Source organism: Bos taurus, chromosome 9 (genome assembly GCF_002263795.3).
Source record: "Bos taurus isolate L1 Dominette 01449 registration number 42190680 breed Hereford chromosome 9, ARS-UCD2.0, whole genome shotgun sequence".
Lineage (NCBI taxonomy): Eukaryota > Metazoa > Chordata > Mammalia > Artiodactyla > Bovidae > Bos > Bos taurus.
In genome coordinates this window covers 94,541,611-94,659,585 of record NC_037336.1, presented here as the reverse complement: position 1 = coordinate 94,659,585, position 117,975 = coordinate 94,541,611, and the positions used below count along the sequence as shown (strand labels likewise).

The window sequence follows — 117,975 nt, the reverse complement described above, 5'->3', positions numbered from 1 at the left end:
CATTAAAAGGGGGAAGAAAAAGGAAAAGTGGAAAATAATTCACAGCAACTAAAAAAATGAAAGGACTAAAAGCTGTCATTAACTTTGAAAAATGGTAGCTAGGAAAAAAATAAGTGATATTAGGGAAGAAAGTTGACCTCAAGATTAATAGTCTTGAGAACTGTGATAACAGCTCTCTATTTTGTAGAAAGAAAGAGGAAGGTGGTCTTGAGCAAAGTTAAGGAATAAACCTTGAGGTTGGAAACCTCTATAATTGGACATGTAAATGTGGGCGATGGGGGAGGCAGAATCAGCCAGGCTTTGTTTTCTGAAGCCCTTATGGGACTAGTAAGTTCCAATACTTCGGCCACCTGATGCTAAGAGCTCACTCATTGGAAAAGACCCTGATGCTGGGAAAGATTGAAGGCAGGAGGAGAAGGGGACGGCAGAGGATGAGATGGATGGATGGCATCACTGACTCAGTGGAGATGAGTCTGAGGAAGCTCCAGGAGATGGTGAAAAATAGGGAAGCCTGCTGAGCTGCAGTCCATGGGGTTGCAAAGAGTCAGACACGACTGAGCGACTGGACGACGACAACATGGGACAGAGGATAAGAGTCCAGGGGAAGTGAATCCCAGGATAGCCATTAACAAATCCTCAAAAGAAGTGGGAGAGGCCAGAAATCCTCAAAAGAAGTGGGAGAGGCCAGATCTTTAAACAAAGATAGTACAAAGCTCTCCCCAGGGGTGTACGGGGGTAACCCTTGTCCCTTCCCACACTCAGATAAATGAAGAGGGGATGAGCAGTAACATCAAGCAGGGATGAACAGGAAGCAGCTTCTGATAAGCAGGGCAAGTTTGTCTGGATGAAGTTTATTATACATAAGATGAAATGGCATGATACTTAACATAAGAAAGCAAACCAAGTTTTATATATACTGATGACTGAAGATTCCATTATAAAAGGAAATGTAATCCTTGAAGAATACAAAGAATGATGAACAAGGGAAAAAGAGATTGAGAAACAAATTGGAAACCCAATCAAGACAATTACAGGATACAGCAGAAACCACATTAAAGAACGGGAGAGACACGGATGAAAATCCTCTTCTTAATAGAGGTTTTGCTTAATGGTTGCAGAACCACAATGAATGCAGAAGGAAAATTAATTAGAAGATAACAGTTAAGTCACCATTCAACTACAAGGTAATAGACAGACACAGTTGACATAAACTCAGAGAATAGGGACCTAGATGTGTTTTTTGGCAAGTTTGGTTATTGACCAAATCCTGGCATACAAAAAAAAAAAAAGAGGAATGAAAACACTGCATTTTAAGATGCAAACAAAAATCCAAAAACGAATAAAATGCCCTCATGTTAGAAAAGAGTGATGTTGGAAAGAAAGAATTGTGTTCAGTTGAATTGCCCTTGACATGGGTACCAAAGTAATGGACCAACATGCTCAAACCTGGAGGAGCTCAGGGAATATTGTTAATCAGTTCTAGTTCCATCCTCTTAGATTAATTTCAGGTAAATTAAGCTTGATACTTAACACTGACATGGGCTTCCCAGGTGGCTCAGTGGTAAAGAATTTGCCTGCCAGTGCAAGAGATGAGGGGTTGATCTGTGAATGGGAAAGATATCCTGGAGCAGGAAATGGCAACCCACTCCAGTATTTTTGCCTGGAAAATTCCATGGACAGAGGAGCCCGGCAGGCTGCAGTCTTCGGGGTTACCAAGAATCAGCATGACGGAGCACACATGCACGCATGTACAATGACATATGGTAGATGTTTATCTAGGCCATGTTCTCAGGTCATAATCCAGTAAAATTCAGTCAGTTCAGTTCAGTTCAGTCGCTCAGTTATGTCCGACTCTTTGCGACCCCATGAATCGCAGCACGCCAGGCCTCCCTGTCCATCACCAACTCCCGGAGTTCACTCAGACTCACGTCCATCGAGTCAGTGATGCCATCCAGCCATCTCATCCTCTGTCGTCCCCTTCTCCTCTTGCCCCCAATCCCTCCCAGCATCAGAGTCTTTTCCAATGAGTCAACTCTTCGCATGAGGTGGCCAAAGTACTGGAGTTTCAGCTTATTAGGAAGAAACCATTTTACAGTGCCAAACTCTTAACTACTGGAAAACTGCACAGTCTCCCTTGAACCAAATAGAAAATAAAAGCAAATTACAGGGCTTCTCTGGTGGCTCTGGTAAAGAATCCACCTGCCAATGCAAGAGATGTGGGTTTGATCCTTGGGTTGGAAAGATGGAGCAACTAAGCCCATGCACCACAACTATTAAGCCTGTGTTCTGGAGCCTGGGAGCCACACTGCTGAGCCCATGTGCCGCAGGGAGTGAAGCCCGCATGCCTAAAGCCTGCGCGCCACAACAGAAGCTCCTGCAAACGGAAATCCACAAGCCACAACCAGAGAGCAGCCCCTGCTTTCCACAACCAGAAAAAAAGCCTGCACAGCAGCACAGACCCAGAACAGCCACACATACAAAATAAGGGAAGCGTAATTCTTTAAAAAAAAAAAAGCAAATTGCAATCTAGAAATTAATGAAAATGAGACTCTTTCATGCCAATATGTGTAGGGTGCATTTAAAGCTACAATCAGGGTAAAATATATAACTTTAAATGTCTTTATTGTTAAGCAAGACTAAAAAGAATGAAACCCAGTATGAGCTTTAAGAAATTAGGAAAATAACAAAACCAGAAAAGGGTGCAAATGAAAGATTTTAAGTTAAAATTCATTAAAAATGTTTTAAAAACTGACATAAAATAAAAATAAACAATAGGAAATATAAATACCAATGCTGTTATTTGAAAATGTCAACAAAATTGGATAACATCTTGAGAAGCCCAATTTAGAAAGTGAAAGTGATGGTTATTTAACAAATGGCATATATTTAATAAAAGGCATAGGGTAACTACCTCTCAGGAGCATATCAGACCCCCTACCTCACACCATTTACCAATGATGTTCCAGATGCTTTGAAGCACTGCTATTACCCCAGGCAAAGCCTGTAATCTTAAGCATGCCAACACTCAGATTTATTTAGGTATTTCTGCTGCCTGCTACTTCTAGTATCTACATAAATAGATAAAAATCCTAAGAATAGAATAAAATCCTAAACTGTCATTTCAGGTGCTCTGACAGTCTTTCCCATTTGCTCATTCTTTCCATGTACAGAAATCTACTTTGCTACATATCAAATTCTTAACCCACATTCTGTCAAATCTCCCCTGGCCCTCTGCTCACAGTTAATCATTCTCTCATTTGTATTCTCCTATCTCATGGAGACAGAGCTGATTATACAGGTGCAAACAGCATGCCTTGTATGAGAATGAGTTTCAGTCTGCAACCTAGGGTAAAGAAGGTACCTTAACGGGTCGTTTCCTTCTTCCCCATCCAAGTCCCAGGCACTCAGATTAAATTAATTCAATACAGTACTTACTGGTCACGAAGGACTAAGCATCTTTAATATGTGGAGATTGTCAGTATATTCTTATTCCTGAAAGGCATCAGAGAACATTTATGACCTAAATTTCGTGTATTAGTGAGCTAAAAACAAACCTAGACAGAACCGGAAGACTCCTTTCGCCTGTCTCCATGCAATAATGGACTCAAATCACTTCAGCAATCTGATCCTATAGAAGATCCTATAAGATCCTATAGAACATGAATCTTAGCATCTCTCAATATTACAGCATAAAGTTATTAATGTTCTGGCAGTAAGCCCGGCCAGCAGCATTCAACTTGTAAATTCTTAACCAAGCTATTACTTTTATGCTGCTTCAACTTAGTTTGATGGTTGAGAAAAGAAACAGAAACTCGGAGGAATAACTAATAATCACATTTCAGCCAGAATAAAACGCTGGCTGAAGATATCCCAAGCTTCTCCTCATATCTGAAAAGAACAAAGCCAAACATTTTCTTTAAAAAAAAAAAAAAAGACAAAACATTTAATAGGTGTTTTTTACAATTTCAGTACAAATTATCACTTCAAATAAACAGTTTTTGTTCATTGCTAGTCATCCAGTAAGATTCAGTAAGCAATTTTTGCAGCTTTCCTTTTTCATATAATTACTTTATTACAAAAGAAATGTTTTTATACATTACTTTGCTTATTACTTATACACAGGTCAGGAGAATTTTAAGTGTCTTGAACTTCAACAACTTTAAACTTTTATAGGAGTCGCTTGGGCAGATGTCCCAGTTTCAGTAATTTATTGCAACAATTTTTTTTAAATAGGCAAGAAGTCTAGGAAGATTATGTTGTAAAAAGGAATTTAATTGGGTTCAATGCCAAATTATAAAGTCTGTGCCTAAAAATACTCTGTAGTGAATGGTAACGCCTTACAGAACAGTAATGAAATAAACGGCAAGGACACAATAAAAAGGCTGGTGTGGGAGCATCAAGGAAAGATTAAAAATAAAAACCCCAGAATGAAATCCCCAGGACGCCAGCTGCTCACTGTCAAGATTATTCAACCAACTCCACTGCCAGCCTAGGAAAGATACCAACTGTTAAGCAACGATTTAAAAAATAAGACAATTCCAGTTGTCCCTTTTTAAGAGAATGTTAATGTGAGAACCTTACATATTATCAACTCAAAACCCAGTCTCTGTTATTCATTAAGTCTGAACAGCCATGATCAAATAGTATTCACTTCTTCATGTTAAACTACTTGTTAATTTTTCCTTTGACCTGCTTCAATACAATTGTGGTGTGATGAACACCTAGGTTAAATGAAGTTCTATTCTCAGTACCGTTTATTGGCTATTTGCTGCCTAGAACAAAGAAGAAACCTGAAAATTAAGCCCTAGAAGTGACTTCTGTGGTGATTACTGCCCCCCACCCATGCTTTTTCTGACTTGATACACAGATATGCCTTCAAATTCACCTCCTTTTTAGCAGGAAAGAGGTTATAGAGAAAACAGTGTTTGAATTAAGAAATCTTTGATTCCATTCTCAACTGTACCCTTTAAAAGCAATGTGAATCCTGCAAATGATTTACCTTTCCAAAGCCTATCCCCCATCTTGCGGCCTCTCTCGTCCCAACTCTTTCAACGATCATGTTTATTTCTTACATTTCTTAGAGACGTAAAAATGATATAAAGGAGGTAAGTGCTAGAGAAGGAGTCCTAATCAGCTAAGGCTAAAAACACCATTTTTTATGACCGAGTTAACTACTCACATTATGTTTATCTCCATGGCTCACTAGTATCTTTTTCTTAGTTTTCAGGTGAAATGAGATATAGCTTTGATATAGTCTTGAGCGCCACACTAAAATAATCTGTACTGTATCTTGACAGTGGTGATGAGAGTTAATTCTGAAACCCCAGAGGTTTAATTAGGAGAGTGGCATTTCCCCTGGCAAGATGATTCCTGCAACAGCAGCAGCAAAACCATTAGCTCTGAACACAGGAATTCCCTGGTCCATTGAGGTTTGATTCTATGACATGAAAGATGCCTAAACATGCTATGTGGCACACTGCGATCTTGCCAAATTCTTACCAGCAAAATTATGAAGTCTGTTCCCAAAGACTTCCAGGCCTCCTAACATTCTTTTAGAAATGTAAAGCAGCATGGCAATGTCTTTCTAGATGACTGAATAGTTGAGAGGAAAGATTGAAGGGAGGAGGAGAAGGGGGCGACAGAGGATGAGATGGTTGGACGGCATCACCGACTCAATGGACATGAGTTTAAGCAAGCTTCAGGAGTTGGTAATGGACAGGGAAGCCTGGTGTGCTGCAGTCCATGGGGTCGCAAAGAGTCGGACGTGCCCGAGCGACTGAACTGAACTGAACTGAACTGAATAGTTAAGAGGTGGTGCTGGAAATGTACAGGGGGGAAAACCTTAATAAAATGTAGATGATAAGTTAACTCAGGATATCCTGGGGTTTCTTATACTTGGGGACATATGGTATTTTCTTTCCTGAAGCCACAGTCAGGTAGGCCAGACTAAAACAAATATTCTTCAAATTGTAACAATGAGACTCAGGATTATGTGCCGGTACGAGTTTTCACAATCTGTGCTTTTACCGGGGATGGAATATAAGGGGGAAAAGAAGTCCATGAGGTTTTATTCATAGGGAATAGAGAGTGTGAACAATGGGTAGCACACCAGAGCTTAGGACTGCAGCAATTTATGGGACATGCAAAGTCTAAGACATGGTACAGGAGGCTCTAGCCAGCTGGAGCTCGGGTGAAGCTAATGGTATATGATCCAGAATCGTAGCAGGGAATGCCACCATCTCCCCTAAGACTTGCACACCATCATGGTTAATATACATGTACATAAATAAACACAAGGGCTGCTGGGAATGTACAGTCTTGTCTTTCGGTGGACCTATTTGCTGCTTCCTACTCTGATATTTTTTTTTAACCTGGTGTTGACCAGGTCCAGCTCTCAATGGTCCCAACCCCCTTCTAGTGTAATCTTGTATGCATCAACCTTCAGTGGGTCACCAAAAAGTTATTCCAAATCTGTAAACTGCAAACAATATTTTTCTAAAAATCACACCACATACACACATAAATTAAACAATCATTTAAAATTCAGTGGGAAGGAGCTTCCTGGGCATTATGGGCTAGGTTTCCTTTCCTAAAATCCACAGGCTGAATCTACCCGGAGGTTTCTCATACCCTGAGAGGAGACATAACATGCACAAGTCTGCAATAAAACATATCTTGGTGGCTGAATAATAATGGTATTGAGGAAGAGACACAAGTTCTGTAAACTACACAGGAGTACCCATGTTTTTTCAGTGTGCCTTTAACTAATGTCTCTTTCCACGTGGGGTTAAGGGCAGTGGGCCTTCCCCCTGTAAAGTGGAGCCAAGGGGAAAAGGCAGGCATCCTGCGGAGGAGCGGCCATAGGTTTCCCCATCAGGTTTTCGCCAGTGGGTCAAACGCCTGCAGCACCGTTCTCTTGTCCTTGTCACTGATTGTCACCCAGGGACCAAAGTCTCTTGGTCTGTGCTCCGGGGGCGGCTCCTGGGCTGGTGAGGCACTGACTTGCAAAGGGGCTGAGTGCACCCTTCCGAGGTTCCCGGTCCCCGAGTCCGGGGGATCGGAGCTCTTGGAAAGCCAGGAATTATTCAACAGGTTAGGGTGGTGGAGTAGGCTCCAGAAGGGATCCTGATAGTCACCGAGAAGGGGGGCACCCACTGATTTTCTGTTCGTGGTGCCATCAGCCTCGGGGCTTGCAGGTGATGATGAAACGCCCAGGAAAGCCGGCTGTGGAGAGAGCGCACCCCCGGCAGGCGGGGCTGTGGGGGGACCGTCGCTGCAGGGGAGCCCCTGGAGAAGCTGGCAGCTGCTCTGCGGCTCCTGCAGGTGGAAGGCCGCCGGCGCGGATTTCTTCCTGCGTGGGGGCACCTGCGGCACGAGGGGCGGGGCCTCCAGAGTGGGCGAGGTGGCCGTGGGCGGGGCCTCCGGAGTGGGCGGGGTGGTTGTAGGCGGGGCCTCGTCCGAAGTGGCCTTCCTGGCGGCACCTTTCCGCGGCTGAAGGGTTCTCGGTTTGGGAACAGGAGGGACTGTCGCTAGTGGAGGGGTGTCAGGGCTCAACTCCGGGGGCTCGATTGTAAAATGGACGGCCTGATGCCCAAGCTGTTCTTCCGGTGACGCGGGCTGAGAAAAGGTACGACAAAGAGCGTCAATAAGCAGCCTGCCCAGGGAACTGGGAATCGATCAGCACACGCGAGATGGGACCACGTGGACATTCTAGCAAATTCAAGATTTGAGAATGTCTGGGATGCGGGGGTGTCATCAGGCACGAAAGAGCATGGGAGAGCACAGGTATCAAGGAGGAACAGCAGGTCCAATGAAATATGAGTGGAAGCTTTAAACCCACCACAGGGAATAATCTGAAACAAGTTTCTCTGTTACCTAGGAAACGGGATTATAGTCTTCCTTTATTAAACAGCGAACCTCTCTGAAAATTCTTCCTGGAGGCTGCAGCTTTGATGATTCAGTGAAGTAGCTTATGTCACAGTGTTAAGCTAATTGAAGGACTCATTGTAGGGTATACTGGCTCCTTGAATCTTTGCTATTTAAATACAGAAGAATGGCAAATTTCACACAGGAACTTCCCTTCCTCGGTTCTGATTCAAACGGACCACAAAGGAAACAACTGCATGAGACCAGAGGGAGCTTTTGTACAGACATGGCTGTGGGTAGTTTAAACATCAGCATTTCAGTATTGCCACTGGTTCTTTAGATAAACCAGCTGCAATAAACAACCTGTTCTCTGACAGCCTTTTATTGCAGCTCCTGTGCAGCTGGTGAGGAAAACAAACCCATTTCTACCTCTGGCCTTGAAAAGACAAAGTGAGAACAGAGAAGAGGCTGAGGAAAGAGGTCTGTAAGTGCAAGGAGGTGTGGAAAATGGGCGGATGAATGAGCAGACATGGAACAGCAGAGCAACCCAGAAAACACAAAGCCGGCTCTGGAAGAACCAGGTGCCCAAGCCACGCTCACACTTCCTCCAGGTGGACAAGCAGCCATTCTGTAACGACCAGCCAAGGATTACCGAGAGTCCGTGACTGGCACACTGAGCTCAAACGGAAGATCCAGATGTCTCTAGAGGTGCCAGTCTTTGGGCTGCTACTGTCCTGACAAACTCACGTCTCTGAAGCAGCAAGCAAGGCTGAGAAGCTTGAGAGCGAGAGCAGAAAACAATCTGCAAGAAAAGTGGCAAGAAAAGCTGTCGCGCCTCCAGTGCTTGTCAAACAAGGCCCGTCCGGAGACCGGTGACTGTTTTTCTAATGCAAATAAGATCTGTACACGTGAACTGTGGGCATAGGACACAGACCACACACACAAATGGGAATTACTGGCACACATGGAATACAGTGTCCCACGCTGGCTTGGTTTGGGAATAGAAATGGAACATTTGGACAGAGTGATGCCTCCAAACTGTTCCTGTCTTGGTGAGAAATTCCCAATGTTTCTGCTCAGCGAGAGCTAAGAAGCAGCAGGGATGAGAGGGAGAAAGCAATTGCTGGGCATGTTCCTCAAAGATGAGGCCGTGGCTGGGAGTCGTGAACATGTATAAAGAGACCAGACTCATCGGAGACATAATTCTTATCTAAGGAGACATCTGAGCAGCCCAGGAGCAACGGGCTTACATGACAGGTTCTTACCTTTCCCGTCCTCCTCAAAGTTGGCTTCTTGATGGCAGGAACCCTGGGGGCGGGCCGACGGGGCAGAAGAGGCGCCAGCCCCACTGTGGGCTCTGGTTTGGAAGATTCCTGGTCCCTCAAGGCTGGAGCATTTAGGGCTTCTCCTGGGACGCCTGAAGCATGGAATGGCACGGCAGAGGCGTAAAGGACAAGGCATTATTCAAAGGATAATGCAATGTATTTCTCTTTGATCTAAATCTCTGAGGGTTGTCAGGACCAACCAGCTAGGCTTGACCCCAGCTCCTCACGCTCACCTTCTCAACAGGGATGGGGTCTGTGTAGGGAAGAATCAGTGAGACCCTAAGATCAGTTGCAAAGTTTAATGTGTACCTGTGTTGCTCAGGGGAGATGATGGTAGAACGCCTTGAAATCTTAGCAGGGCCCATGAGAAGGAAAATATTAAGTTGTGACGCAGGGTAGAGTTCAAACCTCAAACCTCTCCCACTCTCCACGTCTATACAGACTTAGGAAAAAAAACCCTTGACTGTAATATAATTAACATACCATAAAATTTACCCTTTTTTAACGATTATACTTTGGTGGTTATAGTCACAAAGTTGTACAACCATCACCATATGGTCCCCAGAACGTCTTCATCACCTCAAAAAGAGACCCCACACATTTCCACAGGAATCACTGCCCAGTCCCTCCTCTCCTCTCGCTCCTGAAAACCACTATAATTTTCTCTCTGTATAGATCTGACTCTTCTGGACAGTTCACATAAATGGAATCATACAACACATGGCCTTTTGGGTCCGTTTTCTTTCACTCAGCACAGTATTTTCACGATTCACCCATGACAGAGCATATGTTAGCACTCTGTTCTTTTTTACGGCTGAATAAGATTCCATGGGATGGATATGCTCCACTTTATGCATTTGACCTTGGTGTACAGAGCAGGGGCTGACAGAAGGGGTAAGTACGAGAAGTTCAGGTCAGCTGTCTTGAGAGAAGAGGCTATAAAGAGACCTGCTGCTGCTGCTGCTGAGTCGCTTCAGTCGTGTCCGAATCTGTGCAACCCCATAGATGGAAGCCCACCAGGCTCCCCTGTCCCTGGGATTCTCCAGGCAAGAACACTGGAGCGGGTCGCCATTTCCTTCTCCAATGTATGAAAGTGAAAAGTGAAAGTGAAGTCGCTCAGTCGTGTACAACTCTTAGCGACCCCATGGACTGCAGCCCACCAGGCTCCTCCATCCATGGGATTTTCCAGGCAAGAGTACTGGAGTGGGGTGCCATTGCCTTCTCCGATAAAGAGACCTGCTACTGCTAAGTCACTTCAGTCATGTCCGACTCTGTGCGACCCCAGAAACAGCAGCCCACCAGGCTCCCCCGTCCCTGGGATTCTCCAGGCAAGAACACTGGAGCGGGTTGCCATTTCCTTCTCCAATGCATGAAAGTGAAAAGTGAAAGTCAAGTCGCTCAGTCGTGTACGACTCTTAGCGACCCCATGGACTGCAGCCCACCAGGCTCCTCCATCCATGGGATTTTCCAGGCAAGAGGACTGGAGTGGGTGCCATAGAGAGACCTAGTGGGGCCTAAACAAAGCAGCAGGGATGCTGGTAATCACAGCAATCGGATTTTAGAGGCGGGCATTCTAGAGGGTGGCACTGAGCTCTAAAGAAGACTGTGGGTGAAGGCCAATGGGCTAGAGGTGAGGAAGGAGGGAGGTGCCACTGGGGGCTGGGTGGAAGAGAGTCCATCAGCTGATGGACTGTTTCATCCATTCAATGAGTTTTTGTTTCTTTTTTTAATAAAAGAGAAACCATGGTGTTATCATGCAACAGTGTTTCTCCTCCTCTTAATCCATGCCCTCTTTAAATGTTATTTGGGAATTTCAAATAAATGAAATATCCAGACTAAAAACAAATCAGGCAACTGTAACTGCATCTGGCTTTTCAGAGGGCATACTTTGCCCTTTTCAAAAGAGAGTCTAGTATAAAGTCAAAACGAACAAACAAACCCCAAATTGCTAGTTACCAGTGATTTTGAATGCATAGGGGAGATTCTAAGTTAAAACATGGTTAACAAGGGTTAGGTGAAGTGACAGCAACAAAAAATGAACAGGCAGTATGCAGAGAAGAGGTCCCTGCCTGACAGTGAAGAATCTAGGGATGCTGGTAATTAAAAAACGAGATGTTTTGCCTGAAGGAGAACACCTACTTAACCATCTCTTTCTACAGAGCCAGCAGGATGAGTTAGTGCCTCCAGCATGAACCTCTTCTAAAACTCATTTTCGGTTATTTCTGTTTCTCCCTTAAGTGCTCCTTAATAATCTTGGGATTGTTTTTATCTATTGATACTTACTGAATTTTAAATATAAGTTCTAAATGGACGATAAATCTTCATAGATGAATTTTATAAAACGTTGCTAAAGGGTATTTTTACTGAATACTGCCTCCAGAAAAAGAGTTCTGTTCTTTTCTAGGCCTCTTTTTGCAAGAATATGAGGAGAAAAGCAGAATCTCGAAGGAGCTCCGGGGGAACACCTACCTCCTCTGGCTTCCAGGAGACATCGGATGGCTGCTTCTGCCTCCTGAGTGTTGGTTGTTTTGATCTGCTTGACATTATAAGGCTTACTTATCCCAGTCCTTGCTTTGGGCTTGAGGACAAAAATCAGGAAGAAATACATATTAGCACAAGTGGGAAAACAGCCTCACCCTGTGAGACCTCTACCCACGGATCCATACGTGAGCGTGAGGTTAACAGAGCTCCATCAGCGATGAAGGCACAGCTCCCATCTAAACTGCATCCTTCAAGTCTCTCCCTCGGAGCACGCGCATACCCGAGGGGAGGGATGCAGTAACATCTAGATGACGCTGGTCTCCCCAACCGGGTGGTTCTAGGACTGTGCAATGCGGACCAACCATCCTCTATCTTTATTTCGACAACCAGGTAAAAAAGCAAGAAAGATTAGTCAGAAGTCACTCCTTCCAAGGTCCAATGAGTCACTCAGCACTTTCCAGATGTTTCTCAAAAGTGCTGATTCTACTTCTTCACTGTTCTACGTCTTAACCTCCATCTCTGGGTCGCCTTTGAGGACCTGCCTTCATCACTGTAAACCACTGAGGTCACGTCAGCCTCCTACCCCTGCTTGTGAGCATGACCATGGCCATCAGCTGGCCCAGCTCTCTTCACTGTCCCTTCCACCCGGCCCCCAGTGGCACCTCCCTCCTTCCTCACCTCTAGCCCACTGACCTTCACCCACAGTCTTCTTCAGAGCTCAGTGCCACCCTCTAGAATGCCCACCTCTAAAACCCTATTGTTACTATTACCAGCATCTCTACTGCATTATTTAGATCTCTTTTTAGTCTCTTCTCTCAAGACAACTGACCTGAAGTTCTCATATTTCCCCTTCTACCAGCCCCTGCTCTATACTCCAAGGTCAAATGCAAGTGCTGAAAGGGAGAGAAGCAGGTATGTCTGGAAACCAACAGTCCCTCCATGAAGGGGCGCTTGGGAGTTTTCTTCAAATGCAATTTTCTCTCTCACACTCTGGACGACCATTAAAAACCCCTATAAAGGACCTGGTAGTAAGTTATAGGGTTTGGGGGGGTAAGTGGTGGATAGGCAGAGAGTTAGAGACAGCAATCTATGTATTCACTGGAAAGAGGTGACCTGGCATGATGTGAGGGGCTATGCATGGACCATGGGGCAGATCTCATGGGTTTGAGAAGCTGGCCCGTTTTGCTCTGATCTGAGAAAGGAGAACTCACCGCTTGCTGAGGGGCTCCCGGCAGGAGTTTTGCCATCTGCAAAATCGAGTACTGCCCGTGGGTGCCGGAGGAGATGGAGGCATCCGAGGCTGATTTTTTCACCATGAAACCAGCTGTAAAAACCAAGGAGGGCAGAGACTCCATCTCAGTGCAGTCACAGCTACTTCAACACAAAATTCCCAGCCAGCCGAGAGCAAGAGCAAGGTCATGGTCTGAGTACATCCATGGCCTTCAGCGATTCAGAGGTGCTTCTGAGGCTGTCTTTTGATTCTCTAACAACTTGGGCCTATTAATGTCGATTCTCTGGAGAAGCAGTGTTTGAATGAAAATTTTAATCTAACATCCTGGGCGGGGGGATGTTAAATCTGACAAAAAACCTAATCAGTCATTTTTAAGTGGTTTAAAACACACTACTGTTATTAGGACCAAATTTTAAAGATGTTTCGTGGGCAAAGTCTTAAAAAACATTCCTAAAGCGGAGAATAAACTATATTTAATAGTATTTATAGCCATTAATCATACTTAGAACAACAGTTAGTGACAGAAACACTAGATGAAAAGACAGATGACCAAAAAAAATTGGATACCAATTCTGTTATTAAAATTTTGCATAGACATAGATATATCTAATTGGAAAAAGGATGGAAATCTTTTGGTTAACAACTATCATTGCTAGGTAAGTGAAATTAAATTTTTTACTGTTTCTGTTATCTCTTTTTGTAAACCTCCACAATAATATAGGACATCACTTTATTTTTATTTAATATTTTATATTCTGAGCATGAACTCTGCAAAGTAAAAAAAAATATGCTTCACAAGTCATGTGTTTCTGACTTGCCGTTGATTACGATTGTGATGTAACCCAGACTGTGATGAACCCAGTTCTGAAAGTACAGCTTAGGAAAATCTTCACTGGCACGGCGGGGTGGAGGTGGGGAGAAGCAAGCAGTGGAGGTAAATGCAAACTGATCAGAAGCATGGTACAACCTTATTTCCGATTATTGAGGAGTGCTTTATGGGCAAAGCATTGTTTTTTGGGGGAGTCAGGAAGAAAAGTGCTATGCTGAGGCCCGGACCGGGAAAAGCCGTTCTCAGCAGACTCGGGCTCACAGATGGAGTGCTGCCTGCTCAGAGGCGCGAGCATGGCCACCTTCCGGGTCAGGGCACCTGGGCTTACTTGTGTCCTCGTGAACAGAGAGGTGGGGGGGCAGTGGTCCAGGAGAGAAGATGCTGAGAGATGCCATTGGGGGTCGGGGGGAGAAGGAGCTCATAATGTCCCCAGCTCGTTTGTGGCCCCAGTTCTCCAACCCATAAGGTTTCAAACTGCGAGCAGCTTCAAGCAAAAGCACAGCCACAGGAGGGCGAAGAGCAGCTTTAGGAAGGGCTGCTTTGATTTGTCCACAAGACACAAAGCGATCTCTGATACCAAACTCGCCAAGGATTTAGGACGAAGAGGAGGCCGAGGAGGGGAGAAAGCGCTGTGAAAACCCAACAGCAGGATTTTAGAGCCATTCGCTCAGCAGGTAGGAAGGGCGTGGTTATTCCCAGCAGGCATCGTGGTGAGTGGAAAGCAAGCGGAGTCTTACTTGGAGGGGGGGGTCTCTGCGGTGGGTGAGGTGGCCGAGGCCGACTGGGAACCGACAGAGACCTGCTTGGAGAGCGGTGGCGGAAGTCCCCAACTGCTTCCAGCTCCTGCTTTAACTCCACCAGGTCGGCATCATCTGGAGGACACGGCGGGACGTGAGTCAGGGCAGTCAGACTCGGGTCTGCAGGGACCCCTCCCGCAGGACAGCTTGAAGGGTCCCTTTCTGCTGGCGTGGGGGCGGGGAGAGGGCGCCCAATGCCTGCTTGGAACACTTGGTGAGCCGTGCATGAGGTGTGGTGTCCACGCACGAGAGACACCGAAGAATTTTCAAGTGTACGCGTGCTTCCTTCCCAAATAATCCACAAGACTTCCACACAGAATGACAGCTGAAAACCAGAGCCCCTCCATTTTTCTTTTTTTAGGCTGAGTTGTGTAGCATGTGGGATCTCAGTTCCTTGACCAGGGATCGAACCTGTATCCTCTGCACTGGGAGCCCCGAGTCTCAACCACTGGACCACCAGGGAAGACCCTAGAGCCCCTCATTTTTCATTCTCCACTCTGAAACAGGGCAGTGACAGGTTTGGCGTTGAGAATATCGTCACTTCTCTGCCGGTGGGGCAGCCTGCAGTCCAGAGGCAAAGTCCAGCATGGAAGGTCCCTGCTCACTCAAGCCCCAAATCCCACAGCCCACGCCAGCGACTGCCCGAGCGTTCACCATCCTGACTCACCAGGGGTATGGGGAGGGGACTGCTTCTGTTTTATTAATGTACATTTGTTACATTTGGGGCTTCCCTTGTGGCTCAGCTGGTAAAGAATCTGCCTGCAAGGCGGGAGACCTGGGTTCGATCCTTGGTTTGGGAAGATCCCCTGGAGAACGGAAAAGCTACCCACTCCAGTATCCTGGCCTGGAGAATTCCATGGACTGTTCCCATGGGGTCGCAAAGACTTGGACACGACTGAGTGACTTTTTTCACTTATTACATTTAAATTCAGGACAGTTTTAGGTCTTCTCTTCCACACCACAGCACACACCGATTCATTTCATCGCGGCTCATCCTCCCATCCCTCAAATCTAAAAGCGAGGTGCATCTTGTGAGCTCTGATGGGAGAGGCAGGATGTCTCCTTCTAAAGGGAGTTCCTGAGGGCCCTTTTCCAACCCACTAGAAAAGACCCTGATGCTGGGAAAGATCGAAGAAGGCAGGAGAAGGGCACGACAGAGGATGAGATGGTTGGATGGCATCACTGATTCAAGGCACATGAGTTTGAGCAAACTCCAGGAGAGAGTGAAGGACAGGGAAACCTGGCGTGCTGCAGCCCATGGGGTCGCAGAGTCAGGCATGACTGAGCAACTGGACTGAGGGCCTTAAAGCATCAAGGAGATGTTCCCTTGAGGTCCACCAGGAGGCGAGTCTGCCCACATGTCAGAACCCCAAGCTGCTTTATTAAGTTCTTCATTCAAAAGGCACACACTTGCTCTGCCTCCAAAGGATGCCTGAATGATAGCCACCCTGGAGAAGAAGACCATTTCCTGACTCAAGGACACATCCCTTCAGCCACTTCCGCTCCAGGGCAGGAGCCCTCTGGATGTGCAGCATATAGAAGCACCTTGATTCGCTAAAGAAGGCTGTTGCCTTTGAATTGGGCAGCAGTCTCACACCATGGGTTTGGGTAGACTCTGGGAGTTGGTGATGGACAGGGAGGCCTGGCGTGCTGTGGTTCATGGGGTCGCAAAGAGTCGGACATGACTAAGCGACTGAACTGAACTGAACTCACACCTGGATGTGCATCCGAGTCACCTGGGAGCTCCATGAGTCGCCAGGTTTCCAGGGTCCCAGCCACACCTGCCAGGCCCACATCTCTATAATGTGGCAAATGATCAGGCCTCAGCAGTCTATTAAGCTCCTGACAGTTCAACGCAGCCAGGCTACTGACTGGCTTTGGGACCAAAAACAGTCAAAGGGGCTTGGGGGTGGTCTCTGTGCCTCCTGGGAAGTATCTAACTGTCACCCGTTCTTTGTCCTCAGCCGCAGCACAAAGGGTCCTGACACACAGCTAAGCTCCTGCACCTGCTCGCCACCAACAAGGAGATACAATGTCCAACAGCTGGAAGGCACTGGTGGCTGTGGCTGAAACGGAGCTGAAGAGTTTGATGCAGAATGTGAACCACTCTAATCATCTAGGGACCGGCAGTTCGATCCCAGTGACTTTCAGTCCCTCTCGAGTCTAAAATGACATAATGATGCTAAGACGTAAAATTACTGTATAACAATATAATGTTACACAAATATAGAAAGACACCAACAACTCAGGACATTGATAGTGAGTATGTGTCTTATGGGACTGAATCAGAAAAGTCTTGCGGGGGGAGGGGGGAATATCACAAATGTAAAACCAGTTCAGAGCCATGCCAATTTAAATAGAGGAAAGTAACTGACTCATTGGAAAAGACCCCGATGCTGGGAAAGATTGAAGGCAGGAGGAGAAGGGGATGACAGAGGATGAGATGGTTGGATGGCACCACCAACTTGATGGACATGAGTTTGGGCAACTCTGGGAGATGGTGATGGACAGGGAGGCCTGGTGTGCTGCAGTCCATGCGGTCGCAGAATCGGACATGACTGAGCGACAGAACTGAACTGAATGGTCATGAATCTGGCGTGTTAGAGGGGTCCCAGTTGTTGGGGAAAAATGAAATCACTAGAGGAAATCAGTGTAGTGGCAACTGTCTTCCCAGAGCCCAGTGTCCACCTCTTGCTGTGACTCATTTTGCCCCTCTGTTCATGGGCCGAGCACACTGGATGTGGCTTTACCTGACGCCCAGCTGCTGAGAGTGAACGCTGCACCAGAGGCGAGTCAGAAAAGGAAGGTCCACGCTACCTTTGTAGGTTGGACGCTGCTTCTTCTTGGCGAGTGCCGGTGACCTGCCGGGAGGTGCCGTGGAGGTGGAGCCGGGGGCATCAGAGACCTCGTCTCCCCCTGGATCACTGTCTGAGACCACAGGCTGACTCAGCTCATCCGCCAGATAGTCTTCGTCGTCGTCAAGAATATCCCCTTGGGGAAGGAAGTGTCACAGCGAACAATTAGGGGGAAAGCACCAAGTCATTCATCGATGGGTGTGTTTCAACATCGAGGCCCGTGGCTCATGTCAGGACCCCCGAGGTCCCCCGAGGCACAGCCACCAGCAGCCCCAGGCACCCACATGGCAGCAAGGCTGGGACCCCAATTCCACGGATGTCTGAGACCCAGGACCAAGCCCACAGCCCTGACATCCACAAAACCACTGTCTTCAGTGAACCTTCAGACGCCTCCAGTCTTAGCACTGCAGGTAGCACCCGTCAGCATGAATGCCCCCCAATTCTGGCCTGGAGAGTGAGCCTGCACTTCAAGGGGTCTCTGGAACCTTCCCGAGGCGGGGGTCTCAGAAGGGCTCTTGAGGCTCTCGTGCTGGGAGAAGGTCTCGTCTGCCAGCCTTGCCACACAGAGCAGGAAGTCCTGGGGGGTGACTCACCTTCCGACTCATAGTCCAGACTCGTGAAGTCGCAGTTCTCCTCCAGGAGACAGGAGTTGGCCGTGGGGGACATGGAGGCCACGCTGTCCCGCTTTCGGATGATCTCCTCTTGCAAACCTTTCAACCAGTCCTTGGTCTTTGGTCTGATCTTCACGGCTCGGCCCTTCACCTGAGGACAGAGTGGCCACCCGAGAATGATCGCTGACCTCAGACCCTCTGACCCCAAAGTGCTTCTCACTCGAAGGCATGCATCGGGAGCCAGGCCCACCTTCACTTTTTTCCCAGAGGGTCTAGACCTCGGGCAGGCCCGGCACAGCTCACATTTGGTCTGAATAGAAGTCGAACTGTCATCCCAAGCTTTTCATCTGGTGTGAATTTACAACCAGCACATTATTCGTCAAAATGGAAACCACCATGAGCTGCATGTCCCAAACCATGGAGACAGAAAAGTGAAAAAGCCTCTCAGTCATGTCCGACTCTTCACGACCCCATGGACTATGCAGTCCATGGAATTCTCCAGGCCAAAATACTGGGGTGGGTAGCCTTTCCCTTCTCCAGGGGAATCTTCTCAACCCAGGGATCGAACCCAAGTCTCCCACACTGCAGGCAGATTCTTCTCAGCTGAGCCACAAGGGAAGCCCATGAAGAGAGCACGACCCCAATATTCTTGTCGGGGTGGGGGGTGAGCGCAGGGAGCCCCAGTCACGCAGGGGGCACGGTGCTCCAAAACTTGCTGTTTCTCCCCAGTCCTGCAAGGAGCCGGGGCTGGAGGGCAGATACCAGAAGCAGAGGTGGTAATGAGGGTATCTCTCTGGCAGTCTGGTGGTTAAGACTCTAGGCTTCCAATGCAGGGGGCATGGGTTTGATCCCTAGTCAGAGAACTAAGACCCCACATGTCTTGTGGCATGGCCAAAAAATAAATTAAAAAAAATTTTTATGTAAAAAAAAAAAAAAAAAGATGTGGGGCTTCCCTGGTGGCTCAGTGGTAAAGAATCCACCTGCCAATGCACGAGACACAGGTCCGATCTCTAGTCTCAGTTCCACATGGCACACAGCAGCCAAGCCCATGCGTCACAACCCAAGCCTGTGCTCCAGAGGCTGGGAGCCACAGTGAGGGCGTCTCGTGTGCCCCAAAGCCTGTGCCCCACAGCTAGAGGAGCCACTGTAGTGAGAAGCCCACACACCTCAACGAGGGAATAGAATCTTGCACGCTACAACTAGGGAAAAGCCCATGCAGCACCTGAGACCCAGCACAGCCAATAAAAAGATGTGATAAAGAGAGACCCAGCTCCTGCCCTCCTGTGGGCGTCTACATTCACAGAAACCAGCCACAAGAAGCCGGAGGGGACAAGCATGCCCCACGGGTGATCAAGCATGCCTCACCTTCATTCCGTCCACATCTAGCACACTGAGTGCCGAGTGACTGTCGGCAAAAGTCACGAGCATCTGCCCTTGGTTGATCCTGGAAGAGAGGAGATTTGCCAGGTCAGCCCCGGGTTCATGTTGTCCAGTGATGAGCACCCAGCTCAGCCTGAGCGTGTCTCCACCTGACAAGCACGATTGTCCCGTAATTCCCCAGGGTCTGCATGAGCTCCAGGCGCACGTCCTCAGGAAACTCGTCCTTCTCTTCTGAGCTTGGCGACTGCAGGTTGACGACGACGGTGGCATCCGGGGGGCCCTGGAAAGAGGACACTTCCTGGAACACCCTGTCCCGAGCCCCCACGTCGACTTCTTGCACTTCCACCTCCACGATGGCCAGCACGGGTCTGCGTTAGACATGGAAGGAAGAGAGGGCACCGTTAGCCCAGGGCAAGACCGTCCCCCAGCCCAACCGCCATCCAGACTCTGCTGTCAACAGGAAACACTGACAACGCAGCCCAAGCGTGCGGCAACCCCTCGGGCCTGGAACCGAGCTCTCCAGTCCTGGAGTTTCCATCCGTCTTTCCCTAACCTTGGCGTTATCTTGGCTTTTCTGTCTAAAGATGATTTGAGAGAAAATCCATAGCAGCCATCAGCAAAGGTTCTTTGCATGTAATCCCAGGACTGCTGAAGAAAATGGCAACCCACCCCAGCATTCTTGCCTAGAGAATGAATCCCATGGACAGAGAGGAGCCTGGCAGGCTACAGTCCATCGGGTCGCAAAGAGTTGGACACGACAGAGCAACTACCACACCCAGGACCACTGAGGATGTGGAAAAGCGGGGATTCTCCCTGGGCTGGGGGGGTTCAAGCGTTTTGCAGGGCACGCTATTTGGAGGTTTGTGTTAAGAACCTCAAAAGTGATTATCTTTTGACCAACAAATTCAGTTCTAGAATTTTGTTCTGAGGAAACGACCAGAGTCAGACAAAGATTTATAAGCAAGGTTGATCTCTGCAGCACTGTTGATGGGAGGGACAAAGGAATAACCTCTAACTGTCCCAGGAGAGGGAAGGGGTTACGACACAGCCACATGACCGTATGCTATGCGCTAAGAACAACGTTGTAGGAATCTACCTGACATTTACTGAAAACAGATCAGCAGCAAATAAGGCAAATCTTGTAATTTTTACATAGGGATGGGTTTACTCTACAAAAAATTTATAAAATCCTCTATTAGGCAGATGACATCATCTTATTGAAGACATCTGCCATATTAAGTGGATAAGTGAAACTATATCTAATATCCTGGGATAAACCATAATGGAAAAGAACATAAGAAAGAGTGTATATGTATGTATTACTGAGTCACTTTGCTGTGTAGCAGAAATACAACATAAATCAACTATACATCAATAAAAAAACCAAAAAAATCCTGAATCTAATACTATAAACTCTGTGGTGTTTTTAATAATAAAATATTAGGAAAATATTCATCAGTAGGTGAGTGGGTAAATTCAATGGGTATATTTAGCGGAATACGGGACAGTGGTTGCAAATGAGAATCAGATCTCTAACAGCAATATCACTATCTCAAAAATATTTAAGTAACAAAAAGGCAAGTTGCACAATGACATAATTTATCAAAACTTAAATGACACAAAACATCATACAGGCTGTATCTTGGCAATTTTCATAAATGAAGTCACTTTTGATGTGGAGTGATGACAAAAGGCTAACACTGATTAATTCTTGGTGGCAAGCACACAGCTACTTGTCACACGTTCTTTGCTTTACCTCATGTCACACATGCACACACACGCATTCGGATGGGCAGGTCTGTTCTCTGCAGGGAACACCCGACCCCGCCTTCCCCAGCAGCAGACATGCCGACGGCGGCCAGGACCTTACCTGTGGTCAGACGCTTGCAGCTCTGCCCGGCCGTAATACTTGAGAGCACCGGGAGACCAGGTGTGTCTGAGTTGGGTGCCAGCATCCAGATCGCTGTCTAGAAGGTTGAGTTCTCCAGCTGCGCATGGAGATTCCAATCAGGAGATGCACACAAAGACATACAAGACATAATCGTATGCATACAAGACAAAATTTTATCAACACGAACAAACACTGATTACAGAGCGGGGGTCCATGTCACGGCCCACCTCCTATCTCAGACTCAGTGGCTCTAACCCCTTGGACTTGAAACTGTGTCAAGGCGGCTTTGGGGCCTGGGGTAAAAACCCCTCCCCCAGGACTTCCTTAGCAGTCCCACGGTTAAGACTCCGCGCTTCCAATGCAGGGGGTGTGGGTTCTATCCCTGGCTGGAAACCAAGATCCCATGTGCCTCGAGGTGCAGCCAAAAAAACAAAAAACACTCGTCCTGAGCAGGCGGAGTGGGTGAGAACACAGCAGTCACTGCTGCAGGCATCCTGCCCCGGGCCCACGGTAAACAGGATGCCCGCAGCTCTTTGTACAGTAGGAGAGGCAGAGACTAAGGACTAGAAGCTTCTTGCGCAGATGTCCACAAACAGATCTGGACAAAAACGCATCTTCTCAATCTGCAGGTGAGATTTCTGGGCTTTACAATCTCAGCATCCATCTCACCAGGACAGTTTAATTGTTTATGTATCAGTTTATAGGTGTTCGAATTTTTTAACAAACTGCATTTCTTGCTGGGCTTCAATAATCGTTCAAAACACAATCAACGACTAATGGATGAAAGTTATCTTTCCTGTGTCTTGCTCATGTGTGATCTGGAGTTGGGGCTTTCAGCAGGCAAGAGCTGGGCTGAACAAAACGGGCTAGAGAAAGGGCACGAGTGTGAGAGGCAGAGGTGCCCGAGAGGAGGACCCAGGGCCTCTCCCCTGGTCCCCGCTGTGAACAAAAGGCAGCAGGGTGGGGTGGTGTGGGCAGAGAGCCACGAGGCACAGATGCAGAGATCCGGGAGCCCGCACACTCATAGGCTGCAGTCTCTAGAAAGAGGCCAGAGGGGGGCTCCCCCAAAGCACCACTCCCAAAGCCTAGGGGTAACATCGGGAATGAGTTTCCTGTAGTCCTGGGTTAACAGGAGCCTTGTTCTTTAAAGAGCGAAGAGCACTGGACTAGGAAACGCGATTTCCCGTGGCACACGGGTCACCGCCCCCTCCGCGTCTGACGCTGCACACATGTCACCCACCTGTTCTGTCGGAAGGGTGCCTCTTTCTCCACCACAGGACCCTGTCCGTCCAGGCGGGGGTGCGGCACTTGTCACTGGTGTCGTAGGCAGCGGAGCCCACGTCGTACTTGTAGGTGGGTCCAAAGTCAATGGTGCCCTCGTGAAAGTCTTTAAATATCTATCGGGAGGAGAAGTCACAGGACCATCTCAGTTCCCCTAGGTCACGTCTGTTACACACACCAGAGGGCATGTCCCAAAGCAGTTCTTTTTGTTCCCGACAGGAACAGAACCTACATCATAGTGGCAGGCATGTCGAATACGGGACATCTGAACGCCTTTTAATCAGCAAAAAAAGTGACGATCATCTCTTTGTTCTGCCGAAGGACACACCACTGGGCCTCCCACCCGCCTTAGCACCAGATCGATCACATGGGGGACAGCGACAGACACAGGCAAGGAGGCTGCTTCCATGCGAGAGGACTGTCCAGCCCAGCCCCGGCAAGGCCTTGATCCCTATCTGTTAACTAAACCAACTGGCTATCAACTGCAAATGGGCACTCGCCAAGGACACTTCCCATCTGCGTCTGCAGTTTGAGCTCTGTGCTGTTGCAGCTGCTGACCTTCAATACCCCCTGAGGGAGTTCAGGGAGAAGACTCTTGAGAGTCCCTTGGACTGCAAGGAGATCCAACCAGTCCATCTTGAAGGAAATCCACCCTGAATATTCACTGGAAGAACTGATGCTGAAGCTGAAACTCCAGTACTTTGGCCACCTCATGCGAAGAACTGACTCACTGGAAAAGACCCTGATGCTGGGAAAGAGGGCAGGAGGAGAAGGGGATGAGATGGCTGGATGGATGGCATCACCAACTCAATGGACATGAGTTTGAGCAAGCTCTGGGAGTTGGTGATGGACAGGGAGGCCTGGCGTGCTGTAGTCCATGGGGTTGCAAAGAGCTAGACACAACTGAGCGACTGAACTGAACTGAGGGAGTTCAGGGTGGAGAATGAGGCACTCAGTGCTCCAGGGAACCCAGTGGGACTGGTCTTTGATAGATATTTTCAGGAACTGATTTCCTGATCCCAATCTTTGCATCCCTTCATATCGAGAAATCACTAAATCCCTTCGTGACTAGCAGAAAACCTTTTGTAAAGTGAGTGCTTGATTGCACTGAACTCCTCCTTCACCAAAATCTTATATGTTTAATTTTCCCCACTGCCGCCTTGGAGCACTCTCTCAGAGCTCTCTGATGTGCTGTCTCCCGGGCTGCAGTCCTCATTTTGCCCCAAATAAAACAATTCACAACTCTCATGTTGCACATCTTTTTAGTCAACATAGGTAGGGAGCGGCTCAGAACGGAAGCCCAGTTCCCCTCCGTCTTCACTTAACCCTGGTCCAGCCCTGATGCTGTGGGCAGCCGGGGAACAGACACTCACTCGGTGTTCAAGTGGAAGGGTGTGGAGGACACTGGCAGGAGGAAGGAAGAAGGACCCTTAACAGAAAGGCCTGTAAAGGTCCCTTTGCCCTCTGGCCATCCCCAGCGACCCACGTCCCCGAGGGGGACGACAGAAAGCCCGTAGGAATGACCGGATCTCGCTTCAGAAGGGGTCTTGCCCTCCCTGCCTGCGCCACACAACCCGCTGTGCTTTCACCAGGTGAATGGAACTAGCTGTGCTTCCCTTCCCCTCAGTCTGTCCTGCTAGGAAGTAAACAGGTGTCGAGGTGTGGAGGCCCGCCAGTGTGACCTTGAACTGAAGACAGATCCTATAGCTGAATCTTCCCTGTTACGTTGTGACCTGCTGCTGCTGCTAAGTCTCTTCAGTCGTGTCCAACTCTGTGCGACCCCACAGACAGCAGCCCACCAGGCTCCCCCGTCCCTGGGATTCTCCAGGCAAGAACACTGGAGTGGGTTGCCATTTCCATCTCCAATGCATGAAAGTGAAAAGTGAAAGGGAAGTCGCTCAGTCATGTCCGACTCTGCGACCCCATGGACTGCAGCCCACCAGGCTCTTCTGTCCATGGGATTTTCCAGGCAAGAGTACTGGAGTGGGGTGCCATCACCTTTGCATCGTGACCTGAGGAGGCACTAAAAACCTGCATGGGGTCGCACAAGGTAAGTCTGAGCTGAACTCTGACGGTCTTGGGCTGTATCGTGGCTCTGTTTACTGACTCTGTGATCTTGGATATGTTATGTGACTTTGGCCTCAGTCTTCTTATCTATAAAATGGGTATCATACCTAATCTGTAGGATGGTCTTGAGAACTATGTGTACAAGTCGGTGTGTGAAGTGTATTAGACAGTGTATTAAATGAATTTGTTAGCATGTTCACTAACAAGAAACAGAGATATCACCAAAATGAATTGCTTTGAGCAGAGTCTAGCATGTCACTTGCTGGTTTAGTGCGCCTGACATACAGCCATTCCTACAAGCCTCAGCCCGAGTACAGGGTGTTTGGACTGTGTACATCAAACCCGCCATCCTCACCAGCTGTGTGCGCAGAGGCTGATGTGGGGCTGTTTGAATCAGCTTGGATTCAAACTTACTCCCCGGGAAGCCCTGGACCAGGGTTCAGCTTGTCTGGAGGAGGAAGGGACAGCTTCCTGCCCCTCCAACCACGGCGCCGGGGCATAGAGGCTCCTATCACCCTGAGCTGCTCCGGTGGCTTGCGTGTAGCCAGTGTCCTTCCAAACAGCGACAGCCCCTCTGGCCACGAGAAGACACAGACGTTGACTGTGGCCGGAAAAAGCAGGAACAGGACACGAATGTGGACGTAGACTCACATGTCTCTAGCTTCTTATGCTGGCACGTTTTCTACCATATCAGAATCACTTACATCCACGCATGAAGCTTAATTTGCAAACACGAGCGTGTGCATTCAGTAGATGCTGTTCCACACTGGGGGCTCCCAGGTGGCGCTAGTAGTAAAGAACCCGTCTGCCAATGCAGGAAACAGAAGAGACGCGGGTTCGATCCCTGGGTGGGGAAGGTCCCCTGGAGAAGGGCATGGCAACCCACTCCAGTATTCCTGCCTGGAGAATCCCATGGACAGAGGAGCCTGGCGGGCTACAGTCCATGGGGTCGCGAAGAGTCGGAGAGGACGGAAGCAACGTAGAACACACTCGTGCACACTCCACTCTGGAGCAGGTGTTAAAAACTATTTCAAAAGCACAACTTACTTTTCCACTTGACTTCTGCAGCTGTAGCTGATCAAATTCCAGAAGCTTCTTCCAGTCTTGGCGTTTAACAAAATAGAAGACTTCTTCGTAAGTGAGATCAATGCGGTAGTTGAAATCACCACACCAAAACACGTAATCGTGAGAGAAAATGTTTCTTCCCTAAGTCATAAAAAGAAAGAAATCCTGATGATTTGATCCATCTTGCAAGGAAATGTGGGAGAGGGGGAAAAACAAATTCACCATACAGAAGATAGGCAGATATGTTTTTCTTAAAATGTTATTTTTAAAAAAAGAGTCTGCTAAAGCATCTCATTTTTCACTAATGCCATAAAAACCTGCCAATATACTTGCATGTGGCTTACTTTTTACACTTTAAATAGTGTTTTTGAGTGGTCTGGGGAAAGCACCATCCCTAATACAAGGCGCATGATGGCCAGTATTCGCTCTGCCCATCAGATCTCGGCCGCCAGGCTGTACCCCTGCTTCGTTATGTCTGTATCCTAACAACAATGGCCCAAATATTCAGTGTTATGAGAATGAGGCTTAAGAAAATAAGTATAAACGCTCAGGACATGCAACTCTGTAAAAGCTCGTGGGTTTCATACATTTTTATCCTTGATCCTCCATCACCCGCCTTGATCAGTCCCCCTGCCCCCAGCCTGCCCAGTCAGCTGTGTGCCCGCATCCAGGGCAGCCCTGTCGATCTCAGACATCTTCCCCTTTCCCCACCCGGGAATCACAACAATAGCAGCACAGTATCCTCCGCCCACAATGCTGGGCTCTGTTCTGAGGTGCCCTGCCTTCACAGTGGCCCTGAGAAGCACATACTCTTGATTCTCTAACAGATTAAAAGAAAAAAAAAAAAAAAAAAGTTCAGAAACTCTGCTGAAGGTTACACCACGAGTGCATGATATAGGCAAGATATGAACTCAGATCTGCCATGCCGTGAAACCTGCTTCTGTTCACTACCACTGAGTGGTACTTCCACTCCCCTCAGCCCACAATATTCTGGACAGAAGACTGAAATTATCACAGCCCAATAAGAGAACCATGTGGAGCAGCCCTGCCTAAAAGAATGCTCGGTAGTGATGGAAAGGCTCTGAACCTCAGCTGTCCAAAGCCCAGCCACATGGGGCCACGCACGTGAAATGCAGCCAGTGTGACTGAGGGCTTTTGGCTTTATTTTATCTATTTTACATTTGAATAGCTACTTGTGGCTAGTGGCTACTCTATTGAATAGCACCGGTATAGAATATGGGTACCCTCAATATTTCTACCGAAAAAGAGCTCTATTATCAACTCTTTAATTATTGAAACTGTGTCCCATGTTTGCTACTTCAAAATAGCACATGTCAAGTGAGAAGGGTTGGACTTTACTTTTTTTCAAGTTACACAGACACGAAAAGAAAATATTAGTCCTACATAATCTTATTTAACTTATATGCAGAGTACATCATGAGAAACGCTGGACTGGAAGAAGCACAAGCTAGAATCAAGGTTGCCGGGAGAAATATCAATAACCTCAGATATGCAGATGACACCACCCTTATGGCAGAAAGTGAAGAGGAACTCAAAAGCCTCTTGATGAAAGTGAAAGTGGAGAGTGAAAAAGATGGCTTAAAGCTCAACATTCAGAAAACGAGGATCATGGCATCCGGTCCCATCACTTCATGGGAAATAGATGGGGAAACAGTGGAAACAGTGTCAGACTTTATTTTTAGGGGCTCCAAAATCACTGCAGATGGTGACTGCAGCCATGAAATTAAAAGGCGCTTACTCCTTGGAAGGAAAGTTATGACCAACCTAGATAGCATATTCAAAAGCAGAGACATTACTTTGCCAACAAAGGTCCGTCTAGTCAAGGTATGGTTTTTCCTGTGGTCATGTATGGATGTGAGAGTTGGACTGTGAAGAAAACTGAGCACTGAAGAATTGATGCTTTTGAACTGTGGTGTTGGAGAAGACTCTTGAGAGTCCCTTGGACTGCAAGGAGAAGACTCTGGAGAGTCCAACCAGTCCATCCTGAAGGAGATCAGCCCTGGGATTTCTTTGGAAGGAATGATGCTAAAGCTGAAACTCCAGTACTTTGGCCACCTCTTGCGAAGAGTTGACTCATTGGAAAAGACTCTGATGCTGGGAGGGATTGGGGGCAGGAGGAGAAGGGGACGAAAGAGGATGAGATGGCTGGATGGCATCACTGACTCGATGGACATGAGTCTGAGTGAACTCCAGGAGTTGGTGATGGACAGGGAGGCCTGGTGTGCTATGATTTATGGGGTCACAAAGAGTCGGACACGACTGAGCAACTGAACTGAACTGAACTGAATCTGGCAAACTACAGTGACAAATTTCCCAACTCACTTCTTTATTTTTATTCCAAGAAATAAAAGCTTCAACAAGGATTAATTGTTGAACAACTTCAAGCTCTTCTTCATGAAAACTAAGGAATTCTTGCCTTGAGTGCAGGCCCTTGAACAGGATGTCAGTTTTAAGGGATCTGGCCTTACACAGAAGAGCTCTGTGACCCAGCCGTGTCTCAGACAGAATCCATGGCAAGAACGGCTGAAGTCTACTCTCACTGCTGGGGAACAGGTGTGTCTGCAGGGGGCTGACGGTATGCGAGACCATCATCTCCACATAGAAAGGAAAACATTCAAATCTGAATTTGCAGAGATGGCTTCAGAATGAAAACTTTGGAACCCCCGCTAGAGGGCGGCATGATGCATGATACTGGAAACCAAGAAACCAGACCAGGATCCGGGGGCTCCCAAACGGACTGGTTTCGAAACCGGGTATTCTTTTCTGAGCCACCACAAGAAGGTGAGTGTGAGTCTCAGGAAAACCAAATCGTACACTGGGTTTGGATTCAAACGTTCTTTCCCAACTTAAGACAGAGCACACGGGTTCTCCTTCCCAGTTCCACGCAGTTGCCTTAGAATAAGAACACGCAGGGTGTATCAGCGTGTTCAGCAAGGTACGGAGATACAGGGGGAACCCAGCACTCCTGGGCTGGACGCCCGCTCACCTCTATCTCAGCTTCCCTGGCTCGTTTCCCCCTCCTGGAAAGCTGAGTCCCCAGGGCAGGGATGCTCCTAGAGCCGTGTGCCCCACCCTCCTGCAGCTGCTCAGAACACCGGGCGGGGCTGACCGGGGCAGGGACCCAGCCACCGCCCACCGCCCTGCTCACCATGGGGAAGCTCAGCTTCTGGGTGATCTCCCTGTAGTCCTCATTCCGCTCCTTCACCTGGCACTGCCCGGCCGTCAGGTGGCAGCAGACGAAGCAGAAGCTGCTGCTGTGGAACTGGAAGCGGATGGCCACGGCGCCCTTGTTCCCCGCCTTCCCTCCCATGCCCGTCTTCACTGTGTCCATCGCCACGTCCCTGGAACAGAGAGTGCACACGCGGTGGGGGGTCTTCCCAGTGCCTCCGAAGGAAAAGCAGACGCTGTTCTGCTACAGAGACGAGCCACTTGGTGGCAGCTCGGGGCTGGGGGCTCCGAGAACCCCCCCACACCATCCGCTCGGAGGCTCCCACCGCCGGGGACCAGGCCACATGGGGACCCGCGTCACCGTCCACTCCACGTCACCCCTTCCCTTCCTCGCCTTGGGGCAGCCCCCTGGGGCAGACAGGAGTATCCTCTCTGTGGTCCCAGCTCCGTCCGAAGTTGCTCACACAAGCACCCACGAAGCACATTGGAGTTGAATCACCTCCCCTACCACCTGCTTCTGGTCTCCCAGATACAGCAGAAGCAGCCACCGTATCCTACACAGCTTTTACAGGAGGGGCCCTCAGATAATCAACGTACGTTTAAGAAACAGGAGCCATCCAGTTATTTGTGCTGGACTGGTGGAGGGGGGTGGCCACCAAGCACTGGCCTGCTGGTGTTAAGATGCTGACTTACAATGCACGCAAGGGAGTGCGCGGGTCCACAGGACCACGGAGCCTCCACCTGCTCCCTGGGACTGGCGCCCAACAGACAAGGTATGAGGTAACCTGCCAGCAAGAGTGCGCGCTCACCCAGCCCTAGGCTGGAGGGCCTCGGGGCCAAGGACATCGGGGTCGGGACCTCAGCGGGCGCCTGGGAAACCCGGAGCCCCTCGGCATGGACCCCTTCCCCGTGTTCCATCTCTGATCCCGACCCCAACCGCAGCCTCACTGTAACCACAACCGACCTTTACCCACTCCCTGTGGACACTGCCAGGCTGTTACAGCAACCACTGGGGACACGAACCGTAAAGTTTCCCAGAGGTCACAGAAGAGATTATTAGGAACACAGAGCATTTTGCTCTCCAGGTGCTGCCCCGGGCAGTCTGTGGTCCTTGACCTCTGAGGAGATGCACAACCTGTATGACCCTATTGGGTTCAGGGGTCAGGCCAGCTCAATGCCAGGTATCGGCAAAGAGAAAGACTGGCAGGGACTCTAACAACATGAGTGAGACCAGGGAGCAAGGGAAGGCTATGAGACAGCTGCGGGAGAAGGGGAGTTCCTCCCAACCTTAAAACACACATGCATGCCTGTGCGTGCACACACACACACGCCCTTTCCTAAAAGACATCCTGTTCCAAGGCTTTTCCCCTCATGACATTCACAAAGCTGTCACTTTGGAGACTGAGTAACGGGGTGACAGCGGTAGAGAGTTTCTGCCCACACATCTTTTGAAATGTAGAATTCTTTTGAAAAGAGACAACAACTCATTTCCTGATGAGTTACCCAGCTCTAGGCCAGAGGTTTCCTGTCTAACACTGCAGCAAGGAACCCCTTCCCTGCGCCCAACTGAGCCTGGCTGACAGCGATGGTGAAACGCTGCTCCAAAAAGGGTCCAGCTTCCCGAGCTAGAAGTTCCCATCGAGGCTTTTTAAATGCTAGACAATATTCTATTCAGCCTGGTTTTTCCCTGGGGGTTGTGTTACACTTGACTAAAATAATGGCAGGTCCTGATTCCTGCTGCAGGAAGTGGGGGGCGGGGGAAAGGAAGTGGGAATAAAAGAATCCCGGGTTCCCCCAGATGTCTGTAAACGAAATGCTCTTACCTGATGAAGGGGATGTGGTGCGGACGCACAAAGATGTAAAGACAGACGCCCACCAGCTGTGCCGAAGTCAAAAGGATGTACCGATGAGAGCGCGAGATGGCCTTCTGGAGCTGTTCACCCCACATCTTCCTGTTGGTGGTACTGGAGGAGAGAAAGCAGCGATGCTGTTCACAGTTAGCTGGACGCAGGCTCTCCCACCTGGAGACTCCTCCAGCCCTGAGCTGGTTCTTTTTTACCAAACTGACATCATATCGGTTGCACAACTGAGGCCCTCTGAGCCTCAGTCCTTACAGCGTACTATCTGCATGTTTCTGGCTGTGTTCCGCACATCACCTCTACCCCTGCCACCGGCCACCCAGCTCAGGGCCTTACTCATAAGACCTCCACGTGTGCGCGCTAAGTCACTTCAGTCTTGTCCGACTCTTTGTGACCCCATGGACTATATGTAGCCCGCCGGACTCCTCCGTCTGTGGGATTCTCCACGCAAGAATATACTGGAGTGGGTTGCCATTTCCTCCTCCAGGGGAATCTTCCTGGACCGAGGATCAAATCAGAGTTTCTTAGGTCTCATGCATTGGCAGGTGGGTTCTTTACCATTAGACTGCCATAGAACCAGGCTTTATTATTCGTTCAGAAAGTACTTTACAACGGACTAGGAAAGAAAGAGTCCAGCTGAGTTCACACCAAATGTTCGTCCAGTGGTTTTCCTTCCTTTGTACGGGTTTTTTACACCTCTCCCTCTCTCATCTTTCCCCAGGAAACGTGAGTCAGCCCCCCTCCAACCCAGCCCACACCCTCGGGGCTCAAACACACCACAGGCAGCTGGTGACTCAACCCTCCAGGCCAGGCAGCTCCGGGAGCACAGAGCCTCCCCCACCCTTCCTTCTGGCCCCTCAATCAGCAGAGAGAGGAACAGGGAGGAGCACGTCTGGGAGGACTTAAGGAACTCGGGCAGCACCAAGGGTCGCAGGTTAGTGGCCACCCCAGCTCGGGATCCCACACCCCAGGCCCGGCCGCCCACCTGGCGTTGACGATGTTCCCCGCACTCAGCTCCACCATCTCTTCGAACCCCACGGCAAATATGTCAGCTGGGCTGCCGCCATCATCTGCGGAACAAGCAGAAGACGGAGGAAGTCAGACCTACTAGGGCCGGTGCGGCCAACTCGAGGGCCAGAGCCCCGCGGCCTGGGCAAGCCCTCCTGGCCACAGGCAAGCACACGCCCACCTCCCTCCAGCTCCCACTGTGCACACGGCCCTTCCCTGCCTGCATCCCAGGAGCATCACTGACCTCTCTGTGGCTTGCTTTTCAAAAGGGACACTTTAATGGTCACCCTGAAGGGTGGTCATGAAGTCAGAGGACACGTGCAAAGTGCCTGGACTCATAACTTCCATGCCAGCAGACCTGCCCCAGGCCCAACCTGCCCCACCCCAACCTGCTAGGCCCTAAGCTCCCGGGAGGTGGGGGGCACTGGCTCAAACCTGCGTGGCCCTCAGTACTCTCACAGCCCTGGACCAGCCCCTCTGGGTTAATGTCCGACTGTGGTCTTCTCCCAGGGCTCTGGTGTCCTGAGGGTCAGGGGATGGACCCGCTCTGATGAAGTCTGCCCCAGAAATGCTGGTTTACAGACAGCAGAACAAGCAGAGGGGCTTCTCATCAGCAATTTGTTCAGCTCTATCTTCCCTCGAACGAGGGGCCTTTGGTGAACAGAAGCCCTGTAGCCACCGGCCACATCCCTCTCGACGAGCCCTAAGCCATCCCCGTGACTCCGAGCCGTGTCCTTGCGGTACCCTGCCCCCTGCCCCACGCAGACAGGGCACAGACAGTGGAAACGGGGCTCTGGGCTCTGATCGTCATCAAGGCACATGAGTGCAGCCCCCCACACGCCCCCCAGCACTGCACACAGCAGGCAGGGAACTGGAACCCAGATGAGCAGGAGAAAAACCAAAGGCCTAAATAAACGGCTGATTCTCAGAGAAAAAGCACGTGTTTGGATATTGACCTCTGAGGCCATTAAATATTATTTTGCATGACATAGGATAAAAGGTGAGGTGTCCAACCTCGCAATTATTTTATTCTTAAAAGGGGACACAACTTCTTCATGACTGCTGAAGCAAACATGTGTCAATAAGAGGGGTCTGAGAAAAGGCAGGGGTGTGTGTTCTGGGTCAAGGCATGGGCCGGGTCTGGCATCTCACTCACTTCTTACAGCCTGAGGGTTCTAGTCATCAAAACTGAAAAAGTGCAAAATCTATGTGTGAAGAGAAAATGGAGATTCACCGCTTGGGTAACCCTTCCAAACACTTGGAAAAGAAAAGGTGCCACATAAGTAATTTGCCAGACATCTTCTGCAAAGTCAGACCACAGCGTTTGCTGAACGTTCTAAGGAGCGAGAAGGCCAAACACCCAACTTCCCACCTGTGGGCGAGGCCCGCGGCGAGGGGGCTCTACACCCATCACCCTGACCCGGCCGCACTCACCCGGGGGTCCGGTGACTCGGCACAGCGAGGGCGCGTCCAGCAGCCAGTCGGCCAGCTCGGCCGTGCCCAGCAGGTTACTCCTGAACTGCTTCCCACCGTTCACGTTCCAAGTGCCCACAGCCACGCACACCGGCTTGAAATTTGTGAACTCTGACTGGCGCTCCGACATGGCTCTCAGGATCTTGGGAGTCACTATCGGGGACACAGAAAGGGCGTGTCTGTCTCACCCCAAAACTCATGCATTTCCCCCACACCCCCAGAAACCCAGCCAGGGCTGCTGCCAGAGAGGGACGCCGAGGCCATCCACAGGAACCAGTGGCCGGGCCTTATGAGGATGAGGCTAAAGCCCACCACGAGCAGAGCACCTCCTTGTGGCCCTTCTGCTACAACGTCCCCTCCACACCCTTCCCCCAGCACAGCCACACGGGCTCTGACGTCAGGTCACAGGGACACCCATCCTCCACGGTCACGCCACGATCCCACGGAAGTTCATCAACAGGCACCCTGCAACTTCCCGCACGGAACTTCGGCTCTGACACCCACTTTGCATTCTCCATCTTCCAGTCCAAGCACCAGCAACGGTTTGTGGTACCCCCAGACTCAAGCCTTTAAAAAATCATTACTCTGAACCAGGTCCGTCCTCTAGATGGCCAAAATATATTCCATTTTTTAAACTGGGCACTTAAGCCAAATCTCCATCACATACACTCTGCTATGAAATGAGACGCACTGTGCCACTCAGAGCTTCTTTCCACTTGTCCTGAGGTGGCCTCGTCTCCAGGGTTGACACAAACATCACCCTGCCTATCAGAAGCCAAACGGGAATTTCCGCAGCAATGGAGGAATAAAAGCAGAAAAGGGGTGTGAAGCCATTTGCAGCATGGGCAAACCAATTTTTCAAAAACTCCAAAAATTTCTAAGATAAGAGTTATACACCTTTATAAGGAAAACTGCTAGGTTTCCCCTTCTTTTCCACGAACCTATAATGTTTACCGGCTCTAGGGAAGTGGTCCCCAACCTTTTTGGCATCAGGGACTGGTTTTCGTGGAAGATAGTTTTTCCATGGACCAGGGCGAGGGTGGGGTGGGGTGGTTTCAGGATGACTCAAGTGCGTTACATTTATTGTCCACTTTATTTCTATTACTGTTAGATCAGCTCCACCTCATATCATCAGGCGTTAGATCCTGGAGGCTGGGGACCCCTGCTCTAGGGGAGAGTGAAACTGTTCGTCGTTCAGTTGTGTTCAACTCTTTTCGAGCCTGCTGGGCTGCTCTGTCCATGGGATTCTCCAGGCAAGAATACTGGAGTGGGTTGCCATGCCCTTCTCCAGAGGATCTTCTTAACCCAGGGATCAAACCCGGGTCTCCTCCATAGCAAGCAGATTCTTTATGTCTGTGCAACCAGGGAAGCCCTAGGAGGTAAGATGCCATTAAAAATTTCCCAAAGAAGCCCCCAATGCACTTTTATGCGGAATCTTCAACACATCCCCATATACAAACCTTAAGAAAAAATGAAGTCACAGATGCAGAGAACAGTTGCCAGAGGCTAGGGTGGAGGTGAGGGGCAGTGGATGAAGGTGGCCAAAAGGTACAAACTTCTAGCTATGAAAGAAGCAGCCTGGGGGTGTGACATACAGAATGATGACTGTAGCTAACAGCGTCGCATTACACATTCGTCACAAGAAAAAACAACCTTTTGTAACTATGTGTGGTGATGGATGTAAACTAGAATTATTGTGGTGATGACCACCCTAGACAGCATATTAAAATACAGAGACATTACTTTGTCCACAAAGATCTGTCTAGTCAAGGCTATGGTTTTTCCAGTAGTCATATATGGATGTGAGAGTTGGACTATAAAGAAAGCTGAGTGCCGAAGAATTGATGCTTTTGAACTGTGGTGTTGGAGAAGACTCTTGAGAGTCCCTTGGACTCCAAGGAGATCCAACCAGTCCATCCTAAAGGAAATCAGTCCAGGGTGTTCATTGGAAGGACTGATGTTGAAGCTGAAACTCTAATACTTTGGCCACCTGATGCGAAGAGCTGACTCATTTGAAAAGACCCTGATGCTGGTTAGGGCATAGAAGGGGACGACAGAGAATGAGATGGTGGGATGGCATCACCAACTGGATGGACGTGGGTTTGGGTAAACTCCAAGAGCTGGTGATGGACAGGGAGGCCTGGCGTGCTGCGATTCATGGGGTTGCAAAGAGTTGGACACGACTGAGCGACTGAACTGAACTGAACTGATTCTGCAACATCAAATAGCAAATCATTATGTTATACACCTGAAGCTAACATGTCAAGTATAACTAATTTCAAAAAAAAGAAAAGAAACCTCTAGCTGTTGAGGGAACCATGACAGTCCTGTCCCTAAGAGTGGAAGGCAGCCTACCTACTGCAGGATTTCTAGGGTCCCGGGTTATAACAGAAACAGGAGATTACCCTCAGGGGAGAATGCCTATAAATAACATGTGGCAATGGGACCAAGAACCCTTTCTAGCTGAGAAAGATTCCTGGAGTAAGTTAACATTCAAAGACATCAGCTCCTGGGGAGCCCACTTTATCTCTCCCAGCCTCTCGGTTTGGAAAACGGTCCAAAGTAACAGAGGAGGAGCGTGAATGCTTCCGTGAGTCCAGAAGAACAGGCTCCCGGAAACCAGAGTGACAGCTGGTTTCGTGTAAACAATTTTATCTTCTGTATATTGTGGAGTTCGACCTTCGGGGTGGGGAGGGACTGCTCTTCCTGGGGTTAAGCCCGGTCTCAGAGTCAGCCAGAACCTGTTCTGCGCACACAACCAGTCCAGAGCTGCGCCTCCTCTTTCCAGCCCCCACTCCCTGGAGTCGACGTCCTCCCAACAAGGAGATCAAACCAGTCCACCCTAAAGGAAATCCACCCTGAATATTCACTGGAAGGACTGATGCTGAAGCTGAAGCTCCAATACTTAGGCCACCTGATGCAAAGAGCCAACACATTGGAAAAGACCCTGATGCTGGGAAAGACTGAGGGTAGGAGGAGAAGGGGGCAACAGAGGATGAGGTGGTTGGATGGCATCACCAACTCAATGGACATGAGTTTGAGCAAACTCTGGGAGATAGTAAAGGACAGGGAAGCCTGGTGTGCTGCAGTCCATGGGGCTGCAGAGTCAGACACAGCTGAGCAACCATCCACCTAGAGCCCACGGCTGTAGCCCAAAGCTCCAGAGTTACTCCAGCCAGCCCGTGCCACACTGTCTACCCCACCCAGCCTTCGCTATGAAAACCCCAATAATAACCATGGCTTAAGCGCCCTTCTGCCTCCTGACCACCCTGGGGTTCTCTACGTGGCCTCACGCGGCATCTCCAGGACTTGTGAGGGCAATGACTGTGTTCTCCTGAGCCTCTCCTCAGCCTCCACTTGCAGCTGCACCTGGCTGAGCATCTCACACAAGACAAGGCAGCTGGTTGTTTAGATCAGCTGGTCACACCGTGAGACGGGTCAAGCTAGAGTCAAGGGTCAGGTTCTGAGCACAGAAGCTCGCTCAGGGGCTGCCTGCCACCTGCCATCTAAGATTATGTGAGGGTGGGCAGGCTAGCTGGACCCATCGCATGTCCTCTGGATGGCAGGGCAACTGGACGCCCCCCCGACCCAGCTCCAGGCAAGTGGGAGCCCCTCACCCAGCAGGGCCGGGTTGTCCAACAGCATCCTCCCCTTGTCCGCAGACTCCTCGCTGTAGACGTCTCCAACCAGCAGCAGCTTGATGGCCTCCTGCTTCACCCCGTCGAAGAAGTTGGACTGGATCGTGCGAGACACGGACCGGGCCCCGTCCTTCAGCTTGCCCACCTGCCGTAGGCCGGACAACGGACAGACAGACAGACAGCCGTGAGAGGGGCCTGCTTGGGCCCCCGCCTGTCTGCCCGCCCGCCGCCCCCGGAGGCATGGCCCTACCTTGGCCTTCCCCTCCAGGGCCCGGCTGCCCGTGAACATCTTGCTCAGGCTGTGCCCATTCAGAGACCACATGGCCTTGAAGGACTCCACGAAGCGGTCAGCGATGGGCCTTGAGTTCAGCCCGAGGCTCTCGAGCTGCAGATGGAGGACCTGGGAAAGCCAGAGGGACCAGCGGTCACCGACGTGCCCCTCGGAAGCTGCCCAGGGTACACCACCAGGCGCCACTCCCCAAGAGCTCCTACTCAGTGATTATGGGGCTGACTCTGCGCCCTCAGAGGACAGGGCCCCCTCGCATCGGAGGATGGGGCTTCCCGCCATGGCCCACTGGACTTCATCTACACCACCCAGCCCTCCCCTGACACCCCCAGCAAGCAGGACAGCCAAGGCTGGATGGCGGGCAGCACTGACCCCACGCCTCCTCCCAGCAGGGAGCCAGGGGAGGTCACCCGGGCAGCAGGCTGCAAACCCAGCCTCACCTCAGGCAGCCTTACTCCACCCTCGTCCACAACAACCACTACAGCCTGTCTTTCCTCCAGGTGGTGGCCGTGGACCGCCGCATCTGGGGTCCTTCCAAAGAGTGTGTGAGGCCCACCACCACCCCTCACTGGTGAGGGGCCACCGGTCACGTGACCCTCAGCGAGACCCCTCTCTAGATGCCGGGCACATGGCTGTCCCCTCCCCACGGTGACCACAAGAGCCCACGAGGGTGCTGAGCCCAGCCCATCCCCCCAGCAGCCCAGGACAGGATATAGATGGCCGAGAGACAGACCTCGAGGGCGATGAAGCTTTGCACTGCGTTGGTTCGGTCCAGGCAGTCGAGACAGTTCATCCGCAAAGTGCCTTTCTGAAAACTTAGGAAACCAATGCATACAAGTTACAAGCTGTGTTGGAAGAAGCCTGTGGGATTGCAGGCCCCCAAGGAAACTCATCAAGAGAGAACCCCTCACCTCCTGCCTGGTAGCCCACCGCCACCTAGAGCCCACCCCTGCAGCCCAGAGTCACCAGCACGATGCAGACGAGCGGATCCTAAGCTGCCTGTCTGGCTCTGTCTTTCCCACGGAAACCCCAGTGGAGGTTTCCCCAATAGGACATGTCACAGGTCTGCCCACCGGCTAAAGCAGGAGCAGCGAGGCTTGGGGGTGCGTTCCCAGGAGTCGCCTGCCTCTTGGCCAGCCCATCCATCCGGCAGGAGGACAGGACATGAGTGAGACTCACCGTGGACTTACATTCTCGCCCCTGGTGAACACGTCAAAGTCATCCCAGTGCAGCTTCAAGTGGGGCCGCAGGAGGTTCTCCAATTTCTCGAGCTTCCCACCTTTGGCAAACTGATGGAAGTCAAAGTTGATCATAGGCGTGTCGCCGGCGTGGCAGGAAGCCCAGAGCAGCTTCTGAAAGGGGATGGGAGAGGGTGGCGGGGCATCTGGCCGCTTAACCGCATCACTCAGCAGGGCCCAGGGGCTTGGCCTGAAGGGTTACGGTGGACCAGGCGGTTTACCAGCCCTGATCCGGAAAGGGGCAGCACAGAACACGACCCTGGGGACGAAACCACAAAGCGCGTCTCGCCTGCAGAAGGGCCGGAGGTCCGCCTCGGGCGGAAGACAGCCAGACTGTGGCTCTGTGACTCTGCCCCGTGGCTCCTCGGGGCAGCCCCGGGCCCAGCAGGGACATCACCTCCCACAGGGCTCTCCAGAGGGCGCCTGCGGGGAAGGACGGCTCTGTTCTGCAGGCCCCGCAGTGCTCAGTGTCCCAGGACCCGGGGCAGTGAAGCAGGTTGCGGAGCTCATAATCCAGCTCCCGTCGCCCTGGTAACCAGTCCCATCCCTACAAGCCAAGCCTCCAGGAGGGTCCTCCAGGAGGACCTGCGGGTGGGGGAGGTCCAGCCCAGTGAAACCCTGGGGAGATGGGGGCTCAGGGCCTCCCGGGGCTTAGATCCAGCAGGTGAGCCAGACTGAAGGCAGGGCCGAGATGGAGAAGCACGCAGGTGGGTGCTGGGCAGAGGTCTGCCCTCTACACCGGCTACCCCAGCACTCTCACCAGGCAGCCCTGGGGGCAAAGGATGACGCGCTGCCATCCCAGAGTGTGGCTTCAGGTCAGGCTTGTCCACCATGTGCCCAGCCAGAGTCTAGTGACTTAAAGGGCTAGAAAGGCTTCGGGCGGTCTAGTCCCTACGACTCTGAGTGCCTGACCCCCACGGGCTAGATGCAAATCAACACACAAGCACCGACATTAAGAAGGTCTCGTTCTGAGGTCGTCAGCTGACCCAAAGCAGGCACGCTTGGCGGCTTCATGAGCTGCAGAAGTGCCCAGTCCCCTGTGGCCTGAGAGCCATGGGTCACAGGCCAGCTGCCAGTGCGTGGACCTCAGTGTGGTGGAGCCGACGGGCTGAGGGAACTTCTTTGATGCGACTCCAGTGGGGACCATGACCCAGGCTCTCCAGGTAGTGTCTGCCTCTCACCCCCTCCCTGCCCAGAAGCCTGGCCTCCTGCATTGGGCCCCAGGTCGGCTGTCTGCCATTCTGGCCCGGGGGTCCACCAGCTGCTGGGGCAGCTAAGAACACCTTCTCCCCAAAATCGAGGCACAAAGGGGAGAAGGTTCTTGAGGGTTTCCCCCCCTTCTTTTTTCTTAAAATAAGCTGCCAACACTGCTGCCAAGATGGATGGGAGGGGAGATACTTGTCAAGCTTGTTGCCCATAGCAACAAACCAAACAGGAAAAGCAGGTCTGGCCAAGTGAAACTGGCCACCAGAAAGTCTGCTGCAAGCACGGGGCTTCCCCAAACAGCGGGAAACGCGCACCCCGTGGATTCAGCTTCCACTGGCCAGGGGCCAGGACCACGGGGGACACACTTCCTGTGAAGTGACGGGAAGCTCACACTCTCCATAAGGGGCTTCCCTGAGCTCTGAACAACCACAGGGTTTTTTCCTTTCCCATCCAGCAGGGGACACGGGCTGAAAGGACTGTGTAGGCCCATAGCCCACTCGGTCCAGAGAAGACTGAATGCGCATGGGGGCACTGGGAATCGGGAGAGATGCTTGGAGGTGGGTGGAGCCTTTTGCTCACGGCCCCCCTCCCCATCCAGGGCTTCTCGCTGCATCTTCCCAGGGCGGGGAATATGTGCCAAAAGCCAAGGGGAGTCCACAGAGAGCTGGGGACAGTGAGCAGCTTCGGGCAGGGCGGGGTGGGGGGCAGCCCAAACAAGGCTGGATGACGACTCGAAGGCTCCAAGTTCACAGGAGGAAATTATGTTAGGCTGCTCGCGTTAAACCCAGCAGGGGCTCTGAAGAGCTACTTAGGTACAAGTGTCCTGCGGGTGTTCGTGTGGACTTGCCAGGAGGTGTGGACTAGTGGCTGGGCCCGCCCGACGAGTGAGCAGGGGACCCCAGCCCCCTGAGGGGTCAGGGATGCATGGGGTGGAGCCCAAACATACATGTATGCGTGCATGTATGCATGCACACGTGTGTATGTTTGTCCAAGAGAGGTGGGGAAAGGCCTGGCCATGCTGAGTCCTCAATGACCCAGCGGGGAGAAAAGGCAGCTGGAGCTAGGAGACGCTCTGTTCTCATTCTGAGCAAATTCACCCAAACACGGCTTCACGAAAAGTAAACTTCATTCATCAGGAGCCCAGATCACTTAATGCTGAAGCTCTGATGGAAAAAAGTCTCTTCAAAGATGGGGCGAGCAGGCCACTGTCTCCAGTCCCCAGGGAAGCCCACCCAGAGCAGGCCCCCCTCCCCTTCTCTTGGCCTCGTCCCAGGGCAGGGAGCCAGTTACCTTAAAGGCTCTGTTGAGCACCTCCTCTCCGCCTCTGCTGCCCAGCAGGTTCACGACCACCTGCTTCCCATACTGCTCCTTCAGAAGCACCATATGCCTGCAACAGAGCGGGGCAGTCTGTGATGCCCTGCCCCTGGGACACACACTGACGACCCCGCCCTCGAGGGCACCAGCTGGGCACTAGCGGTCTAGGGTGAGCTGGCCCCAGGAAAGGCAGCGGCCGACAGGAACAGCAGATCAGACTTCCGAACACGCGTGGCGTCAGACAAGGATACGCTGGACTTCTATACAGTCCCCCCGTAAATCCAGAACTGCTAACCTGCCTCTCATGAACAGAGCCTCATAAATGCAATGTGCATAACTCCAAAGTTAACCTAGTTCACCTGGTAGTTTCTCAAATCTAGAAAAACCAGTAGGGGAGCCATCAACCTCGGGGCCCAGTCTTTTCATCTAAGTACTGCATTTCATGATGTTTAACCTCAGCAAGAAGGTTATAAGAAAATTTCCATCTTTAGGAAAATTCTTTGCATATCAGAGATTATTACACATATATTGAAATAGTAGGGGGAGACTCCAATATTCTTACCACCAGCTATTGAAAAGTAACTATAATTTTAATAATGTTCAGTTCAGTTGCTCAGTCGTGTCCGACTCTTTGTGACCCCATGAATCGAAGCACGCCAGGCCTCTCTGTCCATCACCAACTCCCGGAGTTTACCCAAACTCATGTCCATCGAGTCGGTGATGCCATCCAGCCATCTCATCCTCTGTCGTCCCCTTCTCCTCCTGCCCCCAATCCCTCCCAGCATCAGGGTCTTTTCCAATGAGTCAACTCTTCCCATGAGGTGGGCAAAGTATTGGAGTTTCAGTTTTAGCATCAGTCCTTCCAATGAACACCCAGGGCTGATCTCCTTTAGGATGGACTGGTTGGATCTCCTTGCAGTCCAAGGGACTCCCAAGAGTCTTCTCCAGCACCACAGTTCAAAAGCATCAATTCTTCAGCGCTCAGCTTTCTTCACAGTCCAACTCTCACATCTATACATGACCACAGGAAAAACTATAGCCTTGACTAGACGGACCTTTGTTGGCAAAGTAATGTCTCTGCTTTTGAATATGCTATCTAGGTTGGTCATAACTTTCCTTCCAAGGAGTAAGCGCCTTTTAATTTCACGGCTGCAGTCACCATCTGCAGTGATTTTGGAGCCTGAAAAAAATAAAGTCTGACACTGTTTCCCCATCTATTTCCCATGAAGTGATGGGACCGGATGCCATGATCTTCGTTTTCTGAATGTTGAGCTTTAAGCCAACTTTTTCACTCTCCTCTTTTACTTTCATCAATGTTAGAATAGCTAAATGTAGCTTTTTAAAAAAATAGGGAGACATAATGCAAAAAACAGACGTAAAACTGATTTAGTAATACAATCTTTACGTCTGAAACTAGAAAAAACTGGAAGACAACACAGGACAATGTTAAAAGTGGTGGAATTTTATGCGCTTTTAGATTCTTTTCTTCTTTAAACAGTTTTGCATTTTCCCCGTGTCTGCAATAACGCTTCTCTCGTAAATGGAATATTTTAAAGTCAATTATCACAAAAGAACCATTTTGGCCCCATAAAGGCTGGGGGGGGTGGGTAGACACAAAAAACCTGTCTTACTAGCTCTGAAGGAAAACACTGCAGAAAAGAACAAGGATTTGAAAGTGGGCAGTCTATGCTGCTCTGCAGACGGTTGACAATAAGCCTGCCTGCTCATCTTCAGATGGGCTTCTGCCTCCGTGGGGAGGAATTCTCCCAGGGCCATGGTCCTAGCAACCCTGCCTTGTTTCAGTCTCTCCCCTGGGAAGATGCAGGGCTGGATCAGATCTAGGCGATCAAAGCCTCCCCACAAGCTGGCAGGCTGCACCCCGTCCCTGGAGCCAGGCAGCCCCGGGGGGCGGGTGCTGGAAGAACAGGACATGCATGGCCTGACTACTCCAGGCTCTGTGGTTCCTCCTGCCCACAGAAGGTGCGTCCTGGCCTGAGGTCTGACATGTGGAGTCAGAGCAGGGCCTGCTCAGGTGAGTAGTAATACACCAACTGAGGGACACAGGTGGGATGGTGTTACCGATTTTAAGGTCAAGAAGAAGGCTGCAAGCAAATTTAAAGTCCAAATGAAGCTTCAGGTAGCATGATTAGAACACTTAAAAAATTACTTTGAAAATTATTTTTATAGCCATTAAGATCATTTTAAAATTAGCATTCAGAGTAAAAACAACATATATTTTAAGAAGCTAATAACTTTCAAGTACAGATTACCAAGAGTTTAGGTTAGTGATGGCTTTTCTTAAGCTAGCTGAAAAATAGGAAGCGTGCAATGACTCAATCGGTGCTTTAAACAATTAACTATGTATGACCCAGAGTTGAGAAGGGGCGACAGAGGACGAGACGGCTGGACGGCACCACCGACTCGACGGACGCGAGTCTGAGCAAGCTCCAGGACCTGGTGACGGACAGGGAAGCCTGGGGTGCTGCTGTCCATGGGGTCACAAAGAGCCAGACATGACTGAGCAACTGAACTGAACCAGAATTTCTTCTAGAATGACACATAAAAGCTAACAGTGGGAATTGTGAGCTAGGGCACTTCTGCCTTTTCCCTTATACCTTTCTATACCATTACTTTGTAAAGCCTGGGAATATTTAACTTCAAAAACAAAAGGAAACTGGCTTGGAAATACCCTATAGTTTAGATGACCCCTTATTAACTAGGACAAATAGATAAAAGCGTCACTGCAGAAGGAATGGATAAAATAACTGCAAAGTTTTACCTGAGCAGTTTATTAAATGAACCTGCAGGGAAACCTGAGAGCAAGGGAAAAATTTCATTTTGTAAACTGCCTTTTGGCAGAAAGAACCAGAGTGAAAGGCAGATTCAGAGTGCACATTTGGGGTCTCCCCCTTCTGGCCACTCCCTGGCCCCCCACCCCACTGTCTGATAGGAGGAAGGATGGACTTGACGGCCCTACCTGTCGAAGGCAGGGGCGCTGGCCTCCAGGCCTCTGCTGAGTCTCAGATGATGGGAGCCAACCTAAATCAAAGAGAGATGACGCTGGTGATTCCTCCGGCCCAGGATGCGATCGCCTTCCCATTCACCCTCCGCCACCAGCCAGGCCAGAGCAGGAGCCCCACGGCCCCTCCGTGGTCTGTTTACAGCTCAGGATGGCCAGACCCTGAACCCGAGTCCGGCTCTGCTGTGGCCCTCTCCTAAGTGCCACGTGGACCATGCCAGCTGGACTCATCCACAGAAGACAGACCACGAGGCCCAGGTTGGATCCACAAACACTTCCATGGGGCAGAGGTGTGGCCCAGCCAACCGGGAGAGAGAAACCAGCCTCCAGCCTCTTTTGCGAGGCCAGGAACCTTGACTGCCCCTCAAATCTGAGCTGCCATAACTACCCGCAAATGAATCTGCCTTACTGTCTAGAACTACTTACTTCACACCGGCAGCTTAAAACGCAAACTTGAAACTACGTGTTGCTATTGGCTGAGGGCCTCTGCAGCTGGACAAATCTAGGACAACCTGACACGGAACAGTGTTAAGGATAGTAGTGGATTATAACCTGATGAAGAGAACAGGAATCCAGGAATCTCTACAGAGGCGAGCATGCTGGCTGGGTGGATGACTGGATGGATAGATGGATGCGGGCAGGTGGACAGGGCGGTGGCCACCTGGTGAGACGGCTAGCTGGATGGGGAACAGGGATGGGGAGAAGGGAGGGTTTTTACAGCAAATACCAACCAATAAACACAGAAGGAGTGATGGGAAATCATCGCCTTATAACCATCCCGGGAAAAAACTGTTCGGCAAAAATCATCCATTGACCCATACATCTTAAGGGAGTTTGACGAGGAGCAGGATATTTGCATGGTTGCAAAGTGTCTCCCGTAAATCGCTTCTTGGTTGAAAAGTAAGACATACTAAACAGAGAAACTGAGGAACACCTTGCACAGGTGATTGAAGTAACATCCCGGAGGAGGGGCAAAGGGACACTGTGGGCTCCCAGCGGGATGGACTATCTGAGGACGTGGTCCTTGGGCAGAAGCGGGCCTGGGACGCTCTCTGGAAGGTCACCCTTCCTCTGTCACCTGGATAACCCTTTAGTCCGGCTGCCCAAAGCCTCACATCCGGCCTCCCCATGCCGGGCCCTGCCCATGCCCGGCTCGGACACTGACCTGCAGCTCTCCTCTCTGATGTCACTTAGTCCTGAGGCCGCTGTGGGTCAGAGCCGCAGGGAGCAGCTTCGGGCAGGGCTGGAATGAAACCACGGCTGGCCCCGCACACAGGAACTGACCTCGCTGCTTTTTTTAGTCTCCCTCTTCCTCCTTTGCCCACCCTCCTCCCCCAGCCAACTGGATGCGTGACCGACCATTCCCTTTTGGTCTCTAAAGCCAGAGGTGCGATCCTAAATGCTCCAGGCTGAGCCTGAGGAAGTGGATGGAAGAATAACGCCTGGCTGGGTGGACATGGAGTGTCTACCAGCTCCTGAGAGGGTCCCAGAGCCACAAAGGGCATCTCTGAACATCTCCCCGCCCCTCCCCTAGTTAAAGATGCCAGCCTCTGTGGTCTGGATCCTTGCCATCATCCTACCTGGTGGCTTTACCTTTATCTTCACAAGCCATGGTGTGTCCCAGCTCCACGGCTAAGGCGTTGGCCTTAAATAAGCCATGATGGGAGTATTTATACCACAAAAATGGGCAAAAGCAACAACTCCAAACTTCTCCCTCCTGGCCCCAGAAAAGCTGGTTTACCACCATAACCTTGAGTGGTTCCCAAGCCTTCTGCACATTGGAGCCATCTAAGCATCTTTAAAACAGCATGCATGGCTGCTCTCACCCGTCGTGATATAATGGGGATAGCACACGCCCTGAGCACCAGGAATTTTATGAGTGCCCAGTAGTTTCAACATGCAGCACTTTTGGCACCACTGGGGCAAAATTCAAACTTCTCAGTGTAACATACAAAGCCCATGTTCATCAGGACCTAGCTGGCTTCTCCAGCCACACCTTTCCCCACGAACTTGTCCCCCTGGCCGAGCTGTAGGTGGCCGAGCCAGCACAGTTCCTGGATGTGGTCTGACGCAGGGGTTGCAGCATCTGCGTCGTGGTCCCCTCTGCCTTCCTGGCCGGGGTGACCCCACCCCACCCTTCCCGAGTCAGTTCAGATGCCCACCCCCGCAGCACAGGTGTTGGGGGCCAGAGTGAGGCACTCCGCCCGTGGCAAAGGTCATGAGGAAGGAGGCTCGACATACGCAAAGGCGGGATCGAGCCTCAGGAGTCCCCCTGGAAATCCTCGAGCATCTACCCCCATAACCAGAGCCTGCCTGCTTTACTACTTTGTGCTCTCACCTACACCTCTGACTTTACGGGGGGCTATCCCCCACCACCTCTTTCGGAGAAGGAGTTAACTTAGAGCTCCAGTTAATAAAAACTCCTGGGCGTGACAAGAATGTTTTAACCTACAAACTCCTCTGAAGGTTCTCTGGCCTGCCTGACAGGCTTGTTCGGCCACATGTGATTGCTCACAGCCTCCCAACCATGAGAGGCACGAGATGCTTTAAACCTTCTAAAAACAGGTTCCTTAGAAAAGTTAGAAAACTATTAGTATAAGTATAATGGGCTGATTAGAAATTGTATTGGTGAGGGGTTTTTCATTTGTTGAGCCAATGTTTGTTGCTAAGTCTCCACATCCCCTGCCCTTACATACATTAATGAATATATAGAAGAAATAAGTATTAACCTTTGATATTAATCACGTTGGACCTTAGGCTAAGTAAATTCTTTCCTTAATTAAAACCCACTACACCCTCACCCTATAGGAATGTAACTTTATCTGGTACTTTCGGAAGGTGGCGTCTGTTTCAAGAATAATCACCCCTGGAGAAATAAATGTCCTGGTTGACTGACCGCTGTCACAAGGAGAGGGTCATAAATTGTCAGCAGGCCCCCTGGCCAGAAGATGATGTAATATCCCTAAGACCTCCGTATACATTTGTATGAAGCACCTGACTTTGATAAAAGTCAGGACTGCTGACCCCGTGTGACTTTTGAATAACATCTCAGTGTATTAAAGTAGACCATGGAAAATAAAGAATTGGGATCAGTTCCTTGAAAGACTGGTCTCCCCATGTCTCTCTCTCTCTCAAATTCTGGCTGAGTCTCCATCTGGAGCGCGGAACCCGCCATGCTTACTAATTATGCCTGGGTTTCTAAGATCCGACCGGGGAGGCCTCAGTGTCTCCTCTCCTTCGGGAGAACGGAAGGACGCCTGCGGCCTACGTAAGTGGTGCAAGCTTCTTGTCTTGAAGTTTTATTGGTCTCCCGCGTAAACCAAGCTATTCAGCCTCTTTTCTCCACTGAATTTTCCTACTGAGCTATCCTCATTCTATTACTCTTTACATCTTTAATTAATATCTAATTGAAGCTATTGTATTCTGATCCTCGCCAACGCCGTCCCCGCTTCGAATACCCTGGACCAGCCGGGGCTGGACCCCAGCACACGGGGACCTCAGTCGCCCTCTCTCCTGGCTCTGCTCATACCACACCGTCAGGCCCTGTCCCCGCCTCCCGGAAGGCAGGGGCAACCTCTGATGTCAGGTGTCTGAACGTACCAGACGTGTGATGAGAGCCTGCGGGATGAATAAACGGCTTCCCCAGGGGTGTGTATGAGGGCTGGGTGGTGGAAGAGCCCGGAGACTGGTCCTCGCGCTGCACATGAACTCAGAGAGGTGAGGACACTGTCTCTACACCACACAGCATCCCCGTGGGGACTCAGTGTGAAACTCCTACTCGACTCATAGGGCACAAAGAGCCACACCTCTCCTAATGCAACTTGGGCTTTTGTCTGCGTATGTGCTCAGTCGCTCAGTTGCGTCTGACTCTTTGCAACCTTGTGAACTGTAGCCCGCCAGGCTCCTCCATCCACGAGATTTCCCAGGCAAGAATACAGGTAGTGGGTCGCCATTTCTTCCAGAGGATCTACCCAACCCAGGGATGGAACCTGCGTCCCCAGTATCGGCGGGCTGATTCTTTACCAGAGCCACCTGGGAAGTCCTTCTGTCTCTTAGATGCTGTATTTTATGTTATGAATAACATTAACAACTACCGTTTTTCATACTTTTTAGAGTCTATATACTGTACTGAATTCTAATACATTTCATGATATTCAATCCTCTCCATAACCCTATGAGACTGGTACAGCCAACCCCATTTTACGGAAGCGTAAATTAAGGCTTAGCAAGAAAGAGTTTCTCCACTTTTTTTTTTGAGATAAAAACTTCTCAACAGTATATGGTTCCTAAGTAGGGGAACCAGAACCTGAACTGGAACCCAGGTCCCTATAACGTCAGAGCCTATGCTCTAAACCACAATAAGCTGTCTCGTGACCTTATTTCTTTCTGTGATGTTGCTGGTGAGCCCAGGAGCTTTGTGCAAGGCCCGTGGTCTGCACTGTGTGTACCAGGTCATGCTGGCTTCGGTTCACATCCATTTTAAGCACTTTTTTCTCCTCATCCCAACCTTGTCATTATTTCTAAAACTGCTGCAGTATGATCCATCTCACATCGTCTTTGGAACACAGGAAGGTACAACCACCCAACTCAGAGCACACAGGGCTGCGTGCCCCGGAGCTCGGTGAACAGGCTTTGACGGGGAGGAGGTGGATGTGGGCACGGTGGGAGCCGCAGAGGGGAGTGGTCTTCTCCCTCCTCGGCTGAGCCACATGAAGCTTCAAAACACAGACCTGACCCGCCAGTGCAAGACCTGTGTGTGCACCTTACAGGGAAGAAGACGCTAAAGCAACAAGAGCAGCAAAGTCTTCAAACGAATCCTAGATAAAAACATCACTAAATAGACTGAACTGGAAGAGCAACTAGCTTTCGATATGGCTCTTTATAAACGGCACAACCTGCTGACATGACAAAGATGAAATGTGAGGGGAACGTGTTGCTGGAAACGCAGTCGGGACCCAGGAGTTTGCAATGAAGGTCCTGGGCCTGTGAAAATGTGTAGACAAATCACCATCCACAGACCTCTCTGCATACCCCCATACCCTCATACCGCCCCCTCCCCACCACTCCCCGAAACCAGGGCTCATCTGCTCCCTGGGGCAAGCATAAGAGGCTGCAACACTGCAACTTAAAATGCAAGCTATTCACCTCCAAATCTTTGCACTGTTCATCTAACCTAAGTGAAGATGGAGTGAGAGTTTTTCAAAATGGAAAAAAACCACCAGACTGATCGTCAGACTTGCTACTGATAGTCCAGGTAGGGGGTCTGAGAGCTAACCTCCTTCAAAGAGGACCTCATCTGCCTTTGATGCAGAATAATATTTAGAGGGTAAACACAGGTATCAAACCCAAAGGTTAGCAAAAGATTCATGAACACTGAAGTCTTTTGAAACTTATTTTGAAGAAACCACGAAGGCTGTAGAAGAGCCTTAACAAGCGTCATGAGTCCAGGAGGTGCTATAGCTGCAGAAAAGTGAGCCAGCCAAGGTCCACAGATGCACGGCTGCTCCACGGCAGGGTCAGGCTGCGTCTAGAGCATCTGCGGGTTCAACGTGAAGACCGAAATTAAAGAAGGGAATGACAAGCTTTGTTTTCAGAAGAGAGAGACCAGAGCATGGCGAGTTCTAGAAACAAGACAGAGATGATTAAGGAGGGTCCTGGAGAAGATGAAGTGGAAAAAGGGGGACCGTGAAGGTCCGAGGACGCAGACTTCGTGTGGCACGGCCCCTGCAGAGGCAGACTGTGCAAGGCAAGGAGAAACTAGCTAATAACAATAATGATGATGACGGAGCCATCCTGAATCATGACCTCAAGCCTGGAAGAGCAACCCCAAACTGGGTGAGAGGCTAAAAGAGACGAGTTTCAAAGGGTCCTTCCCAAACTCTAAGATGCTCCCATAACCACCCCCGCCCAGGAAACTGCACATCTCAAGAAAATTAAACTTCAAAACCCCTTCTAGAATGTCTAGAATAGGCAAATTAGAGAGACAAAAAATAGATGAGTGGCTGCCGAGGACTCGGGTAGGGCTGGAGGGGATGGGGAGTGACCGCTGATGGGCACAGGGTTTCTTGGCGGTGAAGAATGTGTTCTAAAATTAGACCACGGCGATGGTTACACAACTCTGTAAATGGACTAAAACCCAGAGAATTGTACGCTTCACAGGCTTCTCCAGGTTTCTCTGTGTAAATTATATCTCAGCTGAGCTGTTTAAAAACACAGCTCTCTGGGGATGGGCTCCAGGGAACACTCCATCCGTCCCCGGGAGTGCCTCTCTCTGCAGCCACTTAATGCCACAAGCTGCTGAGCGCGTCTTAGGTGTTCCTTTCTGTTGGAGAAACTGAACGTTCTCAGAGCTTTTTCCGTAGAACTCAGAGCCCACGTAAGACATCTGCCCACCTGTCTCCCCGAAGGGCGGACAAGCTTCCTTTCCACAGCTGCCAACTGCGTGAGGACAAGGTGCCCACAGCTGAGGCCAAGTCAGGTCAAGGGCGGTGAGACCCGGCGTGTCAAACACTCCCAAGGATCTGGCAGGTGGCCCTGGGCCTCGAGCCCTCGGGAAGAAGGGCCAAAGCGATGGAAGCCGGGCACAGGGGTCTTGTGAGGGCACCTACATCCCCTCTGGCCAGGGAGGAAGGTCCAGGAGGACATGGCCAAGACCCTCCTGGGTAGGAACTCCCTCAATGGGGCTGCGTGCTGTTCGGTTGACGACAAATGTGTACTTGGCCTCATACCCTGAACACTTCCCAGGAGACAGAAGGCCAAACAGCCCTGGCACCGGCCAGAGCCCCACGTGGGACAGCAAGGGGTATTTTTAGAAATCACGAGAAACCAGTGTGCAGTTCTCAGGTGGTCCGGGAACAGGCACCTCCAAACACCAGACCTGCCACACGGCCACTAGGGCCCCCCAAACCTTTCAAAGCTTTCCAGGAGGGTCACAGGTCTCAAAAGACATCAGAGGTCACATTTTCAATGCACCGAACTGGGGTCTGAGCAAAGGGAACTGCAATCACACGACGTGGTCCACTTACCCCCCGAGACCTCCCATCTCACCAGTGTCATCAGGGAGCTCGAGGTGGGAAATCACACAACGCGTGTGTCTCTGTGTACAACACCACACACACGTGCAACGCTCACATGCACATGTGCACACACACTGACAGCTCAGCTCAATCCAGCTGGGCTGGGGAGAAAGACCTGAAACTGTGCCAGGAAAGAAACACGATGAGAAGAAGCAGCCCACAGCGGTGTGCAAGAGCAGGTGAACAAGGACAGACAGACACACACAGACAGGCTTTCTCATCACTTACCTGAAGCCCTGGCTGCTCCCAGAACAGCGGAACGGAGCCTCGGATTTGGACAAAAGAGGACACGCCATCATCCATGTAAATTGTCTGCACCGCAGGGAGACAGAAGGGGAAAGGTATTCTTCAATGAAAGCGAACGTCCCGGGGCCGGGTAACGGGATCCGGCTGCTGAGACCCGACACCAGCCAGAGCGAAGGGCGGCCGCGGGCTGGGGTGCCCTCTGCCCCTCGCCCCGCCTGGCCCGCTCTCTGCCCTGCAGGCCAGCCCAGCGCACGGGCCTGCAGGCCACCCCCCAGCCTCCGAGGACGGACGGGAATTCCCACAACCTGACCCACCTTCCCCGAAAAGCCCCGCAGTCCCCTCCCCACCAGCTTCAGGAACAGAAGCAGATGGGCTCTGGGACTTAACTGAGACCTTCCTGGAAGCCCTCGACTGTCAGCCAGTCAGCCGGCCAAGCAGCAGGCGCCACTGGAAAAGGACCAGAGGAAGTGAAAGGGAGCAGCGGTAGGCAAAGCCCGGCTGGCGGCACCTGACCGCCCGAGTCCAGACTGGACATGACCTCACAGTCGGTCCCGGCCCCACGCACTGTGTTCCTAAGCGTGTCACGGAGTCCACACACACACACACACACCCCTTCCGCAACCTTACACACACACACCCCACCCCTTCCACAAGCTTCCACACACACCCATTCCACAACCTTACACACACATACCCCTTCCACAAGCTTACACACACACACACACACACTCTCCACAAGCTTACACACACACACCCCTTCCACAAGCCTCCACACACACCCATTCCACAACCTTACACACACATACCCCTTCCACAAGCTTCCACACACACACCCCTTCCACAAGCTTCCACACACACCCATTCCACAAACTTCCACACACACACCCCTTCCACAAGCTTACACACACACCCCTTCCACAAGCTTACACACACACACTCTCCACAAGCTTACACACACACCCCACCCCTTCCACAAGCTTCCACACACACCCATTCCACAAGCTTACCCACACACACCCCTTCCACAAGCTTACACACACACACCCCTTCCACAAGCTTACACACACACACACACTCTCCACAAGCTTACACACACACACACCCCTTCCACAAGCTTCCAGGGTGACAGCACCTGCAGGACACGGATGATTCTTATAAGTTGAAGTATCTCCCCCCACCCCCACCGCACACAGTTCCTTCAGGGCGTACCAACTCTTCACCTGCCTGCGGGCCCCCACGGATGCTCTAGCGCCAGGGAGGTCTAAAGGGACAAAAAGTACAGTCCTGAGTGTCATGAGGGGGAGGCTGCGGCAGCTATCAGATGCTGCCCTTTATCTGGGTAACTCTACCCTGGCCTGGCAGGGCCGGCCCGGGCGATGCCGCTGGCCCTTTCTATTTCTTACTGGCCTGCTCCCTCACAGAGTAGCTTTCCATGTGGCTAGATCACACTCAGATCACACATGCATTAGTAATTCTGCAGTGGAGAAGCTGAACATTAGACGTGAAGGTTCCCTGGACTACAGGAACCACGTAAGCCTGGTCATCATTAGGTTGGGCTGAAACTCTATCCCTTCATCTCCAAAGGAAAAAATGCACTGGGTTAAGAACTTGTCTGTTTCCAGATACTGATCACCAGCAAGTGGGTTACCCACCACTGTTTTACTGACAAAAGCAGAAGAAAGTAGCAGGCTGTTTAAAGTACTGTTGGCTACAAAGAGATTAAATGCATACAACCACACACACGTCCAGACTCTTGAGAGATCACCAATTCGGCCAACATCTCCACGTAAAGGCAACTCGTAACTGAGCCCAGGATTTGGTGTATGCTAAGGACTTCCCTGGTGGCTCAGATGGTAAAGAATCCGCCTGCAGTGCAGGAGACCTGGGTTTGATCCCTGGGTCGGGACGATCTCCTGGAGGACGGAATGGCAACCCACTCCAGTATTCTTGCCTGGAGAATCCCCATGGACAGAGGAGCCTGGCAGGTTACAGTCCATGGGGTCACAGAGTTGGACATGACTGAGCTACTAACACGTTCGCTTTCAGGGAACTATTACCCTTCACTTTATTTTGTTGTTATTTTAGTCACTGAGTCGTGTCTGACTCTTTGCAACCCCATGGGCTGTAGTCCGCCTGGCTCCTTGGTCCATGGGATTTCCCAGGCAAGAAAACTGGAATGGATTGCCATTTCCTTCTTCAGGGGATCTTCCCGACCCAGGGATTGAACCCGTGTCTTCTGATCTGGCAGGCATATTCTTTACCGTTAAGCCACCTTCACCTTATATAACAAGCGCTAGAAGCACTGCTTCCAGAGTTAGATATGCCCCTCCCGAGCTGGAACTCGCACAGAACCAGCTTCAGGAAAACCCCCGACAGGCAGTCCCAGCACTGCAGACCCCACGCCTTGGGCAGGAAGGAAAGATGCCCCCACATTCCTCCATTCCTCCTTCCGCATGAAAATACCCTTCTCTGTGCCCCATCCTGTCATCAGGAACACTCGCCTCTTGGTTCCCAAGGTGACAGGACAGCCCCGACCTGTCACCCAGTAGTGACGGATTTGCAGGGCTTTCCTTTCTGGGTGAAAGAACACAGGTGTTGATGCTAGTGGGAGATTCAACACCTGTGGCCTGGCTTCACAAAGGTAATTTTAACAGCGGGTACCTGGCGGAGGGAGGGGAGGCACGATGAAGGGTGAACACAGGTGAGCTTGCGGGTTCTAGGACACCACCAACCTGGGTCCCACACTCATCTGATCCGCGGGGTGGCCTTGGCTGTGTTCTTTAACCACCTCCAGCCTCAGTTTCCCCCTCTCAACGGAGTTTGCATAACCTGGATCACAGAGGTGTGGACGAGGCCCTGCAGGGGAGGGAGTGAGTCGGGCAGGGCTCAGGCTGCAGGCAGGAGAGGGAATCTAGTGGGGGACAGACAGAGGTGGGGGTGCCACACAGCAGGCGGGACGTCAGGAAGGGGGAGTCACGGCGGAGTGTGGCTCAAGGCCAGGCCGGGGGCCCCTGGACCTGGCACCTGCGTGCCCTCTTTCACAGAGAGGTGGGAGCAGCGACCCAACAACCCCCAAGAGAAAGGGACAGCAGGAAGACTCGCCACTGGTACTGATGCTTTTCTCTAAAAGGCTTTCAGCTGAGCTTCTATTGCAGGATGAGGTGTTTGCTGTGAGGAAGCATTTAACAGGAGGCTTCCTGTGTGCTGTTTTGGATCTGTCAGGAATTCTCTGTTCCTTATTAATTCCTGAATATTCAGGAATTAAGAGGAGAGGCAAACCTCTCCCAGGACTGAGGAATCCAGGCATTTCCTTCATTAGTGTTTCTATATGGTGATAAGTACCCTCTTCCTTCTTGTGAACCATACGGTAAAAGTGATTGTTTACAACTCTCTCTCTCTTTAATATGGATCGCCTATGTTTTTAAGTCTGGAATTTTAATCTTTATCTTTGCTGAGAATAACTACCTTGTAAGACAGTATATATGCCCACACCATGTTCAAGACCCTCTCGAGAAGGTGCTCTGTACCTTCACCCCATCGAGAGGGCGCCTGAGGCCTTCGTGAACAGAGCAAGCCCTGTGCCAGGGGCTTTATTGGCTTTCTGCGTAAACCAAGGAATATCAGCCTCTTTCTCTCCTTTACTTTCTTATCGTTGACTCTGACCACCAGGTTCCCGTCCATTAAAGGACCTCAACAGTTTGCAAACCAGTTCTTTCCAGGTCTGCACTCACGTCCCTCCCGACCTCCCTCATTAATCAGTGGCCTTATCTTCAGGAGCCAAATATTTAGCTTTAGCTTTTGCTTTCTTTGGGTAGACAAGGGGACTTTCTGGGCTGAGTCACGGTGGCAGAGCATACCCACCAGGCAGGTCTTCCAGCTGAGCGGCCAAGACTCCAGACGCTTCCTCCCTGTCGCCAGGGAGACCAAGATGCCATCCGCACCTGCATGCTAATGCGTATCCAGAGCACAAATGCACACAGAACGTATACACGTGTGCACACAAGCATGTTCACAGCATACATATGCCGGCGTGCCCCCCGTCCCCCCGAACAAAAGCCCCCTACCCACAAAGTGCACACACACATAGCCTGCCTTGACGGAGAAAGACTGTTCTTTCCTCTGAGAGAAAAAACCTAAAAGGCAGGAGTGGGTGGTTTGAGAACACCTCCCTTTTCTGGCTTCCCAAGAGTCTGACTCAGGAGAAGCCCATTTGCTGTCTCCACATCAGGGATCTAGCCAGCTCCATCTCGCCCCATCTCTTGTCTGGACAACGGGGGCACCGCAGCCCGTTAACCGCCCTCAGGCGTCTGCTATGGGAGCCCCCTTCCTGACGCCTAGGGGCTGACGCCTCCCAGCCCATTAGCAGGGGACACAGGCTGGAGGTGACCCACTGGCATCACAAGGGGCTGAGCCGCCGGAGTTAGGGCGCCTTCCTGCCTCAGGCTCAGTACCAAGCAGAGCCGCCGCCTGCCCCCCTTGGGTGCGGATGTGGGGTTTCAGACCCTGCCGTTTCTCTAAATGCCAGGTCAGCAAGCAGGCAACACCTTGTCTTCCTCTCCCCCCCATAGGACTTCTGCTCTGGCTCCAGGCTCCTCCTAACACACAGACCTCTCCCTGCCCCCGCTTGCTCTGCTATCTTTCTCGTCTCTCTCCAGGCAGGAGGCTGGCAGCTGAACACTGGCCACTCACCCTGGGAGACACCCCCGAGATGCAGACGCCTGCCCACGAGGGGCCAGCTGGCTTGTTTCCTTCCTGTGGCATCCCCAGCCGGTAGGGTCACCATCAAACTCAAGATGTGCATCCGGTTGCCAACGAGGATGCTCCTGGCATCAGCTCTGGGAACTGACTCCTCTCCGGGGTCCCCTTCTCCCCCACATGCCAGGGCAGTCAGGCTGTTCAGGGCTGGGGGGCCCCCGATGGGCGTGAACCATCCCCGGCTCCTCCCTTCCGTGGTGGAGAGCACAGGGCCCTTGCGGAGCAGCCTGGGATGAACACGCCCCACGAGGAACTGCCCTGGCTGCCAGCCCACGACTTCCTGCCCCATCTGGGTCTGTGAAAATGAAATCACTGGGCTGCAGACACTAGGAGCCGTGGGGCAGGTGCGGTCATCTCGAAAGCCTTGCTGGGCTGCCATGCAGTACTGGAGGCAACCAGGTCCCTGCCTCTGAGCCCAGAAACTGGGCCCACGGGGGTACCAACGCAAGTCACCAGGCACCTTAGATGAAACAAAGAGCAGAGGCTCAAGCCCTGTGTGTAGAGAAACGAGAAAAGCAACGACCATAGGGATTTCTCATACACTTAAGTGTACTGCATTTAAAGCAGAGTCCTAATCTGCTAAGGTCAGATGGTGCTCTTGCAACGGACTAAATTGTGTCCCCCCACCCACAAAGGATATGCTGACGTCCTAACCCCCAGCACTGTGAACGTGACCTGATTTGGGCAGAAGAGGCACTGCGGGCACAATTAGGTAAGCACGGTCAGGTTGGGGTAGGACACCATCGTCCAACCTGCCTGGTGTCCTGGAAAGGGGAGGAGCCACGTGGAGGAGTGGCAGGAGTGGGTGGTTTGAAAACACCTCCCTTTTCTGGCTTCCCTGTTCTGGACACCAGGACAGAGACTGGCGCGATGCTGCTACGGCTGGGCCACCTGAAGCTGGACAAGAAGAGGTGGACCCTCCCCCAGAGGCTCCAGAAGGAGCACGGCCCTGCCCACGCCCCGATTTTGGACTCTGGCTTCCAAAACTGAGAGACAATGCATTTCAGCTGCTTTAAGCACCCTCACCCCTAACTCCCCCACCCCGCAATTTGTGGTACTTGTTACAACAGCTCCAGGCAAGTACCACCATCTTCTTGACATTTTCAGTGTTTAAATGTCTTATCTTTCAGGAACGGACAGTGATCCGGAGGGCAGTTGCTTTCCCGACGACTTCCTTGACAAGACACAGTAGATGGGGCACCAATTAAAAAAACAAAAACTGGTTGAGGGACTTCCCTGGTGGTCCAGTGGTTAAGAATCCGCCTTCCAATACAGGGGACGCGGATTCAATCCCTGGTTGGGGAACTCAGATCCCACATGTCTCAGGGCAACTAAGCCAGTATGCTGCAACTAGAGAGAAACACCTGCAAACCCAGAGAAGCCCACGTGCCGAATGAGGAGCCACACGCCATGACTAATATGACCCGAGGCAGCCAAAAACAAACAAATATATATATTTTTAAAACCTCGTGGTTATAAGAGAGGAGATGGGGGCCATGTTTCCTCTCTCAGTTTTTAAAAAATATTTATTTGGGTGTGCCTGGTCATAGTTGCGGCACGTGGGATCTAGTCCCCTAACCAGGGATCGAACCCAGGCCCCGAGTTGGGAGTGCAGGGTCTTTGCTACCGGACCACCCAGTGAAGGCCCATCCTCTGTCATTTTTAACCAGGTGTTCATTCACCAGCCTCATCTATGTCCAGGAGAGCAGATAGTGGGAAAACAGAAGTCACAGGCAAGAAACTGCCCGTCACTCATCTTCAGGCTGCTGATTGAGGTCCTCCTACTCAGCATCTGACCCCTAGAGGACCCTCCCCCGAACTGTGCCTTCGGAAAGCCCAGGCAGGAGCAGCTCACACACCAAGGGCAGGGACTCAAACCTGTGCTGAATTAAACCGCTCAAGTCCTGGTAGGAACCACCTGGTGCAGCTGCAGCAGTAAGAGGGGATGCGAAGTCACATCTCCACTAACTAAACACGGGCTGTTTGCAGCTTGACACGCACGGCAACACCGCACATGTGCCGTTCGTGGGCTTTCCTTTATGACTGACTCCACTGCCAGTCTACATGGTGGTATCATCCTACAAATCGCATGTTAGCAAAAAACATAAATAAATAAAGCATCTCTGGGAATGAGAACAGAAGTTAGGGGGATGAAGTCAGTAAGAGATTAAGCAGATGATTCTACTCCATGGAACTGAAAGCAACTGATGCCCAACACGGAACTTTCACAAACCTCAGCTGCTAAGACTTGCTTCTAGGATGAAGCCTCAGGAGATCAAGAATGAAAAATAACTTTCTTCTCTCATCCTTCCATTACTCATCTACTTTTATTGTTTCCTGTTTAGTTGCTAAGCCATGTCCAACTCTTTCATGACCCCATGGACTATAGCCCGCCAGCTCCTCTGTCCGTGGGGTTCTCCAGGCAAGAATACTGGAGTGAATTGCTATTTCCTTCTGCAAGCGGATCTTCCCAACCCAGGGATCAAACCCACGTCTCCTGCACTGCAGGCACGTTCTTTACCACTGAGCCACCTGGGAAGCCCATTCATCTATTTACTTTTGTCTTTAAAAAATTTTCAAATCCTATTGGTTCAAAAAAAAAAAAAATCCTATTGGTTCATCCATCAGCTGCTCTCTGAATAACCACCACCCTTCCTGATTGCAGCAAAAATTCCTGCTGTTTTTTAGCTGCAATTACCCCAGGTAAGCCATGTTTTTCCAGCATGAGAAGAGAATCAGGAGAACACCGTGCAAACCAGAGGCCACGCTTGCAGACACAGCCCCAGGGACACTTTCTGTCCTCCTTCCTGGGAGAGTGAGGAGCCACGCTCATCAGAAACTGCCCCCAACACCCCGAGTGGAAACACATTTGCGTGGGTGCATCCACTCTGAGCCACCGGGGACCCCGGGCTGGCCTGGGCACTGACCTGCTCCGTCTCCACGAAGTTGGACACGTGGCCGTCGTCGTTCACGCCGCGGGTGTGGAAGCGAGCGCCGGCACGCTCGCAGCTGATGCGGGAGATGAGGCAGGCCTTGGCCTGCTTGTGAGAGGCATACACCGTGCGGATGGCCACCACCCCGCAGATGACCTTCAGCAGCCAGTCACAGCAGTTCACCTGGTGCTGCCTCAGGGGCACGTGCAGCAGCTGGTTCCTGCAAAACGGAGCCCACGGTGACTCGGGCCGCCTCACACCCTCCAGGAAACACTGCACTCGTAGCAAGCAGGGGCGATGCCTGGGGGCCGTATTCCTGCAGTGCACACGCCCCGTGGACTCCACACTCGGGACACACAGCAAGGACGTTCAAGTGCTCTAGGGGCACCACAAACGGCAGGGCCACCAGGACACAGGCAGTGGGAAAGGGCTACTCCCGGGCGTCAGCAGCAGTGATGGCATGCAGGTGCAGGTGTCAGCCAGTCGCTGGGCTTTCAGGGAACCACAGAGGAGCCTCTGTTTACACCAGTGCCCTCTTCAGTTTTTGAACATAAATCCCTTCGGTAACAATTTAATCATGTTTTATGGTGAAAGAATAATGATAAACGACAAATGATAAAAATAATTAAATACATGCATGCTTATTTAAATTAGATACAGATTCCACAAGGTGAACATGATGAGAGTATTACAAAGCAATGGGAATTAAATAAAAAGGATGAGATGAACATAAAACTTAAAGTTCCAGTACTTCCTCCCCAAACCAAGTGGATGGTTCTGGGTCTCTGGCGTCCATGATCTTCATGGGATAACAGCCAGCATTTAGAAAGGGAACCAAGCTCCATTCTAAGTGCTTTGGGATGGATCGACCCATTTCATCCTTGTATCAGCCTATGTATAGGCATTATCATTCACCCCATTTTACAGATGAAGAAACTGAGGCACAGAGGAGAAACATTTGCCCAAGGTCACAGAGCCAGGTACGCGTGGCATGGAAGCTGTGCTCTTCAGCCCAAGCCTCTCCTGCTGAAGGCCCTAACTATAGAGCTGCCCCCGCACACAGTCACACCAGCTCTCATGTCTCACTCACCTCCCCGACACGCACGGGAGCTTACTGAGCAGGTGATGGCTGAGAAGTGGGGCTTGGGGGTGGTACGAACCTCAGGCTGCTTCCAGACTCTACACGCTTCACCCAGGGGACCCGAGCTGTGCTGTTCTGAGGTCCTTCACATGCTCCCCCAGAGGCAGGGACCCCCACCGTGTAGCGAGCTCATCTAGATCACGGTGCGCTGTGTATTTAAAAAGGCAGCACCATTCCTGCCCTGAGCCCTCATCAAAGACGCAGCGCCCGCGTTTCTGGAGAAGTGTGCTGTGAGCTCTGACATCCCAGGTGGCTTCTCCAAGCGGCAAGAGCAGCCGCTCCCCACTCTCAGGCCAGCCTCCTCCCTGACATGGCCACGTGGGCACTAAGGGACACACCGCCCCCTGGGAAGCAGGGCCATGTCTGAGCTCTCACACAGGGCGCTGGGCTGCTGAGGAATGATGAGCACGAAGCATCACTTTACAAAAACACCTTCCCCTCTTCTGAATCCCTCTCTGAAATTCAGCTGATAAACCAACTTTGTTGTTGTTCAGTGGCTCAGTCGTGTCTGACTCCTTGCAACCCCATGGACTGCAGCACACCAGGCTTCCCTGTCCATCGCCATCTCCCCGAGCTTGCTCAAACTCATGTCCATCGAGTCAGTGATGCCATCCAACCACCTCATCCTCTGTCACCCCCTTCTCCTCCTGCCCTCAATCTTTCCCAGCATCAGAGTCTTTTCCAATGAGTCAGAGCTTTGCATCAGGTGGCCAGAGTACTGGAGCTCCAGCATCAATCCTTCCAATGAATATTCAGGGTTGATTTCTTTTAGGATTGACTGGTTGGATCTCCTTGCTGTCCAAGGGACTCTCAAGAGTCTTCTCCAGCATCATAGTTTGAAAGCATCAATTCTTTGGTGCTCAGCCTTCGTTATGGTCCAATTCTCACATCTGCACTAAATCAACTTTAGTAACCCATGTATTAAATCTGCATCAAGGGAAGGTCTCCAGAATGTTCCAGGGTCTTCCAGCCATACAGTGATGGCTGCCATCAGTCATCAGGGGTCAAAGCAACCTTCTGCTAAACAGACAACTCTAAACAATCCCTATTGTAGTCACACTGGCCTGACCCCCTGTAGGACGGCTCATAATCCTGAAAGAAGAAACCCAAACCTATAAAGGAAAAGAGCTTGCATCTCCTTCCAGGACTTGATTGTACCGGGAAGCAGTTATCGACGGAGAACAGTAACCACCCAGAAAAACGCCTTCACCCACCAAATCCCCACTCTCATGCACCAGCCGCGTCTATTGCTGACCCCATCTGACTCCAGATGTGGGCTCAGATCTTGAACCCAGCACCCCTAATGGTGGGTTCAGGCAATCAAGCCCGTGACCATGCAGCCGGGCCTGACTCAGTTGTGGTGAGCTGCACAGGTGCCGCCCTGAGCCCAAACACCATGCACCGTCCAGGGCTGGCTTCTCCTGGCCAACTGGAGGCAGTCCAGAGTCCACCTGGGGCCTCCCCCTTCCCAAGTCCCTCTCAGTCTTCACTTGGTGACTCCCTGCTTTGTCTTTCTCTTCCCTGTGTACCTCAAATCTCCAACCACAGAGCTGGCACAAGGAGCCCTGGGAACAGTAGGTAGGTACAAAGGGTGACACAGACTCCCCAGGCATTCAAGGCTTGTTACAGCTTCCGACACCTCTAGCCTCGGCTCATCAGGCAGTCCTGGCTGAAAATGGCCCCGTGGCCTAACAAAGACTCCTTCATAATCCACAGTCCCTGCGTCCCTGAGCTTGGCTCCCTTCAGGAGCACAGACATCCGCAAAACGGAGCTAGGGATTCAGACACACCATCCGCTGGACCTGATACCCGGAGTGTGGTCCTTGAACCAGCGGCCCTGGCGCCACCGTCGGCCGCTTGCTGGAAAGGCAGAGTCTCGGGACCCAGCCCAGTCCTGCTCAATCAGAATCTGCATTTTTAACAAGACTCACGTCCTTGAAGTCTGAGCACACTACTGCCCCCCCAAACCCCACATCACCAGAGAACCTAAGGGGATCTGGGGGACAGGCAGCACGCACATATACAAGGACACTGTGAACCCCTCTTTGTCCAAGTGGAGTCAGGAGCTCGCTTGTGGGGTCCCAAGCGCCAAGGAAAGTACACTTACAGGTGATGAAACCTGTGACCTCCTCTGTTTGGGCAAAGGGAGGAAGGAACAAACAGAGGGCACAAAGATGCCTCATCGGCCCTGACTCAGGGCGGGAAAGGCCCCAGAGGCCAGCACTGGAGCCAAGAACACCCAGTCCTGTGAGGCGTCTCCGAACAATTCCTACAGCAGGACTTCCATCTCTTCCGCTTCTGACTCGAACCTCCGGGTAAGTCTGAAGGGAGCAGCTCCATTGTATGCAAATCACCAGGCCCCACCCCGGGTCTTCCACGGGACCTGTCAAAGGTCATGAGCCCCGGGGCTGACAAGGGGTGACAACTGACACCGAGGGGCATCCACGCCCGTGGTCTCCGAAGGGGCCCATTACCGCCCATCACCTCGGCAGGATGACTCGGCTCTGCCGCTGAAACCGACAGGTTTGGCTGTGGGATTAGCAGCGTGGGACCTGGAGCCAGGATGCCCGAGTTCCAATTCCCTGCCTCATTCAAGCCTCAGTCTCCTCACCTGTAAAATGGGAAAAACAGACCCTACCTCATTGTTTCCTATGAGGAGTATGTGAGTTACGACCCACAGAGAACTTAGAAGAGCGCTTGCTTTACAAATGTCTGTCCGCTGGAGGATCACCACGGGAACTGAGAGGCCTGGGGAGGTGCTGAGCACAGGCCCAGGCGCTCAGGGAGCACCGCCAGATGCCGGCACTGTGCTCCTTAGTTACGGAGCAGATTTTCCTTCCGGAGTCTACATAAGACCACCTTGAACACCCTCCCTGATTCCAGCGGGGGCTAGTTTTCCTCTCATTGTGCAGAGAGCATGGGCACCAATCACGGCTCCCACAGGTAACCCACGTGCCCGGGGATGATGCTAAGAGACAGAAGATGCAGGTGCTCATCAGAGCCCGCCCTCCGTGTGAGCCGGGGGCAGAGGACCAGGGCCTCACCAGAAGAAGGAATTCCCCCACTCGGAGCTGTCGTCACCCTGCTTCTGCGCCCGGACGGTGAGGTCGAAGCAAGACCCATCGTTGGGCCAGGAGAAGTAGAAGACCCCCGAGTTGAGGATCTTCCGCAAGGCCGCGAGGCGGTCCTCCTCCTTGGCCTCTTCCTGGAGAGGGTAAAAGTCGGTGGCGGTGATTTTGTAGATCTCGGCCTCTGGGATTCTGCCCACGGATGTGCAGCCTGTCACCAGAACCAGGAAGCTCAGGGAGGTGCCACCTGGAAGGCAAGTGAGACACGGGGACTGAGGATCGCAGGCGGTGACACAGGTGACCGACAGCCGCAACCACGAGATGGACTTCCTGTTCTCGCCCTCACCTCCCAGCACCCCGCCTTCAGCTGAGGGATCCGCCTGCCACCCGAGCCCAAAGCCGGCCCCGCCCACCAGCAAGAGAGCCACCTGCAGCCTGTAAAAACTGGAACTCTCAGCCCCACCCCACCAGGCCTCGGGGGCGGGGCCAGCAGCCTACTCTTAACAAGCCTAGGGGTTCCAGGTGGGTCCTCCCCCACCCCCAAGCCTGAGATACTGCCTGCAGCCTGCCCAGCCCACACCCCAAGCCTCTCAAATCCACCCTCCCCACAAACCCCCAGGGCCCCGTCCTCCAAGCGCCACTAATGGAGCAGCCTGATTTCAGCCCAACTTCCTGCCTCTCCCCACCACGCAGCACACAGAGTCCAGCCGCTCTTATGGGCTGTCTCTGTGGCTCCCCAAAGCACCCTTGCACCCCTGGACTTCTGCCAGCAAGGCCTTCCTTCCCACTCACCTTCCTGCCCCCACCCTCTAGACCAGCTGGGGCCTCCTTGATGTCTCCACCCACCCCACGCCCTTCCCAGAACTCCTCTCCACCCTTCTGGGGTCAAGTCGGCAGCACCTCCTCTGGGGAGCCTTCCCTGCTCTCCTGAGACACCGCCAGGTGCCCCTTAGACACTGCGAGGAGCACTCAGACGTTCCCTCTTAGTTCTCATCACATACAAAGCTAACAGCCTCCTTCCGTGCACGTATACCCCAGCCGACTGGGGGTTCCTTAGGGACAGACTCTGTTTGGTTGTCATATCCCGGCAAGCCGGCACTTCACACAGCAAGTGTTTGATGAAAACGTCCTAAATAGGCCAATGAGACAGCAGCTCAAGCCCCCTCGCCCCCTCCCCGTGAAAGGCTACCCCAACCACTGCGGACCCTGTTGTTCGGAGGAGGAGAGACACCCCCCTTCTGGGGACCCCACCACACCACCCACGGCTTTTTCTGTTCCATGTCCCCAGGTTGCAGCAGGTCCAGGCACACAAAGGTGCTCGAAGACACGCGCTGGGGGCGGGGACGGTGGGGACACTGACCCACCGTCCTCTATTTCAGGAGAAGGCCCAGGAGACAACTCGGTGGGTAGCTGGCCTCGAGGGGCTGGCGTGATTCCGGCAAGCCGGCCAGAATCCTCGTCCCACCAAGGTTTAAGGGACTCGCTCCTACCAAGACCTACTCCGGATGACCTGTGGTCACCATCTGGAGCCGTGGTGGTCAGCGTTCTCAGATCTCTGGACACTCCGCTGAGACCCTGAAGACAGCACTTAACAGGAAGACAGCACTGCTGGGGGCCAGAGGACGTCAGGTTTCATTAAAGACCCCTTCATTCAATAAATAGGTCACCCACTCCAATAGGCTTCAGGGGTAGGGGAGGAGGTCACATACCACCTCTCCGGTCATGTGATCAGGAAACCTTTATTCATTCTGTATTTCTGGCTGTGCTGGATTTTTGCTGCAGTGTGGGCTTCTCATTGCAGAGCACAGGTTCCAGGGCATGGGGGCTTTGGGAGTTACAGCACACGGGCTTAGCTGCTCTGCGGCCTGTGGGATCATCCCGGACCAAGGCTCGAACCTGCGTCTCCTGCCTTGGCAGGCAGATTCTTTCCCACTGAGCCACTAGGGAAGCCGGGGAAACCACTTTGAAACAACATAAGAATAAGGCCGTCTACGGGGTCACACACAGTCGGACACGACTGAAGCAACTTAACAGCAGCAGGAATAAGGTGGTTATGGCTGTGGACAGTGACAGGAGTCAGGGGCCGAGTCTCTTAAGGAGAACCGGTGTCCTTTCTGGAAAACAGCTGGGGTTTGTGTGCGGCTGACGGCCTGTGCTAGAACCAGCGCGCAAGCATCTCATCTGCCTCCTTCCGTGGGCTCAGCACAGGCAAGGCGGAGTTCAAGAACCGTCCACTCGCACGGGCCAGAGGACAGCCCAGTGGTTGAGGCTGTGAGCCGGAGACTGGACTCCGGAAGGGGCGGGTCCCACCGGAAGGGGGCGGGTCCCGGGGGAGGATTGGAAATTCTCCTCTCTCTCTACACCCGCGTCGTGCAGTCGTGCAGTGGGTTTCTAGCCCCACTTCCTCAACAGCCTCTGCGTGGGGGGACCGAGTCCCTGGCAGGAGTCCCAGGTTGCTCTGAAGACAGCAGGCACTTTCTGTGCAGGGCAGCGGCCCGGGGGAGGCTCGGGGCGGGCGTGCGACAGCAGGCGTGAAAAGGCTCTTGAAATAAATGAGCGCAAGGGGAAGAGCTATCACCACTGAGGAGGCAGGCTCCCGAGTCCTGGGCCGAGGGGCTCGGGAGAAGATGCAGGAAAGAGCCGCTGCGTGGGAGCAAGCTGGAAGCAGATGCTTTAGTGACACTCGGTTCTCAGGGATGCTTACCGTGTGCCAGGCACCACTCCACAACCCTGCTCCCAGCACCCTCAACCGGGAGGTCCCATTTTACAGGCAGGGAGATGGAGGCACAGGGAGGGTGAGTAGCCTGCCCAAGGCAGCACAGCGGGGAGCTGGGATTCAAAGCCACTTTCTAGCCCACCCCAGGAAAGTCACTCAAGCCAAGTCTGGTTCCAGGGCCGGGGGCTCCTGACCGTGTCCTTGCAGAAGTACAGCCAACCTGTCTAACAGCACCGCTGTTCTAGACTTGGGGACTGGCCCGCGAGGAGCGGAACTGCCTCTCCAGTGCACGGCTCATCTCTGTTGGACCCAAGATGCAAACATGGGTCTCACCTCGGCCCAGGCTCCGTCCAGCCCTGCGGGCGGGTGGCCTTCAACCACTTCAGCTGTTGTCTAAGAATTGTGGTTGGCCAATGCTCCCCTCGCTCATTTTCAAATTGACACCAGAAGTTTTCATCATTAGTTTAAATGGTTGTGAGTAATATATTTTCCAGCATGTGCTAAATATTGACATGTAAAAATAAAACTGTTGTGGGCCTCCATACCAGTATCCAGAGGAATCCAGGTGGTGATTTATATTCATCATCATCTATTTTTTTTAAGGAATCATGAACAAGATCTTCTTGAACAGATGGGATTTTTACTCCTATTTGCCGTCCACTTTCCCCACAGAATTTCATCCTAATGTTACATTCTGTGCGTCACTCGATCATACTGTACAGCACTTTGATCCTAAAGTTCTGAGTCTTTAAAAAGTTTTTCTTCGGGCTTGAGTTATCCCTACAATGATTTTCAGTAGAGATTGGTCAAATGGTGTAAACAAAACATTTTTGTTAAACGATCATTTAACATAAAAAGTAAAGATTTGCTGGAAAGGCTTCTCTTAACGAGACGAGTGGTATTTCTCGTTCATGGACACGCATTTATTGGTGGAATGAAACTAGATTCCAATTCCGGTTCTATTTTTCATTTTTATAGATGTAAACGCTGAGGAACCTTGTTCACATTGATAAACAGATGGGAACAGAAAGGGCTTCATTAGAGAAACGTCACTCAATTCTTCAAAGTCCTTCTGAGTTACATGGTAAGAAAAAAAGAAATCACAATGAATTATTGACACAGCGCTGTTAATGCTGTCAGCTGACACCCCACTTACTTCTTCCATTTTGTGGAAAGAAAACAATTGACTGTCATCTGACTTGTCAACAAATCTGTCACCTAGTCATTGAGGTGACTGACTTGCTCAACCGCTGACAATATTCTGACTTGTCCCTTTGTTTGGCAACCTAGAGGCATTTACGTCTGGAACAACACAGCATGCTGAGATGCTGTGCGAAATAAGACAGCAGAAGGGTGGTTATGGGTGGAACAGGGAGGGTGAGAAGCCAGCTCCACATCCCAGGACATTCTCAGGCAAACTGATGACCGGGAGGCGCTGAGGAGCGGAAGTTGTTTTCCTCAGATCTAACCACGTCCATGCTCACAGTCTCCGTGACCCCAAGAAAACGGCCCCTCAGCCTGGCAGGGGTCAGTCAGTCCTGGCAACACCATGTCCCCCCATCTGTTTAAGAGCGGCCCCTGAGCCCACACAGAAGGTGTCTCCAGGGGTAAAACAGGCTGGCGAGACTCGCCTGCCCCAGGCGAGGGAGAAATCCTCTCTGAGGTCACCTTGAGCATGGGATCCCAGCTGTGTTTTCAGTAACTCAGGATCAATTTTCTCACAGCCCGGAAGTGAAATGGGCCGTGGGTGAGGGGTAGGTAGTGATTGGGGGCTGGGGATCTCAGACGTCATCAGCCAAGGCTGAGTCCAGGGCCTTGAAACCAGATAGGATCTTGAAACAAGGCAAAGACAAAAGTCAGGCTCACCTTGGCCTGAGAAGATAGGGCTCCACACGCCTTTCAGCGGCCTGTGGGGCCTCAGGCCATCTCTGGGCACCAGATGGGCTCCCATCCCTTTCAGCTCCAACTCTCTGGTTCCAGGGCTCCAGCAGCAGCAAGACCATGCCTGGGTCAGAGGATGCTGGCCAGAGTCAGGTGAGGTGTAGGCAAGGGCAAGAAATGGGTCACAGACCAAAAAGACATCTACACCAGAACCAGGAGGGCCATACCCACACAGAGGCAGTCTGGGTGAGCAGGGTGGGGCAGTGGATTGCAACTACCTCAGTATAAATATGTGCTTCCCAGGTGGCTCAAGGAGTAAAGAATCCACCTGCCAATGCAGGAGATACAGGGTTCGATCCCTGGGTCAGGAAGATCCCCTGGAGTGGGAAATGGCAACCCCGCTCCAGTATTCTTGCCTGGAAAATTCCATGGAGAGAGGAGCCTGGTGGGCTACAGTCCATGGGGTCTCGAAAGAGTGGGACATGACTGAGCAAATTATATATACAGGTTAACTGGGATAGGGTTTCAGTTTGAGATGATAAAAAATGTTCTAGAGATGGACGGTCAGAGAAGGCAATGGCACCCCACTCCAGTACTCTTGCCTGGAAAATCCCATGGACGGAGGAGCCTGGTGGGCTGCAATCCATAAGGTCGCAAAGAGTTGGACATGACTGAGCGGCTTCACTTTCACTTTTCACTTTCCTACATTGGAGAAGGAAATGGCAACCCACTCCAGTGTTCTTGCCTGGAGAATCCCAGGGACGGGGGAGCCTGGTGGGCTGCCGTCTATGGGGTCACACAGAGTCGGACATGACTGAAGCGACTTAGCAGCAGCAGCAGAGATGGACGGTGGTGATAACTGCTCAAGAACGTGAATGGCCTTCATGCCACTGACCTGTAATGCTTAAATGGTTAAAATGGTAACTTTGAGAGACCTCCCTTGTGGCTCAGCTGGTAAAGAACGTGCCTGCAATGTGGGAGACCTGAGTTCGACCCCTGGGTTGGAAGATCCCCTGGAGAAGGGAACGGCTGGATACCCGTTCCACTATTCTGGCCTGTAAAATTCCATGGACTGTATATAGTCCACGGGGTCGGAAAGAGTTGGACATGACTGAGTGACTTTCACTTTCACTGGTGGTCCAGTGGCTAAGATGCCACGCTCTCAATGCAAGAGGCCTGGTCAAGGAATCAGATCTCTCAGGATCTGATTGCAGGATCACAACCAAAGATCCTGCAAGCCACAACCAAGATCAAAGATCTCGCATGCCATAACTAAGACCAGGAGCAGCCAAATAGATAAATAAATAAGTAGTTGTTAAAAATGGTAAATTTTATTATCTTATATATGTTAGGTGCTCAGTCATGTCCAACTTTTTGCAATCTCATGGGCTGTAACCCAGCAGGCTCCTCTGTCCATGGGGTTCTCCCAGCAAGAGAATCCCACTGGAGTGGGCTGCCATTCCCTTCTCCAGGGGATCTTCCTGGCCCGAAGATTGAACCCGGGTCTCCTGCATTGCAGGCAGATTCTTTACCATCTGAGCAACCTGGGAAGCCCTATCTTATGTATATTTCATCACAATTTGTAAAAACCTCCAAAACCTCAATTTAGAAATCCTCTCCCTCAAGAGAGCCATCTTCAAAGCCCAGCTCCAAGTCAGAGCTGTCTGGGAGAAATTCCAAGCCCTGCAGGGACAGGTCCCGAGTTTCATCCAGCCGCGGCCACTCGTCATCTGGCCGGGAAGGTTGGGCGCCGGGGCCACCATGAGTCACCAGCACACACAATGGTTCATTCAGAGATGGTGCCAGGCATGTTCTGCGTTGGAATTTCTCTGTTTGCTCAGCCTAAGAGTTCTCTCCCCAGCCAGGTATGAGGGATCTCAACCGTGGGTGCCTACACACCATCCTCCCTCTTGACTTCGGGTCCAGGATACCCTCAGATCTATGAACAGAGGACCTGGGAGCCGATGCTTCCCCACCTGTGAAGTCAGCAGCTGTGGCTGGAGGAGTCCGAGTCCCCCGCCCCTTACCAGCGAGCTCAGAATCCTGAATACCTGGACCCACCAGGTATCTGTCTCATCCCTGCTGAGAACACGAGCACCGTGAAGGCAGCAGTGTGCTGGCTACTTTCACCAGCTTCCGGGAGCCGGCTGAGCACAGCGCATCCCAATTCCATCCTGGCCTGAAACCACCCACGGTGGATACACTTACACGACAGAACCTGACAAACACAAACCGTCAGGGATTCCCCACCAGAGAGCCGGACGCCAAATAATGACCGGCCCACCACTGGGTGTAAGAGTTAAATTATTAAGACTGATGGCCGGTTCCTTTCAAGACTTGCTAGAGAATACTGCATTTTCTGAATCTCAAAGGACTCCTAAAGACTGTCAAAGGTCCCCCTCCAGAGACGGTCCATCGTGTAGTGACTGCCCAAAGAAGTCAGCCGTGGCTGACTACCACCAGGGGTCACAGACCCAAGGCACTCAGCCTGGGCCCCACGCCTAGTTCTCCCTGAGGAAACCCTGCAGGACAGCCCTTCGCACCCACTCAATAGCCAAGTTCAGTCCATGTTCATTTTCTCACGTATTAATAAAAATCTTCAGAACTATGTAAGATAGAGATGAGGCAGTTTTCCTGCTTTTAGAGGTGTGAAAACAGCCCTCGAGATATTGAATGAACTAAGAAGGTCAGTCTGTCGAGAAGCTGAAATTAGACTTGAGGAGGGCTGTGTGGTGGAAGGCTTACAGGACTGCCAAGTACAGCTTTACAGGCTGTGCACTGCCCAACTCCAGGAAACACAGTTCAATGGAGACCTCAATGTATTCAACCCCCAAGGCTATGAAATAGGGAGGCCTTGAGAGCTTAGGGGAAAGGGGAGTTAAATCCCTATAATCATTGGGATAAGTTCTTTTTATAACAACACTCTCACTTTCTATGCCTTGTATTGTGTATGGGTCAGCAAACCCGACTCTCATATCCATACATGACTACTGGAAAAACCATAGCTTTGACTATATGAACCTTCCTATATTCATTGGAAGGACTGACGCTGAAGCTCCAATACTTTGGCCATCTGATGCAAAGAACCGACTCATTGGAAAAGACCCTGATGCTGGGAAAGATTGAAGGCAAGAGGAGAAAGGGGCGACAGAGGATGAGATGGTTGGATGGCATCACTGACTCAATGGACATGAGCTTGAGCAAGCTCTTGGGAGATGGTGAATACCAGGGAAGCCTGGTGTGCTGCAGTCCATGGGGTCACAAAGAGTCGAACATGACTGAGTGGCTGAACAACAATAGGAAGCCCCAACTCCAGGGCTTATCGTGGGGGCTCCAACCCCTTCCTGCTAGCATTTCAGAGAGGAAGGAGGGACTCTGAGCTCTCCATGGAAATCTACAAACTTGTGAACATTTCTTAATTTCTAACATAAAAGGCTGTGTTCACTTAGGTAGACTGAAACTGAACAACTGCCCTAAGTTAATTAAGAACCTGAGCGGAAGTCTCTCTCTCTGTACAGAGACCTTCAGTCTAAAAGAGTCAAAACGGGGCCCACCTCCCACTCGGTCTGTTCATCCTGGTGGCAGGTGAAAGCTGGAATTTCACTCTGTACTGCCAGCACCCTCAACAGGTGGGGAAGAAAACAAAACACATCGTAGTTCTGGGATAGGGACTTGCAGACGGAAAAGAAAATCAAGTTCAAGCCAAACATTCCTCAGTGTAACCGAAGAGAACTGGAAAAACTCAATGACAAGGCCCAGTCCTTCCATCCTTCAGACTCTTGTTCAGTCGCTCAATCATGTCTGACCGACTCGTTTTGTGACCCCATGGACTGTAGCCCGCCAGGATCCTCTGTCCATGGGATTCCCCAGGCAGGATTACTGGAGTGGGTTGCCATGTCCTCCTCCAGGACATCTTCCCGACCCAGGGATGGAACCCGAGTCTCCTGCATTGACAGGCGGGTTCTTTACCACTGAGCCACCAGGGAAGCCCGCATCCTTCAGATATCCTGGGCACTTTCAGAAATGTGTTCAGAAAGGCCAGATAATCCTGATGTTCCAAGTCAGAAACACTCTCACTACACTCAGGGAGCCTTCACAGGCCCCCCTGGAGGGTGGGGCAGGGTGACACAGGCAGGCAGGGCTGGGGGTGTTCAGAGGACATCAGACATGGCTGGGGACCAGGGGCTGTACTCGCTCCCCCCTCGGGGGGAGGAGCAGGTGGGTGAAGGGCCACAGGCAGGGAGGAGGGCTTTGTCTGGGGCAGCACTGGGAGCTGGTCACCTCTCTCCACTCCCTGCCCTGGAATGAGCCTCCCGTAGCCGGGCACCCACAGACACCCTGGCTCACTCGGACACTGTCTGTGGGGGCTGCCAGTCTTCCCAGTCAGGACCGGTTTCCTAGAGCTGATTTCCAGCCTCAGCCCAGGAAGACAAGCTTTCCCCTGGGATACAGGCAAGGTACCACTTCCCTGGTCTTGGAACCTTAGCCTTCCTGCCCCTTTCAGGACAGAACAGCCTAGTTGGTGAAGGCAGCCCCTGATGCCATAAAAAAAGCAGTTTAAAACCTAGTCACAGGTTCAAGGGGCTTCCCTTGTGGCTCAGCTGGTAAAGAATCTGCCTGCAATGTAGGAGACCTGGGTTCAATCCCTGGGTTGGGAAGATCTCCTGGAGAAGGGAAAGGCTACCCACTCCAGTATTCTGGCCTGGAGAATTCCATGGACTGTAAAGTCCACGGGGTCGCAAAGGGTTGGACACGACTGAACGACTTTCACTTTCACAGGTTCAAGAGGGAGGGGGCATATGTATACCCGTGGCTGATTCACGTTGCTGTATGGCAGAAACCAACACAACATTGCAAAGCAATTATCCTCCAATTAAAAATAAGTACATTTAAATTTTTAAAAAACCCACTTGCCTCTTAAGGACTGCCCCACTTTCGGCAAGTCACCGATGCGAAATGAACCATTAATTTACGCACAAGAAAAATATTGCCAATCATAATTGTAAAATGCCAACAACTGTAACATATCTGAAACACCCAGATGTTATAATATAAAAAAATGTGTCATGGAATAGAGGAATTACAACTCTTAAGCTTTCTAACAGTTCCAGTTCCTACCTCAAGTTGTTGGGAGAGCTGAGTTAATAAATTAAAACACTTAAAACTGGGCCCAGCACAGAGTAAGCACCACATAAGGTCAGCTGTCATCTTCACATCCTCGTGATTGAGGAAAGGCCGCAGCAATTTTTTATAACCTCGGGAAAAAAAAAAAAAATCATGGCAAGGGGAAAAAAAACCTACAGAAACCCTTGGCAGGCAGCACATCTTCATGGAAAAAAAGTAAGTGTTTAGAGGCCGCTAGATCCAGGTTTGAATTCTAGCTGAGCTTCTTAGGCAAGTTATTTTTACCCTCTGAGTCTGTTTCCTTTACTGAAAAGGAGAATAAAAGGAGAATAAAGACACGGTATCATGTTGGCTTGTTTTTAGGATTAAAGAAGCGAATGTACACTTAGCCACTGGCACAAAACAGACATTTAATACATGCATTTTGTCATGTGGGTACTGAGTGTTTTTCCTAAACACTGTTTGGAGATGATCACCATCATAGTTCAGAGGAGAAAAAAAAACCACCCGACTAAAGAAAGAAGAGCCAGAAAAGTAATGGCAAACAACTGTGCTATTCTGTCTGCTGTGAAAATCCTTAGACCAGGGAACACAGCTGCTGTGTGGATGTGGAGATGAAAGCAGCTGCTGTGTGGATGTAGGCTTGGGAAGAGCCTGCGTTTGAGCAGCTCACAGCCTGATCTGGTCTTGGCCCCATAAGTCACCAGAGACACTGGGCAGGGACAGTGTAAATCAGACGGCAGAGAGGGGAGGAAGGAGGGGGCTGCTGAGCCCCGGCATCGCATCAGGGCTCCTGCGAGGCCCAGGAGTGCAGAGGTGACCGAGCGGCCTCACAGGGAGACTGTGACTCCCCAGCGGCAGCCGGGTCGACGGTTCAGCCCCTCGCGTCTTACACCGAGCAAGGATGCCCGCGAGTTCCTGTGAGTCCTCTGCCCTTTCCAGTCGGATCATGTGGCCCAGTTCTGGAACTCTTTTCCTTGCTCTTGCTCACACCCACCCTCAGTGCCCAGTGGTCAGGCGCTGGTGGCTTTTCTCTCCTTGCCAATGATGCCCCATCCCAGTTCCACTCCGTCAAGACACACTCAGCAGGTCCAGGGGCTTCTGACCTCTGACCTCCACCCCCTTCTAGAATACAGATCCCCTGTAAAACAACACACCAGCCCCTGGGGAGACGCCCCTGCCCTCCCAGACCAGGCTGGAAGACCTGAGATCCTGGCAGGCACCCAGAGAAGGTCTGTGCCCACTCTGTGCCCAGGGTGGGAAGGAGTGCCAACAGGGGAGGACCAGGCTGCTCTCACCTCGACCTCTGCCCTAGCCTGGAGGAGCCAGCTCAGGGAAATAAAGAAACATTTTAAAAGAGGGTAGCAGCTGAAATAAAACGACTAAATCCCACAGCCTCTCCAAACTCACATAAGAGAAGCTCTGCCCGACACTAGAAGTCTATAGCCCCGAGCGTGTGACAGCTGCCGCCCTCCACGCGGGTACTCACCGGACTTCACCCTGAGCTCCCCCAGGCAGCCGTAAGCATCGATGAGCTTCCCATACTGGCCTTTAATGACCTCCTTTTCTTCCGGGGCTGCGGGAGAAACACAGCACAGAGCATCAGCCAAACCTCCTGGTGGAGTTCATTCACTGCAGCTTCGGATGCGGCTCCCACCCACTCGGCAAAGAAAACGCAGAGTCAGTAGCTCGGCCCCAAGTCATCTGTGTGGAGGCTTGTGGATCGGAAGATCGCTGAGCTCCAGGGACTGAGACCTTCCCACCTGCTGTCTGAAAGCTCCGGCAGCGTCCCAGGGAGGGCTGCAGAGGCGGAGGGGAGTCCCCGGCCGGTGGAGGTGCTGGGTTTGAGGCGGGAGCAGGTGTCTCAGGCCGGCCCCATCCCTCGGTACTGCAGCCCACATGCTCAGAAACAGCACTGAGTCATCGCTCCCCGATGGGGAGGACCTTCCTTCCTAGGTATTGTCCACCAGAGGCCGCGTCGTGCAAGTGCCCAACCGCCCCCTGGGGACCTGCTAACACACAAGGGCCGAGCAGGAGGCCTGGGTGAGCCTGGTGCTCCACGTCCGGGGCCAGTGAATCCCAAGGCAGGCTGATAAGCAGAGGTCCCCGGGGTCTTCAGAGTTACTAGAAACACCCAGGACTACACCCAGCCTATGAGAAGCAGAAGAAGAAAACCTGGCAGAGGGAAAGACCAGGAAAAGGAAGGAGCCCTTAACCTTGACAGTAATACCACAGACACCACTGGAGGTGCCACTGGCTCTTACAGGGGCCAGGCCTTTGTGCCCTTTTCTCAGAAGAACATTTCTAAATGCATAGAACAAAACACAAACACGGATGAATCCTTAAATAAGGACCCCGCAAACTCTCACTTTTCACTTTCATGCATTGGCGAAGGAAAATGGCAACCCACTCCAGTGTTCTTGCCTGGAAAATCCCAGGGACGGTGGAGCCTGGTGGGCTGCCGTCTATGGGGTCGCGCAGAGTCGGACACGACTGAAGCGACTTAGCAGCAGCAGCAGCAAATACCATTAGGGCGACTTCCTATGGAAGCAAAAACTCAGCCTCAACTGAATTCATCTAATACAAGGGCTCTCCATCTGGGGAGACAGAGGAAAAAGCCTGGCAGACACCACAGCTTCACAGATAGGTTTTGGGGGGCTCTGTATCTCTAAAAAGTGAAAGTGAAAGTCACTCAGTCGTATCTGACTCTTTGTGACCCCATGGATTGTATACAGTCCATGGAATTCTCCAGGCCAGAATACTGGAGTGGGTAGCCTATCCCTTCTCCAGCGGATCTTCCCAACCCAGGAATCAAACCCAGGTCTCCCGCGTTGTAGGCGGATTCTTTACCAACTGAGCTACCAGGAAAGCCCTATAATCTCTAAAATTGTATGCAAAATTTTTGATGTATATTTTTATGAGACTGGGATTGTAATTTTCATCAGAATCTTCAAGGAGCTCTAAGGTTAAGAACCAGTTTAATAAATGACATTTTCCTCCAAAATTCACATGACTTTTTCTAATTAGGGTTTTTTGCTGGGGGAGGAGGGAGCAGAGTAATCTAAAGGTAATTACCCAAAGCCGGGGCTTCCCTGGTGGCTCAGCAGCGAAGAATCCACCTGCCAATGCAGGAGACTTGGGTTCAATACCTGGGTTGGGAAGATCCACTGGAGAAGGGAATGGCTACCTACTCCAGTATTCTTGTCTGGAGAATCCCATGGACAGAGGAGCCTGGCAGGCTACAGTCCATGGGGTTGCAAAGCAGCCACTAAACAAGTGTATATAAGTCAGTCCCAACCTCCCAATTCACTGCACCCTCCCTCGTGTCCACATCCTATCCCTTCAAAACTAGCAATCGCATCCCTCCAATCCCTGCTTCCATCTTCACATCTCATCCTCTCTCCCTCTCCCGCCTCCTTCTTCCATCTGTTAAGGACCATTGTGAGTACACGGGTCCCCTGGATCATCCCCAACAATCTCCTATGCCAAGGCCCTTAGCTTAATCACAAGTGCAAGGCCCCTTCTGCCACACGTGGGAACTGTCACAGGAAGTGGGCATCAGGATGGGGGCACTGAGGGGCCCACAGATGGGCATGACCCACTTTCTGGAGCCCGCGGGTCTTTGCCCCCACAATGATGACAATGAGGAGGACAAGGCAGCCTTCCTGCCCACCCTGGTCTGCTCCCCGAAGAGATGAAGGCCTCCTCCATCCAGGTGATGACAAGTCCGCCGTTCAGGGACAAGCCTGGTGCCACGTGCCTACGGAGCCCTCCTGGAAGTGGCCTGCCCCCTACTCTAGGGCAGGTGAAGCCTGTGAAATCCCATCCCTGCAGGAGGAAGCGAATTGCCCCCTGCAGGCCTGTTCAGGGCCACACGTGGTGTCTCCTGGTCTAAAGAGAGAGAGGTAAACAGGCAGCTTCCAGTCCTCACTGCAGTGGACACGTTGATCAATGCAAGAGCATAATTCTGACTCACACACAAAAATCGTATTTCAACCCGCAAAGCTTTACAAAGCCTTAGTACAGAACCCTGAAGCCAGAGTATCATCTGGGTCTCACCCTGTTGACCCTAAAACGAGGAAGTCTTTGTGCCTTTATGTCCCTCTACAAACAGTCCTGACCAAACAAACAAAACCCTGGGAAACTGCCAGCCAAAGGAGCCTGGTCAGATCCACACTTCAGAGGTGGGAACGGGACAGCAGGAGAAGCTGTGGAAACAGACCCGACCCCCCGCCCCACTGGTCACAGAAGACAAGCACACACAGCCGGTCCCCCTGCGCTGGGAAAATTAAACAACACAAATTTTTAAAAGGCTTCTCATCTTATTTTAAAAACAAACAAGCACAGCACCAACAGGCCACCTTGTCCCATTCGAATCCTGTAAATGATCAACTCCTTAATATTGAATCAGCAGCATCATCCCTGGCTTTCACACAAGGCACCTCACGGACGGCCACAACCTGGCTACATGTGCCAGGCTTGGGAGAAGATGCTTTTCCTCCATCGCAAACAGACCAACTGTAAACAAACTGGGAGGCTTAAAACATCAAAACTTTCTCAGCTCTTGAGTCTGGAGGCGGGAAGTCTGGAAGGAAGGTGTCAGCCGGCCACCACCCTCTGAAGGCTCCAGGGAGGGTCCTCCCCTCCTCGTCCTGGCTGGTGGTGGCCATCAACCTGGACCTTCTTTGGCCTGCAGCTGTGTCCCTCCAACCCCTGCCTCTTTCATCACGTGGCCATCTTTTCCCTGTGTGGCTCTGGGTCTCTCTCCTCTTGCAAGGACACCCATCGCATCAGATTGGGGGCCCACCCTACTCCAGGATGACCGCATCTCAACCTAATTACACAAAGGACCCTATGTCCAAACATGGTCCCATTCTGAAGTATTGGAAGTTAGGACTTGCATGTATCTTTTGGGGAACACAGCTGAACCCATAAGATTCAGTAACCTTTTCCTTCCATGAGCCAGCCCTGTTAAAAGTCCAGACTCTCTGCAAAGCATCCCTCCTTTTCTCCAGGCCTTCCCCTCCAAGGCTCCTTCCCACCCCTGTGATGTGTAAGCGGGACACGTCCCAGCCTGGGAGACAGGGCCTCCTCACTGCGCCCCCAGGACCCCCAGAGGCCTGGCCTCCCAGGCAACCTGTTGCAAAACCACCCGACACCACCGCTTGCCCCAGATAACCGTATTTCCTCACTTTGTGTCAAAGGAAGAAAAAATCCATTTTGCTCTTAAAAGGGAGTTCACAAACCAAAAGCCTCAGGCAGGTAATGAAGGAACGAAGCTGCAGGAAGGTGACCCAAGGATATACGCACCTTCTAATGGGGACACATGGTCCGTTTCTGCCCACTGCCCCCAGGAGGTCAGACCAGCCTGGGTACCAGCGAGTTTCCAGTTTTTTGAGAGAAATAGGGCACTTCTGATTTCTCAGTCTTGGCAACCAACCCAGGTTTATTTTAAGCTCTGTGTGGGCTGCACACACCTCTGCAGACTGTATTTGGTCTGCCCATTGGCAACTTCTGTCCTTCCTTACTTAATGTCTCAAAAATAGAATTTTCCCGTCTTCCATGCTTTTGTTTGTTGCATTTCCGGAGGGTTAGTCCATGTGAGAATGTTTTTGCTTCCCCATACTCACCGCCCCTCGAACCCCGACCATCGGCTACAACTTTCTAGGAAGTCCTCCCCTTTGTCCTCATCCACCTCTTGCCCTGGGATTCAGCCATTCGTTCCAGTGAGTGTGTATCTGAGGGCCGGCTAAGCACAGGGACCCAGCAGGGACCTGAACAGACCCAAACCCATCTACCCCAGGGGCAGCCGAGGCAGGCGCGGGGCCTTGGCAAAGAAGGGACATGTGTCATGAATGGATGAGTGAAGACAGTGGAAGCCAACCCACTGAGGGTAGGAGGCAGGAGCAGCGGCCCCGACAAGGCTGTCACAAAGGTAGTGGAGTGGCAGCGCCTACTCGGGGCCAGGAACCACACAAGCTTCCTGCCAAGGGGGACAGACGCGATCAGCCGCACAATGCAGACAGCGACGTGAGCCAAGAAGAAAAAGCGAACAAGGAAGAGGGGTAGGAAGCGGGGGAATGAGGACTCTCACATGGTGCAGTTTGGCAAGGTCTCACTGCAGGGGCAATCTGTGAAAGCAGATGAAGGAAAAGAGGGAGATGGCTGAGTGGAGGGCCGGGGAGCACTGTGGGCCCAGAAGAGCATGTGCAAAGGTCCTGGGGCTGCAGCATTCCTGGAATATGCAGGATCAGTGAGGTCAGCGAGTCTGACAGAGGGGATGGAGCCAGGGACACGCTGAGAAGCACTGTCTTGGTCATACCAAGACTTGGGCTTTCGTGCTGAGCCAGAGGGAGGCACTGAGGGGTTTGGGGGATCACTATGGCTGCTCGGTTGAAAACAAATCCAGGAGGGGCAAGAGGAAGGCAAGGAGACCAGTTAGGAGGCGCTACAATGATCCTGCAGAGAGGATGCTTGGAGTGGGGTGGGGTGGGGGGGCGGCTGGAGGTGCTGGGAACACGCACATACCACACACACGCACTCACTTTATTATTATTGAAACTTCCAAAGAAAAGCAGAGTAGTGTAATAACTTTATGTGCCCACCAGCTCTGACTGGTATCTATTCACACTCAAGCTTACTTCATTCGTATCTCCCATCTGAGAGGGTAACAGGCAGGAAGGCCAGGGGTCTCCAAACGGAGAAAACAGGCTGCAAGTGTCTCTCAAAGTTCTGTGTTGCTATGACGACACCTGGTTCCACCTGAATTTCACATTTCTCAAACCTTGAGCTACCCAATGCGTTTTTCTTATGGAAATGTTTTTCTTAAATTATGTTAATGAAACTATGTATTTGCTTGGGAACTTGCCTTTCTTCAAAATGGTTCCACCTAAGACTAACTTTTTTTCTTTTCTCAAACCTTGCGCTGATAATAGCTCAACAAACCAGTATTCATATCAATTGTTTTATGGCTGGGGGATGACAGACCTCCAGCCATCCTATCTCTAAAATGCATATTGTGGGAGAGGGGCCTGGTGAAACTCCCTCAGCCTTGACGTGTCTCTCTTATCTGATTAATAGCTTTCTAACAGACACAAAGCAGCTTGCTAAAACTAGCAAGGGGGGCACTCTCCATCCCCCTTCTGATGTCTGTGTCAGAAGCTTTCTCTGTCCCCTTTCCACTTTAATACAACTCTGCTACACAAAAGCTCTTGAGTGATCAAGCCTGGTCCCTGGTCCCAAAGCTAAACCTTCTTCAGAGATCATGAATCTGACATTATTCACCGTAAGCTATCACATCCCATCTCAGACACCTCACATCAGTCTCATTGTGTGGGCTCAGACAATAAGCAACAATCAGTGTCAGGAGTTTAAAAACAAAAAAAAAAACCATCCTAACCCCACTAAATCAGAAACTCTGGCCTTGAGACCCAGAAATCTGTTTTCATGAGTCTTCCACTTGAGAACCACTGTCCAAGATTATATTCCAATTCCAGACTTCATATTGTTCTATCTATAAATATTTCAGTAAGAATCTCTAACAGATGAGGCTTCCTTTTAAAAATACACCACAATACCATGATCATATCTTTAAAAATGTAACCATAATTCCTTAACGTCATCAAATACCTGCATATACGTCAAAGGCAAATGCAAAAGGCTTTATGGACGGACCGGACGTGGGACATGAGCGAAGGACAGGTTTCAAGGATAATGCTGAACAGCCGACAGGATGGTGTGACCATCACCCCTGGCGTCCATGGAGACTGATCGGCCATCTGTCATGGAGTCAGACCGGCCCCGGTAAAGACTTTGAGGATGCAGTTGTGCCAGCTGCAGTCACACAGGCATATCGGCTGAAGATACAAACTGGACACCCCTGGCCAACAGAAGCTTCTTAAAATCACAGACTCAGGGAGATCGCCTTCAGAGGGCGTGGAGGGGGACAGGGCGCTTAAAGGTCTGGGAGACAGAGGAGAAGCCAGAAAGATACAAGGAAAAGGTGCAGTGCTTGGTGTCAGGAGCCAGGGGAGAGTGTGTCAAGGAGGCGAGACGGTCAGCGAGGAGGTCCCACGCTGCCGAGTCCCATCCCAGCAGGACTGAGCGCTCATCCTTCGAGTTACACACAGAGGTGAGCCAGGGGAAAAGCAGCTTCCGTAAAGATGAGGGGCAGAATCCTGAATGGGGAGGACGAGGCAAAAATAGAGGCTGGGAGTAGGAGCAGTTCCTTGAGGAATTCATCTGTGTGTGTGTGCACGTGTGTGTGTGTAGAAATGGGGGGCTGGGAGCAGAAAGTGGGGTCTAAAGGTTTCCCTAAGAAGAGGAGTTAACACGAGTTTGCACGCTGGCAGAACTGATCCACGGGAGGTAAAGGCTGCTGGAGGGGAGAGAAAGGGCCCACTGAGAGCGCCCGGACGCGGTCATGACCCTGACTCGTGAGTGGGGGGCCACATGAACAAAGAGTCCGTCCAAGGCGACAAGAGAGCGGAAGGACTGGGGCAGAGGCGGTGGGGCTTCAGGGGCGGTGGGGCTGCCGGGGCGCAGGCCGCAGGTGGAAACGCTCTCCTGGTGCCTCCGGCTTTCTCTGTGAATTGAGAAGCAAGGCGTCTGCTCAAAGCCCCTCGGAGGCGGAGGTGGAGGCTGGAAGGAGCTTCAGCGAGAAGGGCCTTCGGGGGAGGCGGGAGGGTGAGCCGACACAGGAACTTACCTGGAGGCCCCGCTTGGGCCTGGGGACCCCAAAGAGGGGTCCACTGCCAGCGTGACGGTGGGTCCGCTCCAGAGACGTCCCGCCACATGGAGGCAGGTCCAGGCGAGGACAGGAGGACCTGCTCAGCGGTTCCCCAGGGGAGTAGGGCCCGCAAGTGAGGGGCAGGGGTGGAGGGGGAGGGATGCGGAGCGAAGCGGGGTAAGGGGGTGGGGAAGGCATTGGAAAAGGAGGCAGGTTCACCTCCTGTCCTGCTGGTGGGAATGTAAGTTGGTGCAGCCACTATGGAGAACAGAATGGAGGTTCCTTAAAAAGCTAAAAAGAGAGTTGCCATAGAATCCAGCAGTCTCACTCCTGGGCATATATCCAGACAGAACTGTAATTCAAAAAGATACATGCACTCCTGTGTCACAGCTGCATTGTTCACAATAGCCAAGATGTGGAAACAGCCTAATGTCCAGCAAGAGATGAATGGATAAACATTCTGGATAAATGAAAATATATATTCGTTCATCATTCATTTCTTCGGTCGCTAAGTTATGTTTGACTCTTGTGACTCCATGGACTGTATGTAGCCCGCCAGGCTCCTCTGTCCATAGAATTTTCCAAGCAAGAATACCAGACTGGGTTGCCATTCCCTTCTCCAGGGGATCTTCCTGACTCAGGGATCAAACCTGCGTCTCCTGCTTTGGCAGGAGGATTCTTTACCACTGAGCCATCAGGTAAAGAATGATGGCTTTACCTGATACACATACATACACACATACACAAATAGAATACTACTCAGCCATAAATAAGAAGGAAACAATGCCATTTTCAGCAACACAGATGGATCTAGATTATCATACAAAGTGAAGTAAGTCAGAAAGAGAAAGACGAATGCCATATGTACGATAGCACTCATATCGGCAACCTAAAATGTGATACCTGGGCTTCCCTGATGGTCCAGTGGTTAAGAATATGTCTTGAAATGCAGGGGACACTGGTTTGACCCCTACTCCGGGAAGATCTCACATGCTGTGGGGCAACAAAACCCATGCACTACTGAAGCTCGCGCTGCCCAAGCCCATACTCTGCAACAGAAGAAGCCACCGCAGTGAAAGCCTGTGCTGCAGCTAGAGGGTAGGCCCCACATGCCGCAACTAGAAAAAGCCGGCACTCACCCTGTGTTGCTCAGTCACTCAGCCATGTTTGACTCTTTGCAACCCCGTGGACTGCAGCATGCCAGGCTTCCCTGACCTTCACTATCTCCCAGAGTTTGCTCAAACTCATGCCCATTGAATTGGTGATGCCACCTAACCATCTCATCCTCAACTGCCCCCTTCTCCTGCCCTCAATCTTTCCCAGTCTCAGGGTCTTTTCCAATGAGTCGGCTCTTTGTATCAAGAGGCCAGAGTGTTGGAGCTTCAACTTTAGCATCAGTCTTTCCAGTGAATATTCAAGGTTGATTTCCTTTAGGATTGACTAGTTTGATCCCCTTGCTGTCACAAGGGACTCTCCAGAGTCTTCTCCAACACCACAATTTGAAAGCATCAGTTTTTTGGTGCTTAGCCTTCTTTAGGCTCCAACTCCCACATCTGTACATGACTATGGGAAAAACCACAGCTTTGACTATACAGACCTTTGTCAGCAAAGTGATGTCTCTGCTTTATAATATGCTGTCTAGGTTTGTCATAGTTTTTCTTCCAAGGAGCAAGTGTCTTGGAATTTCATGGCTACACTCACTGTCCACAGTGATTCTGGAGCCTAAGAAAATAAAGTCTGCCACTGTTTCCATTTTTTTTCCTGTCTATTTACCGTGAAGTGATTGGTTCAGATGCCATGACCTAGTTTTTCGCATGTTGAGTTTTAAGGCAGTTTTTTTCACTCTCCTCTTTCTTCTTCATCAAGAGGCTCTTTCGTTCCTCTTTGCTTTCTGTCATTAGGGTGGTATCATCTGCATATCTGAGGTTATTGATATTTCTCCTGGCAATCTTGATTATGGCTTGTGCTTCAGCCAGCTCAACATTTCACATGATGTGCTATGCGTAGAAGTTAAATAAGCAGGGTGACAATATACAGCCGTGACGTACTCCTTTCCCAATTTTGAACCAGTCCATTGTTCCATGTCCAGTTCCAACTGTTGCTTCTTGACCTGCATACAGTTTTCTCAGGAGGCAGGTGAGGTGGTCTGGTATTCCCATCTCTTCTAAGAACTTTCCACAGTTTGTTGTGATCCACAGAGTCAAAAGCTTTAGTGTAATCAATGAAGCAGAAGTAGATGTTTTTCTGGAATTCCCTTGATTTTTGTATGACCCAGCAGATGTTAGCAATTTGATCTCTGGTTCCTCTGCCTTTTCTAAATCTAGCTTTAACATCTGGAAGTTCTCGGTTCACGTACTGTTGAAGCCTAGCCTGAAGGATTTTGAGCATTACCTTGCTAGCATGTGAAATGAGCTTAATTGTGCAGTAGTTTGAACATTCTTTTGCATTGCCTTTCTATGAGATAGGAATGAAAACTGACCTTTTCCAGTTCTGTGGCCACTGCTAAGTTTTCCAAATTTGCTGACATATTGAGTGCAGCACTTTTAACAGCATCATCTTTTATTATTTTAAATAACTCAGCTGGAATTCCATCCCCTCCACTAGCTTTGTTTGTAGTGATGCTTTCTAAGATCTTTTTTGTATAGTTCTATGTATTTATTCTTGCCACTTCTTCTTAATATCTTCTGCTTCTGTTAGGTCCGTACCGTTTCTGTCCTTTATTGTGCCCATCTTTGCATGAAATGTTCCCTTGGTATCTCCAATTTTCTTGAAGAGATTTCTAGTCTTTCCCATTCTATTGTTTTCCTCATTTCTTTGCATTGTTCAGTTAAGAAGGTCTTCTTATCTCTCCTTGCTGTTCTCTGGAACTCTACATTCAATTGGATATGTCTTTCCCTTTCTCCCATGCTTTTTGCTTCTCTTCTTTCCTCAGCTATTTGTAAGGCCTCCTCAGATAACCACTTTATCTTCTTGCATTTCTTTTTTGGGGGATGGTTTTGGTCACTGCCTCCTATACAATGTTATGAACCTCTGTCCATAGTTCTTCAGGCACTCTACCAGATCTAATCCCTTAAATCTATTTGTCACTTCCACTGTATAATCATAAGGATTCGATTTAGGTCATACCTGAATAGTCTAGTAGTTTTCCCTATTTTCTTCAATTTAAGCCTGAATTTTGCAATAAGGAGTCCATGATCTGAGCCACAGGCAGCTCCATGTCTTTGCTGACTGTATTAAGGTTTTCCATCTTTGGCTGCAAAGAATATAATCAATCTGATTTCAGTATTGACCATCTGGTGATGTCTGTGGGTGGAGTTGTCTCTTGTGTTCTTGGAAGAGGATGTTTGCTATGACCAGTGTGTTCTCTTGGCAAAACTCTGTCAGCCTTTGCCCTGATTCATTTTGTACTCCAAGGCCAAACTTGCCTGTTACTCCAGGTATCTCTTGACTTCCTACTTTTACATTCCAGTCCCCTATGATGAAAAGGACATCTTTTTTTGGTGTTAGTTCTAGAAGAAGTTGTAGGTCTTCATAGAATTGTACAGCTTCAGCTTCTTCAGCATTAGTGGTTGGGGCATAGACTTGGATTAGTGTGATGTTGAATGGTTTGCCTTGGAAACAAACTGAGATCATTTTGGCATTTTTTAGATTGCTCCCAAGTACTGCATTTTGGACTCTTGTTGACCATGAGGGCTAGTCCATTTCTTCTAAGGGATTCTTGCCCACAGTAGTAGATATAATGGTCATCTGAATTACATTCGCCTATTCCCATCCATTTTAGTTCACTGATTCCTAAAATGTTGATGTTCACTCTTGCTATCTCCTGCTTGAACACATCCAATTTACCTTGATTCATGGACCTAACATTCCAGCTGGATCATGGAAAAAGCAAGAGACTTCCAGAAAAACATCTATTTCTGCTTTATTGATTATGCCAAAGCCTTTGACTGTGTGGATCACAATAAACTGTGGAAAATTCTTCAAGAGATGGGAATACCAGACCACCTGACCTGCCTCTTGAGAAATCTGTATGCAGGTCAGGAAGCAACAGTTAGAACTGGACATGGAACAACAGACTGGTTCCAAATAGGAAAAGGAGTTCGTCAAGGCTGTATATTGTCACCCTGCTTATTTAACTTATATGCAGAGTACATCATGAGAAACGCTGGGCTGGAAGAAGCACAAGCTGGAATCAAGATTGCTGGGAGAAATATCAATCACCTCAGATATGCAGATGACACCACCCTTATGGCAGAAAGTGAAGAGGAACTAAAAAGCCTCTTGATGAAAGTGAAAGTGGAGTGTGAAAAAGTTGGCTTAAAGCTCAACATTCAGAAAACAAAGATCATGGCATCCAGTCCCATCACTTCATGGGAAATAGATGGGGAAACAGTGTCAGACTTTATTTTTCTGGGCTCCAAAATTACTGCAGATGGTGACTGCAGCCATGAAATTAAAAGACACTTACTCCTTGGAAGGAAAGTTATGACCAACCTAGACAGCATATTCAAAAGCAGAGACATTACTTTGTCAACAAAGGTCCGTCTAGTCAAGGCTATGGTTTTTCCTGTGGTCATGTATGGATGTGAGAGTTGGACTGTGAAGAAGGCTGAGCACCGAAGAATTGATGCTTTTGAACTGTGGTGTTGGAGAAGACTCTTGAGAGTCCCTTGGACTGCAAGGAGATCCAACCAGTCCATTCTGAAGGAGATCAGCCCTGGGATTTCTTTGGCAGGAATGATGCTAAAGCTGAAACTCCAGTACTTTGGCCACCTCATGCAAAGAGTTGACTCATTAGAAAAGACTCTGATGCTGGGAGGGATTGGGAGCAAGAGGAGAAGGGGACAACAGAGGATGAGATGGCTGGATGGCATCACTGACTCGATGGACGTGAGTCTGAGTGAACTCCGGGAGTTGGTGATGGACAGGGAGGCCTGGCGTGCTTCGATTCATGGGGTCACAAAGAGTCGGACATGACTGAGCAACTGAACTGAACTGAACTGAACATTCCAGGTTCCTATGCGGTACTGTTTTTTACAGCATCGGGCTTTACTTTCACTACCTGATACACCTACAGCTGAGCATCGTTTCTGCTCTGGCCCAGCCTCTCCACTCTTTCTCTGCTCTTCCCCAGTAGCATATTGGACACCTACTGACCTGGGGGGCTCATTTTCCGGGGTCATATCTTTTTGCCTTTTCGTATTGTTCATGGGGTTCTCGAGGCAAGAATACTGGAGTGGTTTGCTATTTCTTTCACCCAGTGTAGCCAAAAATAAACAAAATTTTTAAAATTTTTAAAATAAAATATGACACAAATGAAGTAATCTACAAAACAGACTTCAGACACAGAGAACAGACTTACGGTTGCCAAGAGGGAGACAGGATGGGAGAGGGGTGGATTCGGGATTCACAGATGCAAACTATTATACAGAGAATCAACAACAAGTTTCTACTATATATCACAGAGGGAGCTATATTTGATATCCTATGATAAACTATAATGGAAAAAATATATATATGTGAAAAAAAATTTTTAAAGGGGTGGCAGGTTCATGGGATCACAGTCTCACTGGGGTCAAAGTGGGTGAAATTGGAGAACTGAGGGATGAGCTGGAAAGACGAAGGTGGCAGATGAAAAGGGCAACATCTGACATAGATGGAGCGCCTGGGCTGACAGAAAAGAAGGTAAAACCAGCAAGGAAACAGGCAATCTCAAGGGGGGACAGAGGGCAACATGGTTCTGTGGTGCATGTGGATAAAGGGTCAACAGAGCCTGCAAGAGAATCTGACCCCAGGTTAGCCTCCCAGTCCCGTAAACTGATAAACACCGTCCATGTTACCAGACTACAGTAAGGCAAAAACAGACCATCTGGCAGCAAACCTCGGACTAGCAGGAATCACAGCTGACAGGAACAGTGATGGGGGCCCAGGAAGACTCCGTGAACGGGGCAAGGAGCCTGGAAGCTGAGCCACCAACAGTGCATTCTGGGGTGACTGGGAGCAGGGGTGAGGCTTCTCAGCAAGACACCCTGTCGTCCACGCCCTTCCCGCACCTCCCCGCCCCCCACCCAGCATCCATGCCGTTGACAGGGCTGCTGTGACAATGACTCCACAGAGGAACACTCCATGTGGCCCCGCCAGGAGCCCTGGTTCCTGTCCTGGGTACAGAGCGGGGTGTTGACAGTTTGGATGCTTAGATGAACCTAGAAAGACCTCCTGGTGAGCGCTGGACATGAGATTCCTAGCTGACTGCTTTTACAGTGGAGGGAAGAAGTACAGCCTGGGTGTGGCAAGGAGGAGCCTGGGGGACCACCATCCCACCCCTGGGTCCAGGGGGCCAAGGGCAGTGGAAGGGCAAGGGCTCCCGAGCAGGGGACGGCGCTTGCCCCAGCAGAGCGAAGCCGGTCCAAGATGCTGGTTCCCAGGACAGGGCTCTGTCGTCAGACGTTCCAGGGCCGGGGCAGGGCTCCTGGGAGCCACAGAGCTCAGCAATGCGGCCAGAATCTGCTCTGCTCCTTAAAACCCAGGCCAAGCAGGCTGTGCTCCTGGTCAGCAGGCGAGCTGTCTGGACCAGTCATCAACCCAAGCACACGTGCTTCTTTCTTTCACAATATTTTCCACAATCACACGCCTTAAGGAAATTCCAGCAAGGTCCAGCCCACGGGTCAGAAAAATAAGTAGGTCAATTTAACCATGCAGACGGCCCAAGACTGAGGCACCCCTTGTGGCTGTGTCCCTGGGCCAGATATTATATCAGCTTCTTCTATTTCATGGTCTCCAGAGGACAGAATCACTCAGATTCAGGTCACTGTCTTCTTCATGTGCTAATTCTGAGCTCAGCTCAGACTGGCTTGTGGCCGTTCCTTCCAGAGTTATCAGTTGGGAGCTGAAGCAGTGCTCCAGAAAGACAATGGCCTTCCTCGGGCCGGCCGGGCGGTGGGGGGGCGGGTGGAGGCTGCTGGGGGGGTGGGGGCGGTTGCTAAGCAAAGTGGAAATCAAAACATCAGTCTGAAACAGAAGCTTGAGAACCAAGACAAACCCAACCAGGCAGACACGTCAGCCCGGCTAGGACACTTTCCTGTGCTATCCCCAACCTTTCTCTCCAAAAAGTCCAAGCCACACGAAAAGGTCAGCGGAGAGTGGTTTGGCAGGGGACACTAAAAAAGAAAAAAAACGCTACCTAAGCAGATGCACTGCCTCCCTGCAAGAATGTGTTCGCGTGTACCACCAGCCAGAGGGAAAAAGAGGACAACGGGTCGTCTCCTGCAGCCACAGCTGGACAAACGCCCCTCCTTGCAGCAGAGTCAGCAGAGGCTGGCGTGACCAGACGGGGGAAGGGAGGCTTGTCCTCCTTGGACAAGAGGGCTTGAGCGCTGGGCTGGACACTGGGCCTTGAGAGTCTTCTTTTTGCCCCTGAAAAGAAGGAATCTGGGCCTTTTACAAAAGTACTGACAGAAGGCTGACTATGCTTCTGACGGAGCCAGGCGATAGGGCTGAAGTCCTGCTCAGCAGTCCTTACACCTCCAGGAGAGGGCACCAAGGGCTGGGCCAGGCTGACTGCAGGACCATCCCACCCCACAGAGCACAAGAAGGAGTGTAAATCACCCCCTTTTCCACAGAGGTGTGCATGCTTCTCTTTGGACACAGGAGAGAGGTAGACCCTTCAGGCCAAGTTCACGGCCTGCCCACAGATGTCCACCCCCTCCCCCAGGGATTCCGCCCAGAGCAAGTCCTGATGCGTCACTTCTGCCTACAACAAACCCTTCCGTTTGCTTCCCGTAACTAACATGTCAGCTCCACCCCCCGGCTCTGGCGCTGGAGGCTCCACTCCCAGCTACTTTTCCAGTTTCTTCTCTAACTGACCAGCCAGGCCAGTTCCGGAGTATTTCCCCCTCTCAACATCACCGTCATCGTTACTCAGAAAGAAGTACTGCCTTACTCCACCTGAATGCCTCTCCCAGCCCTGCCAAACCCTGCCTGCGGGTCTCCTCCCGCACAGAGAAGCCCTGTTCCCATGCATGCATACACACCTACCTTTAGAAGCCATATTGTTGTTTAGTGGCTAAGTAGAATCCACAGACTGGAGCCCGCCAGGCTCCTCTGTCCATGGGATTCTCCAGGCAAGAATACTGGAGTGGGTTGCCATTTCCTCCTCCAGGGGCTCTTCCCAACCCAGGGGATCGAACCCAAGTCTCCTGCACTGGAGATCCATATATATTGTCTAACACAACATGGGGCTTCCCAAGTGGCACTAGCGATAAAGAACCCACCTGCCAATGCAGGAGATGCGGGTTTGATCCCTGGGTCAGGAAGATGCCCTGGAAGAGGAAATGGCACCTCACTGCAGTATTCTTGCCTGGAAAATGCCATGGACAGAGAGGCCTGGTGGGCTACAGTCCATGGGGCCACAAAGAATTGGACACAACTGAGCGACTGAGCACAATACAACATGAGGTGCAGGAAGGGAGTCAGAGAGAAGGGGAAAGAAAATACCTTTTTGCATGTTGACCCCATCACTCAACAAGGATGCTAGATGTCTGCTGTGCAAAGGCTGGCCCAGGCACTGGGGGAGCAGCGGTGAGGCAGGAACAGAACCAGGAGGAGAAGCATCTTTCAGGAAGGAGGTGTGATCCCTGGGTGGAGCTACTGGACGGAGGACAGACCTGCAGGGGATCCAGCCGGCAAGCTGGCAATCTCCGGGGACTCCGAGGAAAGGCTTCAGAGGAGTGGCACGCCCCTAAGCCTGACTAGGAGAACAGGAGGAGAGAGCAGAGACGGCACACGAGGACAGACCCTTCACAGGAGGATGGGGTGGAGCAAGGAGGTGGGGGTGCTGTGGAGACAGAGTGTTTCTAAACATGAGGTTGCTGGGGAAATATCAACAACCTCGGGTATGCAGATGATACCACTCGAATCACAGAAAGCGAAGAGGGACTAAAGAGCCTCAAGATGAAGGTGAAAGAGCAGAGTGAAAAAGCTGGCTTAAAACTCCACATTCAAAAAACTAAGATCATGGCATGCAGTCCCACCACTTCATGGCAAATAGATGGGGAAACAATGGAAATAGTGACAGATTTTATTTACTTGGGCTCCAAAATCACTGCAGATGGTGACTGCAGCCATGAAATTAAAAGACACTTGCTCCTTGGAAGAAAAGCTATGACCAACCTAGACAGCGTATTAAAAAGCAGAAACCTCACTTTGCCAACAAAGGTCTGGATAGTCGAAGCTATGGTTTTTCCCATAGTCATGTATGGATGTGAGAGGTGGACCATAAAGAAGGCCAAGCATCGAAGAATTGATGCTTTGGAACTGTGGTGTTGGAGAAGACTCTTGAGAGTCCCTTGGACTGCAAGGAGATCCAACCAGTCAATCCTAAAGGAAATCAGTCCTAAATGTTCATTGGAAGGACCGATGCTGAAGCTGAAGCTCCAATGCTTTGGCCACCTGATGCGAAGAGCCGACTCATTGGAAAAGACCCAGATGCTGGAAAGATTGAAGGCAGGAGGAGAAGAGGCAGACAGAGGATGAGATGGTTGGATGGCATCACCGACTCAATGGACGTGAGTTTGAGCAAACTCTGGGAGATGGTGAAGGACAGGGAAGCCTGGCGTGCTACCATGGGGTCCCAAAGAGTTGGACAAGACTTGGCAACTGAACAAAACATGAGATACATCACCTGTTGGTGTAACAGTGGAAATCACCCAGCTAGGAAGGAAGGGGAAACTGGGGATGGAGTCTTCACAGGTGAGAGGCGACAGGACCGGTGAGAAGAAAGGGGTGCAGGAGCTGGGAGGGCAACGCACCCATACAGGGGAGGCGGTGCCAGCTGCACGGGGCAGGCAGAGGACACGCCAGAGCTTGTCAAAGTTCTCTTTTTAACGATTTTATTCTCTTGGTGACACAGGGAGTGAAATCATGAGCTGAGAGGGCCAAGGTGTTGAAGGCTTGAGAAGATGAGAAATGGTCACCTGGGGGAGCGGGAGGGAAATCTGAGCAGGCAAATCCACCAGACTACCAAACAGCACCAGAAACAGTTAGGAAGTTGTAACAGACCAATCACGCACTCAGGGTTTTCTCCAGAAGTGTCCGGCAACATGAGAACGTGTGTGGATTCAGGGGAGAGGACTCGCTCGGGGCTGGGGACTTTGCCTGGCAAGAATGAGGAGACAGAACAGTTAGAAGAGTAGAGAGTGTGTTCAAGACGGGGACGATCGCCACGGTTGGATAAGGAGGGAAGACAGGATGGGAGGGCAGGGAAGGTGGGGGGAAGGCTCAGGGACCACAGACTCAAGGTCTGAGCAGAGGTCCTGAGAGGGCAGGAGGGCAGGAGGCAGCAGAGTGCGCGCCTGGTGCCAGACTCCCAGGGCGGTGTGGTGACCGGTGATGAGCAGGTCTGGGGTGTGAAGGCGATGGGAGCAAAGACTTGGCAGTGACGAAGGGCGGCAGACCGCATGGGCACGACCCCGCCTAGGATGGGGGCAGGAGAGGCGGCAGAATCCCAGCCTGCCGTGAATGCGAGTGTGGCCGGGAGGCAGGCAGTCTTCTTGGGAGGGTGAGGGACCCCGGGGGGAGCAGCAATGAGAAACACAGTGCCCATCCCACCCCCAGCAAGGCTGCCAGGTTTGGGGGCGGGGTACGAACAGATGAGGACAGGGCACAGTTCCAGGAGGCTGGTGTGTGAGTGGATCAAGCTCCCCGAGGTCGATTCCTCCTCTGTATTTTAATCCAGAATCCAGACAACAGCCCCACTGTTCATTTCCTAGGCTTCTTTGATTTTTACAATTTTTTGTTTGATCAGATTCATTAGGGATCTGACCACAGCAGTTTGTTCACCTGTGTTTGATGCTCACAGATTGTCACAGCTTTGCATCCACACTCTTTGGGGACCTCTGTGACAAACTTGGGAGCACACAGGTCCAGGGGAGATGATGGAAGTGCAGCTCGGAGCAGACACGTTAATATCACTTCTCTACTTAAATCCCACACACAGGTACTGTCTGGGGGCGTGGCTTGTGACAGGTTTGGCATCTTTCTCCATTTAAGTCTATTAGCATTGGAAGGCAAAGTCTTAACCACTGGACCACCAGGGAAGTCCCCTAAGTCTATTAGCTAAACACACCTGCCTAGTCACAGAGGCCCCACCCAAAATCGGGGGTGGGGTGGGGGGAAACAGTCACACATTTTTTGTTACAAAAGGGCAGAAGAAACCTCAAATGAACCTAGATAACACTGTTTCATTGACTGGAAATTGTCTCCTCCAGCCAAAGGCTTTCCTTACCTGGAATCAGCTCTAGTCTGGAAAAGAGAAGCCTGTGGCTGGCTCAGACCCTAACTTTAGAATCTGCACGTCTTCGCAGTAGGAATCACCCAAGGACACACCAAGGATGCTGGTCACCGTCAGGTGTCGGTGTGTGTTCTGAGAACTAAAGGTCAAAGGTGTCTGGGGCAGGCCGGGCTGGCTGGGCAGGAGGTTTTACTGCGGGGCCTGGACACCTTTCCAGCACTACCTCGTGCTGGGCGTCTCCCAGGCTGGGAGCACCCTGTCCAGAGGTCCCACCCCGGCCATCTGCCCAGGAAATCCTTTCCTGAGTGTTTCCCCTCTGGGGAAGCCTGACTTTACGGAATGCCTCTAAAGCCTGCCACCCAACCCCGCCTTCCAGGGGGGTCTGTTTTGCCCTCCCCAACTCTGGATTTTTCCGACGGTTGCCACGCCTTCCACCAGCCCCAACCTCTGGCCATGGCGGCCCCCTCCTACTTCCTGCCATTCCTGACCTGGCCACAGCACCTGAGCCCTGCCCTGATGGGCGGGAGCTCAGCTGAGCAGGCGTGTCCCTCGGAGACAAGTCGGATCTGGGCTTGTCTGGGAGCCCACAGGGCTGACCTGGAGAGCCGCTCATGAGACATGACAAGAATGACAATGTGGCTCCACTGCTCGGGCCATTTGGACTTTTTCTCAAGAACGTATGGCTGCAGCCACTATTTCTGTTGGATGACTGATCCTTCTTTGTGATCTACAGGCGGCTTTTACAGTGTACAAAGGCCATCAATCTCTCGTCCCTGCATATGTGGCAAAAGGCTGTACAGAGTTTATTCCAGTTTCCCGCTTGTCTTTTAACTATATTTATGGTATCTTTTGATATCCCAGAGCTTTAAATTTTTATGTAATCAAATCTCTCAGTCTGACACAGGAGGAGCCGGGGGTGCTAAAGTGAAAGTTGCTCAGTCGTGTCTGACTCTTTGTCACCCGGATTCTCCAGGCTAGAATACTGGAGTGGGGAGCCTTTCCCTTCTCCAGGGGATCTCCCAATCCAGGGATCGAACCCAGGTCTCCCGCACTGCAGGCGGATGCTTTACCAGCTGAGCTAGGTGCCTCCAATCCTGTTTCCAGACCTGCATGCTGGTTATATGGCAAGTTCATTTCATGAAAATTCATGAAGCTGTCCACTCAGAATTTGTTCATTTTTCTCTATATGTTATATGTCAATAAAAAACTTCTTAGGTTACTTTTCCTTTATGACTTTTGAGTCTTATGCTTTGCTTAGAAAGGCTTTTCGTACCATCACACTGTGAAAGTTTCTCCTATATTTTCTTCTAATGCTTTAAAAGTGAGATTTCTTTACAGTTAACACTTATGTACCTCTGGAATTTATATATGATTTAATGTAGGGCTCTAACTTAATTCATGTCCACATGGGCTTAACAAAACCTTTTTCAAACTCTCTAGCTCTGGTTCCCTGAAAGTCCTTAAAGGTAAAACATCCCCCATGTCACTAGATAACACAGCTTATGGCCAAAGTGAACTTCATGAATGACGAAGCCCTGATGGGGACACCAGGCTTGGGGCTTCCTTAAGTGTGACAACCCTTGTAACTAGGCATGCCCCTTTGTGAACCCAGGAACCCGTAACTATGGGGGTTTTATAAAGGATCCTAGCCTTTTTATAAAGAATCTGCCTGCAATGCAGGCAATGTGGGTTCAATCCCTGAGTGGGGAAGATTCCCTGGAGAAGGGGATGGCTACCCACTCCAGTATTCTTGCCTGGAGAATCCAATGGAAAGAGGAGCCTGGTGGGCTACAGTCCACAGGGTTGCAAAGAGTTGGGCACAACTGAGCAACTAACACTTTCACTACCTCCTACGGGCACAAGGCTTTAAGCTGGGGAGAAGCTAGTAAGCAGTGGACATCCGTGTGAACAGTCAACTGCAATGAACGGCTGCAAAGACCACTCACTCCCCGGAGGAGAGCCAGGCCTTCTCCTCTCAGACCAGAGGGCCAAGGAGGATCCGCTCTTAAATATTCGCTAACGGAGGAAGTGCCAGGTTGCACAAACACCATTTACTGAGTAGCCACCTTTCCCCAGCTGATTTAAACTGTCCTTAATAAGAAACTAAATTACTCTATTTACACGAGTCTGTTCCGAGCCCTCTCCTCTAGCCTATTGACTTGTGCCGTATCAGTGTTATGACTTTACAGTATCATCTACTATCTGGTAGATCAAGTCTGTCCTGATCTTTTTCAAAATCTCCTTGACTATTTTGGCCATTTCTTCATCATTCAGCAGTGCTTCTGAGTCTCTCCACACATCAGTGTTGAGAAGACAAGGCCCCTCTTATTAGTTTCCTGGGATTGCCAAACAAAGCACTGCAAGCTGGGGGATTGAAACAACCGCAGGCGATTAAACAAAATCCAGGAGCTGGCAGGGCCAGGCTCCCTCCGGAGGCTCTAGGGAGGGTCCTTCCTGCCTCTCCCTGCTTCTGGGAGCCCAGGGTGTCCCATGGCTGCTGGCAGCATCACTCTCGCCTCTGCCTCTGTCTTCGCCTGGCCAACTCCCCTCTGTGTGTCCGTGTCTCCACATGACATCCTCCCCTCGGTGTGCACCTGTCTATAAATCTCCTCTTCTTACAAGGACACCTGGTCCCACCGGATTAAGGGCCCGCCTACTCCAGGAAGACCTCATCTCAATCTGCACCTTAATTCTGGCGACAAGGACTTGACTCCCAAGTAAGGTGACATTCAATTGAACAATCTTTTTTGGGGGACACACAACGCAACCTCCAACATCCTGCTCCCAAGGAGCTGGCATTCTCAAGACCCAACGGACGGCACAAGCAAACACATAAGGTGATTTCGGCGACATGTGCTACAGGGACAAGAAAACAGGTGTTGGAATGGAGACAGCTGGGGCGTAGGGGCTGCAGGCTGGTCAGGCTGGGGTGGTCGGGGACGTCTCACTGAAGTCACTGAGTTGGGCTTGGATGAGGACAAGGCGGCCAGGCAGATGGCATGGTGTGAGCAGGCATAATGAGGAGGAACCACTCAGGGTCCCTCGAGAGGACTGAGCCCAGGATGCGGTGGGGGATGAGGCTGGAAAAAGAGCTGGGACACAGGACACAGGCTATGCAGGCTCGGCCAGGGTCGGTGTGGGGTGATGGGATGGCTGGGAGTGGCAGCCAGGAGGCCAGTTAGGAGGTGGCGTGTGGTCCAAGCAAGGGGAGGCAGTGGCTGGACCAGTACAGCTGCAGTTGAAACGGGGGACCGGGTGGATTCAGATCTATTTTGGAGGGAAAGTGGGTCTCGATGCCCCGGTGGACTGGATGGAATTGAAGGAGAGAGCAGGATCTGGAGGACTCACAGGTTCTGTCTGGAGTTATTATGCCCACACATGCGGGGTGGGTGCTGTGTGTGTGCTCAGTCATGCCCAACTCTTCGCAACCCCGAGGACCATAGCCCGCCAGGCTCCTCTGTTCATGGGTTTTCCCAGGCAAGAATACTGGAGCGGTTGCCATTTCCTCTTCAGGATATCTTCCCGACCCAGGGATCAAACCTGTGTCTCTTGCATCTCTGCCACTGGCAGGACTCTTTACCACTGGGAAGCCCAAGGTCGGGGTGGGGGGGCTGCCATTACTCAGAATGGGAAGATTAAGGTAAGCACAAGATTAAGTGGGGAGAGGGGGAGAGTCCCAGATATTTTAAAATCAGCCTGTAAGCTTTACATCAAACTCCTGTTGACTGGATTTTACTCATAGGTACTTGCATTTACAGATTTATTGAGAACAAAGTTTTTACAATGTTGATGTCCCTTTCCCAAGAATATGCTGTACTTTTTCACTTATTCAGTGAGTCCATAAAGTTTTATAGCTTTACATTTATGTTTATTCCCGAAACTGTTGTTACTGGGCATGGAACCTGTTTTTCCTATTGCACACTCTAACTGACTAATGATGGTATATGGGAAAACTTTAGGTTTTCATCTTGAGCTTGAAAAGCAGCCACCTTATTAATTCACTAAGTCTAACGAACTATCACATACCTATCACCTAGCTCGAACAGGCATCCACATTTTTCCAATCTTATTTCACCTGTTCTCCCATCCCCACCGTGCATGTACACACAAGTTCGTCTGGCCGTCCTCCCAGAGTGTTGGCAAGCAAGTGCCAGATATCATGTCAATGCACTCAGAGACACCAGGGTCTGGCTCCTGGATTTCATAAGTGGACAGTCTTAGCATCTGCAACCAAAGACCCTGAGAGCATTCAGGAGGGGAGAAGACAGAACCACTGATATCATGGCTCTCCTGCAAGACCCAGGAGAAAGGCAGGAACCAAACTGAAGTCACAGGCCCACCCTCTAAAGCTCATGAACTTTCTTTACAGGATCATTCCTCCAGTCTTCATTCTCTGTTTTCTCTTTTAAGACAAAATTCTAATAAGCTCTCAGTAGCCTAATTTTTCTAACAGCCAGTTGATCCAGAAACCAAAAGGGGGAGGGGGCTACTGAAGTCAGACACACACCCGGAAACCCCCAAAGTGTGGTGCCATCCATGTGCAATGGTACGTCATTATCATCTCTCACTTCATAGATAGGTCTGGTCCTTGTGTTGTAAAGGCAGGCTACAATGACCAGTTCTGTGGTTGGATTAAAATTTTATCACAACCACACAAGCTAAAAAGAGCCATGAGCTGTCCACATTCTCCAGGGTGGTCTCCAGGCCATACAGTGCCTTTTTGTGAATTAGAAAAAAAGCACCCATTATGGACAGATTCAGACCCACAGTCACAGCTTGGAAAGCAGGGAGGCTTTGGGGAAAACAGGAGTTCAGCCCTCCTCACCCACTCTTCCCACCCCCTCCTCTCACCCCAGAACCTGGCACAGAGTCCTGGACCTTGCCCTGTGGTTCCATCCCAGACTCCTGAGGTCTTTGCAGATGTCAATATTTTTAACACCCTAATGGAATCATACCCCTTCCCCTGTCAACAAACAAATAAAACTTAGAGAAATAACTGCAATAGTTTTGTTACTCCTCATTAAAATCAATTTATACCAGATGAACTCTCTCAGCCTTTACCCCAAACACCATGTGTCTGGAGAGAGAGGAAGTTCAGCTCAGTCGCTCAGTCGTGTCCGACTCTTTGCAACTCCATGAATCCCAGCACGCCAGGCCTCCCTGTCCATCACCAACTCCCGGAGTTCACCCAGACTCACGTCCATCGAGTCAGTGATACCATCCAGCCATCTCATCCTCTGGCGTCCCCTTCTCCTCCTGCCCCCAATCCCTCCCAGCATCAGAGTCTTTTCCAAAGAGTCAGCTCTTCGCATAAGGTGGCCAAAGTACTGGAGTTTCAGTTTCAGCATCATTCCCTCCAAAGAAATCCCAGGGCTGATCTCCTTCAGAATGGACTGGTTCGATCTCCTTGCAGTCTAAGGGACTCTCAAGAGTCTTCTCCAACACCACAGTTCAAAAACATCAATTCTTCAGCGCTCAGCCTTCTTCACAGTCCAACTCTCACATCCATACATGACCACAGGAAAAACCATAGCCTTGACTAGACGGACCTTTGTTGGCAAAGTAATGTCTCTGCTTTTGAATATGCTATCTAGGTTGGTCATAACTTTCCTTCCAAGGAGTAAGGGTCTTTTAATTTCATGGCTGCAGTCACCATCTGCAGTGATTTTGGAGCCCAAAAAAATAAAGTCTGACACTGTTTCCACTGTTTCCCCATCTATTTCCCATGAAGTGATGGGACCGGATGCCATGAGCTTCGTTTTCTGAATGTTGAGCTTTAAGCCAACTTTTTCACTCTCCTCTTTCACTTTCATCAAGAGGCTTTTTAGTTCCTCTTCACTTTCTGCCATAAGGGTAGTGTCATCTGCATATCTGAGGTGATTGATATTTCTCCCGGCAATCTTGATTCCAGCTTGTGCTTCATCCAGCCTAGCGTTTCTCATGATGTACTCTGCATATAAGTTAAATAAGCACGGTGACAATATACAGCCTTGAGGTACTCCTTTTCCTATTTGGAACCAGTCTGTTGTTCTATGTCCAGTTCTAACTGTTGCTTCCTGACCTGCATACAGGTTTCTCAAGAGGCAGGTCAGGTGGTCTGGTATTCCCATCTCTTGAAGAATTTTCCACAGTTTATTGTGATCCACACAGTCAAAGGCTTTGGCATAGTTAATAAAGCAGAAATAGATGTTTTTCTGGAACTCTCTTGCTTTTTCCATGATCCAGCAGATGTTGGCAATTTGATCTCTGGTTCCTCTGCCTTTTCTAAAACCAGCTTGGACATCTGGAAGTTCATGTTTCACATATTGCTGAAGCCTGGCTTGGAGAATTTTGAGCATTACTTTACTAGCGTGTGAGATGAGTGCAATTGTGTGGTAGTTTGAGCATTCTTTGGCATTGCCTTTCTTTGGGATTGGAATGAAAACTGACCTTTTCCAGTCCTGTGGCCACTGCTGAGTTTTCCCAATTTGCTGGCATATTAAGTGCAGCACTTTCACAGCATCATCTTTCAGGATTTGAAATAGCTCAACTGGAATTCCATCACTCCACTAGCTTTGTTCATAGTGATGCTTTCTAAGGCCCACTGGACTTCACATTCCAGGATGTCTGGCTCTAGGTCAGTAATCACACCATTGTGATTATCTGGGTCGTGAAGATCTTTTTTGTACAGTTCTTCCGTGTATTCTTGCCACCTCTTTTTAATATCTTCTGATTCTGTTAGGTCCATACCATTTCTGTCCTTTATCGAGCCCATCTTTGCATGAAATGTTCCCTTGGTATCTCTAATTTTCTTGAAGAGATCTCTAGTCTTTCCCATTCTGTTGTTTTCCTCTATTTCTTTGCATTGATCACTGAGGAAGGCTTTCCTATCTCTTCTTGCCATTCTTTGGAACTCTGCATTCAGATGCTTATATTTTTCCTTTTCTCCTTTGCTTTTCGCTTCTCTTCTTTTCACAGCTATTTGTAAGGCCTCCCCAGACAGCCATTTTGCTTTTCTGCATTTCTTTTCCATGGGGATGGTCTTGATCCCTGTCTCCTGTACAATGTCATGAACCTCATTCCATAGTTCATCAGGCACTCTATCAGATCTAGGCCCTTAAATCTATTTCTCACTTTCACTATATAATTATAAGGGATTTGATTTAGGTCATACCTGGATGGTCTAGTGATTTTTCCTACTTTCTTCAATTTAAGTCTGAATTTGGCAATAAGGAGTTCATGATCTAAGCCACAGTCAGCTCCTGGTCTTGTTTTTGTTGACTGTATAGGGCTTCTCCATCTTTGGCTGCAAAGAACATAATCAATCTGATTTCGGTGTTGACCATCTGGTGATGTCCATGTGTAGAGTCTTCTCTTGTGTTGTTGAAAGAGGGTGTTTGCTATGACCAGTGCATTTTCTTGGCAAAATTCTATTAGTCTTTGCCCTGCTTCATTCCGTATTCCAAGGCCAAATTTGCCTGTTACTCCAGGTGTTTCTTAAGCCCTTAAAAATGGGAAGTATAAGATTCTGTTGGTCCACTCCACAGACATACGACTTCAACATGGAATTCTATTCTTGCAGCTCTACTGCTGGCCCTCTTATGTTACCCACACGGATGTGATCTGGCTGCAGCTCTTTCCCCTGGTCCACCAGCACATCCCCTCCCGGTCCACAGGCCTCTCCCCTCCCAGTCCACAGGCTCCTCCTCCCTGGGCCACAGGCCCCTCCCCTCCCGGTCCACAGGCTCCTCCTCCCTGGGCCACAGGCCCCTCCCCTCCCGGTCCACAGGCTCCTCCTCCCTGGTCCACAGGCTCCTCCCCTCCCAGTCCACAGACTCCTCCTCCCTGGGCCACAGGCCCCTCCCCTCCCGGTCCACAGGCTCCTCCCCTCCCAGTCCACAGGCTCCTCCTCCCTGGGCCACAGGCCCCTCCCCTCCCAGTCCACAGGCTCCTCCTCCCTGGTCCATAGGCTCCTCCCCTCCTGGCCCACAGGCTCCTCCTCCCTGATCCACAGACTCCTCCCCTCCTGGTCCACAGGCTCGTCTTCCCTGGCCCAGAGGCTCCTTTCCTAGTGCTGCTGCTGCTGCTAAGTCACTTTAGTCGTGTCTGACTCTGTGCGACCCCATGGACAGCAGCCCACCAGGCTCCTCTGTCCCTGGGATTCTCCAGGCAAGAACACTGGAGTGGGCTGCCATTTCCTTCTCCAATGCATGCATACATGCTAAGTCACTTCAGTCGTGTCCGCCTCTGGGCGACCCTATGGACAGCAGCCCACCAGGCTCCTCTGTCCCTGGGATTCTCCAGGCAAGAACACTGGAGTGGGCTGCCATTTCCTTCTCCAATGCATGCATACATGCTAAGTCACTTCAGTCGTGTCCGCCTCTGGGCGACCCTATGGACAGCAGCCCGCCAGGCTCCTCTGTCCACAGGATTCTCCAGGCAAGAACACTGGAGTGGGTGCCGTCTCCTTCTCCACTTCTAGTGGTCCCAGTGAAAAGAGAAGCAGGTACCACGAGGCCCTTGGACACTGTTATAGGGCCTGGCTCCCTGGTGGCTCAAACAGTAAAGAATCCACCTGCAATGCAGGAGACCTGGGTTGGATCCCTGAGTTGGGACGATCCCCTGGAGGAGGGCATGGCAACCCACTCCAGTATTCTTTCCCAGAGAATCCCATGGGCAGAGGAGCCTGGCGGGCTACAGTCCATGGGGTGGCAAAGAGACACGACTGAGCAACTAAGCACAGGCCTGGGTGGGCAGCAAGTTATTTCCAGCCCTCATTTTTCAACATTCCTTTCTCTATTCACACTATGTAAATAGAAGCAAACAAGTCCTTGCTGGAACAGGCCACGAGGCGAGTGTCACTGTCCTGTCCACCGGGCCAGGGACAGCGCTGCTGCCCCCGGCGCTCTCCCCACCCCCACCCTCTCTGCCAGCAGGGGCCAGCTGGCTCTGCCTGACCTCAGCTCTGCTTGGATGGGAGGCAGGAGCAGCAGAGGACTGTCTCTGCTTAAACAGTTTTTCTGACATATAATATTTATCAGCCACCGATAAGATTGATGGTGAAGCTAAGTCCATGCAACATACAGCAATAAAAACAGACAGATAAAACAAGCCCACACTTACCCAGACACAGAACTCACCCTACCCCAGTTTTGGGATGTCAGTGGATATTAATAAGAATCTGCTAAAAGAGCTACTGAATTAACACAGTTTATGATACTTTAATGGCTTCTCTGGTGGCTCAGTGGTGAAGAATCCACCTGCCAATGCAGGAAAAGCAAGTGATGTGGGTTTGATCCCTGGGTCAGGAAGATTCCCCTGGAGAAGGAAATGGCAACCCACTCCAGTATTCTTGCCCGGAAAATCCCATGGACAGAGGAGCCTGGTGGGCTGCAGTCCATGGGGCTGCAAAAGAGCTGGATATGACTTAGGGACTACACAACCACAACAATAATACTTTAATAAATACTGTTATATTCCTAATTTAAGCTTAAATTGATACGACTTAAAATATTTTTTTGCTAATTATAGGGGGGCCAGAATCAAGGAGAAACAATCTCATGCATTTTAATTAATTGATGTCTCCAATTTAAAATGTATAGCATCAGATTCCTAGGTTTAGTTGAATCTTAGATCTCAGCCATGTTAGATTTTACTTTCCAAGTCATTTCTCCTAAGATTCAAATTTCTGGGTGGCTTATAATTTTAACTGGGTGTGTAAGGTAGGGGCACTGCTTATCTGCCTATGCTCAGTGTTTAAGGTTTGGCTGGTTTATTTGTTTTAAAGACAGAAGGAATCTGAGAGTGGGGGAAGGCAGGACAGGTTGCTATTTGTTTTCAAATGAGGATTCTGAGGCCTGGGGGATTCACTAAATTCCCCCAGGGGAGGAATAGCCTAAGGACTCAGGACTAAAATTCAGGTCTCCTCTCTCTTGCCAAGAGGCAGGAAGGAAACAGGTGAGGGGCCGGGAGGACTTATCACTAGAACATTCCAAGGTCAAAAGTGAGGAAAGGAAAAGAGTCTGCTTTTCCTGAGTAGAGATTACTACCACCTGTCAGGAATGTCAGTACAAGCAGAACACAAAAGGCAGCCCGCCAGCAGAGAGAAGCTGTGCGTGGTGCTCACCTCAAACCTGGCCTTCTTCCTAGATCTTGCCGGGTGACCAGACCACCCCAGGTCTCCCATGGGTCTGAGCATCAGTCCTGAACACCCTGCCCGCTTCCCAACCCACTGCCACCTCCCATGTCAACCCATTACTAGTGAAGCATTTGGTGGCCCAAGTTCTGCTGTGTGAGACCTCACAGCGCCTTAGAGGACAGAGAAAACCTCTCTCCTTTCTCACCATCCGTTTTGCCCTGGCCATCACCTCAGACCTCGTCAAAGAGCAGAAGTAGCAGAGGAGGATGCCCTGTTCTCGGGGGGCATATGGTTTCCCTGAAACACACAAGAGTCAGAGAGCAGAGCACAGCGCCGAGGAAGTGGGAGGGGTGGCCCATCAAGCCTCAGGGAGCGGAGGAGGCGGGGCGGAAGTGGGCAGAGAAGCAGGAGCGGAACTAAGTACCAGCTCCCCTGATATTACAGAAACCTCTCTGGGAGAGTCCCATATCCTCAAAAAACCAGCCTTAAAATTAAGTTCAGACTTTTGCATCTGCACTTTGGAATTGCTCCCAAGAACCGGAAAGAGCTGCCCTGCCCGCCCTCCACAGTTAACACGCTCAGAATGAATCCTCCCGCCCAGATTCATTTTCTCAACCAAGAAGCTATATAAGCAAATCGCATATCCTGAGTGCAGACCGCTACCTCCCCAGCACCCAGCAGCTGTATCCAGCCTTCCTGGGCGGGCGCTTTGCTGGCCCCACTGGACCCACACCAGGTGCCTGGCGCCCAACCTCGGGTGCAAAGCGGTCTGTCTGCCCCCTTGGCAGAGCCACTCCCAGGCCCCCAGGACAAGCAGGCGGAGGACAGGAAGATACACCCAGAGGGGCACCCAGCACACTGCCTCAGGAACCTCGCCCCACTCACCATCGAGGCAAGCTTCAGGAAGACACCATGTGTCACCTGTTTGACCAGCCTCAATAGAGATGCATGTCCTTAGGAGCCTGGGGTCTCGCTGCCATCTCTATTGAGGACCCCGTCGCTTCCTTCTGAGCCCTGAGTCCCAGCCACGCTCTGCTCTAGGCATCAGGGTGTCCTCAGAGAAGGACAAGACCCGGCATAGGGCTTGGCCCTGCCAGAACGTGGAACCCACACACTTCCGGTGAAGATCTCCCCTTGGTAATATCTCACACACCGCTCAGAAAGGAGGGGACTGCTTCCCCCAGCTGGACACCCCTCTATAAAAAAGTGTCAAATGGGGGACTTCCCCGGTGGTCCAGGGGTTTCAGGATCTGCCTGGCAGATGGGGGACTTCCCCGGTGGTCCAGGGGACTCAGGTTCCATTCCTGATCCAGGGAGATCCCACAGGCTGAGGGGCAACTAAGCCCACGCGGCCCAACTCCTGAGCTCGGGCACCACAGCTAGAGTCCGTGTGACCCAAAGAAAGACTCCACGTGCCGCAACGAAGCCCTCGCGTGCCGCAACTCAGACCCGATGCAGCCAAAACGAATGAATAGTTTTTAAAACTCTTTCAAATTAAAAAAAGAAGTGTCCGATGGAAACCCAGTCACGGTCAGGAGGCGGCATGGATGCTCACTCTTACCAGCAGCCCTTCTCGTCACTGAACGCACGTGCGTCCTGAAGCCCAAGATAAGCAGAGCGACACAGGACCAAAAAAGTGTTTTTCATACAGTAGGTTTTCTTATTTTCCTAAGCATGCGACTTCAGCCAAACACACCGCTCTCTGGAGCCTCCTGGACTTGTTCAAATGGTGGCTCGGCCACTAACTAGAAACAGAACCTCCTGCAAGCTCTTACCCATCCCTGTGCCTCAGTTTCTCCAAGTGTAAATGGAGATTATCAGGACCGGCCCCTCTGTGAGGGCCAAAGCAGTCAACCCATGTAAACCTCAAACAGTGCCTGGTACGAGGCAAGCACCCCACGAGCGTTAGCTAGGATGATCAAGTGAACCAAAGTTTATTTGACCACCTGAAAATCCAAAACACTCTGACAGACATCCTTGAAGCAAAATGGGTTCTTGTGTGTGTGTGTCTCCTGAGATATTCTAGCTGTAGAACACTGGGTCAAGGATAGGCATGTTTCTAAGGTTTTTCAGTAAACTGTACTCAAGAAGGACATATTTACATAACAGGGCCCCCAATCTCCTTCCAGCAAGTCTTGGAAGCAGGAAGTGCCTATAAATGGGCTGTTCTGTGTTGACTTCTGCTGGGAATCCGGCATCTACCGAATTGCCCTCCGGACCCACAGCCTGGAGATGCCGGCGCAGCGTGGGGGTCTTGCTGTCAAGCCCTCAGCAAACTCAGGTGCACACACCTTTGCCAGCCTGATTTGATTTTCCCCTGGAGGGGGGCTGGCCACCACACACACCCTAATCCTAGGGACCCCAATCTAATGCCCAAGTCTGAGCCTGGGGGCAGTTTGCCAGGGCTTTAAGGACACTTAAAGTGTGAAAAACACACAATGCGTTCCCCATCCTCAGGTGAAAAGGTGACACCATCCAGCAACAGAAGCTGAGCAGCCAGAAATCACAAAGGGATACCTGGGTGCCCAAGGAACGCCCCGGAGTGGGACCCAGACCCACCTAGGTGCCCAGGGCTCACCTGGCCCAACATCGATGGGGTTTGAGCCAGGCACCCTCAGAGCCTTGTACCCCCCATGTGGAAATAATTCTAAGGTATCAATCAAGCTTACAAACTGCTAAAACCAAACTACGTTCCATCCTCTTGGCTCCAGAAAGACACCCCAGGACTAAGGTCAGGTCTAGAAGGTACCCAGCAGAAAGAGCTGCCCCTAGCCTGGCCACCTTCTCTTTCCACCCACCCCGGGCTCCAGGCTCCACGCCACCCTGCAGGGGCCTCATGCACACACCCGAGGACACCCTAGCAAGTGTGTGTCCACTTCCACTAACACCCTGCAGCCTTGCCACACTGCTGCCCTGGACCCGGGTGGACACACCCACTGCGCAGTCTGTCAGGGGCTCTGGGAAGAGACCAGCGCAGGCTGTATGCGGGCTGGTTACCACGTGTGCAGGAGATTCCAGGATCCTCTTGAGTGTGGTCCAGAGACTGGGGGGCGGGGGGCAGTCAGCAAACAGCAGGGGACACAGCCCCTTGGCCCGACCCCTCATTCTGGTGAGACGCACGGGGCAAGGCCCGCCTGGCCATGGTCTGGGGGCAGTGCAACCACTGAGCCCATCAACGCTGTCCCAGGAGGGGACACCCTGCTCTTCCAGGCTGTGGTTTATTCTTGCCCTGTGGTCAGTTCACTGTCAAAAATGTATCTCGGCCAGAACCTCAGAATCAATTCACACCATCATTTCTATTGCTGGTCACATTTCAATCCATCTAATAAATTTTGAACTCGCACAAATGCAAGCTGTAGGGGAGGAAAAAAGAAAGCAAGCCAAACAAATTAAAACTTGCTTGGCCATGAATCAGTTAGGAGATTTATTTTTCATAAAAAAAAAATCAGGGATAGGTGACACAGAATGGACTGAGAAGTCTGGTGGGCTTCAGGCTATCGAATTGCCCTCCGGACCTGCAGCCTGGAGATGCCGGACTAAGAATTGATGCTTTTGAACTGTGGTGTTGGAGAAGACTCTGGAGAGTCCCTTGGACTGCAAGGAGATCCAACCAGTCAAGGGGTCACAGAGTCCGACACGACTGAGCAACTTCACTTTCACTTTCTTTCATCCTGTGGTGTTGGAGAAGACTCTTGAGAGTCCCTTGGACACCAAGGAGATCAAACCAGTCAATCCTAAAGGAAATCAACCCAAAATATTCAATGGAAGGATGGATGCTGAAGCTAAAGCTCCAATAATTTGGCAACCTGATGTAAAGAGCCAACTCACTGAAAAGACCCTGGTGCTGGGAAAGATTGAGGGCAAGAGAAGGGGGCGACAGAGGATGAGATGGTTGGGTGATATCACCAACTCAGTGGACATGAGTTTGAGCAAACTCAGGGGGTTACAGAGTTGGACACAACTTTGCAACTGAAAAACAACAATCCACAGTGAGTGACAGGTACAGGAGATTCATTTTTCCTTTCACTTTTGTGTACATTTGAAAATTTTCACAATTAAAGGTTAAAGGAAAGTTTTGGAGCCATGCAGCCCCCACAAAATAAAAGTTATGACCAACCTAGACTGCATATTAAAAAGCAGAGACATTACTTTGCTGACAAAGGTCCGTCTAGTCAAAGCTATGGTTTTTCCAGTAGTCATGTATGGATGTGAGAGTTGGACTATAAAGAAAGCTGAGTCCCAAAGAACTGATGTTTTGAACTGTGGTGTTGGAGAAGACTCTGGAGAATCCCTTGGACTGCAAGGAAATCAAACCTGTCAATCCTTAAGGAAATCAATCCTGAATATTCATTGGAAGGACTGATGCTGAAGCTGAAACTCCAATACTTTGGCCACTTGATGCAAAGAACTGACTCCTTGGAAAAGACTCTGATGCTGGGCAAGATTGAGAGCAGGAGGAGAAGAAGAGGAGAGAGGATGAGATGGTTGGATGGCATCACTGATTCGATGGACATGAGTTTGAGTAAGCTCCGGGAGTTGGTGATGGACAGGGAAGCCTGACGTGCTGCAGTCCATGGGGTTGCAAAGAATCAGATACAACTGAGTGATTGAACGGAGCCCAAAAAAGAGCCTGGCAAGACCTGAAATCACATTCCTCCCAGTGAGTTACGAAAAGGCTGGCAGAAGCACACACTAACCTGGCCTGCAATTTTGTTGATATTGTGAGGAGCAAACCTGCAACCAACCGGGAACGGCCTCTGCAGGAGCCACCGTCCACCAGGCCGCTGTGCCCCCACCCTGGGTCACCGGCCAGGAGTCCGGAGCCCCCGCCAGGCTCTATCTGAGCTCCAATCCTCACCCAGGAGGATTCATTCGACTCTCTCAGATGCTGTCAGGCAGGTCAAACTTCAAGTCACGGACCAAATAAATCCAGGCCACGGAGCCTGACGAAGGGGCCAAGGCAACCACTCAGACAGAGCCTTGCTGGGCTCCACGGCTGAGTGTCCAAGTCAAACAAGATCTGACCGGGTGGCCTCTATGCAAACAGCGGCAGCAGGGAGAACCCAGGCCCGTGTTTACACAGAACCTTTCCCCTCAGAAGCTGAAAGCGATTTTAGGACACTCATTAATTAGCTTAATTAAATCTCACGGGGCTCCTGCCCACCCTGCTCCCGGCTGCCTGTTTCACTCGAGCATGGCTGGGGGATGCAGAGAGGCGGGGCTGCACACCTGGCACACACGTGTAAACACATCACAGTCACAGGCCACCCTTCCTGGGGGGCTGTTTGGAGAACACGGGACTTTGGAGCCTTGTCACTGGCTCTACTAATGGACGAAACTCATGAACAACGCACGGTTCCCTTCATCTGGTCCAAAGGAGGATGTCTAAAAGGGACAAAGAAGACAGCAAGCACTTTTTGTCCCAGTATGCAAATGAGAGAACATCTGTATGCTAATTGTGGACCACGGACCCAAGGGAATTGTTACAGGCTCCGGCTTTGTATCGATATTTGAGAGGCCCTTGGAAATGGCACCCCACTCCAGTACCCTTGCCTGGAAAATCCCAGGGACAGAGGAGCCTGGTAGGCTGCAGTCTATAGGGCTGCAAAGAGTCAGACACGACTGAGCGACTTCACTTTCTTTCTTTCTACTGCCGAATCAGGTCATCAAGAAAATGCTATAAAAACCTTTGAAATTGGTGCCAACATGTTAGGCTTTTCTGCCTCTGGAATGCCTGTTCCCGCTGATCCATATTAAAGAAACATTCTCAAATCTTTTAGAAGCTGGAACTTGGAAGTTTTCCTCACCGGCTGGCAGGCCAGGTCGCCACCCAGGTCATGTTGGCATAGAAGGACTAACCCAGAAATCATCAGTTTTTCCTAAACTCAAAACCTAAGTCAAGCCCTGTCTCCGCAATACCTGAAAACATTAGTGGAAAGCCTTTTAAACTTATGACCCCGAGGCCTAGGATGTGCTCTAAAGAGCTATGCTTTCGTCCGGCCCACGTCCCTGTAAAAGTAGCGGTGTGTACCCGCCACAGAGCTGCACAGACTCCAGGGCCACTCAGTAAACACCGAGAAACCACTACCCCGTGGGAATAAACCACTGACTTGAGTCTGCTTGACCTCTCACTCCCTGGGGAGACTCATCAAGGGAAACCAGAGCTGACCTGAAGAGGAAGCCTGAACCTCATGGAATGGCCAAGGTTCCACCACCAGCTATGCAAGCTGCCACAGCTGCACTGCCCCACACAAAAGAAGAGCCTTCATCTTTCCTGCAGGGTGCTGGGGGCGAGGAGAATGAAAGCACTCTTAACCTTATCCAGGAAAGCAAAAAGCTAGACCTTTGGAACACAGACGGGCATTTTAAGTTCAGATCCAGTCTATCCCATTGTGACATATTTAGGATGCTCTAAAAGTCTGGGACAACTTTCCAGTAACAGAGGCTCCTACAATCGTTCTTGGGACCAGCCACATTACCCAATGAATGCCTTTTAAAAATAGTTTCACTTAATGTAAGAAAAGGTCTTCCCTCGTGGCTCAGACAGTAAAGAATATGCCTGCAATGCAGGAGATATGGGTTCGATCCCTGGGTCGGGAAGATCGCCTGGAGAAGGGAACGGCAACCCACTCCAATATTCTTGGCTGGAGAATTCCAGGGACAGAGGAGCCTGGCGGATTACAGTCCATGCGGTCACAGAGAGTCGGACACGACTTAGTGACTGACACAAAAAAGACTTCAAAAATTAGGCAGTCAGTCCAAAGTCTACTGAAAAATGAATGCCAGACAAACGTGGACTGCACGTGAGCTGAGGCCGAATCCATTGCCTTCACTACTTCCTCTGTTCTAGAATCCAGAGACTTCTAACCACCAACACAATATACATGATTTCAGCCCAAACCTAATTTCCAAATGGAAAATACGCATTATACCACTTTCATTAATCATTTTAAAATCTTCACTTTTGAAAAAATAAAGCCTTTTTTATCCTAGTGGCTTCAACAGTGTGCTAAGTCACTTCAGTTGTGTCCGACTCTTTGTGACCCTATGAACCACAGCCCACCAGGCTCCTCTTGTCCATGGGATTTTCTAGGCAAAAACACTGGAGTGGGTTGCCATTTCCTTCTCCAGGGGATCTTCCCTACCCAGGTATTGAACCCCAGTCTCTTACATCTCCTGCACTGGCAAGCGGGTTCTTTACCACTGGAGCCATCTGGGAAGCCCAGTGGCTTCAAAGGAACTCTTAAATATACAGGAACTCTCTTAAGATTGCTGTAATCCAACTGACGAATATTTTACTCTCTTTGATGAAGCGGTAGTTTTGTACCATGCAATTAATCTCTCAGCTCTGACAAATGTGGTATGAAGTAGACATTTAAAATGGAATGGAAATTTCTGTGATTTTTTTTTTCCTCAGACCTTAGCAAATGACCAAACTTGGACTTTTCAGGCTAGAGTACAAATTGAAATAATCTGATAACAATTTAATCCATGATTTACTGCACAACTTATGGTGCTGACACTACTGGAGACATGGTTTTAGTAACTGAGTGACTGAAAACAAGCCAGATAACCATATGTTAATAAAATGATTAAGGAAGTAGAAACAGAAGAGACGGTCCTTCCAAGACGTAGACTGAAGAATCTAACTGCAGAATGGATGTGTACAATGTGAAAAAAGACTAGAGCCAATTATAAAGTGTGGTGGGGTAAGTGCACTGGTTATCCACCTAAAGGAGTAGAGACCCTCCTCTGCACTTGAACTAAAATGGACTGGCATGGGTGAATTTAACTCAGATGACCATTATATCTACTCCTGCGGGCAGGAATGCCTCAGAAGAAATGGAGTGGCCATCATGGTCAACAAAAGAGTCCTAAATGCAGTACTTGAATGCAATCTCAAAAATGACAGAATGATCTCTGTTCATTTCCAAGGCAAACCATTCAATATCACAGTAATCCAAGTCTATGCCCCAACCAGTAACGCTGAAGAAGCTGAACGGTTCTATGAAGACTTACAAGACCTTTTAGAACTAACACCCAAAAAAGATGTCCTTTTCATTATAGTGGACTGGAATGCAAAAGTAGGAAGTCAAGAAACACCTGGAGTAACAGGCAAATTTGGCCTTGGAATACGGAATGAAGCAGGGCAAAGACTAATAGAGTTTTGCCAAGAAAATGCACTGGTCATAACAAACACCCTCTTCCAACAACACAAGACAAGACTATACATGGACATCACCAGATGGTCAACACCAAAATCAGACTGATTATATTCTTTGCAGCCAAAGATGGAGAAGCTCTATACAGTCAGCAAAAACAAGACTGGGAGCTGACTGTGGCTCAGATCATGAACTCCTTATTGCCAAATTCAGACTTAAATTGAAGAAAGTAGGGAAAACCACTAGAGCATTCAGGTATGACCTAAATCAAATCCCTTATGATTATATAGTGGAAGTGAGAAATAGATTTAAGGGCCTAGATCTGATAGATAGAGTGCCTGATGAACTATGGAATGAGGTTCGTGACACTGTACAGGACACAGGGATCAAGACCATCCCCATGGAAAAGAAATGCAAAAAAGCAAAATGGCTGTCTGGGGAGGCCTTACAAATAGCTGTGAAAAGAAGAGAAGTGAAAAGCAAAGGAAAAAAGGAAAGATATAAACATCTGAATGCAGAGTTCCAAAGAATAGCAAGAACAGATAAGAAAGCCTTCTTCAGCGATCAATGCAAAGAAATAGAGGAAAACAACAGAATGGGAAAGACTAGAGATCTCTTCAAGAAAATTAGAGATACCAAGGGAACATTTCATGCAAAGATGGGCTCGATAAAGGACAGAAATGGTATGGACCTAACAGAAGCAGAAGATATTAAGAAGAGATGGCAAGAATACACAGAAGAACTGTACAAAAAAGATCTTCACGACCCAGATAATCGCGATGGTGTGATCACTGACCTAGAGCCAGACATCCTGGAATGTGAAGTCCAGTGGGCCTTAGAAAGCATCACTATGAACAAAGCTAGTGGAGTGATGGAATTCCAGTTGAGCTATTTCAAATCCTGAAAGATGATGCTGTGAAAGTGCTGCACTCAATATGCCAGCAAATTGGGAAAACTCAGCAGTGGCCACAGGACTGGAAAAAGTCAGTTTTCATTCCAATCCCAAAGAAAGGCAATGCCAAAGAATGCTCAAACTACCACACAATTGCACTCATCTCACACGCTAGTAAAGTAATGCTCAAAATTCTCCAAGCCAGGCTTCAGCAATACGTGAACCGTGAACTTCCAGATGTTCAAGCTGGTTTTAGAAAAGGCAGAGGAACCAGAGATCAAATTGCCAACATCTGCTGGATCATGGAAAAAGCAAGAGAGTTCCAGAAAAACATCTATTTCTGCTTTATTGACTATGCCAAAGCCTTTGACTGTGTGGATCACAATAAACTGTGGGAAATTCTGAAAGAGATGGGAATACCAGACCATCTGACCTGCCCCTTGAGAAACCTATATGCAGGTCAGGAAGCAACAGTTAGAACTGGACATGGAACAACAGACTGGTTCCAAATAGGAAAAGGAGTACATCAAGGCTGTATATTGTCACCGTGCTTATTTAATTTATATGCAGAGTACATCATGAGAAACGCTGGACTGGAAGAAACACAAGCTGGAATCAAGATTGCTGGGAGAAATATCAATCACCTCAGATACGCAGATGACACCACCCTTATGGCAGAAGGTGAAGAGGAACTAAAAAGCCTCTTGATGAAAGTGAAAGTGGAGAGTGAAAAAGTTGGCTTAAAGCTCAACATTCAGAAAACGAAGATCATGGCATCCGGTCCCATCAGTTCATGGGAAATAGATGGGGAAACAGTGGAAACAGTGTCAGACTTTATTTTGGGGGGCTCCAAAATCACTGCAGATGGTGACTGCAGCCATGAAATTAAAAGACCCTTACTCCTTGGAAGGAAAGTTATGACCAACCTAGATAGCATATTCAAAAGCAAAGACATTACTTTGCCAACAAAGGTCCGTCTAGTCAAGGCTATGGTTTTTCCTGTGGTCATGTATGGATGTGAGAGTTGGACTGTGAAGAAGGCTGAGCACCGAAGAATTGATGCTTTTGAACTGTGGTGTTGGAGAAGACTCTTGAGAGTCCCTTGGACTGCAAGGAGATCCAACCAGTCCATTCTGAAGGAGATCAGCCCTGGGATTTCTTTGGAAGGAATGATGCTAAAGCTGAAACTCCAGTACTTTGGCCACCTCATGCGAAGAGTTGACTCATTGGAAAAGACTCTGATGCTGGGAGGGATTGGGGGCAGGAGGAGAAGGGGACGCCAGAGGATGAGATGGCTGGATCGCATCACTGACTCAATGGACGTTGAGTCTGAGTGAACTCCAGGAGTTGGTGATGGACAGGGAGGCCTGGCGTGCTGCGATTCATGGGGTCGCAAAGAGTCAGACACGACTGAGCGACTGAACTGAACTGAACTGAACAAACAAGGGAGACGGTGCAGCTGGACACCAGTTGTAAGCCTGTTCTCCAGTGTTCAGGTTGAAGTTCCAACAATTGTACCTGGTTTTGCTCACTTTGGTATTACCTGGCCTTCCCTGTGAATGGGAAGGGCCCCAAGCAAGGGGCCCAATGGCTGGTGATTCCAAGAAGCCACACTCTGTACACCAATACAGAAACAGCCACCGGATGTCAGGCAGTGCTGTCTGTCACCCTGGCCAAGCAAGTTTCTTATCCTCTCCAGGCCTCAGTTTACTCCTCTGTAATATGGACAATATAATAGCCCTTTTGCAGAACTATGAAAATTAAATGAGATAGTCTCTAAAGCCCTTGACACAATGTCAGTGTCAAGACTTGCCGGTCTTGACAGAGTTGAAATACACAGACTTGGCAACTGATGCTGCTGCTAAGTCGCTTCAGTCGTGTCTGACTCTGTGTGACCCCATAGATGGCAGCCCACCAGGCTCCCCCGTCCCTGGGATTCTCCAGGCAAGAACACTGGAGTGGGTTGCCATTTCCTTCTCCAGTGCATGAAAGTGGAAAGTGAAAGGGGAGTCGCAACTATCTAAGGTCAAATCCAGGCTTCCCCGGTGGCTCAGTGGTAAAGAATCTGCCTGCAATGCACAAGACAAGGATACGATTCCTGGGTTAGAAAGATTCCCCTGGAGAAGTAAATGGCAACCCACTCTATTACTCTTGCCTGGGAAATTCCATGGACAGAGGAGCCTGGTGGGCTATAGTCCAAAGGGTCACAAGGAGTCTGACACGACTGAGTAAACCCAACAACAAAGTCAAATACAGCCACTACAGGGTCATCCGGTCGTGTATTTGCCTCCAAGTTCTATACTTCGCGGGACTGACGCTTCTCAACTAAGCAGTTAGTTGAGGCCAAGGTGCCATCAGCTGTTTATCTGGCGTCTGGGTTAACGGTGTTTTGTCCTCATCCCCTCCAGGGGCAAAGGAGGCCATCGCAGAGCAGTGGGCATTCCCTGTTTCATCAACAGGTGCCAAAGAGAAACAGCGCCAAGAGCTTGGTCAGGCCGGCTCCTATGTCAACCCTCCCGGATGGTCACGAATGTGGAACGCGTCCCGAGGGAGCGCGGGGAAGAAGAAGCCAGAGGCGGCTCTCCATGAGTGACCCGCCCGCCTGCAGGCGCGCAGATGGCAGACCCCGAGGGGGGACCGCGGGCCGCCTGGGTCTGGGGGCGCAGCCGCACGTGCTCTCGGGCGTGCCGGCGCCACTTCATTCAAACAGGCCCCTACCGGCCACCCCGCGCGTGCGACCCCCACTCCTCGGCCGCCTTCGCGCCCCCGGGACCGCTCAACTCGGGGAAGGGAGGTGCCCCGTATGCCTCGGTCTCAGCACATGAGGCAGGCGCCCTCCCCTTCGGGCACCTCCCCCCGAAGAGCACGGAGTAAGCGGCCCGAGCCCCCCGCGCCGCTGCGGAGTCGCCTGACCCGGGCAGCACCGCCTGCCACACTCACCGAGCGTGGCCACCGTGCCGGCCTCGAAGAGCAGGCAGTCCCTGCGGCCGCGCGCCTCCAGCAGGACGCTGCTTTCCCCCGAGGCCTCCAGCCGCCGGAGCAGCCGCAGCGCCTTGCTCAAAGCCATGGGCGCGCGGCCCGGCGCAGCTCCCCGAGCGCCCGCAACTTCCAGGAGTTTCACTTTGCGTCCCCGCCGCGGGCCGGGCGCAGGCTCCTCCCAGCCGGTTCCGCGGCCTCCGCCCGGCCCGCCTCCGCCGCGCCCGCGCGCGCCGCCCCGGGCAGGTGAGGGCGCGCGGCCGCCTCCCCGCCGCCCCGCCGGCTCTGCAGAGGCGCCGCGCTCCCCCCAGCGGCCGGGCCGCGGCTGGGTGGGTGGGTGGGGGGCGAGCTCCGGGCAAGATCGGGGGGCTGATGGGGGCCGGGAGCGGAGGGGAAGTGCTCCCCCGGTGGGCGGCAGCCGGGGAGGAAGATTCCACACATTCCTGGACGCGGAGGAGGCTGCCGTCGGCGGGGCGCCCTGAAGCTCCTGCAACGTTACGGGACGCCCCGCGGCCTTATATGGACCCGCCGGGGCCTGGCGGCGCCACTAGGCTAGAAACTGCCAGGCCCGGGCCCTCCGCAGCACTCCGGAGTCCTCCCCAGTCCCGTCCAGGGCGCTGCGCCTCCCTCTCTGGTCTGCTTCTGCGACCCTGGGCGAGTCGCCTGTCCTCTGTGACTCAGTGGCCCTAAAGGGTAAAGCGGGATTAGAAAGTGTACTTGCTTCATAACGTTGCAGGGGAAGATGGAGTTAATTCGTACAAAGGGCTTGGTGCACGCCTGAGGAGCGGAAAGTGCTCCATCCATGGTGCCTTTTACTCGCTTTCTGTTCAGAGGGTCCTGCGGCCCACTGTCCGCACCAGGCAGAATTTGGGTAGCGGGGAGTCAAAGGTGGGTTGTCTCTGAGACACTGAGCCCCTGATCTCTGGACCTGACGCTTACCGTGGGACCTTGACTTCTCTGAACCTGCTTTTCTCTCTTATCAGATGGTGAGGGTACCTGCCCCAGAGGCTTGCAGGATGGGCGTGGAGTCATCGTTCAGAGGAGCTGAACACTCTGGGAGTGGCAAGCAGGGCAAACTGTGAGGTGCTGATGGTTGCAGGAGTGAGAGTGAAGGGCCTTTTCCCTCCGCCTTGCAACCCCTCCTCCCACTCTGCTGAGTGTACCGCCCTTGACTTCATGGGGGACACTTCACTCAGCCAGTATATACTCAGGCTGTGGACACCAGCATGTATCCGTGCATCCCCCATTAGGACATGTGGCCCATCTAGGATGACTGGCAGCTAAGGAACAGGAAGTATGCCCCTCTGGACACTGGGTTTTAGCCCGGGTGTTGGGACTGGTCTTGCAGGGGAGAGGAGAGGGCAGGAGAGAGGGCTTACCTGGAGTCACCCTTTGGGTGGGTCTGGGGGTTTCATTTCCTTTTCCTACAGTGAGTGTGTACACGCCGGCTCCAGACCTCATCCAGGTGTTCTCATTAGACGCCGAGTCCAGGTGATTCCCCTCTCACCCCTATCCTGCTCACACAGAGAAAGAAGACTGTGGGCAGGTAGTTTATGAATCGGGCATGTTCCAGAAGAAGTAAAGTGCCGGTGCCAAGGAGGATGGCCGCGCCTTGCAGACATTGAGGAGCGAGCAGCAGTGACTGACCAGGTAGTCCGTCCTCTGTGGACCCTCCCAGGTGTGATTCGGAGAACGAAGGAAATGCGAACAACAGCAGAGATTCAAGTCGCTCCTGAGCATTCTGCCCTCTTGTTCACATACCCCAGTATGATGTGATCAAAGTCCCAGAAAGGATGCTCATAAGTTATCCAAACATTTGTAAAATGCAGACATTGTTTCTGCCTGAGAACAGCGAGCCCATTGAATGAGGCAGAGTAGCCTCTGGCCCACTTTTCCTCTCCTTTTAAACTCTAAGTTCTCTTCTTCCAGGAAGCCTTCCTGTGATGTGGAGGTTCCAGATAACCCCTCACACTCACAGATGTCCACTTTGGCTCTCACCTGCTCACATGTTGCTTGAGAAGTGTTTGTAGAGTCCTTTTTTCTTAGTCTTGTTTCACAAATTAGGTTGTAAGGTCTGCAGAAGGGGATCAAGTCTTTTAAACTTTTCTCTCTCCTCTTTCCTGCCTTTCCATGCGTCACAGCTCTGCCCAGTGACGTGCTGAACACATTTTAGAAACTTTCCTATAGTCCAGACCAGCACTTTAGCTTTACAGCTTAGACACTGTCAGACACAATGAACTGTAAGATGAACTCCTATTTCATGTACCACTGAGAAGGGAAAAAATTTTGCCAATTAAACTACGTAATGAAATCATTAGCAATGCCCTGATTTCAGCAGTTATAATGTGCGTCTTAGATGCCAATAATGGCTGTTCCCCTACCTCTGAGAATTGGCTGAATGAGCCAAGTGCCTGCTGTGTTTTCAGGTCGCTGCCCCCTGGTTTGGAGTGGGATGGGTCCACGGGGACAGCAAAAGAAGACTTGCCCTTTCATCCATGCTTCCTGAGAGTCACCTAGGCACTGGCCCATTTAGCAGATGGAGAAAGTAAGAGATCCTAACACATTCAAGGAAAGGTCAGCTCTGACACCTGAACCATGACTGCAGCCTGAGAAGACCAGTGGACCCGTCTGGGGAATGTTGGGGCACATCCCACTCCTGAGATGCAGAGTTCTCGGGGAGGAATTAAGGAAGAAACGGGGGCAATAAGCATAGTTTGCTGACTTTGGAAGCCTGACTGGGAAAAACACAAAGTAAAGAGGACAGTGGGCAGAGGGGACAAGAGAGGACGAGAGACCTTTCTAAGACAGGCCAGGCCTGCTCAGGTGATGTTTTCATCGGATCATCTTGGCTTCTGAGTTGCAACTTGAGGGAGCAGTGGGACCAGAGAGGAAGCAGCTGTGACATCCCAGGGGTGCAAGTGTGCATGGGCTCTGGGAGTGAGAGGAGAGAAACAGTTGGGTTTG

The 117,975-nt window shown here is 50.9% G+C and overlaps 1 protein-coding gene across 7 annotated transcripts; it reads right to left on the bottom strand.

Moving 5' to 3' along the window:
• Nucleotides 1-6,512: 6,512 nt before the first annotated feature.
• SYNJ2 (synaptojanin 2) lies at nucleotides 6,513-115,159 on the bottom strand. Of its 7 annotated transcripts, XM_024997113.2 has the most exons (28): nucleotides 114,976-115,159; nucleotides 74,339-74,425; nucleotides 63,105-63,375; nucleotides 58,914-59,139; nucleotides 51,214-51,297; nucleotides 43,868-43,929; nucleotides 40,867-40,963; nucleotides 38,312-38,484; nucleotides 37,866-37,947; nucleotides 37,097-37,246; nucleotides 36,826-36,991; nucleotides 33,170-33,361; nucleotides 31,713-31,797; nucleotides 30,692-30,832; nucleotides 28,849-29,041; nucleotides 25,662-25,820; nucleotides 22,507-22,663; nucleotides 21,246-21,363; nucleotides 19,525-19,743; nucleotides 19,361-19,439; nucleotides 17,978-18,146; nucleotides 17,347-17,520; nucleotides 14,470-14,604; nucleotides 12,884-12,996; nucleotides 11,661-11,769; nucleotides 9,132-9,283; nucleotides 8,519-8,668; nucleotides 7,528-7,617 (listed from the first exon to the last, which is right to left on the bottom strand). In XM_024997113.2, the coding sequence occupies exons 1-27, from the start codon at nucleotides 115,100-115,102 to the stop codon at nucleotides 8,546-8,548; spliced, it is 3,843 nt and encodes a 1,280-aa protein (XP_024852881.1). In that variant the 5' UTR covers nucleotides 115,103-115,159; the 3' UTR covers nucleotides 7,528-7,617; nucleotides 8,519-8,545. The 7 variants fall into 7 exon arrangements, with proteins under 7 accessions (XP_024852879.1, XP_010807022.1, XP_024852880.1 ...); XM_024997111.2 differs by lacking the exon at nucleotides 8,519-8,668 and having other exon boundaries at nucleotides 6,513-7,617; XM_010808720.4 differs by lacking the exons at nucleotides 8,519-8,668; nucleotides 114,976-115,159 and adding an exon at nucleotides 90,071-97,696 and having other exon boundaries at nucleotides 6,513-7,617.
• Between the last annotated feature and the right edge of the window lie 2,816 nt (nucleotides 115,160-117,975).

Excerpts from the sequence above, each read along its gene's own strand:
- SYNJ2 (XM_024997111.2), bottom strand. The coding sequence starts at position 115,102 with ATGGCTTTGAGCAAGGCGCTGCGGCTGCTCCGGCGGCTGGAGGCCTCG. Across the intron at positions 63,376-74,338 it reads GGAGCTCAGGGTGAAGTCCG|GTGGCACCTCCCTGAGCTTC; the intron begins GTGAGTACCCGC and ends CTTGCCTTCCAG. Across the intron at positions 12,997-14,469 it reads GCAGAGACCCCCCCCTCCAA|CTGGTTTCATGGTGAAAAAA; the intron begins GTAAGACTCCGC and ends TGGTTTTTACAG.